Source organism: Puma concolor, chromosome E3 (genome assembly GCF_028749965.1).
Source record: "Puma concolor isolate L17-30 chromosome E3, mPumCon1.1.hap2, whole genome shotgun sequence".
Classification (NCBI taxonomy): Eukaryota; Metazoa; Chordata; class Mammalia; order Carnivora; family Felidae; genus Puma; species Puma concolor.
This window is the reverse complement of record NC_141682.1, coordinates 16802767-16946945: the sequence shown is the minus strand read 5'-3', so window position 1 is coordinate 16946945 and position 144179 is coordinate 16802767. Positions and strand designations below refer to the sequence as shown.

At 42.9% G+C, this 144179-nt stretch overlaps 1 protein-coding gene across 1 annotated transcript; it reads right to left on the bottom strand.

Annotated features, from left to right (window-relative positions):
- Positions 1 to 56151: 56151 nt before the first annotated feature.
- Positions 56152 to 139354, bottom strand: SEPTIN14 (septin 14). The gene is made up of 8 exons (XM_025923397.2): positions 139240 to 139354; positions 138214 to 138409; positions 121207 to 121393; positions 118627 to 118788; positions 79895 to 79991; positions 78437 to 78605; positions 68987 to 69119; positions 56152 to 59597 (listed from the first exon to the last, which is right to left on the bottom strand). The coding sequence occupies exons 1-8, from the start codon at positions 139328 to 139330 to the stop codon at positions 59418 to 59420; spliced, it is 1215 nt and encodes a 404-aa protein (XP_025779182.1). The 5' UTR covers positions 139331 to 139354; the 3' UTR covers positions 56152 to 59417.
- Positions 139355 to 144179: the final 4825 nt, after the last annotated feature.

Here is a 144179-nt window from a genome sequence, read left to right as displayed (position 1 = left end):
CAAGTGTTGGAACACTGACGCTGGCCGACAAGGAAAGCTCCCTGGGCTGACGTGCAGGTAAGGACGCGGTGGGAGTGTGCTTGCGGGACGGTGGCGGAGTGGGGCGATAAGACCCCTCTTGGGACGAACATCTCGTTTCCCACAGTTAGAAGCCTTGGCACCACCGAGACGGGGTTGCTGAACGCGACGTGTCCACCATGGGAGCTGTGTGGAAGCTCGGTGCGGCGATACCCTTTCCACACCTAACCGGGTTTCACCAAGTGACAAGTGTCTGGGAAACGACGCGCGGCCTGTGCGGAGAGCGCCACACACTCCTGGGGTGGAACAACACTGGGCCGCAGCCTTGCTGTGACGACCTTCTCATTTCCCGAAGCTAGACGTGTGTGCCAAGCTGTGCGGAGCCAGGCTGCAAAGGGCGCCACAGAGTGAACCCTGTGACACAGCACGGTGGGGAAGCCTTGTTCCAGCTCAGCAAACGCCTGGTTTCACCAGGTTGGCAGGCTTCGAACACCCCCGCGGGCAACTCGCAGGGCAAGGCCACGGACTCCACTCTGTGAAAACTCAGCGTGGGACGAGCCCCTCTCCTTGAACCTTCACGAAGGAAGAAGCCTTTGGAAAGAGCCTGCCGTGCCTGCCTTGAAAGTCCCAGGGACTGAACTCTGCCAGAGAAAGTCCAGTTGGGGAGAGGCAGCTTTCAACCAACACGCTGTTCCACTAAGGAGGAAGCGCTTGCTGGAGAGCACTGCGGGGCCCACAGGGCCCGTCCCCTCGACTCCGCTGCGGGAAGCACACTCGTGCGGAGGGCCCCTTTCAACTGTCAGCCCTTTTCCCTAAGCACGAAGTGTCTGCTGAGAAGCCCGGCTGGGCCGACGAGGCGAACCCCGTGCCCCCTACGCTGTGCAGCCAACAGGGGGCGGGATCCAGATGTCGACCAACTTCTCCTTCCCCTAAAGTTCCAAGGGTTGGGAATGTTTCCGGGGCCTCCCAGGGATGCGCCCCGTGTGCTTCTGCCAGAAGCAAGGCTGTGCCGTACGCGACCGCCCCTAACCTCAGTGGACTCGGGGAAGTCAGAAGTGTGGCGGTAGGCGTACCGGCCCCTGGCCTTACACTGTCCTAAGCTCATCTGGAGAAACCCCGCTCCGGTGACTCCACCTGTCCCACGGACGGACACCTCGTTCCACACAGTCAGGGGGTGGGAAAACCCCGGTGGGGCAAAAAGACGACAGTGCCGGAAGCAGAACTCGCTCGAGAGACACTATGGGCAATCCTTCTCCGAGAACCCATCTTGCTTCCCTCGTGTCAGCAGTGTCTGCAGGCCCCGCGGGGCACGGAGCTCTCCGGGCAGTGCCGTCTCCGCGCCTCTCCGAAGCCTCGAGGTGGGGACACCGTCTAGCCCCTGACATATGGGGTGTCGCTAACGTACACAAGTGTTGGAACACTGACGCTGGCCGACAAGGAAAGCTCCCTGGGCTGACGTGCAGGTAAGGACGCGGTGGGAGTGTGCTTGCGGGACGGTGGCGGAGTGGGGCGATAAGACCCCTCTTGGGACGAACATCTCGTTTCCCACAGTTAGAAGCCTTGGCAGCACCGAGACGGGGTTGCTGAACGCGACGTGTCCACCATGGGAGCTGGGTGGAAGCTCGGTGCGGCGATACCCTTTCCACACCTAACCGGGTTTCACCAAGTGACAAGTGTCTGGGAAACGACGCGCGGCCTGTGCGGAGAGCGCCACACACTCCTGGGGTGGAACAACACTGGGCCGCAGCCTTGCTGTGACGACCTTCTCATTTCCCGAAGCTAGACGTGTGTGCCAAGCTGTGCGGAGCCAGGCTGCAAAGGGCGCCACAGAGTGAACCCTGTGACACAGCACGGTGGGGAAGCCTTGTTCCAGCTCAGCAAACGCCTGGTTTCACCAGGTTGGCAGGCTTCGAACACCCCCGCGGGCAACTCGCAGGGCAAGGCCACGGACTCCACTCTGTGAAAACTCAGCGTGGGACGAGCCCCTCTCCTTGAACCTTCACGAAGGAAGAAGCCTTTGGAAAGAGCCTGCCGTGCCTGCCTTGAAAGTCCCAGGGACTGAACTCTGCCAGAGAAAGTCCGGTTGGGGAGAGGCAGCTTTCAACCAACACGCTGTTCCCCTAAGGAGGAAGCGCTTGCTGGAGAGCACTGCGGGACCCACAGGGCCCGTCCCCTCGACTCCGCTGCGGGAAGCACACTCGTGCGGAGGGCCGCTTTCAACTGTCAGCCCTTTTCCCTAAGCACGAAGTGTCTGCTGAGAAGCCCGGCTGGGCCGACGAGGCGAGCCCCGTGCCCCCTACGCTGTGCAGCCAACAGGGGGCGGGATCCAGATGTCGACCAACTTCTCCTTCCCCTAAAGTTCCAAGGGTTGGGAATGTTTCCGGGGCCTCCCAGGGATGCGCCCCGTGTGCTTCTGCCAGAAGCAAGGCTGTGCCGTACGCGACCGCCCCTAACCTCAGTGGACTCGGGGAAGTCAGAAGTGTGGCGGTAGGCGTACCGGCCCCTGGCCTTACACTGTCCTAAGCTCATCTGGAGAAACCCCGCTCCGGTGACTCCACCTGTCCCACGGACGGACACCTCGTTCCACACAGTCAGGGGGTGGGAAAACCCCGGTGGGGCAAAAAGACGACAGTGCCGGAAGCAGAACTCGCTCGAGAGACACTATGGGCAATCCTTCTCCGAGAACCCATCTTGCTTCCCTCGTGTCAGCAGTGTCTGCAGGCCCCGCGGGGCACGGAGCTCTGCGGGCAGTGCCGTCTCCGCGCCTCTCCGAAGCCTCGAGGTGGGGACACCGTCTAGCCCCTGACATATGGGGTGTCGCTAACGTACACAAGTGTTGGAACACTGACGCTGGCCGACAAGGAAAGCTCCCTGGGCTGACGTGCAGGTAAGGACGCGGTGGGAGTGTGCTTGCGGGACGGTGGCGGAGTGGGGCGATAAGACCCCTCTTGGGACGAACATCTCGTTTCCCACAGTTAGAAGCCTTGGCACCACCGAGACGGGGTTGCTGAACGCGACGTGTCCACCATGGGAGCTGTGTGGAAGCTCGGTGCGGCGATACCCTTTCCACACCTAACCGGGTTTCACCAAGTGACAAGTGTCTGGGAAACGACGCGCGGCCTGTGCGGAGAGCGCCACACACTCCTGGGGTGGAACAACACTGGGCCGCAGCCTTGCTGTGACGACCTTCTCATTTCCCGAAGCTAGACGTGTGTGCCAAGCTGTGCGGAGCCAGGCTGCAAAGGGCGCCACAGAGTGAACCCTGTGACACAGCACGGTGGGGAAGCCTTGTTCCAGCTCAGCAAACGCCTGGTTTCACCAGGTTGGCAGGCTTCGAACACCCCCGCGGGCAACTCGCAGGGCAAGGCCACGGGCTCCACTCTGTGAAAACTCAGCGTGGGACGAGCCCCTCTCCTTGAACCTTCACGAAGGAAGAAGCCTTTGGAAAGAGCCTGCCGTGCCTGCCCTGAAAGTCCCAGGGACTGAACTCTGCCAGAGAAAGTCCAGTTGGGGAGAGGCAGCTTTCAACCAACACGCTGTTCCCCTAAGGAGGAAGCGCTTGCTGGAGAGCACTGCGGGACCCACAGGGCCCGTCCCCTCGACTCCGCTGCGGGAAGCACAGTCGTGCGGAGGGCCGCTTTCAAGTGTCAGCCCTTTTCCCTAAGCACGAAGTGTCTGCTGAGAAGCCCGGCTGGGCCGACGAGGCGAGCCCCGTGCCCCCTACGCTGTGCAGCCAACAGGGGGCGGGATCCAGATGTCGACCAACTTCTCCTTCCCCTAAAGTTCCAAGGGTTGGGAATGTTTCCGGGGCCTCCCAGGGATGCGCCCCGTGTGCTTCTGCCAGAAGCAAGGCTGTGCCGTACGCGACCGCCCCTAACCTCAGTGGACTCGGGGAAGTCAGAAGTGTGGCGGTAGGCGTACCGGCCCCTGGCCTTACACTGTCCTAAGCTCTTCTGGAGAAACCCCGCTCCGGTGACTCCACCTGTCCCACGGACGGACACCTCGTTCCACACAGTCAGGGGGTGGGAAAACCCCGGTGGGGCAAAAAGACGACAGTGCCGGAAGCAGAACTCGCTCGAGAGACACTATGGGCAATCCTTCTCCGAGAACCCATCTTGCTTCCCTCGTGTCAGCAGTGTCTGCAGGCCCCGCGGGGCACGGAGCTCTCCGGGCAGTGCCGTCTCCGCGCCTCTCCGAAGCCTCGAGGTGGGGACACCGTCTAGCCCCTGACATATGGGGTGTCGCTAACGTACACAAGTGTTGGAACACTGACGCTGGCCGACAAGGAAAGCTCCCTGGGCTGACGTGCAGGTAAGGACGCGGTGGGAGTGTGCTTGCGGGACGGTGGCGGAGTGGGGCGATAAGACCCCTCTTGGGACGAACATCTCGTTTCCCACAGTTAGAAGCCTTGGCACCACCGAGACGGGGTTGCTGAACGCGACGTGTCCACCATGGGAGCTGTGTGGAAGCTCGGTGCGGCGATACCCTTTCCACACCTAACCGGGTTTCACCAAGTGACAAGTGTCTGGGAAACGACGCGCGGCCTGTGCGGAGAGCGCCACACACTCCTGGGGTGGAACAACACTGGGCCGCAGCCTTGCTGTGACGACCTTCTCATTTCCCGAAGCTAGACGTGTGTGCCAAGCTGTGCGGAGCCAGGCTGCAAAGGGCGCCACAGAGTGAACCCTGTGACACAGCACGGTGGGGAAGCCTTGTTCCAGCTCAGCAAACGCCTGGTTTCACCAGGTTGGCAGGCTTCGAACACCCCCGCGGGCAACTCGCAGGGCAAGGCCACGGACTCCACTCTGTGAAAACTCAGCGTGGGACGAGCCCCTCTCCTTGAACCTTCACGAAGGAAGAAGCCTTTGGAAAGAGCCTGCCGTGCCTGCCTTGAAAGTCCCAGGGACTGAACTCTGCCAGAGAAAGTCCAGTTGGGGAGAGGCAGCTTTCAACCAACACGCTGTTCCACTAAGGAGGAAGCGCTTGCTGGAGAGCACTGCGGGGCCCACAGGGCCCGTCCCCTCGACTCCGCTGCGGGAAGCTCACTCGTGCGGAGGGCCGCTTTCAACTGTCAGCCCTTTTCCCTAAGCACGAAGTGTCTGCTGAGAAGCCCGGCTGGGCCGACGAGGCGAGCCCCGTGCCCCCTACGCTGTGCAGCCAACAGGGGGCGGGATCCAGATGTCGACCAACTTCTCCTTCCCCTAAAGTTCCAAGGGTTGGGAATGTTTCCGGGGCCTCCCAGGGATGCGCCCCGTGTGCTTCTGCCAGAAGCAAGGCTGTGCCGTACGCGACCGCCCCTAACCTCAGTGGACTCGGGGAAGTCAGAAGTGTGGCGGTAGGCGTACCGGCCCCTGGCCTTACACTGTCCTAAGCTCATCTGGAGAAACCCCGCTCCGGTGACTCCACCTGTCCCACGGACGGACACCTCGTTCCACACAGTCAGGGGGTGGGAAAACCCCGGTGGGGCAAAAAGACGACAGTGCCGGAAGCAGAACTCGCTCGAGAGACACTATGGGCAATCCTTCTCCGAGAACCCATCTTGCTTCCCTCGTGTCAGCAGTGTCTGCAGGCCCCGCGGGGCACGGAGCTCTCCAGGCAGTGCCGTCTCCGCGCCTCTCCGAAGCCTCGAGGTGGGGACACCGTCTAGCCCCTGACATATGGGGTGTCGCTAACGTACACAAGTGTTGGAACACTGACGCTGGCCGACAAGGAAAGCTCCCTGGGCTGACGTGCAGGTAAGGACGCGGTGGGAGTGTGCTTGCGGGACGGTGGCGGAGTGGGGCGATAAGACCCCTCTTGGGACGAACATCTCGTTTCCCACAGTTAGAAGCCTTGGCACCACCGAGACGGGGTTGCTGAACGCGACGTGTCCACCATGGGAGCTGTGTGGAAGCTCGGTGCGGCGATACCCTTTCCACACCTAACCGGGTTTCACCAAGTGACAAGTGTCTGGGAAACGACGCGCGGCCTGTGCGGAGAGCGCCACACACTCCTGGGGTGGAACAACACTGGGCCGCAGCCTTGCTGTGACGACCTTCTCATTTCCCGAAGCTAGACGTGTGTGCCAAGCTGTGCGGAGCCAGGCTGCAAAGGGCGCCACAGAGTGAACCCTGTGACACAGCACGGTGGGGAAGCCTTGTTCCAGCTCAGCAAACGCCTGGTTTCACCAGGTTGGCAGGCTTCGAACACCCCCGCGGGCAACTCGCAGGGCAAGGCCACGGACTCCACTCTGTGAAAACTCAGCGTGGGACGAGCCCCTCTCCTTGAACCTTCACGAAGGAAGAAGCCTTTGGAAAGAGCCTGCCGTGCCTGCCCTGAAAGTCCCAGGGACTGAACTCTGCCAGAGAAAGTCCAGTTGGGGAGAGGCAGCTTTCAACCAACACGCTGTTCCCCTAAGGAGGAAGCGCTTGCTGGAGAGCACTGCGGGACCCACAGGGCCCGTCCCCTCGACTCCGCTGCGGGAAGCACAGTCGTGCGGAGGGCCGCTTTCAAGTGTCAGCCCTTTTCCCTAAGCACGAAGTGTCTGCTGAGAAGCCCGGCTGGGCCGACGAGGCGAGCCCCGTGCCCCCTACGCTGTGCAGCCAACAGGGGGCGGGATCCAGATGTCGACCAACTTCTCCTTCCCCTAAAGTTCCAAGGGTTGGGAATGTTTCCGGGGCCTCCCAGGGATGCGCCCCGTGTGCTTCTGCCAGAAGCAAGGCTGTGCCGTACGCGACCGCCCCTAACCTCAGTGGACTCGGGGAAGTCAGAAGTGTGGCGGTAGGCGTACCGGCCCCTGGCCTTACACTGTCCTAAGCTCATCTGGAGAAACCCCGCTCCGGTGACTCCACCTGTCCCACGGACGGACACCTCGTTCCACACAGTCAGGGGGTGGGAAAACCCCGGTGGGGCAAAAAGACGACAGTGCCGGAAGCAGAACTCGCTCGAGAGACACTATGGGCAATCCTTCTCCGAGAACCCATCTTGCTTCCCTCGTGTCAGCAGTGTCTGCAGGCCCCGCGGGGCACGGAGCTCTCCGGGCAGTGCCGTCTCCGCGCCTCTCCGAAGCCTCGAGGTGGGGACACCGTCTAGCCCCTGACATATGGGGTGTCGCTAACGTACACAAGTGTTGGAACACTGACGCTGGCCGACAAGGAAAGCTCCCTGGGCTGACGTGCAGGTAAGGACGCGGTGGGAGTGTGCTTGCGGGACGGTGGCGGAGTGGGGCGATAAGACCCCTCTTGGGACGAACATCTCGTTTCCCACAGTTAGAAGCCTTGGCACCACCGAGACGGGGTTGCTGAACGCGACGTGTCCACCATGGGAGCTGTGTGGAAGCTCGGTGCGGCGATACCCTTTCCACACCTAACCGGGTTTCACCAAGTGACAAGTGTCTGGGAAACGACGCGCGGCCTGTGCGGAGAGCGCCACACACTCCTGGGGTGGAACAACACTGGGCCGCAGCCTTGCTGTGACGACCTTCTCATTTCCCGAAGCTAGACGTGTGTGCCAAGCTGTGCGGAGCCAGGCTGCAAAGGGCGCCACAGAGTGAACCCTGTGACACAGCACGGTGGGGAAGCCTTGTTCCAGCTCAGCAAACGCCTGGTTTCACCAGGTTGGCAGGCTTCGAACACCCCCGCGGGCAACTCGCAGGGCAAGGCCACGGACTCCACTCTGTGAAAACTCAGCGTGGGACGAGCCCCTCTCCTTGAACCTTCACGAAGGAAGAAGCCTTTGGAAAGAGCCTGCCGTGCCTGCCTTGAAAGTCCCAGGGACTGAACTCTGCCAGAGAAAGTCCAGTTGGGGAGAGGCAGCTTTCAACCAACACGCTGTTCCACTAAGGAGGAAGCGCTTGCTGGAGAGCACTGCGGGGCCCACAGGGCCCGTCCCCTCGACTCCGCTGCGGGAAGCTCACTCGTGCGGAGGGCCGCTTTCAACTGTCAGCCCTTTTCCCTAAGCACGAAGTGTCTGCTGAGAAGCCCGGCTGGGCCGACGAGGCGAGCCCCGTGCCCCCTACGCTGTGCAGCCAACAGGGGGCGGGATCCAGATGTCGACCAACTTCTCCTTCCCCTAAAGTTCCAAGGGTTGGGAATGTTTCCGGGGCCTCCCAGGGATGCGCCCCGTGTGCTTCTGCCAGAAGCAAGGCTGTGCCGTACGCGACCGCCCCTAACCTCAGTGGACTCGGGGAAGTCAGAAGTGTGGCGGTAGGCGTACCGGCCCCTGGCCTTACACTGTCCTAAGCTCATCTGGAGAAACCCCGCTCCGGTGACTCCACCTGTCCCACGGACGGACACCTCGTTCCACACAGTCAGGGGGTGGGAAAACCCCGGTGGGGCAAAAAGACGACAGTGCCGGAAGCAGAACTCGCTCGAGAGACACTATGGGCAATCCTTCTCCGAGAACCCATCTTGCTTCCCTCGTGTCAGCAGTGTCTGCAGGCCCCGCGGGGCACGGAGCTCTCCGGGCAGTGCCGTCTCCGCGCCTCTCCGAAGCCTCGAGGTGGGGACACCGTCTAGCCCCTGACATATGGGGTGTCGCTAACGTACACAAGTGTTGGAACACTGACGCTGGCCGACAAGGAAAGCTCCCTGGGCTGACGTGCAGGTAAGGACGCGGTGGGAGTGTGCTTGCGGGACGGTGGCGGAGTGGGGCGATAAGACCCCTCTTGGGACGAACATCTCGTTTCCCACAGTTAGAAGCCTTGGCACCACCGAGACGGGGTTGCTGAACGCGACGTGTCCACCATGGGAGCTGTGTGGAAGCTCGGTGCGGCGATACCCTTTCCACACCTAACCGGGTTTCACCAAGTGACAAGTGTCTGGGAAACGACGCGCGGCCTGTGCGGAGAGCGCCACACACTCCTGGGGTGGAACAACACTGGGCCGCAGCCTTGCTGTGACGACCTTCTCATTTCCCGAAGCTAGACGTGTGTGCCAAGCTGTGCGGAGCCAGGCTGCAAAGGGCGCCACAGAGTGAACCCTGTGACACAGCACGGTGGGGAAGCCTTGTTCCAGCTCAGCAAACGCCTGGTTTCACCAGGTTGGCAGGCTTCGAACACCCCCGCGGGCAACTCGCAGGGCAAGGCCACGGACTCCACTCTGTGAAAACTCAGCGTGGGACGAGCCCCTCTCCTTGAACCTTCACGAAGGAAGAAGCCTTTGGAAAGAGCCTGCCGTGCCTGCCTTGAAAGTCCCAGGGACTGAACTCTGCCAGAGAAAGTCCAGTTGGGGAGAGGCAGCTTTCAACCAACACGCTGTTCCCCTAAGGAGGAAGCGCTTGCTGGAGAGCACTGCGGGACCCACAGGGCCCGTCCCCTCGACTCCGCTGCGGGAAGCACACTCCTGCGGAGATCCGCTTTCAACTGTCAGCCCTTTTCCATAAGCACGAAGTGTCTGCTGAGAAGCCCGGCTGGGCCGACGAGGCGAGCCCCGTGCCCCCTACGCTGTGCAGCCAACAGGGGGCGGGATCCAGATGTCGACCAACTCCTCCTTCCCCTAAAGTTCCAAGGGTTGGGAATGTTTCCGGGGCCTCCCAGGGATGCGCCCCGTGTGCTTCTGCCAGAAGCAAGGCTGTGCCGTACGCGACCGCCCCTAACCTCAGTGGACTCGGGGAAGTCAGAAGTGTGGCGGTAGGCGTACCGGCCCCTGGCCTTACACTGTCCTAAGCTCATCTGGAGAAACCCCGCTCCGGTGACTCCACCTGTCCCACGGACGGACACCTCGTTCCACACAGTCAGGGGGTGGGAAAACCCCGGTGGGGCAAAAAGACGACAGTACCGGATGCAGAACTCGCTCGAGAGACACTATGGGCAATCCTTCTCCGAGAACCCATCTTGCTTCCCTCGTGTCAGCAGTGTCTGCAGGCCCCGCGGGGCACGGAGCTCTCCGGGCAGTGCCGTCTCCGCGCCTCTCCGAAGCCTCGAGGTGGGGACACCGTCTAGCCCCTGACATATGGGGTGTCGCTAACGTACACAAGTGTTGGAACACTGACGCTGGCCGACAAGGAAAGCTCCCTGGGCTGACGTGCAGGTAAGGACGCGGTGGGAGTGTGCTTGCGGGACGGTGGCGGAGTGGGGCGATAAGACCCCTCTTGGGACGAACATCTCGTTTCCCACAGTTAGAAGCCTTGGCACCACCGAGACGGGGTTGCTGAACGCGACGTGTCCACCATGGGAGCTGTGTGGAAGCTCGGTGCGGCGATACCCTTTCCACACCTAACCGGGTTTCACCAAGTGACAAGTGTCTGGGAAACGACGCGCGGCCTGTGCGGAGAGCGCCACACACTCTGGGGTGGAACAACACTGGGCCGCAGCCTTGCTGTGACGACCTTCTCATTTCCCGAAGCTAGACGTGTGTGCCAAGCTGTGCGGAGCCAGGCTGCAAAGGGCGCCACAGAGTGAACCCTGTGACACAGCACGGTGGGGAAGCCTTGTTCCAGCTCAGCAAACGCCTGGTTTCACCAGGTTGGCAGGCTTCGAACACCCCCGCGGGCAACTCGCAGGGCAAGGCCACGGACTCCACTCTGTGAAAACTCAGCGTGGGACGAGCCCCTCTCCTTGAACCTTCACGAAGGAAGAAGCCTTTGGAAAGAGCCTGCCGTGCCTGCCTTGAAAGTCCCAGGGACTGAACTCTGCCAGAGAAAGTCCATTTGGGGAGAGGCAGCTTTCAACCAACACGCTGTTCCACTAAGGAGGAAGCGCTTGCTGGAGAGCACTACGGGACCCACAGGGCCCGCCCCTCTACTCCGCTGCGGGAAGCACACTCGTGCGGAGGGCCGCTTTCAACTGTCAGCCTTTTTCCCTAAGCACGAAGTGTCTGCTGAGAAGCCCGGCTGGGCCGACGAGGCGAGCCCCGTGCCCCCTACGCTGTGCAGCCAACAGGGGGCGGGATCCAGATGTCGACCAACTTCTCCTTCCCCTAAAGTTCCAAGGGTTGGGAATGTTTCCGGGGCCTCCCAGGGATGCGCCCCGTGTGCTCCTGCCAGAAGCAAGGCTGTGCCGTACGCGACCGCCCCTAACCTCAGTGGACTCGGGGAAGTCAGAAGTGTGGCGGTAGGCGTACCGGCCCCTGGCCTTACACTGTCCTAAGCTCATCTGGAGAAACCCCGCTCCGGTGACTCCACCTATCCCACGGACGGACACCTCGTTCCACACAGTCAGGGGGTGGGAAAACCCCGGTGGGGCAAAAAGACGACAGTGCCGGAAGCAGAACTCGCTCGAGAGACACTATGGGCAATCCTTCTCCGAGAACCCATCTTGCTTCCCTCGTGTCAGCAGTGTCTGCAGGCCCCGCGGGGCACGGAGCTCTCCGGCCAGTGCCGTCTCCGTGCCTCTCGGAAGCCTCGAGGTGGGGACACCGTCTAGCCCCTGACATATGGGGTGTCGCTAACGTACACAAGTGTTGGAACACTGACGCTGGCCGACAAGGAAAGCTCCCTGGGCTGACGTGCAGGTAAGGACGCGGTGGGAGTGTGCTTGCGGGACGGTGGCGGAGTGGGGCGATAAGACCCCTCTTGGGACGAACATCTCGTTTCCCACAGTTAGAAGCCTTGGCACCACCGAGACGGGGTTGCTGAACGCGACGTGTCCACCATGGGAGCTGTGTGGAAGCTCGGTGCGGCGATACCCTTTCCACACCTAACCGGGTTTCACCAAGTGACAAGTGTCTGGGAAACGACGCGCGGCCTGTGCGGAGAGCGCCACACACTCCTGGGGTGGAACAACACTGGGCCGCAGCCTTGCTGTGACGACCTTCTCATTTCCCGAAGCTAGACGTGTGTGCCAAGCTGTGCGGAGCCAGGCTGCAAAGGGCGCCACAGAGTGAACCCTGTGACACAGCACGGTGGGGAAGCCTTGTTCCAGCTCAGCAAACGCCTGGTTTCACCAGGTTGGCAGGCTTCGAACACCCCCGCGGGCAACTCGCAGGGCAAGGCCACGGACTCCACTCTGTGAAAACTCAGCGTGGGACGAGCCCCTCTCCTTGACCCTTCACGAAGGAAGAAGCCTTTGGAAAGAGCCTGCCGTGCCTGCCTTGAAAGTCCCAGGGACTGAACTCTGCCAGAGAAAGTCCAGTTGGGGAGAGGCAGCTTTCAACCAACACGCTGTTCCCCTAAGGAGGAAGCGCTTGCTGGAGAGCACTGCGGGACCCACAGGGCCCGTCCCCTCGACTCCGCTGCGGGAAGCACACTCGTGCGGAGGGCCGCTTTCAACTGTCAGCCCTTTTCTCTAAGCACGAAGTGTCTGCTGAGAAGCCCGGCTGGGCCGACGAGGCGAGCCCCGTGCCCCCTACGCTGTGCAGCCAACAGGGGGCGGGATCCAGATGTCGACCAACTTCTCCTTCCCCTAAAGTTCCAAGGGTTGGGAATGTTTCCGGGGCCTCCCAGGGATGCGCCCCGTGTGCTTCTGCCAGAAGCAAGGCTGTGCCGTACGCGACCGCCCCTAACCTCAGTGGACTCGGGGAAGTCAGAAGTGTGGCGGTAGGCGTACCGGCCCCTGGCCTTACACTGTCCTAAGCTCATCTGGAGAAACCCCGCTCCGGTGACTCCACCTGTCCCACGGACGTACACCTCGTTCCACACAGTCAGGGGGTGGGAAAACCCCGGTGGGGCAAAAAGACGACAGTGCCGGAAGCAGAATTCGCTCGAGAGACACTATGGGCAATCCTTCTCCGAGAACCCATCTTGCTTCCCTCGTGTCAGCAGTGTCTGCAGGCCCCGCGGGGCACGGAGCTCTCCGGGCAGTGCCGTCTCCGCGCCTCTCCGAAGCCTCGAGGTGGGGACACCGTCTAGCCCCTGACATATGGGGTGTCGCTAACGTACACAAGTGTTGGAACACTGACGCTGGCCGACAAGGAAAGCTCCCTGGGCTGACGTGCAGGTAAGGACGCGGTGGGAGTGTGCTTGCGGGACGGTGGCGGAGTGGGGCGATAAGACCCCTCTTGGGACGAACATCTCGTTTCCCACAGTTAGAAGCCTTGGCACCACCGAGACGGGGTTGCTGAACGCGACGTGTCCACCATGGGAGCTGTGTGGAAGCTCGGTGCGGCGATACCCTTTCCACACCTAACCGGGTTTCACCAAGTGACAAGTGTCTGGGAAACGACGCGCGGCCTGTGCGGAGAGCGCCACACACTCCTGGGGTGGAACAACACTGGGCCGCAGCCTTGCTGTGACGACCTTCTCATTTCCCGAAGCTAGACGTGTGTGCCAAGCTGTGCGGAGCCAGGCTGCAAAGGGCGCCACAGAGTGAACCCTGTGACACAGCACGGTGGGGAAGCCTTGTTCCAGCTCAGCAAACGCCTGGTTTCACCAGGTTGGCAGGCTTCGAACACCCCCGCGGGCAACTCGCAGGGCAAGGCCACGGACTCCACTCTGTGAAAACTCAGCGTGGGACGAGCCCCTCTCCTTGAACCTTCACGAAGGAAGAAGCCTTTGGAAAGAGCCTGCCGTGCCTGCCTTGAAAGTCCCAGGGACTGAACTCTGCCAGAGAAAGTCCAGTTGGGGAGAGGCAGCTTTCAACCAACACGCTGTTCCACTAAGGAGGAAGCGCTTGCTGGAGAGCACTGCGGGGCCCACAGGGCCCGTCCCCTCGACTCCGCTGCGGGAAGCACACTCGTGCGGAGGGCCCCTTTCAACTGTCAGCCCTTTTCCCTAAGCACGAAGTGTCTGCTGAGAAGCCCGGCTGGGCCGACGAGGCGAACCCCGTGCCCCCTACGCTGTGCAGCCAACAGGGGGCGGGATCCAGATGTCGACCAACTTCTCCTTCCCCTAAAGTTCCAAGGGTTGGGAATGTTTCCGGGGCCTCCCAGGGATGCGCCCCGTGTGCTTCTGCCAGAAGCAAGGCTGTGCCGTACGCGACCGCCCCTAACCTCAGTGGACTCGGGGAAGTCAGAAGTGTGGCGGTAGGCGTACCGGCCCCTGGCCTTACACTGTCCTAAGCTCATCTGGAGAAACCCCGCTCCGGTGACTCCACCTGTCCCACGGACGGACACCTCGTTCCACACAGTCAGGGGGTGGGAAAACCCCGGTGGGGCAAAAAGACGACAGTGCCGGAAGCAGAACTCGCTCGAGAGACACTATGGGCAATCCTTCTCCGAGAACCCATCTTGCTTCCCTCGTGTCAGCAGTGTCTGCAGGCCCCGCGGGGCACGGAGCTCTCCGGGCAGTGCCGTCTCCGCGCCTCTCGGAAGCCTCGAGGTGGGGACACCGTCTAGCCCCTGACATATGGGGTGTCGCTAACGTACACAAGTGTTGGAACACTGACGCTGGCCGACAAGGAAAGCTCCCTGGGCTGACGTGCAGGTAAGGACACGGTGGGAGTGTGCTTGCGGGACGGTGGCGGGGTGGGGCGATAAGGTCCCTCTTGGGACGAACATCTCGTTTCCCACAGTTAGAAGCCTTGGCACCACCGAGACGGGGTTGCTGAACGCGACGTGTCCACCATGGGAGCTGTGTGGAAGCTCGGTGCGGCGATACCCTTTCCACACCGAACCGGGTTTCACCAAGTGACAAGTGTCTGGGAAACGACGCGCGGCCTGTGCGGAGAGCGCCACACACTCCTGGGGTGGAACAACACTGGGCCGCAGCCTTGCTGTGACGACCTTCTCATTTCCCGAAGCTAGACGTGTGTGCCAAGCTGTGCGGAGCCAGGCTGCAAAGGGCGCCACAGAATGAACTCTGTGACACAGCACGGTGGGGAAGCCTTGTTCCAGCTCAGCAAACGCCTGGTTTCACCAGGTTGGCAGGCTTCGAACACCCCCGCGGGCAACTCGCAGGGCAAGGCCACGGACTCCACTCTGTGAAAACTCAGCGTGGGACGAGCCCCTCTCCTTGAACCTTCACGAAGGAAGAAGCCTTTGGAAAGAGCCTGCCGTGCCTGCCTTGAAAGTCCCAGGGACTGAACTCTGCCAGAGAAAGTCCAGTTGGGGAGAGGCAGCTTTCAACCAACACGCTGTTCCACTAAGGAGGAAGCGCTTGCTGGAGAGCACTGCGGGACCCACAGGGCCCGTCCCCTCGACTCCGCTGCGGGAAGCACACTCGTGCGGAGGGCCGCTTTCAAGTGTCAGCCCTTTTCCCTAAGCACGAAGTGTCTGCTGAGAAGCCCGGCTGGGCCGACGAGGCGAACCCCGTGCCCCCTACGCTGTGCAGCCAACAGGGGGCGGGATCCAGATGTCGACCAACTTCTCCTTCCCCTAAAGTTCCAAGGGTTGGGAATGTTTCCGGGGCCTCCCAGGGATGCGCCCCGTGTGCTTCTGCCAGAAGCAAGGCTGTGCCGTACGCGACCGCCCCTAACCTCAGTGGACTCGGGGAAGTCCGAAGTGTGGCGGTAGGCGTACCGGCCCCTGGCCTTACACTGTCCTAAGCTCATCTGGAGAAACCCCGCTCCGGTGACTCCACCTGTCCCACGGACGGACACCTCGTTCCACACAGTCAGGGGGTGGGAAAACCCCGGTGGGGCAAAAAGACGACAGTGCCGGAAGCAGAACTCGCTCGAGAGACACTATGGGCAATCCTTCTCCGAGAACCCATCTTGCTTCCCTCGTGTCAGCAGTGTCTGCAGGCCCCGCGGGGCACGGAGCTCTCCGGCCAGTGCCGTCTCCGCGCCTCTCGGTAGCCTCGAGGTGGGGACACCGTCTAGCCCCTGACATATGGGGTGTCGCTAACGTACACAAGTGTTGGAACACTGACGCTGGCCGACAAGGAAAGCTCCCTGGGCTGACGTGTAGGTAAGGACGCGGTGGGAGTGTGCTTGCGGGACGGTGGCGGAGTGGGGCGATAAGGTCCCTCTTGGGAGGAACATCTCGTTTCCCACAGTTAGAAGCCTTGGCACCACCGAGACGGGGTTGCTGAACGCGACGTGTCCACCATGGGAGCTGTGTGGAAGCTCGGTGCGGCGATACCCTTTCCACACCGAACCGGGTTTCACCAAGTGACAAGTGTCTGGGAAACGACGCGCGGCCTGTGCGGAGAGCGCCACACACTCCTGGGGTGGAACAACACTGGGCCGCAGCCTTGCTGTGACGACCTTCTCATTTCCCGAAGCTAGACGTGTGTGCCAAGCTGTGCGGAGCCAGGCTGCAAAGGGCGCCACAGAGTGAAGCCTGTGACACAGCAAGGTGGGGAAGCCTTGTTCCAGCTCAGCAAACGCCTGGTTTCACCAGGTTGGCAGGCTTCGAACACCCCCGCGGGCAACTCGCAGGGCAAGGCCACGGACTCCACTCTGTGAAAACTCAGCGTGGGACGAGCCCCTCTCCTTGAACCTTCACGAAGGAAGAAGCCTTTGGAAAGAGCCTGCCGTGCCTGCCTTGAAAGTCCCAGGGACTGAACTCTGGCAGAGAAAGTCCAGTTGGGGAGAGGCAGCTTTCAACCAACACGCTGTTCCCCTAAGGAGGAAGCGCTTGCTGGAGAGCACTGCGGGACCCACAGGGCCCGTCCCCTCGACTCCGCTGCGGGAAGCACACTCGTGCGGAGGGCCGCTTTCAACTGTCAGCCCTTTTCCCTAAGCACGAAGTGTCTGCTGAGAAGCCCGGCTGGGCCGACGAGGCGAGCCCCGTGCCCCCTACGCTGTGCAGCCAACAGGGGGCGGGATCCAGATGTCGACCAACTTCTCCTTCCCCTAAAGTTCCAAGGGTTGGGAATGTTTCCGGGGCCTCCCAGGGATGCGCCCCGTGTGCTTCTGCCAGAAGCAAGGTTGTGCCGTACGCGACCGCCCCTAACCTCAGTGGACTCGGGGAAGTCCGAAGTGTGGCGGTAGGCGTACCGGCCCCTGGCCTTACACTGTCCTAAGCTCATCTGGAGAAACCCCGCTCCGGTGACTCCACCTGTCCCACGGACGGACACCTCGTTCCACACAGTCAGGGGGTGGGAAAACCCCGGTGGGGCAAAAAGACGACAGTGCCGGAAGCAGAACTCGCTCGAGAGACACTATGGGCAATCCTTCTCCGAGAACCCATCTTGCTTCCGTCGTGTCAGCAGTGTCTGCAGGCCCCGCGGGGCACGGAGCTCTCCGGGCAGTGCCGTCTCCGCGCCTCTCGGGAGCCTCGAGGTGGGGACACCGTCTAGCCCCTGACATATGGGGTGTCGCTAACGTACACAAGTGTTGGAACACTGACGCTGGCCGACAAGGAAAGCTCCCTGGGCTGACGTGTAGGTAAGGAAGCGGTGGGAGTGTGCTTGCGGGACGGTGGCGGAGTGGGGCGATAAGGTCCCTCTTGGGAGGAACATCTCGTTTCCCACAGTTAGAAGCCTTGGCACCACCGAGACGGGGTTGCTGAACGCGACGTGTCCACCATGGGAGCTGTGTGGAAGCTCGGTGCGGCGATACCCTTTCCACACCGAACCGGGTTTCACCAAGTGACAAGTGTCTGGGAAACGACGCGCGGCCTGTGCGGAGAGCGCCACACACTCCTGGGGTGGAACAACACTGGGCCGCAGCCTTGCTGTGACGACCTTCTCATTTCCCGAAGCTAGACGTGTGTGCCAAGCTGTGCGGAGCCAGGCTGCAAAGGGCGCCACAGAGTGAAGCCTGTGACACAGCACGGTGGGGAAGCCTTGTTCCAGCTCAGCAAACGCCTGGTTTCACCAGGTTGGCAGGCTTCGAACACCCCCGCGGGCAACTCGCAGGGCAAGGCCACGGACTCCACTCTGTGAAAACTCAGCGTGGGACGAGCCCCTCTCCTTGAACCTTCACGAAGGAAGAAGCCTTTGGAAAGAGCCTGCCGTGCCTGCCTTGAAAGTCCCAGGGACTGAACTCTGCCAGAGAAAGTCCAGTTGGGGAGAGGCAGCTTTCAACCAACACGCTGTTCCACTAAGGAGGAAGCGCTTGCTGGAGAGCACTGCGGGACCCACAGGGCCCGTCCCCTCGACTCCGCTGCGGGAAGCACACTCGTGCGGAGGGCCGCTTTCAACTGTCAGCCCTTTTCCCTAAGCACGAAGTGTCTGCTGAGAAGCCCGGCTGGGCCGACGAGGCGAGCCCCGTGCCCCCTACGCTGTGCAGCCAACAGGGGGCGGGATCCAGATGTCGACCAACTTCTCCTTCCCCTAAAGTTCCAAGGGTTGGGAATGTTTCCGGGGCCTCCCAGGGATGCGCCCCGTGTGCTTCTGCCAGAAGCAAGGCTGTGCCGTACGCGACCGCCCCTAACCTCAGTGGACTCGGGGAAGTCAGAAGTGTGGCGGTAGGCGTACCGGCCCCTGGCCTTACACTGTCCTAAGCTCATCTGGAGAAACCCCGCTCCGGTGACTCCACCTGTCCCACGGACGGACACCTCGTTCCACACAGTCAGGGGGTGGGAAAACCCCGGTGGGGCAAAAAGACGACAGTGCCGGAAGCAGAACTCGCTCGAGAGACACTATGGGCAATCCTTCTCCGAGAACCCATCTTGCTTCCCTCGTGTCAGCAGTGTCTGCAGGCCCCGCGGGGCACGGAGCTCTCCGGGCAGTGCCGTCTCCGCGCCTCTCGGAAGCCTCGAGGTGGGGACACCGTCTAGCCCCTGACATATGGGGTGTCGCTAACGTACACAAGTGTTGGAACACTGACGCTGGCCGACAAGGAAAGCTCCCTGGGCTGACGTGCAGGTAAGGACACGGTGGGAGTGTGCTTGCGGGACGGTGGCGGGGTGGGGCGATAAGGTCCCTCTTGGGACGAACATCTCGTTTCCCACAGTTAGAAGCCTTGGCACCACCGAGACGGGGTTGCTGAACGCGACGTGTCCACCATGGGAGCTGTGTGGAAGCTCGGTGCGGCGATACCCTTTCCACACCGAACCGGGTTTCACCAAGTGACAAGTGTCTGGGAAACGACGCGCGGCCTGTGCGGAGAGCGCCACACACTCCTGGGGTGGAACAACACTGGGCCGCAGCCTTGCTGTGACGACCTTCTCATTTCCCGAAGCTAGACGTGTGTGCCAAGCTGTGCGGAGCCAGGCTGCAAAGGGCGCCACAGAGTGAAGCCTGTGACACAGCACGGTGGGGAAGCCTTGTTCCAGCTCAGCAAACGCCTGGTTTCACCAGGTTGGCAGGCTTCGAACACCCCCGCGGGCAACTCGCAGGGCAAGGCCACGGACTCCACTCTGTGAAAACTCAGCGTGGGACGAGCCCCTCTCCTTGAACCTTCACGAAGGAAGAAGCCTTTGGAAAGAGCCTGCCGTGCCTGCCTTGAAAGTCCCAGGGACTGAACTCTGCCAGAGAAAGTCCAGTTGGGGAGAGGCAGCTTTCAACCAACACGCTGTTCCACTAAGGAGGAAGCGCTTGCTGGAGAGCACTGCGGGACCCACAGGGCCCGTCCCCTCGACTCCGCTGCGGGAAGCACACTCGTGCGGAGGGCCGCTTTCAACTGTCAGCCCTTTTCCCTAAGCACGAAGTGTCTGCTGAGAAGCCCGGCTGGGCCGACGAGGCGAGCCCCGTGCCCCCTACGCTGTGCAGCCAACAGGGGGCGGGATCCAGATGTCGACCAACTTCTCCTTCCCCTAAAGTTCCAAGGGTTGGGAATGTTTCCGGGGCCTCCCAGGGATGCGCCCCGTGTGCTTCTGCCAGAAGCAAGGCTGTGCCGTACGCGACCGCCCCTAACCTCAGTGGACTCGGGGAAGTCCGAAGTGTGGCGGTAGGCGTACCGGCCCCTGGCCTTACACTGTCCTAAGCTCATCTGGAGAAACCCCGCTCCGGTGACTCCACCTGTCCCACGGACGGACACCTCGTTCCACACAGTCAGGGGGTGGGAAAACCCCGGTGGGGCAAAAAGACGACAGTGCCGGAAGCAGAACTCGCTCGAGAGACACTATGGGCAATCCTTCTCCGAGAACCCATCTTGCTTCCCTCGTGTCAGCAGTGTCTGCAGGCCCCGCGGGGCACGGAGCTCTCCGGCCAGTGCCGTCTCCGCGCCTCTCGGTAGCCTCGAGGTGGGGACACCGTCTAGCCCCTGACATATGGGGTGTCGCTAACGTACACAAGTGTTGGAACACTGACGCTGGCCGACAAGGAAAGCTCCCTGGGCTGACGTGTAGGTAAGGACGCGGTGGGAGTGTGCTTGCGGGACGGTGGCGGAGTGGGGCGATAAGGTCCCTCTTGGGAGGAACATCTCGTTTCCCACAGTTAGAAGCCTTGGCACCACCGAGACGGGGTTGCTGAACGCGACGTGTCCACCATGGGAGTTGTGTGGAAGCTCGGTGCGGCGATACCCTTTCCACACCGAACCGGGTTTCACCAAGTGACAAGTGTCTGGGAAACGACGCGCGGCCTGTGCGGAGAGCGCCACACACTCCTGGGGTGGAACAACACTGGGCCGCAGCCTTGCTGTGACGACCTTCTCATTTCCCGAAGCTAGACGTGTGTGCCAAGCTGTGCGGAGCCAGGCTGCAAAGGGCGCCACAGAGTGAAGCCTGTGACACAGCAAGGTGGGGAAGCCTTGTTCCAGCTCAGCAAACGCCTGGTTTCACCAGGTTGGCAGGCTTCGAACACCCCCGCGGGCAACTCGCAGGGCAAGGCCACGGACTCCACTCTGTGAAAACTCAGCGTGGGACGAGCCCCTCTCCTTGAACCTTCACGAAGGAAGAAGCCTTTGGAAAGAGCCTGCCGTGCCTGCCTTGAAAGTCCCAGGGACTGAACTCTGGCAGAGAAAGTCCAGTTGGGGAGAGGCAGCTTTCAACCAACACGCTGTTCCCCTAAGGAGGAAGCGCTTGCTGGAGAGCACTGCGGGACCCACAGGGCCCGTCCCCTCGACTCCGCTGCGGGAAGCACAGTCGTGCGGAGGGCCGCTTTCAAGTGTCAGCCCTTTTCCCTAAGCACGAAGTGTCTGCTGAGAAGCCCGGCTGGGCCGACGAGGCGAGCCCCGTGCCCCCTACGCTGTGCAGCCAACAGGGGGCGGGATCCAGATGTCGACCAACTTCTCCTTCCCCTAAAGTTCCAAGGGTTGGGAATGTTTCCGGGGCCTCCCAGGGATGCGCCCCGTGTGCTTCTGCCAGAAGCAAGGCTGTGCCGTACGCGACCGCCCCTAACCTCAGTGGACTCGGGGAAGTCAGAAGTGTGGCGGTAGGCGTACCGGCCCCTGGCCTTACACTGTCCTAAGCTCATCTGGAGAAACCCCGCTCCGGTGACTCCACCTGTCCCACGGACGGACACCTCGTTCCACACAGTCAGGGGGTGGGAAAACCCCGGTGGGGCAAAAAGACGACAGTGCCGGAAGCAGAACTCGCTCGAGAGACACTATGGGCAATCCTTCTCCGAGAACCCATCTTGCTTCCCTCGTGTCAGCAGTGTCTGCAGGCCCCGCGGGGCACGGAGCTCTCCGGGCAGTGCCGTCTCCGCGCCTCTCGGGAGCCTCGAGGTGGGGACACCGTCTAGCCCCTGACATATGGGGTGTCGCTAACGTACACAAGTGTTGGAACACTGACGCTGGCCGACAAGGAAAGCTCCCTGGGCTGACGTGTAGGTAAGGAAGCGGTGGGAGTGTGCTTGCGGGACGGTGGCGGAGTGGGGCGATAAGGTCCCTCTTGGGAGGAACATCTCGTTTCCCACAGTTAGAAGCCTTGGCACCACCGAGACGGGGTTGCTGAACGCGACGTGTCCACCATGGGAGCTGTGTGGAAGCTCGGTGCGGCGATACCCTTTCCACACCGAACCGGGTTTCACCAAGTGACAAGTGTCTGGGAAACGACGCGCGGCCTGTGCGGAGAGCGCCACACACTCCTGGGGTGGAACAACACTGGGCCGCAGCCTTGCTGTGACGACCTTCTCATTTCCCGAAGCTAGACGTGTGTGCCAAGCTGTGCGGAGCCAGGCTGCAAAGGGCGCCACAGAGTGAAGCCTGTGACACAGCACGGTGGGGAAGCCTTGTTCCAGCTCAGCAAACGCCTGGTTTCACCAAGTTGGCAGGCTTCGAACACCCCCGCGGGCAACTCGCAGGGCAAGGCCACGGACTCCACTCTGTGAAAACTCAGCGTGGGACGAGCCCCTCTCCTTGAACCTTCACGAAGGAAGAAGCCTTTGGAAAGAGCCTGCCGTGCCTGCCTTGAAAGTCCCAGGGACTGAACTCTGCCAGAGAAAGTCCAGTTGGCTAGAGGCAGCTTTCAACCAACACGCTGTTCCACTAAGGAGGAAGCGCTTGCTGGAGAGCACTGCGGGACCCACAGGGCCCGTCCCCTCGACTCCGCTGCGGGAAGCACACTCGTGCGGAGGGCCGCTTTCAACTGTCAGCCCTTTTCCCTAAGCACGAAGTGTCTGCTGAGAAGCCCGGCTGGGCCGACGAGGCGAGCCCCGTGCCCCCTACGCTGTGCAGCCAACAGGGGGCGGGATCCAGATGTCGACCAACTTCTCCTTCCCCTAAAGTTCCAAGGGTTGGGAATGTTTCCGGGGCCTCCCAGGGATGCGCCCCGTGTGCTTCTGCCAGAAGCAAGGCTGTGCCGTACGCGACCGCCCCTAACCTCAGTGGACTCGGGGAAGTCAGAAGTGTGGCGGTAGGCGTACCGGCCCCTGGCCTTACACTGTCCTAAGCTCATCTGGAGAAACCCCGCTCCGGTGACTCCACCTGTCCCACGGACGGACACCTCGTTCCACACAGTCAGGGGGTGGGAAAACCCCGGTGGGGCAAAAAGACGACAGTGCCGGAAGCAGAACTCGCTCGAGAGACACTATGGGCAATCCTTCTCCGAGAACCCATCTTGCTTCCCTCGTGTCAGCAGTGTCTGCAGGCCCCGCGGGGCACGGAGCTCTCCGGGCAGTGCCGTCTCCGCGCCTCTCGGAAGCCTCGAGGTGGGGACACCGTCTAGCCCCTGACATATGGGGTGTCGCTAACGTACACAAGTGTTGGAACACTGACGCTGGCCGACAAGGAAAGCTCCCTGGGCTGACGTGCAGGTAAGGACACGGTGGGAGTGTGCTTGCGGGACGGTGGCGGGGTGGGGCGATAAGGTCCCTCTTGGGACGAACATCTCGTTTCCCACAGTTAGAAGCCTTGGCACCACCGAGACGGGGTTGCTGAACGCGACGTGTCCACCATGGGAGCTGTGTGGAAGCTCGGTGCGGCGATACCCTTTCCACACCGAACCGGGTTTCACCAAGTGACAAGTGTCTGGGAAACGACGCGCGGCCTGTGCGGAGAGCGCCACACACTCCTGGGGTGGAACAACACTGGGCCGCAGCCTTGCTGTGACGACCTTCTCATTTCCCGAAGCTAGACGTGTGTGCCAAGCTGTGCGGAGCCAGGCTGCAAAGGGCGCCACAGAGTGAAGCCTGTGACACAGCACGGTGGGGAAGCCTTGTTCCAGCTCAGCAAACGCCTGGTTTCACCAGGTTGGCAGGCTTCGAACACCCCCGCGGGCAACTCGCAGGGCAAGGCCACGGACTCCACTCTGTGAAAACTCAGCGTGGGACGAGCCCCTCTCCTTGAACCTTCACGAAGGAAGAAGCCTTTGGAAAGAGCCTGCCGTGCCTGCCTTGAAAGTCCCAGGGACTGAACTCTGCCAGAGAAAGTCCAGTTGGGGAGAGGCAGCTTTCAACCAACACGCTGTTCCACTAAGGAGGAAGCGCTTGCTGGAGAGCACTGCGGGACCCACAGGGCCCGTCCCCTCGACTCCGCTGCGGGAAGCACACTCGTGCGGAGGGCCGCTTTCAACTGTCAGCCCTTTTCCCTAAGCACGAAGTGTCTGCTGAGAAGCCCGGCTGGGCCGACGAGGCGAGCCCCGTGCCCCCTACGCTGTGCAGCCAACAGGGGGCGGGATCCAGATGTCGACCAACTTCTCCTTCCCCTAAAGTTCCAAGGGTTGGGAATGTTTCCGGGGCCTCCCAGCGATGCGCCCCGTGTGCTTCTGCCAGAAGCAAGGCTGTGCCGTACGCGACCGCCCCTAACCTCAGTGGACTCGGGGAAGTCAGAAGTGTGGCGGTAGGCGTACCGGCCCCTGGCCTTACACTGTCCTAAGCTCATCTGGAGAAACCCCGCTCCGGTGACTCCACCTGTCCCACGGACGGACACCTCGTTCCACACAGTCAGGGGGTGGGAAAACCCCGGTGGGGCAAACAGACGACAGTGCCGGAAGCAGAACTCGCTCGAGAGACACTATGGGCAATCCTTCTCCGAGAACCCATCTTGCTTCCCTCGTGTCAGCAGTGTCTGCAGGCCCCGCGGGGCACGGAGCTCTCCGGGCAGTGCCGTCTCCGCGCCTCTCGGGAGCCTCGAGGTGGGGACACCGTCTAGCCCCTGACATATGGGGTGTCGCTAACGTACACAAGTGTTGGAACACTGACGCTGGCCGACAAGGAAAGCTCCCTGGGCTGACGTGTAGGTAAGGAAGCGGTGGGAGTGTGCTTGCGGGACGGTGGCGGAGTGGGGCGATAAGGTCCCTCTTGGGAGGAACATCTCGTTTCCCACAGTTAGAAGCCTTGGCACCACCGAGACGGGGTTGCTGAACGCGACGTGTCCACCATGGGAGCTGTGTGGAAGCTCGGTGCGGCGATACCCTTTCCACACCTAACCGGGTTTCACCAAGTGACAAGTGTCTGGGAAACGACGCGCGGCCTGTGCGGAGAGCGCCACACACTCCTGGGGTGGAACAACACTGGGCCGCAGCCTTGCTGTGACGACCTTCTCATTTCCCGAAGCTAGACGTGTGTGCCAAGCTGTGCGGAGCCAGGCTGCAAAGGGCGCCACAGAGTGAAGCCTGTGACACAGCACGGTGGGGAAGCCTTGTTCCAGCTCAGCAAACGCCTGGTTTCACCAGGTTGGCAGGCTTCGAACACCCCCGCGGGCAACTCGCAGGGCAAGGCCACGGACTCCACTCTGTGAAAACTCAGCGTGGGACGAGCCCCTCTCCTTGAACCTTCACGAAGGAAGAAGCCTTTGGAAAGAGCCTGCCGTGCCTGCCTTGAAAGTCCCAGGGACTGAACTCTGCCAGAGAAAGTCCAGTTGGGGAGAGGCAGCTTTCAACCAACACGCTGTTCCACTAAGGAGGAAGCGCTTGCTGGAGAGCACTGCGGGACCCACAGGGCCCGTCCCCTCGACTCCGCTGCGGGAAGCACACTCGTGCGGAGGGCCCCTTTCAACTGTCAGCCCTTTTCCCTAAGCACGAAGTGTCTGCTGAGAAGCCCGGCTGGGCCGACGAGGCGAGCCCCGTGCCCCCTACGCTGTGCAGCCAACAGGGGGCGGGATCCAGATGTCGACCAACTTCTCCTTCCCCTAAAGTTCCAAGGTTTGGGAATGTTTCCGGGGCCTCCCAGGGATGCGCCCCGTGTGCTTCTGCCAGAAGCAAGGCTGTGTCGTACGCGACCGCCCCTAACCTCAGTGGACTCGGGGAAGTCAGAAGTGTGGCGGTAGGCGTACCGGCCCCTGGCCTTACACTGTCCTAAGCTCCTCTGGAGAAACCCCGCTCCGGTGACTCCACCTGTCCCACGGACTGACACCTCGTTCCACACAGTCAGGGGGTGGGAAAACCCCGGTGGGGCAAAAAGACGACAGTGCCGGAAGCAGAACTCGCTCGAGAGACACTATGGGCAATCCTTCTCCGAGAACCCATCTTGCTTCCCTCGTGTCAGCAGTGTCTGCAGGCCCCGCGGGGCACGGAGCTCTCCGGGCAGTGCCGTCTCCGCGCCTCTCGGAAGCCTCGAGGTGGGGACACCGTCTAGCCCCTGACATATGGGGTGTCGCTAACGTACACAAGTGTTGGAACACTGACGCTGGCCGACAAGGAAAGCTCCCTGGGCTGACGTGCAGGTAAGGACACGGTGGGAGTGTGCTTGCGGGACGGTGGCGGAGTGGGGCGATAAGACCCCTCTTGGGACGAACATCTCGTTTCCCACAGTTAGAAGCCTGGGCACCACCGAGACGGGGTTGCTGAACGCGACGTGTCCACCATGGGAGCTGTGTGGAAGCTCGGTGCGGCGATACCCTTTCCACACCTAACCGGGTTTCACCAAGTGACAAGTGTCTGGGAAACGACGCGCGGCCTGTGCGGAGAGCGCCACACACTCCTGGGGTGGAACAACACTGGGCCGCAGCCTTGCTGTGACGACCTTCTCATTTCCCGAAGCTAGACGTGTGTGCCAAGCTGTGCGGAGCCAGGCTGCAAAGGGCGCCACAGAGTGAAGCCTGTGACACAGCACGGTGGGGAAGCCTTGTTCCAGCTCAGCAAACGCCTGGTTTCACCAGGTTGGCAGGCTTCGAACACCCCCGCGGGCAACTCGCAGGGCAAGGCCACGGACTCCACTCTGTGAAAACTCAGCGTGGGACGAGCCCCTCTCCTTGAACCTTCACGAAGGAAGAAGCCTTTGGAAAGAGCCTGCCGTGCCTGCCTTGAAAGTCCCAGGGACTGAACTCTGCCAGAGAAAGTCCAGTTGGGGAGAGGCAGCTTTCAACCAACACGCTGTTCCACTAAGGAGGAAGCGCTTGCTGGAGAGCACTGCGGGACCCACAGGCCCGTCCCCTCGACTCCGCTGCGGGAAGCACACTCGTGCGGAGGGCCGCTTTCAACTGTCAGCCCTTTTCTCTAAGCACGAAGTGTCTGCTGAGAAGCCCGGCTGGGCCGACGAGGCGAGCCCCGTGCCCCCTACGCTGTGCAGCCAACAGGGGGCGGGATCCAGATGTCGACCAACTTCTCCTTCCCCTAAAGTTCCAAGGGTTGGGAATGTTTCCGGGGCCTCCCAGGGAAGCGCCCCGTGTGCTTCTGCCAGAAGCAAGGCTGTGCCGTACGCGACCGCCCCTAACCTCAGTGGACTCGGGGAAGTCAGAAGTGTGGCGGTAGGCGTACCGGCCCCTGGCCTTACATTGTCCTAAGCTCATCTGGAGAAACCCCGCTCCGGTGACTCCACCTGTCCCATGGACGGACACCTCGTTCCACACAGTCAGGGGGTGGGAAAACCCCGGTGGGGCAAAAAGACGACAGTACCGGAAGCAGAACTCGCTCGAGAGACACTATGGGCAATCCTTCTCCGAGAACCCATCTTGCTTCCCTCGTGTCAGCAGTGTCTGCAGGCCCCGCGGGGCACGGAGCTCTCCGGCCAGTGCCGTCTCCGCGCCTCTCGGAAGCCTCGAGGTGGGGACACCGTGTAGCCCCTGACATATGGGGTGTCGCTAACGTACACAAGTGTTGGAACACTGACGCTGGCCGACAAGGAAAGCTCCCTGGGCTGACGTGCAGGTAAGGACGCGGTGGGAGTGTGCTTGCGGGACGGTGGCGGAGTGGGGCGATAAGACCCCTCTTGGGACGAACATCTCGTTTCCCACAGTTAGAAGCCTTGGCACCACCGAGACGGGGTTGCTGAACGCGACGTGTCCACCATGGGAGCTGTGTGGAAGCTCGGTGCGGCGATACCCTTTCCACACCTAACCGGGTTTCACCAAGTGACAAGTGTCTGGGAAACGACGCGCGGCCTGTTCGTAGAGCGCCACACACTCCTGGGGTGGAACAACACTGGGCCGCAGCCTTGTTGTGACGACCTTCTCATTTCCCGAAGCTAGACGTGTGTGCCAAGCTGTGCGGAGCCAGGCTGCAAAGGGCGCCACAGAGTGAAGCCTGTGACACAGCACGGTGGGGAAGCCTTGTTCCAGCTCAGCAAACGCCTGGTTTCACCAGGTTGGCAGGCTTCGAACACCCCCGCGGGCAACTCGCAGGGCAAGGCCACGGACTCCACTCTGTGAAAACTCAGGGTGGGACCAGCCTCTTTCCTTGTACCTTCACGAAGGAAGGAGCTTTTGGAAAGAGCCTGCCGTGCGTGCCTTGAAAGTCCCAGGGACTGAACTCTGCCAGAGAAAGTCCAGTTGGGGAGAGGCAGCTTTCAACCAACACGCTGTTCCACTAAGGAGGAAGCGCTTGCTGGAGAGCACTGCGGGGCCCACAGGGCCCGTCCCCTCGACTCCGCTGCGGGAAGCACACTCGTGCGGAGGGCCGCTTTCAACTGTCAGCCCTTTTCCCTAAGCACGAAGCGTCTGCTGAGAAGCCCGGCTGGGCCGACGAGGCGAGCCCCGTGCCCCCTACGCTGTGCAGCCAACAGGGGGCGGGATCCAGATGTCGACCAACTTCTCCTTCCCCTAAAGTTCCAAGGGTTGGGAATGTTTCCGGGGCCTCCCAGGGATGCACCCCGTGTGCTTCTGCCAGAAGCAAGGCTGTGCCTTAAGCGTCCGCCCCTAACCTCAGTGGACTCGGGGAAGTCAGAAGTGTGGCGGTAGGCGTACCGGCCCTTGGCGTCAGACTGTCCTAAGCTCATCTGGAGAAACCCCGCTACGGTGACTCCACCTGTCCCACGGACGGACATCTCGTTTCACACAGTCAGGGTGTGGGAAAGCCCCGGTGGGGCAAAAAGACGACAGTACCGGATGCAGAACTCGCTCGAGAGACACTATGGGCAATCCTTCTCCGAGAACCCAATTTGCTTCCCTCGTGTCAGCAGTGTCTGCAGGCCCCGCGGGGCACGGAGCTCTCCGGGCAGTGCCGTCTCCTCGCCTCTCGGAAGCATCAAGCGGGGACACCGTCTAGCCCCTGACATATGGGGTGTCGCTAACGTACACAAGTGTTGGAACACTGACGCTGGCCGACAAGGAAAGCTCCCTGGGCTGATGTGCAGGTAAGGACACGGTGGGAGTGTGCTTGCGGGACGGTTGCGGAGTGGGGCGATAAGACCCCTCTTGGAACGAACATCTCGTTTCCCACAGTTAGAAGCCTTGGCACCACCGAGACGGGGTTGCTGAACGCGACGTGTCCACCATGGGAGCTGTGTGGAAGCTCGGTGCGGCGATACCCTTTCCACACATAACCGGGTTTCACCAAGTGACAAGTGTCTGGGAAAGGACGCGCGGCCTGTGCGGAGAGCGCCACACACTCCTGGGGTGGAACAACACTGGGCCGCAGCCTTGCTGTGACGACCTTCTCATTTCCCGAAGCTAGACGTGTGTGCCAAGCTGTGCGGAGCCAGCCTGCAAAGGGCGCCACAGAGTGAACCCTGTGACACACCACGTTGGGGAAGCCTTGTTCCAGCTCAGCAAACGCCTGGTTTCACCAGGTTGGCAGGCTTCGAACACCCCCGCGGGCAACTCGCAGGGCAATGCCACGGACTCCACTCTGTGAAACCTCAGTGTGGGACCAGCCTCTTTCCTTGTACCTTCACGAAGGAGAAGCCTTTGGAAAGGGCCTGCCGTGCCTGCCTTGAAAGTCCCAGGGACTGAACTCTGCCAGAGAAAGTCCAGTTGGGGAGAGTCAGCTTTCAACCAACACGCTGTTCCACTAAGGAGGAAGCGCTTGCTGGAGAGCCCTGCGGGGCCCACAGGGCCCGTCCCCTCGACTCCGCTGCGGGAAGCTCACTCTTGCGGAGGGCCTCTTTCAACTGACAGCCCGTTTCCCTAAGCAGGGAAAGTCTCCTGAGAAGCCTGGCGGGGCCGAGGAGGCGAGCCCCGTGCCCTCCAGGCTGTGTAGCCAACAGGGGGCGGGATCCAGATGTCGACCAACTTCTCCTTCCCCTAAAGTTCCAAGGGTTGAAAATTCTTGCGGCTCCTCACAGGGATGCGCCCCGTGTGCATCTCCCTGAAGCAAGGCTGTGCGGTATGCGACCTCCCCCGGCCTCAGTGGACTTGGGGAATTCAGAAGTGTGGCAGTAGGCGTACCGGCCCTAGGCGTTAGACTGTCCTAAACTCATCTGGAGAAACCCCGCTACGGTGACTCCACCTGTCCCACGGGCGGACACCTCGTTTCATACAGTCAAGGGGTTGGGAAAACCCCGGTGGGGCAAAAAGACGACAGTACCGGATGCAGAACTCGCTCGAGAGACAGTATGGGCAACCTTCTCCGAGAACCCATCTTGCTTCCCTCGTGTCAGCAGTGTCTGCAGCGGCCCGCGTGGCACCGAGCTGTGTATTTTTTGTTTGTTTTATATCTTATGAATATTTGGCATCTATGTAGTAAATGTGTTGTCCATGTACTCTTCCTTTTGACATTTTTGTTGTATATATGTGATTGTTGAGTGTTTGGTATTTGGTGGTGTATGTGTCCTATATATTGTGTTTCTGGTATATGTGTGGTATGCCTTTGTGTTCATTATGTGTTTTAGGTATCATAGAGTGTGTTATATAATTATCGTGTATGTGATGGAAGTGTTATATCCGAGGTGTTTTTGGCATGCATGTGGTGTGTGTATGCATGCCCTCATGTTTGTGGTGTATATGCAATGTATTTGCAGTATATGTCTGGTTTGGGAATAATGTTTGTGTGTTTCTCTGTGACAAGTAAGAATTTTGTAGCGCATATAGTGTTTGTGCATGTGTCTCTGGCATGTGTATTGTGTTGTGGTGTGTATATCATGTGCATGGAATTTATATGTTGTGTTTCTTGTGCATATATTTGTTTAGTAAAATGATATGACATGCTCCATATATGTCTTTTATGTGCAGGATATGAGTTTTGTGGGTGTTGTGTGTATGTGTTGTATGTATAGTTTATGTGCAGTGTGTGGTATATGTGCAATCTTTGTGTGGTGTTTGTTTTGTGATGTGTGTAATACATATTTGTGGTTGAATGCAGTATATGCTTTGTGGCATGGAATGGAATTGGTATAGTCGTGGGTTGCAAAGTGTCTTGTGGTGTGCATAGTGTGTATTTGGTGTGTGTTCGTGCAATATGTTTGCAGGGAAATTGAATTGTCTGTGTTTGTGGGATAAGTGTGTTATGTCTGTGATGTGTGGGAGTATGTGTGGTATGAGTTGTGGTATATGTGGGGTTTTATACAGTATGTGTGGATTTTGTGTGTATGGTATCTGCGTGGTTTATCTCTGTTGAGTGTGAGGTGTAGTGTCATGATTCTGTGCGTGTAGTATATGTGGGCATATTTGTTTCATACTTTTGGTGTTCTTGTGTGGTACATGTGCCGTGTATGTGTGTCTGTGATATGGGTTTGATGTGTGTAGTAGGTGCGGCATAGGTGAATCAACTGTAGTGTGTGTCGGTTATAGGTAATGTATGTATGGTAGGTGTGATATGTTTTGGTGTGTAGAATATGTGTGCTGTATCTTTTGTCTTTGTTTTGTGTGGTTTGTGTGTGCAGTGTATGTGTGGTTTATGTTTATGTGAGCAGAATGTGTTGTACATGTGTGAGTTAATTATGCTGAATATATGCATGTGTATGTGTGTTGTCTGTGTGGTGAGATATATGCTGTGTGTGGTGTCTATTTAGCATGTGGTTTTGTATCAATATGATATGTGTTTGTGGTGTAACTATGGTGCATGTGTGACATCTGTATGGGCTAATATGTGCTGTCATTTCAGTTTGTGTTACCAATATGACATATAGGTTATATGAATTCTGTGTCTGGCCTATGTTTGCTGTTGGTCGCCTGTTTGATTTGTGTGTCCTGTGGGATATATGTATGGCTGGTGTTTTTGGTATACGTGTGCATGTGTTTGGGCTTATGTCATGTGTCTGATGTGTGGTGTGCATGTCATATGTGTCGTTAACATGTGTACATGTTGTGTATATATATAGTGTGTTTTTGATGTGTTTGCCGACTTTCTATGTGTGTGGTTCTATGTGTGGTATGTGTTTCTAAGTGTGGTATGTTTTTTGTGTATCTGTGGACTTTTACTGTGTTGATTTTTAATATTTATTTGAGAGACAGAGAGAGCACAAGCGGGAGAGGGGCAGAGAGAGGGATTCACAGAATCTGAAGCAGGTTCCAGGCTCTGAGCTGTCAGCACAGAGGCCAATGTGGGCCTCGAACCCATGTGAGACCATAACCGTAGCCGAAGTCAGACGCTTAACTGAGCCACCCAGGCGCCCCAAGTATCTGAGAATTTTTGACGCCTGGGCCTACATGTGATAGTGTGTGGTGTGTGTCTGGCATTTGCCTGTGAGATATATGTCTTTTTTATGTGTGTATTGAGTGTGATATTTTTTAGCAGTGTGTTGTAGTGTGCATTGGTGAGTGTGGTGACATTATGGCAAATAGATTAAGTGAACTTAATGTATTTTTGTCACGTGGATGGTGTATATGTGTATATATTTATCTATTGTGCATATGTGGTGTAAATCTGTGCTACACCTGTATTTGTGTGGTGTGTTTGTGGTGCTTGTTTAGTGTGTGTGGTGCCTATCTCTTGTGTGTTTTATGTTAGGTGATCTGGTTTATATGTGGTGTGTGTGTGTGGTGAGTGTGGTGTGTGGTTGGTGTTTGTTGTATGTGTGTTGTGTATGGTATATGCAATCCTTGTTTGAAGGGACTGAGTGATGTGTGTGTGGCGGTCTGTGTGTTATGTGTGTTTTGTGTGCATTGAGTGTGTACTTATGTGTTTTTGCGTGTTGAGGGAGTGACGTATGTGAGCAATATATGCATGTCTTAGGTGTGGTGTATGTGAGATGCGTGTGCAATATGTGTGGTGTTTGCATGACATGTATTTTGTGTGTTTTTTTGTATTATGGAGTGGTGTATTTGAGCTGTTTGTGATATAATAGGTTTGTGTGTCACAGGTGTGGTGTATGTGTGGTTGTTCTTTGTGATGTATGTGTGCAAGTTTGCATGTGTGGTGTGTCTGTGGTAGAAGTAATTACGTGTGTGGTGTTTGTTGGTAGGTGTACGCTGTGTGTGTGGTATATTTGTGGTGTGTGTGTAATGTATGTGTTTGTGTATGTGTAGTGTGTGTTTGGCCTGGGTGTAAAAGGATTTTCTTTGTGGTGTATGTAGTGTGTGTGGCATGTGTGCAGCATTGATGTAGACTAGGTCTATTTGTGTCAGTAAGGATTTTTTGGTATGTGTTAATCATGTGTGATATTTGTGTGTGTGGTGTATCTGTGGTGTGAACGTGGTGTCTGTGTAGTTTGTTATTGTGTGCCATGTGGATGGTTATCATATGACATGCATGTTGTTTGTGTGTGTGGTATATATGTCTGTGGCATGTATTGAATATGTGTCATGTGTGTTGTATTTTTGTACAGGCATGTTATATGTGCAGTAATACTGTATGTGTAATGTGTGTGGCATATGCATGCTGTGTGTATACATTGCTGTATGTGTCATAATGTTTGGTGTATGTGTGGTATGTGTGCGTTTGTGGTATATGTGGAATATGTGTATTATAACATTGGGAATATGTGTGGCGGTATTTATGTTGAGTGTCTTGTGTGCGGCGTCTGTGAAATATGAGTGTTGTAGGTGTGGTTCATATATGTGTAGGGTGTGTGGTGAAACTGATGTACCTGTTTTTTTTGGTGTTTATGTGGTGGTTCTGTGGAGTATATGTGGTGTGTGTGTATTTCTGTGAAAGAATAGTGTATCTGTTGTATGAGAGTGGTGTGTGTTTTGTGTGTATGGTGCATGTGTTTTCTGTGTGTGTTGTATATATGGAAAATAAGTGGAGTCTGTTATGTGTGTGTGGAATATGTGTTGTGTGTGGTGAGTGTGTGCTGAGCATGCATGAGGTATATGTGCTGTGTATTTGTGGTGAAGGTGTGGTGTGGTGTGTGTGAAGTATGTGTTCCTGTGAGTGATATTTGGGTGGTGTGTATGAGTGTGTGTGTTGAATAAGGTGTTGTGTGGTGGGTAGGTGTGAGTGTGAAGTATGTGTCCCTGTGAGTGGTATTTGTGTGGTGCATTTGAGTATGTGTGTTGAATATGTGCAGTGTTTCTGCAGTATAGGTGTATGGTTCGTGCTTTGTGTGTATTTGTGTGTGTAACATCTGTGGTGTGTGCAGTGTGTGTATAGATCTTAGTATTGGTTATAGTGTGGTGTATGTGAATTGTCTGTGTGTGGTATATGAGTTGTAAATGCGGTTTACATGTGCAGTATACACAGAGTAAGTGTGGTCTGTGTAGTGTGTATAGGTGTTATTTGTATTTGTGGTACAGTGATTGACATATGTAGGGTATGTGTGTTTAAACACACATGTTTAAGGTGTGGTGATATTATAGTGTCTTTGTGATGTATACGCTGTGGAATTGTGTATGTAAGGTATGTTAGTGAAATATATGTCTTCTATATATGGTACATATGAGTGTATGGTGTTGTGGTGTAAAATTGGGGTGGCTATGCTTTGTGTCGTGTCTATTTAGCATGGGTGTTGTATACATGGAGTGTGTGGGAGGTACACCTATGGTGTACATGTGTATGTCTGTGTTGTATGTGTTTTTTGGTGTGTGTGTCATATGTATTCATCAGTGTCATACGTATTCTGTGTGTGTGTGCATAATGAATGTTTGGTATGTGTGAAGAAGATAAAAAGCTTCTGCACTGCCATCTGGATGTCCTCTTTAGAAAAGTGTCTATTCATGTTTTTTGCCCATTTCTTCACTGTATTATTTGTTTTCTTGGGGGTGGAGTTTGGTGAGCTTTTTATAGATTTTGGATACTAGCCTTTTGTCCAATAAGTCATTTGCAAATATCTTTTCCCATTCTGTTGGTTGCCTTTTAGTTTTGTTGATTGTTTTCTTTGCAATGTAGAAGACTTTTGTCTTCATGAAGTCCCAATAGTTCATTTTTGCTTTTAATCCCCCTGCCTTTGGAGATGTGTCAAGAAGTTGCTGCTGCTGAGGTCAGAGAGGTTTTTTCCTGCTTTCTCCTCTAGGGTTTTGATGGTTTCCTGTCTCTTCAGGTCCTTTACCATTTTGAGTTTATTTTTGTGAATGGTGTAAGAAAGTGATCTAGTTTCATTCTTCTCATGTCACTTTCCAGTTCTCCCAGCACCATTTGTTAAAGAGATTGTCTTTTTTTCCATTGGATATTCTTTCCTGCTTTGTCAAAAAATGCTTGCGCGTACATTTGTGGGTCCAATTCTGGAGTCTCTATTCGATTCCATTGGTCTATGGGTCTGTTTTTGTGCCCATACCATGCTGTCTTGATGATTACAGCTTTGTAGTAGAGGTTAAAGTCTGGGGTTGTGATGCCTCCTGCTTTGGTCTTCTTCAAAATTACTGTGGCTATTCGGGGTCTTTTGTGGTTCCATGCAAATTTTAAGATTGCCTGTTCTAGCTTCGAGAAGAATGCTGGTGCAATTTTGAAAAATTTTTTTTCAACGTTTTTTATTTATTTTTGGGACAGAGAGAGACAGAGCATGAATGGGGGAGGGGCAGAGAGAGAGGGAGACACAGAATCGGAAACAGGCTCCAGGCTCCGAGCCATCAGCCCAGAGCCTGACGCGGGGCTCGAACTCACGAACCGTGAGATCGTGACCTGGCTGAAGTCGGACGCTTAACCGACTGCGCCACCCAGGCGCCCCTAGTGCAATTTTGATTTGGATTGCACTGAATGTGTAGATTGCTTTGGGTATTATTGACATTTTAACAATATTTATTCTTCCAATCCATGAGCACAGAATGTTTTTCCATTTCTTTATGTCTTCTTCAATTTCCTTCTTAAGCTTTCTATAGTTTTCAGCATACAGATCTTTTGCATCTTTGGTTAGGTTTATTCCTAGGTATTTTATGCTTCTTGGTGCAGTTGTGAATGGTATCAATTTCTTTGTCTTTCTGTTGCTTCATAATTGGTGTATAAGAATGCAACTGATTTCTGTACATTGATTTTATATCCTGCTACTTTGCTGAACCCATGATTCAGTTCTAGAAGACTTTTGGTGGAGTCTGTCAGGTTTCCCATGTGGAGTATCATGTCATCTGCAAAAAGTGAAAGTTTTACTTCATCTTTGCCAATTTTGATGCCTTTGACTTCCTTTTGTTGTCTGATTGCTGATGCTAGGACTTCAAATACTATGTTAAACAACAGTGGTGAGAGTGGACATCCCTGTCGTGTTGCTGATTTCAGGGGGAAAGCTCTCAGTTTTTCATAAAAGCTGTGGGCTTCTATAATACTTAGGTATGTTCTTTCATCCAACTTTCTTGAGGATTTTCATCAAGAAAGGATGTTGTATTTTGTCAAATGCTTTTTCTGCATCTTTTGACAGGACCATATGGTTCTTACCTTTTATTTTATTAAAGCGATGTATGACATTGATTGATTTGCGAATATTGAATCAGCCCTGCAGCCCAAGAATGAATCCCACTTGATCATGGTGGATAATCTTTTTTACATGCTGTTGAATTCAATTTGCTAGTATCTTATTGAGAATTTTTGCATTCATATTCATCAGAGATAGTGGCCTGAAGTTCTTTTTTTGCTGGGTCTCTGTCTAGTTTGGGAATCAAAGTAATGCTGGCTTCATAGAATGAGTCTAGAAGTTTTCCTTCCCTTTCTATTTTTTGGAATAGCTTGAGAAGGATAGGCATTATCTCTGCTTTAAATATCTGGTGGAATTCCTCTGGGAAACCATCTGGTCCTGGACTCTTATTTGTTGGGAGATTTTTGATAACTGATTCAATTTCTTCACTGGTTATGGGTCTGTTCAAGCTATTTCTTCATGTGAGTTTTGGAAGTGTGTGGGTGCATAGGAATTTGTCCATTTCTTCCAGGTTGTCCAGTTTGTTGGCATGTAATTTTTCATGGTATTCTCTGATAATTGCTTGTATTTCTGAGGGATTGGTTGTAATAATTCCATTTTCATTCGTGATTTTATCTATTTGGGCCATCTCCCTTTTCTTTTTGAGAAGCCTGGCTAGAGGTTTATCAATTTTGTTTATTTTATCAAAAAACCAACTCTTGGTTTCAATGATCTGCTCTACAGTTTTTTTAGATTCTATATCGAATATTTCTGCTTTGATCTTTATTATTTGTTTTCTTCTGCTGGGTTTGGGGTGTCTTTGCTGTTCTGCTTCTAGTTCCTTTAGGTGTGCTGTTAGATCATGTATTTGGGAGCTTTCTTGTTTCTTGAGATAGGCCTGGATTGCAATGTATTTTCCTCTCAGGACTGCCTTCGCTACATCCCAAAGCATTTGGATTGTTGTATTTTCATTTTCATTTGTTTCCATGTATTTTTAAATTTCTTCTCTAATTGCTGGTTTGACCCATTCATTCTTTATTATGGTGTTCTTTAACCTCCATGCTTTTGGAGGTTTTCCAGACTTTTTCTGTGGTTGATTTCAAGCTTCATCGCAGTGTGGTCTGAAATTATGCATGGTATGATCTCAATTCTCGTATACTTATGAAGGGCTGTTTTGTGAACTAGTATGTGATCTATCTTGGAGAATGTTCCATGTGCACTCGAGAAGAAAGTATATTGTGTTGCTTTGGGATACAGAGTTCTAAATATATCTGTCAAGTCCATCTGATCCAATGTATCATTCAGGGCCCTTGTTTATTTTATTATTTTATTTTATTTTATTGTATTTGCATTTTTTTTAATTTTTTTAATATATGAAATTTATTGTCAAATTGGTTTCCATACAACACCCAGTGCTCATCCCAAAAGGTGCCCTCCTCAATACCCATCACCCACCCTCCCCTCCCTCCCACCCCCCATCAACCCTCAGTTTGTTCTCAGTTTTTAACAGTCTCTTATGCTTTGGCTCTCTCCCACTCTAACCTCTTTTTTTTTTTTCCTTCCTCTCTCCCATGGGTTTCTGTTAAATTTCTCAGGATCCACATAAGAGTGAAACCATATGGTATCTGTCTTTCTCTGTATGGCTTATTTCACTTAGCATCACACTCTCCAGTTCCATCCACGTTGCTACAAAAGGCCATATTTCATTTTTTCTCATTGCCACGTAGTATTCCATTGTGTATATAAACCACAATTTTTTTATCCATTCATTAGTTGATGGACATTTAGGCTCTTTCCATAATTTCAGGGCCCTTGTTTATTGATCCTGTGTCTAGATGATCGATCCAATGTTGTAGAGTATTAAAGTTCCCTGCAATTACCACATTCTTATCAATAAAGTTGCTTATGTTTGTGATTGTTTTATATATTTGGGGGCTCCCGTATTCGGCACGTAGACGTTTATAATTGTTAGCTCTTCCTGATGGATAGACCCTATAATTATTATATAAAGCCCTTCTTCATCTCTTGTTACAGACTTTATTGGAAGTCTAGTTTGTCTGATATAAGTATGGCTACTCCAGCTTTCTTTAGACTTCCAGTAGCGTGATAGTTCTCCATCCCCTCACTTTCAATCTGATGGTGTCCTCATGTCTAAAATAAATCTCTTGTAGACAGCAACTTGATGGGTCTTGTTTTTTTTTTTTATCCATTCTGATACCCTATGTCTTTTGGTTGGTGCATTTAGTCCATTTACATTCTGTGTTATTATTGAAAGATATGGGTTTAGAGTCACTGTGATGTCTGTAGGTTTCATGCTTGTAGTGATGTCTCTGGTCCTTTGTGGTCCTTGCAACATTTCACTCACAGAATCCCCCTTAGGATCTCTTGTAGGGCTGGTTTAGTGGTGATGAATTCCTTCAGTTTTTGTTTGGGAAGACGTTTATCTCTCCTTCTAGTCTAAATGACAGACTTGCTGGATAAAGGATTCTTGGCTGTATATTTTTCCTGTTCATCACATTGAAGATTTCCTACCATTCCTTTCTGGCCTGCCAAGTTTCAGTAGATAGATCCGTCACGCGTTTTATCGGTCTCCCTTTATGTTAGAGCGTGTTTATCCCTAGCTGCTTTCAGAATTTTCTCTTTATTCTTATATTTTGTCAGTTTCACTGTGATATGTCACACAGAAGATCGATTCAAGTTACTTCTGAAGGGAGTTCTCTGTGCCTCTTGGATTTCAATGCCTGTTTCCTTCCCCAGATTGGGGAAGTTCTCAACTATGATTTGTTCTAGTACATCTTCAGCCCTTTTCTCTCTCTCTTCCTCTTCTGGAATCCCTATTATACGGATAGTGTTGTGCTTGATTGCATCACTTAGTTCTCTAATTCTCCCCTCATACTCCTGGATTTTTTTTATCTCTGTTTCTCAGCTTCTTCTTTTTTCATAATTTTATCTTCGAATTCACCTATTCTCTCTTCTGCCTCTTCAATCCGAGCTGCGGTCACCTCCATTTTATTTTGCACCTTATTTATATCATTTTTTAGCTCCTCCTGACGTTTCTTGGTCCCTTGATCTCTGTAGTAATAGATTCTCTGCTGTCCTGTATACTTTTTTCAAGCCCAGCGATTAATTTTATGACTATTATCCTAAATTCATGATCTGTTATATTGCTTAAATCATTTTTGATCAATTCATTAGTCGTCACTACTTCCTGGAGTTCCTTTTGAGGAGAATTCTTCCATTTCATCATTTTGGATAGTCCCTGCAGTGGCACCAAACTGCAGGGCACTTCCTCTGTGCTGTCTGGAGTAACTTGTGTTGGTGGGCAGGGCCACAGTCAGACCCGATGTGTGTCCCCAGCCCACCCCTGGGGCCACAGTCAGACTGTTGTGTACCTTATCTTCCCCTCTCCCAGGGGCAGGACTCACTGTGGTGTAGATTGGTCCCTGCCTGGGTTACTTGCACACTGCCAGCTTGTGGTGCTTCTTTTATGGGATCTGGCATATTAGCTGGGGTGGATCCACCAGGTGCACAGGGGCAGGAGGGGCAGGCTTAGCTCACTTTGCCATTGGTGGTTCCCTGCGGGAGGGGCCCTGCAGCATCAGGAGGGAGGCAGACCCGTCAGAGGGATGGAACCACAGATGTACAGCATTGGGTGTTTGCACGGTGCAAGGAAGTTCCATGTCGGGAACTGGTTCCCTTTGGGATTTCGGCTGGGGGATGGGAGAGGGAGATGCCGCTGGCCAGCGCTTTTCTTCCCCACCAAGCTGAGCTCTGTCTTCCGGGGCTCAACAACTCTCCCTCCAGGTGTCCTCTTGCCCTCCCACTCTCAAAGTCAGAGCTGCTGACTTTTAACATTCCAGATGTTAAGTCCAGCTGGCTGTCAGAACTCACTCCATCTAGCCCCTCCGGTTTTGCAAGTCAGACTCAGTGGCTCTGCCTTGCTGGGCAGGCTGTCCTTCCACTGCCCCAGCTCCCTCCCACCAATCCGTGTAGCACGCACCGCCTCTCTGCCCTTCCTACCTTCTTCCGTGGGCCTCTCATCTATGCTTGGCTCCGGAGAGTCCATTCTGCTAGTCTTCTGGCAGTTTCATGGGTTATTTAGGCAGATGTCGGTGGAATCTAAGTGATCAGGAGGACGCGGTGAGCCCAGCATCCTCCTATACTGCCATCTTCCTATTCTCAGTTTTTAAGAGTCTCCTATGGTATGGCTCCCTCCTTCTCTTTTTTTTCCTTCCCCTCCCCCATGATCTTCTGTTAAGTTTCTCAGGATCCACATAAGAGTGAAAACATATGGTATCTGTCTTTCTCTATATGACTTATTTCACTTAGCATGACACGCTCCAGTTCCATCCACATTGCTACAAAAGGCTATATTTCATTCTTTCTCATTGCCAAGTAGTATTCCATGGTGTATATAAACCACAATTTATCGATTCATCAGTTGATGGATATTTAGGCTCTTTCTGTAATTTGGCTATTGTTGAAAGACATGGCATCCATTCAGGTTTGCATCTCAGTTATAACGTTTTTAATTTTGGCCTGTATAGGTTTTAGTTCTCTTGTCTCTGCAGTAAGGGATTCTTTAGTGTCTTCTATGCTTTTTTCAAATCCAGTTAGTATCCATATAATTCTGGTTTTAAATTCAATTGTGACGTATTACTTATATATGTATTGATTAAATACCTGACACAACTTCTTCCTGTGCTTTCTTTATGGCTGAATTCTTCTGTCTTGTCAATTAGGAGGTAAAAAATAAAATGAAATAATAAAGAAGGCTATATCCCAGGTGTGTTTTGTTTTGCTTGTTTAGAAAAGTTTGGTTCAGGAGAGGAGTTAAGATGGCAGGAAGAAGGGTGATGCTGGGCTTTCCATCCTCATTTCTCACAATTGTATTGCAGTCAGTCCACTTGGAACACCCAGGAAATTGATCTGCAGACTGGCAGAAGAATCTCCATTGTTGGAGGGAGACATTGTGGAAAGTTCAAGGTGCATGGAAGTGAATTGGAGAGAAAAAGAGCAATGCCACGGAGGGAAGGGACCACTTTCTGTGGAAAGGCAAAAGGGAGAGTGATAAACAGGCATTGAAAGAATGTGGTATCGGGTTTGCACAAGAGGAAAACCTCTCTGGACCTCAGGCTGTGGAGCTAAAGGTACTGAGTATGGCAAGGATTTTTTGCAAGCAGCATGTGGAGTTCAAACCCTGAGGTTTTGGAAGTGCATGACTTTCTCCAGAGTGGAACTGTGGCATGCACTCCTGTGTAGAAGGAAGGAGTTGGCCCTAGAGTGCAAATGTGGTGTAGTGATCTCTGGGGCACAATGGGAAAGCACTCCCCTTCCTGAAATACTTTGGGCAGAGGGTATATTTCCTCTCCAAGGACAAAAGACCCTGTAGGTGCCAGAAAAGAGCTTTTCTTTGGCAGGTGACAGAGGCAGTCATAGAGGGCTTATTGTTGCTTTTAGTGGTGGTACACTTTAAATTCTTCACACTGCACAGGTGTAGAACTGTTTTTCTGATACAAAGTACATCATACACAGCATGGAGAGGCTATACTCAAGAGAAGGAGGGCAGTCCATTTAGTTCTGGGTCCTTAAGATCTTGAGTTTTAAATCCCAGCCACACGCTGAAGAAAAAAGCACAAGAGAGCTGTGGCACAGGGTCAGCTGACTGCCCTCCCTACTTTGTGAGGGCTTCCAGAACAATGGAGGGTGTGAGACCCCTTATCTGGGAATGAGAGATAAGGGTGGCACCATTGTCCCCCAACACCAACATGGTAGGACTTCAGAGGGCAACACAGTGGCCCCCAGTAGAGGCAGGACCCACATACTCCAAACCTGCCCCCCCGTGCCTGGTAACTGCTTATTTACTGGGACAAGATTGACTCTGAGCCTCTTCTCCAGAAGACCACCACAGGTAGTGCACCCTATTCACCAAGTGTACTGAAAATAGAGTGCTTCAAGGCATCACTTGATGTTTTGGTGGAAATAGAACCAGGCTTTCTTTCTTTCTTTCTTTCTTTCTTTCTTTCTTTCTTTCTTTCTTCTTTCTCTTTACTTTCTTCCTTTCTTCCTTCCTTTTCTTTCTTTCTTCCTTTCCTTTCTTCCTTTCTTCCTTTCTTCTTCTTCTTCTGCTTCCTCTTCCTCTTTTTTTTATTTTTTAATCAGGTTCATAGTTTTTTGTTTGTTTTTTTTTTTTTCATTTCCTTTTCTCCCTTGTTGTTTTTTCTTTTTCTTGCTTCTTTCTGTTCTTTTCTTGGAATCAGGCTTATAGGTTTTTGATTGGTTTTTTATTCATTCATTTTCCTTTTCTCTTTATTTTTGGATCAGGCTTTTTTTTCCTATTTTTTCCCCTTTTATTCAAACAAATCAAAGAACACCTAGTTAAAGTGCAAACACTCCCAACTACAAGCAAGGAGGAACTCTGCAGTGGACTGACCAGTGAGAAGGAGCAGCCAAAACACAATAGCGGATCACACACAGCATACAGCATTCAGGAAAACTTCCTAAAGTGTCGGGCCTGGACAATGTATGAAGTTTTTTAATATAGCACTGCTCTTTGGTGTAGGAAACCTAAGAAACTTTCAAAACATGCAAAAGAGGCCCCTGTGTGGCTCAATTAAGCATCTGACTCTTGAATTTTCCCCCAAGTTATGATCTTGCAGTCATGCAATCGAGCCTCACATTAGCCTCCCCACTTCTTCACATTCTCTCTCTCTTCCTCTGCCCCTTTCTTTTCTCACTCTTTCTCTCTTTCAATATAAATAAAATAAACATTCCAAACATACAGAAGACAGAAACCTAACCAAAATCACAAGACAGAGAATTTCTCCCCAAAAGAGTGGTCAAGAATAAATCACAGCCAGATTAAGAAAGGCAATTGTTGGGATGACCACTGGGGTGTTATATCTAAGTATATGTTATATGAATCAATAAATTCTACTGAAACCAATACTACACTAAATGTTAATTAACCTGAATTGAAATTTTAAAAAAGGAAATTACAGCCAGGGACTTGCTCAAAACAGATACAGGCAAAATATGTGAACAAGAACTTAAAACAACAGTCATAAGACTATGAGATGAACTTGAATAAAGCATAGAAGACACCAGAGAAACCCTTGCTACCGAGAGCAAAGACCTAAAAACTAGTCAGGCTGAGATAAAGAAGGCTACAACTGAGATGTAAAATTGACTAGAAACAGTCACAAGAAGGATTTAAAAATCAGAGAAGAGAATAAATGATAAGAAGATAAAATAATAGAAAACAAGGAAGCTGAAAAGAAGAGGGAAAGGAAACTATTGGATCACCAAAGGGGACTTAGGTAACTCAGTGATTCAATCCAGCAAAACATTATCCATATCACAGGAGTCCGAGAAGAAGAGTGAGAAAAGGAGATAGAAAGTTTATTGGAACAAATTATACCTGAGAACTTCCCTAATCTGGGGAAGGAAACAGGCATTCAAGTCCAGGAGGACAGAGAAACCCCCCCCCCCACAAAATCAACAAAAACAGGTGAATACCATGATATATCACAGTGAAACTTTCAAAATACAAAGACAAGGAGAATTCTGGAAGCAGCTGGGGACAAAAGGCTCTTAACCTACAAGGGTAGACATATAAGGTTAGTAGCAGACCTGTCCACTGAAACTTGGCAGGCCAGAAGGGAGTGGCAGGAAATATTCAACATGTTCAGTAGGGGAAAAAATATGCAGCCAAGAGTTCTTTATCCAGCAAGGCTTTCATTTAGAATAGAAGGAGAGATAAAGAGTTTCCCAGAAAAACAAAACCAAACAAGTTTATGACCACTAAAGCGTCCTTGCAACAAATTTTAAGTGGGACTCTTTGGTTGGAGAAAAATAAAACCCAACATAACAAAGACTACAAAGAACCAGAGAACATTACCAGAAACACCAGCTCTACGATGGCACTATATTCGTATCTTTCATTAATTGTTCTGAATGTAAATGGACTAAAGGCTCCATTCAGAAGATAGAGTATCAGAATGGATTACAAAACAAGATCCATCTATATGTTGCCTACAAGAGACTCACCTTAGACCCAAAGACACCTGCAAATTGAAAGTGAGGGGATGGAGAACCATCTATCAGGCTAATGAATGTCAAAAGAAAGATGGAGTAGACAAACTTATACAAGCTAGATTTTAAAACAAAGACTATAACAAGGAACAAAGAAGGGCATTATATTATAATTAAGGAGTCTATCCACCAAGATCTAACAATTGTAAACAATTATGTCTCCAGCTTGGAACACCCAAATATATAAATCAATTAATAACAAGCATGAGAAAACTCATTGATAATTAATGCAATAATAGTAGAGGGCTTTAACACCCCACTTACAATTAACAGATCATCTAAGCAGAAAATCAACAAGGAAACAATGGTTTTGAGTGACACACTGGACTGGATGGACTTAACAGATATATTCAGAACTTTTCATCCTAAAGTAACAGAATACACATTCTTCTGGAGTGCACATGGAACATTTTCCAGAATAGACTGCACACTTGGTCACAAATCAGCTGTCAATAGGTAGAAAAAAATTGAGATCATACCATGCATATTTTCAAATCACAATGGTATGAAGCTTGAAATCGCCACACACAAAAAATTGGAAAGCCTCAAATACATGGAGGTTAAAAACCATCCTACTAAAGAATGAATGGCTCAATCAGGAAATTAAGGAATAAATAAAAAATACATGTAAGTCAATTAAAATGGAAACACTACAGTCCGGAACCTTTTGGGATGCAAGAAAGACAGTCCCAAGAGGAAAGTATATTATGATTCAGGCCTGTCTCAAGAAGCAAGAAAGGTCCCCAATACACAATCTAACCTTATACTTAAAGGATCTAGAAAGGGAACAGCAAATAAAGCACAAAGTCAGCAGAAGAAAAGGAATATTAAAGATTAGAGCAGAAATAAATGATCTAGAAACCATAAAATACATTAAAGCATATCAATAAGACCAAGAGCTGGTTCATTGAAAGAATAAACAAAATTGACAATACCCTAACTAGACTTCTCAAAAAGAGAAAGGACAAAAATAGATAAAATCACAAATGAAAGAGGCAAGATCACAACCAACACCACAGAAGTACAGAAATTATAAGAGAATACCATGAAAAAGTATATGCTAACATAGTAGGCAATCTGAAAGAAATGTACAAATTCCTAGACACTCACAAAATACCAAAATTGAAATAGGAAGAAACTGAAAATTTGAACAGACTCATAAAGAAATTGAATCACCATACAAAAATCTTCCAGCAAAATTCCTGGTCCAGATGGCTTCCCAGGGGACTTGTACCAGACGTTTAAGGAAGAGTTAATACCTATTCTCAAAATGTTCCAAAAGATACAAATGGAAATAAAACTTCCAAGGTCATTCTATGAGGCCAGAATTACCTTGATTCCAAAACCAGACAAAGACCTCACTAAAAAAAGAATTAAAAGCCAATTCCCTGATGACCCTGGATGCAACAATTCCCAAAAGATACTAGAAAATAGAATCCAACAGTACATTAAATGAATTATTCACCATAATCAAGTGGAACTTATTCCTGGGCTGTAGCGATGGCTCAATAATCACAAATCAATCAACGTGATACACCACATCAATAAAAGAAAGGATAAGGACCATATGAGTCTCTCAATAGATGCAAAAACAAATGCATTTGACAAATTACAGTATCCATTCTTGGTTAAAAAAAAAAAAAAAACCTCAACAAAGTAGGGATAGATGGAACATCTTAACATCACAAAGGCCATATACAAAAGACCCACAGCTAATATCATCCTCAATGGGGAGAAAAACTGAGAGCCTTTCCCCTACAATCAGGAACAAGACAAGGTTATCAACTTTCACCATTACTATTTAACATAGTACTGGAAGTCTTGGCCTCAGCATTCAGACAACAAAAAGAAATAAAAGGCACCCAAATTGGAAAGGAAAAAGTGAAACTTTCACTATTTTCAGAGGACAGGATAATCTATGTGAAAAACCTGAAAGCCTACTCTGCAAAATTGCGTGAGCTAATAGATAAATTGAGCAAACTCGCAGGGTAAAAAAGTCAACATGCAGAAACCTGTTGCATTTCTATACACAAATAATGAAGTGACAGAAAAAGAAATCAAGTTATAGACTCCATATACAATTGTACCATGAATAAGATAACTAGAAATAAACCTAACTAAAGAGGTAAAAGATCTGTACTGATAACTCTAGAAGAATTATGAAAGAAATGGAAAAACATTTCATGCTTATGGATTGGAAGAACAAACACTGTTAAAATGTCTATATCGCCCAAAGTAATCTACACATTTAATGCAATACCTATCAAAATACCACCAGCATTCTTTGCAGAGCTAGAACAAACAATCCTAAAATCTGTATGGAAACAAAAAATACCCCAAATAGCCAAAGCAATCCTGCAAGAGAGAAAAAAACTACAGGCATCATGATTCCTGATATCAAGCTATATTACAAAGCTGTAGTCAAGACAGTATGGTACTGGTACAAAAACAGACACATAAATCCATGGATCAGAATAGAAAACCCAGAAATGGACCCACAACTAAATGCTCAACTCATCTCTGACAAAGCAGGAAAAAAGATACAATGGGGAAAAAACAGTCTCTTTAACAAACGTTGTTGGGAAAAACGACAGTTACATGCAAAAGAATGAAACTGGACCACTTTCTTACAACATACACACACAAAAATATTCAAAAATTGGATGAACTACCTAATGTGAGACAGGGAACCATCAAACTCCTAGAGCAGAAAACAGGCAGGAACCTCTTTCACCACAGCCAGAACAACTTCTTACTAGACACGTCACTGAAGACAAGGGAAACAAAAGCAAACATGAACAATTAGGACTTAAAAAGCTTCTGCACAGCGAAAGAAACAATCAACAAAATTAAAGGCGGCCTACGGATTGGGAGAAGATATTTGCAAACAACATATCTGATAAAGGGTTAGTTTGCAAATCCATAAAGAACTTATCATCAAATTTAAGACCCAAAAAACTAAAATCCCAGTTAAAAAATGGGTAGACCACATGAATAGACACTTCTCCAAAAAAAAAATCCAGATGACTAACAGACACATGAAAAGATGCTCATCATCACTCATCATCAGGGAAATACAAATCAAAACCACAATGAGATACCACCTCACACTTGTCAGAATGGCTAACATTAACAAGAAACAATATTGTTGGTGAGGATGCAGAGAAAGGGGGACCCTCTTGCACTTTTGGTGGGAATGAAACTGGTGTAGCCACTCTGGATAGCAGTATGGAGGTTTCTCAAAAAACTAAAAATAGAATTATCCTATGATCCAGAAATTGCACTATTAGGTATTTACCCAAAGCATACAAAAATACAGATTATAGGGGTGCCTGGGTGGCTCAGTCAGTTAAGCATCCAACTTCAGCTCAGGTCATGATCTCACAGTTCATGAGTTCAAGCCCCTCTTTGGGCTCTGTGCTAACAGCTCAGAGCCTGGACCCTGCTTTGGATTCTGTGTCTCCCTCTTTCTCTGCCTTTCCCCTGCTTGTACTCATGCTCTGTCTTTCTCTCTCTCTCTCTCTCTCTCTCTCTCAAAATAAACATTAAAAAATTTAAAATACAGATTCTAAGGGGTGCATGCACCCCAATGTTTATAGCAGCATTATCAATAATAGCCAAACTAGGGGAAGAGTCCAAATGTCTACTCTGATGAGTGGATTAAGATGTGGCATATATATACACTGGAATACTAATCAGCCATTTAAAAAAAATGAAATCTTGCCCTTTGCAACAACATGGATGGAGCTAGAATGTGCTATACTAAGCTCAATAAGTCAGTTAGAGAAAGAAATGCCATATGATTTCGCTCATATGTGGAATTTAAGAAACAAAATGGATGAACATATGGGAAGCAGGGAGATGGGAAGAGGAGACAGGGAAACCACAAGAGAAGGAAACAAATCACTCTATCTTTTAATAATAGAAAACAGGGGCGCCTGGGTGGCGCAGTCGGTTAAGCGTCTGACTTCAGCCAGGTCACGATCTCGCGATCCGTGATTTCGAGCCCCGCGTCGGGCTCTGGGCTGATGGCTCGGAGCCTGGAGCCTGTTTCCGATTCTGTGTCTCCCTCTCTCTCTGCCCCTCCCCCGTTCATGCTCTGTCTCTCTCTGTCCCAAAAATAAATAAATGTTGAAAAAAGAAAACAAACTGAGGGTTGATGGAAGGAGGTGGATGGAAGATGGGTTAGAAGGTGCTGTATGTAAGTGATGAATCCCTGAATTCTACTCCCGAAACCAATATTACACTGTATATTTACTAAAATTTCAATTAAAAATAAATATATGAACAATAAAAAGGAGAGAATCTTGATTCAAAAAATAAGTAAAGGAGAACAGAAGATGGCGGCGTAGGAGGACGCTGGGCTCACCGTGCGTCCTGCTGATCACTTAGATTCCACCTACACCTGCCTAAATAACCCAGAAAACCACCAGAGGATTAGCAGAACGGAGTCGCCGGAGCCAAGCGCAGACGAGAGGCCCACGGAAGAAGGTAGGAAGGGCGACGAGGCGGTGCGCGCTCCACGGACTGGCGGGAGGGAGCCAGGGCAGAGGGGCGGCTCGCTGGCCAAGCAGAGCCCCCGAGTCTGGCTTGCAAAAAGCGGAGGGGCCTGACGGACTGTGTTCCGACAGCAAGCGCGACTTAGCGGCTGGGAGGTCATAAGTTAACAGCTCTGCTCAGAAAGAGGGAAGGCTGGAGGACAAAGGGAAGGAGAGCTGCTGAGCCCCCTGATGACAGAGCTCAGTTTGGTGGGGAACAAAGGCGCTCGCCAGCGCCATCTCCCCCGCCCATCCCCCAGCCAAAATCCCAAAGAGAACCAGTTCCTGCCAGGGAACTTGCTCGCTCCACGCAAACACCCAACTCTGCGCTTCTGCGGAGCCAAACCTCCAGCAGCGGATCTGACTCCCTCCTGCTGCCACAGGGCCCCTCCTGAAGTGGATCACCTAAGGAGAAGCAAGCTAAGCCTGCCCCTCCTGCGCCTGTGCACCTTGCCTACCCACCCCAGCTAAGACGCCAGATCCCCAGCATCACAAGACTGGCAGTGTGCAAGTAGCCCAGACGGGCCACGCCACCCCACAGTGAATCCCGCCCCTAGGAGAGGGGAAGAGAAGGCACACACCAGTCTGACTGTGGCCCCAGCGGTGGGCTGGGGGCAGACATCAGGTCTGACTGCGGCTCCGCCCACCAACTCCAGTTATACACCACAGCACAGGGGAAGTGCCCTGCAGGTCCTCACCACGCCAGAGACTATCCAAAATGACCAAGCGGAAGAATTCCCCTCAGAAGAATCTCCAGGAAATAAAAACAGCTAATGAGCTGATCAAAAAGGATTTAAATAACATAACAGAAAGTGAATTTAGAATAATAGTCATAAAATTAATCGCTGGGCTTGAAAACAGTATAGCTGACAGCAGAGAATCTCTTGCTACAGAGATCAAGGGACTAAGGAACAGTCACGAGGAGCTGAAAAACGCTTTAAACGAAATGCATAACAAAATGGAAACCACCACAGCTCGGATTGAAGAGGCAGAGGAGAGAATAGGTGAACTAGAAGATAAAGTTATGGAAAAAGAGGAAGCTGAGAAAAAGAGAGATAAAAAATGCAGGAGTATGAGCGGAAAATTAGAGAACTAAGTGATACACTAAAAAGAAATAATCTACGCATAATTGGTATCCCAGAGGAGGAAGAGAGAGGGAAAGGTGCTGAAGGGGTACTTGAAGAAATTATAGCTGAGAACTTCCCTGAACTGGGGAAGGAAAAAGGCATTGAAATCCAAGAGGCACAGAGAACTCCCTTCAGACGTAACTTGAATCGATCTTCTGCACGACATATCATAGTGAAACTGGCAAAATACAAGGATAAAGAGAAAATTCTGAAAGCAGCAAGGGGTAAACGTGCCCTCACATATAAAGGGAGACCTATAAGACTCGTGACTGATCTCTCTTTTGAAACTTGGCAGGCCAGAAAGAATTGGCACGAGATTTTCAGTGTGCTAGACAGAAAAAATATGCAGCCGAGAATCCTTTATCCAGCAAGTCTGTCATTTAGAATAGAAGGAGAGATAAAGGTCTTCCCAAACAAACAAAAACTGAAGGAATTTGTCACCACTAAACCAGCCCTCCAAGAGATCCTAAGGGGGACCCTGTGAGACAAAGTACCAGAGACATCACTACAAGCATAAAACATACAGACATCACAATGACTCTAAACCCATATCTTTCTATAATAACACTGAATGTAAATGGACTAAATGGGCCAACCAAAAGACATAGGGTATCAGAATGGATAAAAAAACAAGACCCATCTATTTGCTGTCTACAAGAGACTCATTTTAGACCTGAGGACACCTTTAGATTGAGAGTGAGGGGATGGAGAACTATTTATCATGCTACTGGAAGCCAAAAGAAAGCTGGAGTAGCCATACTTATATCAGACAAACTAGACTTTAAATTAAAGGCTGTAACAAGAGATGAAGAAGGACATTATATAATAGTGACAGGGTCTATCCATCAGGAAGAGCTAACAATTATAAATGTCTATGCGCCGAATACCGGAGCGCCCAAATATATAAAACAATTACTCATAAACACAAGCAACCTTATTGATAAGAATGTGGTAATTGCAGGGGACTTTAACACCCCACTTACAGAAATGGATAGATCATCTAGACACACGGTCAATAAAGAAACAAGGGCCCTGAATGAGACATTGGATCAGATGGACTTGACAGATATATTTAGAACTCTGCATCCCAAAGCAACAGAATATACTTTCTTCTCGAGTGCACATGGAACATTCTCCAAGATAGATCATATACTGGGTCACAAAACAGCCCTTCATAAGTTTACAAGAATTGAAATCATACCATGCATACTTTCAGACCACAATGCTATGAAGCTTGAAATCAACCACAGAAAAACGTCTGGAAAACCTCCAAAAGCATGGAGGTTAAAGAACACCCTACTAACGAATGAGTGGGTCAACCAGGCAATTAGAGAAGAAATTAAAAAATATATGGAAACAAACGAAAATGAAAATACAACAATCCAAACGCTTTGGGACGCAGCGAAGGCAGTCCTGAGAGGAAAATACATTGCAATCCAGGCCTATCTCAAGAAACAAGAAAAATCCCAAATACAAAATCTAACAGCACACCTAAAGGAACTAGAAGCAGAACAGCAAAGGCAGCCTAAACCCAGCAGAAGAAGAGAAATAATAAAGATCAGAGCAGAAATAAACAATATAGAATCTAAAAAAACTGTAGAGCAGATCAACGAAACCAAGAGTTGGTTTTTTGAAAAAATAAACAAAATTGACAAACCTCTAGCCAGGCTTCTCAAAAAGAAAAGGGAGATGACCCAAATAGATAAAATCATGAATGAAAATGGAATTATTACAACCAATCCCTCAGAGATACAAACAATTATCAGGGAATACTATGAAAAATTATATGCCAACGAATTGGACAACCTGGAAGAAATGGACAAATTCCTGAACACCCACACTCTTCTAAAACTCAATCAGGAGGAAATAGAAAGCTTGAACAGACCCATAACCAGCGAAGAAATTGAATCAGTTATCAAAAATCTCCCAACAAGAGTCCAGGACCAGATGGCTTCCCAGGGGAGTTCTACCAGACGTTTAAAGCAGAGATAATACCTATCCTTCTCAAGCTATTCCAAGAAATAGAAAGGGAAGGAAAACTTCCAGACTCATTCTATGAAGCCAGTATTACTTTGATTCCTAAACCAGACAGAGACCCAGTAAAAAGAGAGAACTACAGGCCAATATCCCTGATGAATATGGATGCAAAAATTCTCAATAAGATACTAGCAAATCGAATTCAACGGCATATAAAAAGAATTATTCACCATGATCAAGTGGGATTCATTCCTGGGATGCAGGGCTGGTTCAACATTCGCAAATCAATCAACGTGATACATCACATTAACAAAAAAAAAGAGAAGAACCATATGATCCTGTCAATCGATGCAGAAAAGGCCTTTGACCAAATCCAGCACCCTTTCTTAATAAAAACCCTTGAGAAAGTCGGGATAGAGGGAACATACTTAAAGATCATAAAAGCCATTTATGAAAAGCCCACAGCTAACATCATCCTCAACGGGGAAAAACTGAGAGCTTTTTCCCTGAGATCAGGAACACGACAGGGATGCCCACTCTCACCGCTGTTGTTTAACATAGTGCTGGAAGTTCTAGCATCAGCAATCAGACAACAAAAGGAAATCAAAGGCATCAAAATTGGCAAAGATGAAGTCAAGCTTTCGCTTTTTGCAGATGACATGATATTATACATGGAAAATCCGATAGACTCCACCAAAAGTCTGCTAGAACTGATACATGAATTCAGCAAAGTTGCAGGATACAAAATCAATGTACAGAAATCAGTTGCATTCTTATACACTAACAATGAAGCAACAGAAAGACAAATAAAGAAACTGATCCCATTCACAATTGCACCAAGAAGCATAAAATACCTAGGAATAAATCTAACCAAAGATGTAAAGGATCTGTATGCTGAAAACTATAGAAAGCTTATGAAGGTAATTGAAGAAGATTTAAAGAAATGGAAAGACATTCCCTGCTCATGGATCGGAAGAATAAATATTGTCAAAATGTCAATACTACCCAAAGCTATCTACACATTTAATGCAATCCCAATCAAAATTGCACCAGCATTCTTCTCGAAACTAGAACAAGCAATCCTAAAATTCATATGGAACCACAAAAGACCCCGAATAGCCAAAGTAATTTTGAAGAAGAAGACCAAAGCAGGGGGCATCACAATCCCAGACTTTAGCCTCTACTACAAAGCTGTCATCATCAAGACAGCATGGTATTGGCACAAAAACAGACACATAGACCAATGGAATAGAATAGAAACCCCAGAACTAGACCCACAAACGTATGGCCAACTCATCTTTGACAAAGCAGGAAAGAACATCCAATGGAAAAAAGACAGTGTCTTTAACAAATGGTGCTGGGAGAACTGGACAGCAACATGCAGAAGGTTGAAACTAGACCACTTTCTCACACCATTCACAAAAATAAACTCAAAATGGATAAAGGACCTGAATGTGAGACAGGAAACCATCAAAACCTTAGAGGAGAAAGCAGGAAAAGACCTCTCTGACCTCAGCCGTAGCAATCTGTTCCTCGACACATCCCCAAAGGCAAGGGAATTAAAAGCAAAAGTGAATTACTGGGACCTTATGAAGAGAAAAAGCTTCTGCACAGCAAAGGAAACAACCAACAAAACTAAAAGGCAACCAACGGAATGGGAAAAGATATTTGCAAATGACATATCGGACAAAGGGCTAGTATCCAAAATCTATGAAGAGCTCACCAAACTCCACACCCGAAAAGCAAATAACCCAGTGAAGAAAGGGGCAGAAAACATGAATAGACACTTCTCTAAAGAAGACATCCGGATGGCCAACAGGCACATGAAAAGATGTTCAGCGTCGCTCCTTATCAGGGAAATACAAATCAAAAGCACACTCAGGTATCACCTCACGCCAGTCAGAGTGGCCAAAATGAACAAATCAGGAGACTATAGATGCTGGAGAGGATGTGGAGAAACGGGAACCCTCTTGCACTGTTGGTGGGAATGCAAATTGGTGCAGCCACTCTGGAAAGCAGTGTGGAGGTTCCTCAGAAAATTAAAAATAGACCTACCCTATGACCCAGCAATAGCACTGCTAGGAATTTATCCAAGGGACACAGGAGTACTGATGCATAGGGGCACTTGTACCCCAATGTTCATAGCTACACTCTCAACAATAGCCAAATGATGGAAAGAGCCTAAATGTCCATCAACTGATGAATGGATAAAGAAATTGTGGTTTATATACACAATGGAATACTACGTGGCAATGAGAAAAAATGAAATATGGCCTTTTGTAGCAACGTGGATGGAACTGGAGAGTGTGATGCTAAGTGAAATAAGCCATACAGAGAAAGACAGATACCATATGGTTTCAGTCTTATGTGGATCCTGAGAAACTTAACAGGAACCCATGGGGGAGGGTAAGGAAAAAAAAAAAAAAAAAAGAGGTTAGAGTGGGAGAGAGCCAAAGCATAAGAGACTGTTGAGAACTGAGAACAAACTAAGGGTTGATGGGGGGTGGGAGGGAGGAGAGGGTGGGTGATGGGTATTGAGGAGGGCACCTTTTGGGATGAGCACTGGGTGTTGTATGGAAACCAATTTGACAATAAATTTCACATAAAAAAGAAAAACTGAGAACAAACTGAGGGTTGATGGGGGGTGGGAGGGAGGGGAGGGTGGTGATGGGTATTGAGGAGGGCACCTTTTGGGATGAGCACTGGGTGTTGTATAGAAACCAATTTGACAATAAATTTCATATATTAAAAAAAAAAAACAAAAAATAAGTAAAAATTGGGGTGCTTGGGTGGCTCAGTCAGTTAAGTGTCCGACTTCGGTTCAGGTCATGATCTTGCAGTTCATGGGTTTGAGCTCCATGTAGGGCTCTGTCTGACAACACGAATCTTGGAGATTGCTTCAGATACTGTGTGTGTTTCTCTCTCTGCCACTCTTCCACTCACACTCTGTCTCTCTCAAAAATAAACATTAAAAAAATTTTTAATAAGTAAAAATAATAAAATGTAAAATAAAATAAAGTAAAAAATAAATAACAAAATAAAATTTAAAATGAAAATGCTTCCTCTGTATCCAAAAAAAAAAAAAAAATCCCCAAGGAAAACTAGATCTTGTTTCCCCTAGAACTGAAGATTTGCAGCACTCTACAATCAGTAGAGTTGGTGCATAGGAGGGATTTGTCCTAGCCCTCTGGGGGAGGGGCCTGCTGCTCTGATTCTCAGGTGGACTTGCCCTAGAGGAGATACACTTGCAGGGTGCTTCCAGTGGTGTTTGGTGAAAGTAGCTCTGGCTTCCACTTGGTGGCACTGTTTTGCTCACTGAACTGGATCAGTGTTGTTGGGGGTGGGGGTAGTGAATGGCTGAGCCTAGGTCTCTTGTCTCTGGAGCAGGGAGATCTTACCTGCCACTCAGGAAGCCCTCACAGATGAGCAATCATCTTTACTGTGTCCCCAGCTTCCATCAGATCCCCACCCTGACCCTGTCTGTGTCTGAGCTGTCTGCCTTCCAGGCAGCAAGCACTCCTGTATTTTATCTCAGGCATGGATGTGATTCTAAACTCCAAACATCAGAGACACTTGTGGCGAGGACCCATGCTGATCCTCTGGGGAGGGTCTTGCTGCACTGTGGCCAGTGCAGTCTTGTCCAAAACTATGGTCACACAACCATCCTCCAGTTCGGAGTTTATGGTACATAGCAGCACAAAACTGGTGCCAAGGCTGCTGTCCTCAGCCAGCATCTTTGTTATGTTATTGAACGGGGCAGCTCAATGGCATCCACAGGATCTTTTGTGCACAGAAAGGCCAAATTACCTCTGCCAAATGCAATCCAAGCAGGGGAACTTTTTCCTCCCCATGCAACCCTCAGACCATGCTGTCCACTCCTGGGTCTCTGCCCTCCTTCCCCACTCAGCACTGCTGAGCCCACTGGGTGCGACCCTCCTGATGGTGCTGACTGCAGAAACTTCAGACTCTGCACTCTACTGTTTATAAAAAACTTGTAGTATTTAAACCCTCTCCTTTTCCCAGTCAGTGGTTTGGGGGAAGTTTTTTTTGTGCAATTCCCTGCGTTTGTTTTCACTCTTGTTTTCACTCTTTCTCTCTTGCTCCTCTCTCCATGATGACAGGAAGTTTCTTAGCTAATCCTATGTTGGTAATTATTTTGCAATATATAAATGTACCAAATCAACACATTGTACACCTTAAATTTACACAATGTTCTATGTTAACTATATCTCAACAAAGATGAAAAAATGATAGACTTTGGTGTCTATTTCCTAATATTAAAGAGGTCAACACTTTTACTGAACATTGTAATAAAAGTCATAGTCAACTCAGTAAGGCAAGGAAATAGAAGTAAACTGTTTTGAATCAGAGATGATATGGTCACATACCTAGTAAATCCAAATAAATCTACAAAAAAATCTACTTCAACTTATTAATAAATTTAACAAGTTTTATAAAAGTGACAAAATACAGAATCATTGCATTAAAATAATTGCACTGTATATTACTAGTAGTGATCAAATGGAAACTGAAATTTTTAAAAAGGCAATTTGCATTAACATCAAAATAGTGTAGCAAATAGAAAAAAAAGGAAAGCCAAATTATACTTATAAGTCTTTAGTAACTCTGACTTATGAAAACTGTGCTACATAAGTTTGGAACTTCTGTTTTACATAAAAATGGATCTGAAAGAGAAAAGTAATTGTAATCATAAATTAAAGGATATATGTGAAACACACTATTTTACAAAACTGTTATACAAAGAGCAAATGTATGCCTTATTTTCCTAAATTATAACTCGTTCTATGCCATTAGAAAAGAAATTGTTTAAATACACAGTTTATGTAAGGTAAACCTTTATAATCTCTAAAAGAAACCATGGACTGTCACATTATTACCAGAAAGTCCATTCTAATGTGCAATAGAGTGATAATTTTTACAAGGTTAATGTTATTATTTTTTATACATGTCTCCACTTTTCTGACTCCAGTTTTAATAACATTAGATTGTGTTGAAAGAGTAAGAAGATGAAAGTCCCTTAGCAGTATAATCCAGCATTTGAAAAGCACTACTAAGTTACATTGTCTATCTTCTGAAGATTAATGATCTAGATTAAACTATCCATACCTATAATACAGCTAAAGTATTGTTAACGTATTCATTTATCAAATAAACAGGTGCCAGCCACTGTGTGGTCAGGCAAAGCAAAAGTGAGCAAAATGAAAAAGTGAGCAAAAAAAAAAGACCCTAGTCCTAGTAGAGTTTCTATTGAAAGCTTATATAGAAGATTTCTTTCCTCCCCCAAGTTATAAAATCTGTAAAATGATTTAATATCATATTTAAAAATCCTATGCATGTGGGATGCCTGGGTGGCTCAGTTGTTTGAGCATCCAGCTCTTGATTTTGGCTTGGGTCATGATACCAGGGTCATGGGATCAAGCCCTACATTGGGCTCAGCGCTGAACGTGGAGCCTGCTTAAGATTTTCTCTCTCCCTCTTTCCCTCTCCCCACTCGTGCACTCTCTTTTTCTCTGTTTCTAAAAAAATAATAAAATAAAATTAAAATCCTGTGGATGTACCTCCCTTTCCCCATATTTTTAAATAAACTTTTCAATAAATAAATATAACCAGACATTATTATATTCTGAAGCTAAATTATAATACCCTGATATCCTTTTAAAAAGAAAAACGTTCTGTCTTTGAAATTATGCAGTAATAAAATTACAACAGAAACAAATATTTTTTTAGGAACATGAGAAAATATCATGCACTATGCCAGATGTTGTTGAAATAAACATATAAATGCCCTCAAATGTAGCATTTTTATTTTTGAGAAAGAGAGAGCACATGAGCAAGGGAAGGGCAGAGGAAGAGAGAGAACTTTAAGACCACATAGGGCTCAACCTCAAGACCTTGAGAACATGACCTGAGCCAAAATCAAGAGTCAATTAACCAACTTAGCAACCCAGGCACCCCTCAAAAGTAGCATTTTAACAGAAGGAGTCATGGTGAAGGCTAGCTACACAAATATTAGAATATTCAGTCAGAAAGAAAATTTTGAATTAGCAAAAAAAATCCAACTTATTTTCTAAAAGCTTGGTAACTTTAGTTTTAATATATACATAAAATCTATAAATCATCATCCAAATATTACTTATGGTGCTCCATTGTTCTCTGGCTCTACCCAACTTCTAAAACTTTTATTCTAATAGTTTTACAAGGTCTGACCTCAAAGCATAGAAGTTCTAACAAAACTCAGTCTTTTATTGTAATAACTATCAAGAAATTGTTATTAGGAATTTAGTAAAGGAAGTGAGCATAAGATTAGATTTTTATACATATGGCTTGCCAGAAGCCAAGCTATCCAACCAGCCTGATGGCAGGGCCCAGGCGGTGTACGGATCAGGACCGTCCCCATCCTAATCTAAATACCTCTTAATTTTAAAATGCCTCCTGGGGGCCAAGTGGGCCTAGGGGTTGGAGTAACCTGTGCCCATAGATACACTCCTTTGTTGCCGGAGTGGGGGTTTTAAATCCATTCGTCCCTCCTTGGCTGGGAAATGTATGAGGCTATCCTTCCTTTAGGTAGAAGAATCTTTATAGGGAGTGGCAAGGGCTAAATGTAGGGCTGCACAATTTCCTTGAGGAACCTTATTTCTTTCCCAAAGGTTCTTTTCCCAGGGGCCTGTCAAGGACAATTCCCCAACAGACAATTCCCCAGGTACTTTATTAAGGCCAAATTACATAAAAGCGGGAGTACAAATGGATTTGAAAGCCCCACTCTGGCAACAAAGGAGTGTATCTATGGGCACAAGTTACTCCAACCCCTAGGTCCACTTGGCCCCCAGGAGGCATTCCAGATGATGATTGAACCTAGTCGGTTAAAGTACAGAATGGTTCATTATTTCCTAGGTGCATTGTCTCTCTGAGAATGTATAAGGCCTGGGTTCCTAAGGCCCTTTTGGCCCCCTCCTGGCACCTCAGACCAAGGCGAACACTTTTGTTCCTCAAACCACAAATGGTTCAGTGAAACAACTAAGAGGTCATGTTCCTGTAACTGTTCCACTTGAGGTGTTGAGAGATAGATGACCTTTCATGAAAACAGCAAAGCAAATGCTTTATAGATTATAGATAAACGTAGATACATAATGAAAATAATGTAAGAAATTAATCAATAAGCAAAGGGCAGGAGGGAATGTTATGAGAAAATAACCATGTTACTCCTTAAAAGGTGATTACACATAGGAACATTTTTAGAATTAGGTAATGCTAGAAAACATAGATGATGCACACTACAAGGAAATTGCTAGCAAATATAATGCCACATTTGCCACAATAAAGCAGCCAGTTCAACACACTGCTGTTGTCTGTGTCCATTTTTATTTTTGATTTATTTTTTTTCATTTTTTTGCCAACGCTGTTCAGCCTTCAGGAACCCCTGGACCTGCTGGAGCTTGACTCCGGCAATGGCTCATGAACAAATCCCCTATATATATAGTTATAGTTGTTATAGTTGTTATAGTTTTATAGTTATAGTTATATAGTAGTTATAGTTATAGTTATGCACTGGAGCCATAGCCAGAGCTATGGTATTAAAAAAACAAACAAAAACAGCTAATCAACACTACTTACACTATGCATTTCTTTGATTTTTTTTTTCATTTTAGCAAATATTTATTGAGTGGAAACTGTGTTAGTTTTTGTTAAAAACACTGAAGACACAAAATCTAATATGATGGTCAGGGTACCTGCTCTTGGGAAGTTCTCATTCTAATTGGGGAAGAGTTAAGTGCTATAAAGATAATCTCACAGAAAGATAGACTTGAGAGCGATAGGGCTCTATAATACACAGAATGGTAAGAGAGGGCTATTTCTTACGATCTTTCTCCTTCTTTATATTGGTGCACACCAGAGTCTGTAATGTTCCAGAAACAGCCTTCAATTTATAAAAATCCATTATTTCTTCTTCCAATTGTCTTCTCTTCTCCTCAAGTTTCATTGTCTCCTCTTGTTGGACTCGTTTAAGATGCTCAAACTTTTCTTGTAACTGTAAAACAAATGCGCAGCTGTGACTCAATGCACACTATGGTAGCACATTCCCAGGGACTTGATGGTGTTTTCTACTGGTTATTAAATATAACCTAATCATCAGAGTAGAGCATGATCTTAGTAACAGTCTCTAAATTTCATGTTTAAAGTAGAAAATCATATATGAAATTTCTTTCTTAATTTTAATTTTAAATGTGTCCCCATTGAGCCAAATGTAATAAGATGCAAAATTATGAAAAATACTCAATTTAAAAATTTTTACTAATGTATAATTTTTTACTCTATACTTTTCACTAATCTCTCTGAGTAAAAATTGATAGATCCATGTCCTGTAAAGATACATACATTAAATTTTGACATGGATTATAAGTTTTTTGTCTATACTTTAATTGATAAAGTCATTTCAAAAGAAAGTCTGATAATTTCCTTGTTAAGATTAGTACAATTATAGGAAGAAAAAAACCTCATTCAGTTACTTGTTATTTACTACTGAGATCTTTAATCTGTAGGATTTAAGCCAAATTAATCATAAGAAAGAGATAATACCACCTTAGTTTCCATTAGAGACAGGCCTGGGTCTTTAGTAAGACATTATTCAACATAAGGATTGCTTGTATGCATCAGAGATGGTATGATTTTTTTGAATTTTTGCTAATCCAAAAAAATTATAAAGGACCAACTAATTTTCAGTTTAACTTTTTGAAAAACAGGCTAGGGGCTTAAATTGCCACAATATTAATTAGCTGCCTTATATGGCTGTGAAGAACACAAGCATGGTGTTGATATTACCCTAGATGCCCATTAGAATCGTTCAGTAAGTTTGTAAATCTCCTAATGCACAGGCTACCCACAGATCAATTGCATCACACTATCTGGAAATGAAACCTGAGCATCAGTCCTTTTAGAAAATCCCCAGGTAATTTTAGTGTGCAGCAAAGTTTGAGATCCATGGTCTTTCTTTTTTTCTTTCTTCCTCTTTCTTTCTTTCTTTCTTTCTTTCTTTCTTTCTGAGAGACAGAGAGAGAGAGAGTGGGGGAGGGACAGAGAGGGAGAAAGAGAATCTCAAGCAGGTTCCATGCTGTGAGCATGGAACCCAATGTGGAGCTTGATCTCATGAACTGTGAGATCGTGACCTGAGCCGAAATCAAGAGTCTGATGCTTAACCGACTGGGCTACCCAGGTGTCCCAAATCCATGGTGGGTTTTTTTTTTTTTTAATGTTTATTTATTTTTGAGAGATAGAGTAGGGGAGGGTCAGGGAAAGACGGAGACACAGAATCTGAAGGAGGTTCTAGGCTCCAAGCTGTCAGCACAGCTGACATGGGGCTTGAACCCATGAGCCATGACATCATAACCTGAGCTGAAGTCAGATGCTTAATCGACTGATCCACACAGGCGCCCATAAGTAAAGATTACATTCCTTCTGCTGAAGTCAGATAGAATTACATTTTCATGCCTGAGAAGGAAATGAGTACTGACACACAGTTGAAAAGACTGGGGATGTGAGAGTGTGATATCTATAAATGATGGCAAAAATCAGTGAGAAAACTCACTTAAAGATGGGAAGGTGAGACTTGGAAGGAAGATGGCAGTGGAGTAGGAGGAACTGAGGCTCACCTTCTCCCACAAACACAACTAATTAACTATCCAATCATCCTAAATGTGCCAAAAATAAACCTGAAGACTGACAGAACAAACTCCACAATTAAAGGGAGAGAAGAGGTCACATCAAAGAAGATAGTAAGTGTGGAGATGTGATTTAGAGGAGAAATGGATATCAGGTGCTGTGAAGGGAACCTGATATCAACAACCTGATACCAACAGGTAGCTGTTGGTCATGGAAAAGGGAGAGAGTGAGGGGAGCACATGGAGGAATGCACAAGGAGAATGTTTCCTCAAAGCCATTGGCTTGGAAAATAAAATGGGTTGAACTATGTGAGTTCTTACAACTTGTGAGGCTTAGATCCTGGAGTTTTCAAGATCAGGAAGTTTGGCTCAGATAGAGCCCTGAAAGCACTGTCCTGCTCCTGGAAAGAAGATAGGCAAAGAACACGGGGGCAGATGGCATGGAAACAGTGATCTGAAGAACACCTGGGACACATAATTGGAAAGATTATTTGTCCTTCTTAGAGCTTCTCTGAGAGACAGCATTCACTAACACATCTCTCCAGGAACAAAGGAGCTGACTGGCACAATTTCCCTTCTCCATCCTTCAGCAAAAACACAGAGCCACCTGCTGGAAGCAGTGCAGCACTGACACTGGCTGTCTAACTTCCATATACCAAGCCCCATGCATTCTACCAGGACTGCCTTCTCAGTCAAGCTTGCCTCAGTCCCAGTGTGGCAGGCCCCTCTCTCAGAACACCAGCACAAACGTCTGCCCAGATCACATCTCCTGACCAAGGAGTACTGCAGGGCCTCACTTCTAGCGGAACTGATGTCAGGTCTCATTTCACAAGCAGACCAGAGCATATCTAGTTAAAACTCACCACATTCAGGCCTGAGACCAAACATTACCTACTGCAGGCAAGGAGAGCCTCTGCAGATGAGTAGCCTGAAGGATAGAGCAGCCAGAAAACAACAGCAGAGTGCACACAGTACAAACTGCACATACTTCAGGAAGTACCAGGCCTGAGCACTACCTGACCTCTTCTTTATTAGGCCATTACTTTCAGGAGGAAGAGACACAACTGGCTTTTCTAACACAGAGAAGAAAGGAGAGATTTAGACAAAATGCCAAAAACATAGTAATTTATCCCAAATGAAAGAACAAGATAAAGCCAAATCAGAGAGATAAGTAAAACAAATATAGGTAACATGCCTGACGGAAACTTTAAAGGAACAATCATAAGGATACTCTATTCAGAAAAGAATAGAAGACATCAATGAGACCCTTACCACAGAGATAAGAGAGTTAAAAAGAACCAGAGATGAAGATTGAAATACACACACTGGGAAACAAGCTTGATGCAATGAAGAGCAGACTGAAAGAAGCAGTGGAATAATATAGTGTCCTAGAAGGGAGAATAATGGAAAATAAAGAAGCTGAAGAAAAGAAAGAATTATGCAACACAAGAATAGAATCAGGGAACTCAATGAATCCATCAAATGTAATAACATTCATTTTATGAAAGATATGAATCTCTTTCATCAGCGTTGTATAGTTTCTCTTCTTATAGAAGAATAGAAACAATGGGGGTGGGGTTAGAAAATTTATGTGAGGAAATAATAGCTGAAAATTTCCCTAATCTGGGGAAGGAAACAAATATCTAGATCCAAGAGGCACACAGAACTCCCATCAAAATCAACAAAAGCAACTCAACACCAAGACATATTGTAATAAAATTTGTAAAATATAGAGACAGAGAAAACATCTTACAAGCAGAAGTCTTTACAAGGGAAGACCCATAAGGCTAGCTGGATATTTCTCAATATAGACTTGGCAAGCCAGAAGGAAGTGGCATGATATATTGAAAGTGATGAATGGGAAAAATCTGTGGCTAAGGATACTCTATCCAGAAAAGCTTTCATTTAGAATAAAGAGATAAGGAGTTTCCCAGCAAACAAAACCAAAGGAGTTCGTGACCACTAAACCAGCCCTGCAATAAATATTAAATGGAACTCTTTGAATGGAAAGGAGGGACCAAAAGTGAACAAAGAAGAAAGGATCAGAAAAAATCTTCAGAAACAGTAACAAAACAAGTAATGAAATGACACTGACTACACATCTATCAATAACTACTTTGAATGTAAGTGAACTAAGTATTCCAATCAAAAGATATAGGGTGACAGATGGATAAAAAAAAAAAAAAACTGAGACCCATCTATGTGCTGTCTTCAAAAGACCCATTTTCAACTTAAAGACACATACAGATTGAAAACAAGGGGATGGAGAAACATCTTTCATGCAAATGGATGTCAAAGAAAGCCAGAGTAGCAATACTTGTATCAGACAAAATAGACTTAAAACAAAGACTATAACAAGAGATGAAAGAAGGCACAATATCAAAATACAGAGGACATTCCAAATATAATATCTAACAGTTGTAAATATTTATACACCCAACATGATAGCCCCCAAATATATTAAAAATTGAAACAAACATAAAGGTACTCATTGATAATACAATAATAGTAGGGGACTTTAACACCCCACTTTATACCATTCAGCTACTGAAAGACATCTCAGTTGTTCCAAGTTTTGGCAATAATGAATACATCTCTTTTAAACATCTGTGTATAGGTTTTTGTGTGGACATAAGTTTCATTTCCTCTAGGTAAATACCAAGGAGTACAATTGTTGAATTATATTGAAAAGGGCATGACTAGTTTTTTTTTTTTTTTTTTTTTTTTTTTTTTTAATTTTTTTTTTCAACGTTTATTTATTTTTGGGATAGAGACAGACAGAGCATGAACGGGGGAGGGGCAGAGAGAGAGGGAGACACAGAATGGGAAACAGGCTCCAGGCTCTGAGCCATCAGCCCAGAGCCTGACGCGGGGCTCGAACTCACGGACCGCGAGATCGTGACCTGGCTGAAGTCGGACACTTAACCGACTGCGCCACCCAGGCGCCCCGCATGACTAGTTTTTTAAGAAAACACCAAACTTTTTCAAAGTACATGAAAACGTATGAGAAAACAAGAGTCCAAAACATCTGGAATGCAGCAAAAGCAGTTCCAGAGGGCTGTTTATAGCAATATAGGCCTACCTCAAGAGAAAGAAAAATCTAAGCAACCTAACCTTACACTAAAGAAACTAGAAACACAACAGTAAACAAAACCCCAAACCAGCCGAAGGAAGGAAATAATCAAGATTATAACAAAAATAAATGATATAGAAACTAAAAACAAAACAAAACAGGTCACAGCAATGAAACTGGGAACTGGTTCTTTGAAAAAAAAATAACAAAATTGATAACCCCCTAGTCAGAATTATCCAAAAGGAAAGAGAGAGGAAAGGACTCATATAAATAAAATCACAAATGAGACAGGAGAAATAACAACCAACACCACAGAAATACAAACAATTACAAAAGAATGTTATGAAAAATTATATGCCAACAAATAGGATAATTTGGAAGAAATGGATAAATTGCTTAACATATTAACCGCCAAAGTTGGAAACAGCAAGAAATAGGAAACTTGAACACATCAATAACCAGCAAAGAAATTGTATCAGTAATCAGAAAACTCCCAGCAAACAAAAGTCCAGGGCCAAATGGCTTCACAGGAGAACTCTAGCAAACATTTTAAAAAGAGTTAATACCTATTCTTCTCAAATTAGTCCAAAAGAGTAGAAATGGAAATAAAACTTCCAAACTCATTCTATGAGGCTAGTGATTACCCTGATTCCAAAACCAGACAAAGACTCCACTAAAAGAGATCTATAGGCCAGTATCTCTGATGGTTGCAAAATTTCTCAAAAAAATATTGTTAAATCCAATCCAACAATACATTAAAGAATAATTCATCATGACCAAGTGGGATTTTACCTGGATTAATGGTGGTTCAATATTTGCAAGTCAATGTGACACATTACATTAATAAAAGAAAAGATAACCATATGATCCTCCCAATCGATGTAGAAAAAGAATTTGACGGTACACATTCGTTCTTGATGAAAACCCTCAACAAAATAGGCATAGAGAGTATAGACTTCAACATAATAATGGCCATATAAGAAAAATGTACAGCTAACATTATCCTTAAAGGGGAAAAACTGAGAGTTTTTCCCCTAAGGTCAGGAACAAGACAAGGATGTACTCTCTCCCCTTGTATTCAACATAGTACTGGAAGTCCTAGCTACAGCAATCAGATAACAAAAAGAAATAAAAAAGAATTCATATCAGCAAGGAAGAAGTCAAATTTTCACTAAATGCAGACTGCATGAAACTCTAGAAAACCCAAAAGACTCCACGAAAAAAAACCTGCTAAAATGAATAAACAAATAAATGAATTTAGTAAAGTTGCAGGATACAAAATCAACATACACAAATCTATTGCACTTATACACAAATAATAAAACAGCAGAAAGAAATTAAAGAAAACAATCCCATTTATAATTGCACCCAAAATAATAAGATACCTAGGAATAAACCTAAACAAAGAAGTAAAACAATTGTATTCTGAAAACTAATGCTGATGAAAGAAATTGAAGATAACATCAAGAAATGGATTGGAAGAACAAATGTTGTTAAAATGTTTATACTACCCAAAGCAATCTACACATGTAATACAATCCCTATTAAAATACCAACAGCTTTTTTCATAGATAGAACTAACAATCCTAAAATTTGTATGGAACCACAAAAGACACCAAACAGCCAAAGCAATCTTGAAAAAGAAAAGCAAAGCTGGAGATACCACAATTCCAGACTTCAAGTTATATTACATATCTGCAGTGATCAAAATGCTTTGTTACTGGCACAAAATAGATACATATATCAAGAGAAAAGAATAGAAAACCTAGAAATAAACCCACAACCATATGGTGAATTAATCTTCAACAAAGCAAGAAGGAATATCCAGTGGAAAAAGATAGTCTTTTCAACAAATGGTGTTGGGAAAACAGGACAGCAACATGCAAATGAGTGAAATGGAACCACTTTCTTACACCATACACATAAAACAGTTCAAAATGGATTAAGGACCTAAATGTGAGACCAAAAAGCATAAAATCTGAGAAAAGAACATAAGCAGTAACCTCTTTGACATCAGCCATAACAACTTTTTTCTAGATATGTCTCCTGAAGTATTGGAAACAAAAGCAAGAATAAACTCTCGGGACTTCATCAAGATAAAAAGCTCCTTCACAGTGAAGGAAACAATCAACAAAATTCAAAGGCAACTTAAGGAATGAGAGAAGATATTTGCAAATGACAAATCTGCTAAAGGGTTAGTATCCAAATTATATAAAGGAATTATAAAAGTCCACATCCCCCCAAAAAACAAACAATCCAATTAAAAAATGGGCAGAAGACATGAACAGACAATTCTCCAAAGAAGGCATGCAGATGGCCAACAGACAGGTGACAAGATGTTCATCATCACTTACCATCAGGGAAGTGCAAGTAGAAACTACAATGAGACATCACCTCACACCTGTCAGAATGGCTAAAATCAACAACACAAGAAACAACAGGCGTTAGTGAGGATGTGGAGAAATAGAAATCTTCATGCACTGTGCAAAGGTGCAGCAATTCTGGAGAAAAGTATGGAGGTTCCTCAAAAAGTTAAAAATAGAACTACCCTGTGATCCAGCAATTGCACTACTGATTTTTACCTGAAGAATACAAGAACACTAATTCAAAAGGATACATACAGCAGCATTATTTACTATAGCTAATATATGGATGCAGTCCATGTGCCCATTCATTGATTAATAAATAAAGATGGGGTATATATATTGCAATGGAATATTATTCTGCCATGAAAAAGAATGAAATCTTGCCATTTGCAATGACATGGATGTAGCTAGAGACTACAACTAAGCAAAGTAAGTCAGTCAGAGAAAGCCAAATACCATATGATTTCACTCACATGTGGAATTTGTTAAACAAAACAAGTGAGCAGAGAGAAAGTTCAAGAAACAGTCTCTTAATTATAGAGAGCAAACTGATAGAGACAGAAGGGTGTGGGGGGATTGGTTAAAGAGGTGATTGGGGATTGGGAGTGCACTTGTGATGAGCCCAGGGTAGCATATGGAAGTGTTGAATCACTATATTGTACACTTGAAACTAATATAACACTGTATGCTGGGGCGCCTGGGTGGCTCAGTCAGTTGAGCGTCTGACTTCAGCTCAGGTCATGATCTCATAGTTTGTGAGTTCGAGGCCCACATCAGACTCTGTGCTGACAGCTCAGAGCCTGGAGCCTACTTCAGAGTCTGTGTCTCCCTCTCTCTCCATCCCTCTCCCGTCATGTTCTGTCTCTTTCTCTCAAAAATAAGTAAACGTTAAAAAAATTTTTAAAAATAACATTGTATGCTAACTGAAATTAAAATAACAGATTTAAGAAGATGAGAAGAAAGATGATGAAATCTCTAGTAATGTGGGAAATGTACAAACATCAATTTTAAGTATTTGAAAATTATAAAGTTGTAAGTTTGAATTCTAATTTATCTGCTACATGTGCTTAAAAAGTTTGCTTTACCTCTGTGAGTCTCCACTTTCCTTGCCAGTTAATCATAACTTCTGTCTACTTATCATGTTTTCAATAATTAAGCTGTTCCTTTTCTGAGCAAGTCTGGTGGGCCCATTTCCTTTCATTTTACTCTTTGCGGTTGCTTTTACTATCCCGGTCATTTTATTTCAACCAGAAATTTATTTTTTTTCTACAAAAATTAATCTCTGTTCTCTGTTAAGAATTTTATCACTCTGCACAACCAATTTTAAGTTATATTTGGTTTTTCTTGAGGGAAATATAACTGAAGAATGGGAGAATAACTGATGACCAGAGGACAAAAATGAAACAGATGTACACAGTTAAGTGCCATAACTAAGGGGAATAAAGTAGGGAAGAAATAGAGAATGTAAATGGCTGATTTGGTTTCTGATAACCTCCTACTTTGGGTTTAAGTTATAAGATCCAGTTATGCTTTCTGTTCTTGGATTCCATAAGATACCCTTGAATAATTCCAAAACTTTACCTTTATACGGAAGCTAAAAGAATTTTTATTACCTATAATTCAACTGTCCATGATTGAGACATCTGTTACAGAACACCTAATCACTACATTGTTTCTATTGAGAAAGAAGTTCATGTTCAATGTACCTATTTCTGCTCAAAACTAAAATATTAAGTTAAAACCACAATCATCTGAAAGGTATTTATTATTCCAAATATATTTTTTGTTAAAAAGGTATTGGTGCAAATAATCAAAACTATATAAGTTGTCTTTTTTTTCAATTTCTTGGAAACATAAAGGAATGAAATGAAAAAAAAATCCAAATAATTCACCAACTAAATGTTTTCTAATTAATTAAGATGTGTGTTATTCAACATTTACCTGCTTATTTATAAAAGTGAAAATTTTTTATAATGCAGTAGTAGCATTAGAAAGTAATAACTCTTCACACATATCAATAGCTTGAATTTTTTATAAATTAAAATTTATTCATGAAAATTCATATTATAAAATAAAATAAAGGTAAATAGGTTTCACAAAATTATTTTCATTTTTTCTAAAAATACAAATTGTCTATATGTTCTAAAAAATAAAATTGTTGACTATAATTTTTAAAGCTTGTATTCAAAACCTATACTGTAAACAGCTACTTCAAAAGTAGCAAGTCTCCTCCAAAATCATCAACTAAACCTTTGATATTAAAACTCCAAATTAATAATACACATTAAAATGAACACAAATTGGATTATATCAGTGTACTTGCCTCTTTTTCAGATTCTTTAAATGTTGTTTCTTTATCCTTTACTCGCTGCATAAACTTTTGTTTCAATTCTTCTTCTTCCCTCTGACATTGATCATAGAACTTTTGTCTTTTATCTTCATAGATCTCTTGGAAACTATAAAAAATATTTTATTATTGTCATATTAAAATGGTATATAAATAAACCTGTAAAAATATATACTGTACAGTACATAAACTATATACTGTAAAATATAATGTAAAAAATTTATATCATGAGATGTAAAAAAGTGGAGTGCAGTATTGAATATATGGACAGCCTACCTAAAGAGTACTAGAATTTTGAAACACTTATATCAGTGATTTCTTATTATCAACACTTTTCATTATATCACAACTCTTCACATCTTTTGATAATAAAATTTCAGGAGACCTCTACTTTATAAAATTCTTATTTAAAATGAAGCATCATCATTATCCTCCTCCTCATCATCATCATAGCTATAATTATCAAAACAGTATGGTACTGGCACAAAAATAGACAAATAAATGGATCATAATTAAGATCCCCAAAACAAACCCAAGTTTATATGGTTAATTAATCTATGACAAAGGAGGAAAGAATACACAATGGGTAAAAGTCTCTTCAATAATTGGCACTGAAAAACTGAACAGCTAGGTGCAAACGAATGAAAATGGACTACGTTCATATACCATACACAGAAACTCGAAATTAATTACCTAAAGCGAAACCTGAAACCATAAAACTCCTAGAAGAAAACATAAGCAATAATCTCTTGGACATTGGTCAACATTTTCTGCCAACATTTTTCTAGCTATGTCTCCTCAGGGAAAGGGAACAAAGGCAAATATAAACTATTTTGACTACACCAAAATAAAAGACTTTTGTACAGTGGAGGAAACCATCAACCAAATAAAAGGCAACCTACTGAATGGGATAAAACATTTGCAAATAATATATCTGATATGAGGTTAGTAACAAAAATATATAAAGAACTTCCACAACTCAACACCAAAAAGAAAAAAATAAACTGATAAAAAATGGGCAGAGGATGTGAATAGACATTTTTCCAATGAAAATATACAGATGGCCAACAGACACATGAAAAAATGCTCAACGTTACTATCATCAAGGAAATGCAAATCAAACCACAATGAGACATAATCTTACACCTGTCAGATGTTGGTATGATGTGGCAAAAAGGGAATCCTCATGCACTGTTGGTTGGAATGTAAATTGGTACAAGTGCTGTGGAAAAAAATATGGAGGTTCCTTAAAAAGTTAAAAATAGAAATACCATAGGTTCCAGTAATTCCACTACTGGTTATTTACCCCCCAAAATGAAAACATTAATTCAAATATATATATTATATAAATATATATAATATATTATATATAATATAAATATATATTTATTATATATTATGTAATATATATTATATATTATTTATATTATATATATAATGTATTATATATTTATATATATGAAATCAAATATATATTTGGATATATATTTGATTATTTGGATCTAAATAATATATATTTGGATCCATATATATTCAAATATATATATTTGAATCCTTAAGTGTGTTTCAGCATTATTTACCATAGCCAAGACATGGAGGCAACCTGTTTCCATCAATAGATGAATGGATAAATAAGATGTGGGGTATGTCTGTGTGTATGCATGTGTGTGTGTGTAAATAATATTACTCAGCCTTAAAAAAGAATAAGATCTTGCTATTTGTGACAACAGGGATGGACCTAGAGGGTACTAAGCTAAGTGAAATGTCATAGAAAGAAAAATACCGTATGATTTCACTTATATGTGGAATGTAAAAAACAAAGCAGATGAACAAATAAGCAAACAAAAGGAGGAAACGACAAATAAATATGAACAAACTGGTGCCTACCAAAGGCTAGGGGAATGGGAAATGGGAAAAATGGGTGAAAGGGAGTGAGGGGGTAGAGGCTCCTGGTTATGAAATAAGTAAGTCAAGTGGGTGAAAGGTACACCATAGGAAATAAAGTCAATGGTATCATAATGGTGTTGTATGGTGACAGATGGTAACTACACTTGTAGTGAGTGTAGCAGAATGTAAAAGTTGTCAAGTCATTATGTGTACACCTTAAACTAATGTAACGTGTATCACTATAGTTAATTTTTAAAAATTATTTTATGAGTGAGAAAAATCTGGTTTTCACATCTTACTTTTTTTTTAAATTTTTTAACGTTTATTTATTTTTGAGACAGAGAGAGACAGAGCATGAACAGGGGAGGGGCAGAGAGAGAGGGAGACACAGAATCTGAAACAGGCTCCAGGCTCCGAGCTGTCAGCACAGAGCCTTATGCGGGGCTCAAACTCACAGACCTGAGATCATGACCTGAGCCGAAGTCAGACGCTTAACCGACCAAGCCACCCAGGCGCCCCATGGTTTTCACATCTTTCTTAGAAAGTCTACCTCTTCTCCCAAAATAAAAATTAAATATTAAGTCAGACATCTTTCAAAATATAATTCAGTTAAAATAACCAGTTCAATTTTGTTTGTCTTCAAAATACCTGAAAAAAATCAGCATACCTGGATCATACCACACTCTCATCATTTGCAGCACAAAAACTATTCTACTTAAATATCACTAAATACACCTACTCTCAAACTATTTTCACTTGAATTCTACAACATTCCACTGTGGCTTTTCCTCTCTCTTTCATCCAACATTCAATGTCCTTTGTCATCCTTCTTAATATTCTTTGCCAGCTCTTATCAATAAAGGCTTTGGCAATATTTGGAAACCTCCTTCATGTACATCTATTTCATATAAAATACAAAAATAAAAACAATATAATGTTTTTCTTTTGGATACACATTTCAGCATATATACATATTGGATACATTGGATACTCTTTTTTGAGCACATAAATGAGCCCTTTAATTATGTTGCTCCTAACAACTCTCTCCAAGTCTGAAGATGATTAAAAAACAAAATTTGAGATGATCCATTTGGATACAACATGGCAGAGAAGTAGGGGGATCTGAAGTTCCCTCATCTCTCAAACACAGCAGTGTTGAGGCCAAAGGACTTTGAACTCCAAAAGTCTGGGCGACCAAGTAACAGAGATGCCTCCAGGGACCCACTGGAACAAACTGGCAGGCCATTGGTGTGTGATTACAAACTGGGAGAGATAAAACGGGCAGCAGAGGAATGGAGGGGAAGGATCACCTTCTGTGGAGAGACAAAGGGAAGAGAAAGAGAGGGTGGGAAAGCATAGGACTGTATCTGGACAAGAGAAAAACCACAGACCAGGACGGAGAAAGATCCAATCTCTTAACTGTGGGGCTTTCTCCGGATTGGACGAGCTGCCCTGTTTGCACACCTGGGGAAGAGGAGAGCCAGTCCCAAGCTCAGTAACTAGTTCAGAGGTGCAGTCTACAGAGGGAGAAAGCAAATCCCTCCCTGGAGTGGTGTGGGAAGAAGGTATATAGCCATTCAGAGGAAAAAGACTGCCTGCACCTGCCAGCCAGAGACCATATATCTGGCAGTGCAAAGAGGCACTTCCCAAAACTTAGGGTGTATAGAGTGGGAACCTTTAGACATCGGGGTTTAAGTCCCAGCCAAGATGCAGGGAGGCACAGAAGTCAGTGGAGCAGGACAAACCACCTTGTTTGAGCCCATGGCACAGTGAAGACAGCATGAACAGAGTGGTTTGGGACACACTGTCCATGGAGGAGAGACTAGGGTGCCATTTTTCTCCCCATCACCAATAATGTGGGGCTTCAGGGAATAAACAGTGAGCCCAGAGTGGAAGCAGGACCCGCCTACACCAAACCATGCCCCTCTGTGCCTGGTAACTGTGTATCTATGAGAGCAGGATTGACACTGATGAACCAGACAGCCCCTCCTCCAGACCAGCACTGTTGCATTGCCTGATTTAATTTTCAGACAATTCTTATTCTATAGACACAGTCTTCCTTCCTTTTCTCCTTCCTATCTCTCCCCTTCTCGAGTCTGGTTATTCTGATTGTTGGTTTGTTTAAGCAGACATATTTAATCTATTGGCTTTATACATGTTATACACCTCCTTCTTTATTTTCCTTTCTCTCTCTCTGGATTAATCCATACAGTTTCTCTGGTCAATTTTCCTTTCTTTCTCCCCAACCCTGTCATTTCTCCTTTAGTATGGGATAAGGCCTCTTCCATAAGCACTACCTCCACCATATTGTTTACTTGTAGCTGGTGTTTCTGTGGGTTTTTCTGGGTTTTTTTTTGTTTGTGTGTTTGTGTTTTGTTTGTCTGTTTTCCTTTCCAGGGTTACTTCTATCAACAAATCAAAGTAAACCTGGTGAAGGGTTGAAGCATCACTATGAGAAGTGGAGAGATAAAGTAAACCAAAGTCACAACAACTGAGAGCAAGTAACACACTCCAAAAGACACCTATGGAAGGGACAGACCCTGGACAGTGTATGACACCTCTTTAATATAGTACTTCTTGCAGGTGCAGGGCATGTAACAAACTTTTAAAACACATAAAGGAGAGAAAAACAGTCAAAATGACAATTCTCCTCAAAAGAAATTCCAGGAAGAAATGACAGCTAAAGTATTGATAAACGTTATAACTGAACAAGAATTTAGAATAATCATCATAAGATTAATCGCTGGGCTTGAAAAAAAACATACAACAGAGAAGCTATTGTTGCAGAGATCAAGGAACTAAAAAATAGCCATGATGAATCTAAAAATGCCATAAATGAGGTGCAAAATAAACTAGAGGTGATGACAGTGAAGATTGAAGAGGCAGAGGGGAGAATAAGTGAAATGGAAGATAAAATTATGGGAAACTATGAGGCTGAGAAAAAGGGAGTTTTAAAAATTCTGGGGGCGCCTGGGTGGCGCAGTCGGTTGGGCGTCCGACTTCAGCCAGGTCACGATCTCGCGGTCCCTGGGTTCGAGCCCCGCGTCGGGCTCTGGGCTGATGGCTCAGAGCCTGGAGCCTGTTTCCGGTTCTGTGTCTCCCTCTCTCTCTGCCCCTCCCCCGTTCATGCTCTGTCTCTCTCTGTCCCAAAAATAAATAAACGTTAAAAAAAAAAAAAATTCTGGACACGGGGCGCCTGGGTGGCACAGTAGGTTAAGCGTCCGACTTCAGCCAGGTCACGATCTCGCGGTCGGTGAGTTCGAGCCCCGCGTCGGACTCTGGGCTGATGGCTCAGAGCCTGGAGCCTGTTTCCGATTCTGTGTCTCCCTCTCTCTCTGCCCCTCCTCTGTTCATGCTCTGTTTCTCTCTGTCCCCCCAAAATAAATAAACGTTGAAAAAAAATTTTTTTTTAAAAATTCTGGACACAAGGGAGAAATTAGACAAAGTGATTCAAAGAAAAGGAATAATATCCCTATTATAGGAGTTCCAGAAGAAGAAAGAGAGAAGGGGGTGGAAAGTGTACTTGAACAATCATAGCTGAGAACTTCCCCGATCTGGGGAAGGAAACAGGCATTGAAATCCAGGAGGCGCAGGGAACTCCCTTCAGATATAACTTGAATTGATCTTATGCACGACATATCATAGTGAACTGGCAAATACAAGGATAAAGAGAAAATTCTGAAAGAAGCCAGGGACAAAAGAGTCTTGACATACAAACAGAGACATATAAGGGTAGTAGGAGACCTATATACTGAAACTTGGCAGGCCAGAAAGGAGTGGCAGGAAATTTTCAATGTGCTGAATAGGAAAAATATCCAGTCAAGAATCCTTTATCCAGCAAGCCTGCCATTCAGAACAGAAGCAGAGATAAAGGTTTTCCCAGACAAACAAAGACTGAAAGGAATTCATCACCACTAACCAGCCCTACAAGAGATCCTAAGGGGACACTGTAAGTGGAATGTTGCAAAGACCACAAAGGACCAGAAACATCACTACAAGCATGAAACCTACCGATAACACAATGACTCTGAATCCATATCTTTCGTTAATAACACTTAATGCAAATGGACTACATGCCACAATCAAAAGACATAGGGTATCAAAATGGATTAAAAAAAAAAAAGACCCATCTGTTTGCTGTCTACAAGAGACCCATTTGAGACCTGAGACCTTTCAGATTGAAAGTGAGGGGATGAAGAACCATGTATCATGCTCCTGGAAGTCAAAAGAAAGCTGGAGTAGCCATACTTATGTCAGACAAACTACACTTTCAATTAAAGGCTGTAACAAGAGATAAATATAAATGTCTATGTACTGAATTCAGAAGCACCCAAATATATAAAACAACTAATCACAAACATAAGCAACCTTATTGATAAGAATGTGGTAATTGTAGGGGACTTTAATACCCCACTTACAACAATGGACAGATCATCTAGGCAGAGTATCAGTAAAGAAACAATGGCCCTGAATGATACATTGGACCAGATGGACTTGACAGATATATTCAGAACTTTTCATGCAAATGCAGAATACACATTCTTCTCGAGTGCACATGGAACATTCTCCAAGATAGATCACATACTGGGTCACAAAACAGCCTTCAATAAATATAAAAGTGAGATCATACCATGCACACTTTCAGATCACAATGCTATGAAACATGAAATAAACCACAGGAAAAAGACTGGAAAACCTCCAAAAGCATGGAGGTTAAAGAACATCTTGCTAAAGAATGAATGGGCCAACCAGGCAATTAGAGAAGAAATTTAAAAATACATGGAAACAAATGAAAATGAAAATACAACAATCCAAATGCTTTGGGATGCAACAAAGGCAGTCCTGAGGGGAAAATAAATTGACATCCAGGCCTATCTCAAGAAACAAGAAAAATCCCCAATACAAAATCTAACAGCACACCTAAAGGAACTAGAAGCAGAAGAGAAAAGACACCCCAAACCCAGAAGAATAAGAAGAGAAATAATAAAGATCAGAGCAGAAATAAACATTATAGAATGCAAAAAAAAAAAAAAAAAAATAGTAGAACAGATCAATGAAACGAAGAACTGGCATTTTGAAAAAGTAAACAACATTGATAAACCCCTAGCCAGACTTCTCAAAAGAAAAGAGAGGGGACCCAAATAGATAAAATCATAACTGAAAATGGATTTATTACAACCAATCCCTCAGAAATATAAGCAATAATTAAGGAATACTATGAAAAATTATATGCCAACAAAATGGACAACCTGGAAGAAATGGACAAATTCCTAGATACACACACACTACCAAACTGAAACAGTAAGAAATAGAAAATTTGAACAGACCTATAACTAGTGAAGAAATTGAATCCGTTATCAAAAATGTCCCCCCAAAATGAGTCCTGGACCAGATGGCTTCCCTGGGGAATTCTAGCAGACAGTTAAAGCAGAGTTAATGCCTATCCTTCTCAAGCTGTTCCAAAAAAAATAGAAACAGAAGGAAAAATTCCAGACTCATTCTATGAAGCCAGCATTACTTTGATTCCTAAACCAGACACAGACTGAGCAAAAAAAGAGAACTACAGGCCAATATCCCTGATGAACATGGATGCAAAAATTCTCAACAAGATACCATCATATCAAATTCAACAGCATATTAAAAGAATTATTCACCATGATCAAGTGGGATTCATTCCCGGGCTGCAGGGTGGTTCAATATTCACAACACAATCAATGTGATACATCACATTATTAAAAGAAAAGATAAGAGTCATATGATCCTGTCAATCGATGCAGAAAAAGCATTTGACAAAATACAGCATCGTTTCTTAATAAAAACCCTCGAGAAAGTCAGGATAGAAGGAACATACTTAAACATCATAAAAGCCACTTGTCAAAAGCCCATAGCTAATGTCATCCTCAGTGAGGAAAAACTGAGAGCTTTCCCTCTGAGATCAGGAACACGACAGGGATGTCCACTCTCACCGCTGTTGTGTAATATAGTGTTGGAAGTCCTAGCACCGGCAATCAGACAACAAAAGGAAATAAAACTCATCAAAACTGGCAAAGAAAAGTCAAACTTTCACTCTTTGCGGACGACATGATACTATACATGGGAAACCTGACAGACTCCATCAAAAGTCTGCTAGAGTGGATAGATCAATTCACCACAGTTCCAGGGTACAAAATCAGTGTACAGAAATCGGCTGCATTTTTATACATCAATAATGTAGCAACAGAAAGAGAAATAAAGAATATGATCCCCTTCACCTTTGCACCAAGAATCATAAAATACCTAGGAATAAACCTAACCAAAGACATAAAAGATCTGTATGCTAAAAACTATAGAAAGCTTATGAAGGAAATGTCAGAAGATACAAAGAAATGGAAAAACATTCCATGCTCATGGATTGGAAGAGTAAATATTGTTACAATGTCAATACTACCCAAAGCAATCTACACATTCAATGCAATCCCAATCAAAATTGCACCAGCATTCTTCCCAAAGCTAGAACAAACAATCCTGAAATTTGTCTGGAACCACAAAAGACCCCAAATAGCCAAAGTAATTTTGAAGAAGACCAAAGCGGGAGGCATCACAATCCCAGACTTTAGCCTCTACCACAAAGCTCTAATCATCAAGACAGTATGGTATTGGCACAAAAACAGACTCCTAGACCAATAGAATAGAATAGAATAGAGACCCCAGAATTGGACCCACAAATGTATGGCCAACTAATCTTTGACAAAGATTAGTGCAGCCACTCTGGAAAACAGTGTAGAGGTTCCTCAGAAAATTAAAATAGATCTACCCTATGACCCATCAATAGCACTGCTAGAAACTTACCCAAGGGATACAGGAGTGCTGATGCCTAGGGGCACTAGTACCCCAATGTTTATAGCAGCACTTTTAACAATAGCCAAATTATGGAAAGAGCCTAAATGTCCATCAACTGACGAATGGATAAAGAAGATGTGATTTATATATACAATGGAATACTACTTGGCAATGAGAAAGAATGAAATCTGGCCATTTGCAGCAACACGGATGGAACTGGAGGGTATTATGCTAAGTGAAATAAGCCAGGCAGAGAGAGACAGATACCATATGATTTCACTCATATGTGAATCTTGAGAAACTTAACAGAAGACTGTGGGGAAAGGAAGGGGAAAAATAGTTATAAACAGAGAGGAAGGGAGGCAAACCATAAGAGACTCTTAAATACAGAGAAGAAACTGAGGGTGTTCAAGAGGGGAAAATGGGTTATGGGCATTGAGGAGGGCACTTGTTGGGATGAGCACTGGGTGTTGGATGTAAGCAATAGGCCACAGGAATCGACCCTAAAAACCAAGAGCCCACTTTACACACTGTATGTAAGCCAATTTGACAATAAATTATATTTTAAAATAAAAATAAAAAAATAAGACATTAAAAAAATTCAGTATGACCCAGAATGTGAAAAGTAGTTATTCTCATTCCCAAATGATTGCATATCATCGTTGTATGGGGTTTCTAAATCACCCATTAGCTTGTTCTGACATGATCTTCTCTACTCACCTAAGTGGCTTGTTGTCTGGGCCCACATCAGTAAAGCCCATTTTCTCCAGTTTGCAGCACCTATAACGTTCATAGTGCTGAGTGTGAGTTTGTTCTTTCAGGTCTTCCATATTTATACAAAGAAGCATATCCCGGAGCTTGACAAAGTCACAGTGATTTTCATTTTCCACTAGGTAGAAAAATAAGAAAGTAACAACACTCATTATCAATCCTTTGCACCCAATCAGTATTCTAGAGTGGATATGTGCATGAAAAAGATTTAAAATAACAACTAAGAGATCGTTCTGTTAAATAGCTATAATTCTTTGTAACTATAATTATATGGGACATATCTATTATAGGCAGAGTTTATTTTTGGACCAGGAAAGTTGCTTTAAGTTTATTAGTCAAAGAACAAATAAGAAACAGTGAAATAATATGTTATATTAGTGTACACAGTTTTTCATTAATAATTGTTAGTATTTTACAAACTGTCCCCCAAGGTATTTCACTGAGTGCTAACACAGAATATAATATTTCACTAATGAAACACTTTAATTATCCTGCTGACATGAAAACATTAAAAGTTATGCATGTTTGAGTTCTCTATTTCTATTTATACCCCATATTTATGAGACCAAATTAGTCAATATTCAAAATCAACCAAATAGTTTATATGGCTCTTTCCTGTGTTTGTCATATCCAGACTACTGGGCACAATATATACTTTATTGTGCATGATATTGTAACCAAATTTAATATACATTAAAATATATTGTTTTTAAGTGTGTTTCATAAGTTTAATTTTTAATATATCAATTAAAACATTTTTGAAACTAGTATAAGTGGAGATAATCCAATCCCCAATAATCTGTATTACAATCATATAAACCAGAGAATAAATGACTGCCTATTAGAATATTTCAATTCATCATGATGTTAGATAGCTAATATAAGTATATAGGTATGAATTCTCCAAAAGTAAATTACATTTCTTTTTTTTTTAAATAGCTTACCATCCTTTTTCTTTGGTGGCCACTTAAAAATGCTTTACAAATTAAGTAGTCATTAATTCATGTAACAGGTTTTAAAGACTGGCATTTATACTTTAATAGTGTTCAAAGTTCTTTCGTTCAAAGCACTTTCCAACATTCTGAATGTAGTAGTTTATGCAGAGAGAGATACTATGTATATGTCAGGTTGGGGTAAATGAGGAGCTTCTACCAAACCTCTAAGAAATTTTGTCTAAAGCATCACCTGGTAAACTGTGAGAATGAATTATAGTCAAAGTGAGAATTCAGTTAAATGTAAAAGAATCTGTGCTCCTAATTAGTAACTCTCAATTTACTATTTAGCAGCAATTACCACTACTGACTCAAGTTAAAATATTTTAGGACTATGAGAATACACACACACACACACACACACACACACACACAGTCTTTCCAGAGCAAGCCTGCTCACTTTTATCACATTTACCTTGTAAAACTCCCCAAGGGTACTGACGGCCTCTGACCATTCTTTTTCCAACTTTCACTTCATCCATACTCCCTACTACAGCAAAAGGTAATTGTCCCTAGAAAGTAAGAACAACTTTCATTATGTTCCGTTATACCAATAAGGCCTACTCTGTTACCTATTTCCGTTGTGGAAATAAAAAGAAAGAATATTATGTTTATTCAAACAAGTTTATCTACCCTGCCTCAGATTTTGTGACTTGCAGTAAATTTGTGCAAATTAATCTCTGCAAGCATTATTGTCAGGTCATGCACATAAATGAAAACTACCGAGTAGAGGCTAAAGCAAGGCATTCTGCTGTGGGGAATACAAATAAAATATATTTTTACTAGACACATTATTTTCACATTGTCTTTACCCCAAAACAAAAAATGTTGAGGAAATAATATGTAAACCACTTTTTAAAATGTTTATTTATTTTTAAGAGAGAGAACAGGGTAGGGGCAGAGAGAGGGAGATAGAGGATCTGAAGTCAACTCTTTGCTGACAGCAGAAAGCCCAAGGTGGGGCTCCAACTCATTAATTGCAAGATCATGACCTGAACCTAAGTTGGACACTTACCTGAGTCACCTAGTTGCCCTATGTGTAAACCACTTTTAACTCCAATATACAAGTTAAATGGAAAATATTGAGAAAAAACTGTAATAATTAATGGATATACAATTAGGATATATTAATAAATACTACCATACATGTATCAATAAATTCTAAACATAATTAAAGTGTCTTTCTGGGAGGTGAGAATCAGAGAGATTCTGAAAATTAATGTGCAACCAAACGGAGATTTGGGAAGATAATAAGCAAAGTAGGAAGAATAATCACAGGTAAAAATGAGGTTTCCAACAGGCTGTAAAGACAGCAGAAATATTCAAGATAAATTCATGATCTGTCAGAAGTTATATAGATTGTTTGAATAGAAAGGTTGATATACAAGAAATGTCTAAGATAAAAATTAGTAAGCATCAATATAAATACTTAATACCTAACAATATTTAATTTATTAATTGATTTTGATGAAAAAGTATTCCCTATGAATTCTTAGAGGTACAATTAGATAGGAAAGGCCAAAATATTTAGGACAAAATCTGAAGAAAATTTAACACAGAAGAATAAATATAAATTTTACAGTACTCAGCTTTTCAATTCAGAAGTCTGTTTAGTTTGTGAAATCTTACAATAAATGGTGTATGAAAAATACCAAAAGAGAAATGGAAGAAACATAATTTTTATCAATTATTTGTTATAGATAGACCCTGTGTATCAGGCACTTCACAAAGACTATGGCATTTATACCTCACAAAAAGCCTCAATAGTCATATCAATAATCCCATAGTGTAGATACATTAAAAACCTCAGGGAATATAGAAATTCTATAGAATTCTAGAGGATTTTATTGATTTTTTAAAATAGTTTTCCTCTTTTTTAAAGTTTTTATTTAAATCCCATTAGTTAACATACAGTGTAATATTAGTTTCAGGTGTACAATATAATGATTCAACACTTCCATACAGCACTTAGTGGTCATTCCCCCTACCCATTCCCCTCTGGTAACCATTGGTTTGTCATCAATAGTTAAGAGTCTGTTTCGTGGCTCCTATCTTTTCCTTTGCTCATTTGTCTTGTTTCTTAAATTCTGCATATGAGTGAAATTTTATGGCATTTGTCTTTCTCTGACTTATTTCCCTTAGCACTATACTCTCCAGCTTCATCCATGTCATTACAAATAGCAACATTTCATTCTTTCTATGGCTGAATAATATTTAATTTTATATATGTACCATATCTTCTTTATCCATTCATCTATTGATGGATACTTGGGCTGCTTCCACAATTTGGATATTGTAAATCATGCTAAAATAAAAATAGAGGTGTATGTATCCATTTGAATTAGTGTTTCTGCACTTGGGGCGTTCATACCAGTAGTGTGATTGCTAGATTTTACGGTACTTCTATTTTCAACTTTCTAAGTGAACTCCATACTGTTTTTCTGTTTTGCTTCTTAAAATCCCATATTATTTTTGCTTCCATTTACATGGTAAATGTTTTTCATACTTCCATTTTTATTTACTTTTAAATTTTTATTTTAATTTTTAATTCTTTTTTAATTAAATATAATTTATTGTCAAATTGATGTCCATACCACACTCAGTGCTCATCCCAACAGGTGCCCTCCTCAATGCCCATCACAAAATTTCCTTCTCCCCCCATCCCCCATCAACCCTGAGTTCTCAGTATTTAGAACATCTTATGGTTGGTGTCCCTCTCTCTAACTCCCCCCCCCCCTTCACCACCCTCCTAGTTCCCTGTCAAGTTTCTCAGGAAATATGGTGAAATCATATGATATCTGTCTCTCTCTGCCTGACTTATTTCACTTAGCATAATACCCTCCAGTTCCATCCGTGTTGCTGCAAATGGCCAGATTTCATTCTTTCTCATTGCCAAGTAGTATTCCATTGTATATATAAATCACATCTTCTTTATCCATTCGTCAGTTGATGGACATTTAGGCTCTTTCCATAATTTGGCTATTGTTAAAAGTGCTGCTATAAACATTGGGGTACTAGTGCCCCTAGGCATCAGCACTCCTGTATCCCTTGGGTAAGTTTCTAGCAGTGCTATTGATGGGTCATAGGGTAGATCTATTTTAATTTTCTGAGGAACCTCTACACTGTTTTCCAGAGTGGCTGCACTAATCTTTGTCAAAGATTAGTTGGCCATACATTTGTGGGTCCAATTCTGGGGTCTCTATTCTATTCTATTCTATTGGTCTAGGAGTCTGTTTTTGTGCCAATACCATACTGTCTTGATGATTAGAGCTTTGTGGTAGAGGCTAAAGTCTGGGATTGTGATGCCTCCCGCTTTGGTCTTCTTCTTCAAAATTACTTTGGCTATTTGGGGTCTTTTGTGGTTCCAGACAAATTTCAGGATTGTTTGTTCTAGCTTTGGGAAGAATGCTGGTGCAATTTTGATTGGGATTGCATTGAATGTGTAGATTGCTTTGGGTAGTATTGACATTGTAACAATATTTACTCTTCCAATCCATGAGCATGGAATGTTTTTCCATTTCTTTGTATCTTCTGACATTTCCTTCATAAGCTTTCTATAGTTTTTAGCATACAGATCTTTTATGTCTTTGGTTAGGTTTATTCCTAGGTATTTTATGATTCTTGGTGCAAAGGTGAAGGGGATCATATTCTTTATTTCTCTTTCTGTTGCTACATTATTGATGTATAAAAATGCAGCCGATTTCTGTACACTGATTTTGTACCCTGGAACTGTGGTGAATTGATCTATCCACTCTAGCAGACTTTTGATGGAGTCTGTCAGGTTTCCCATGTATAGTATCATGTCGTCCGCAAAGAAAGTTTGACTTTTCTTTGCCAGTTTTGATGAGTTTTATTTCCTTTTGTTGTCTGATTGCCGGTGCTAGGACTTCCAACACTATATTACACAACAGCGGTGAGAGTGGACATCCCTGTCGTGTTCCTGATCTCAGGGGGAAAGCTCTCAGTTTTTCCTCACTGAGGATGACATTAGCTATGGGCTTTTGACAAGTGGCTTTTATGATGTTTAAGTATGTTCCTTCTATCCTGACTTTCTCGAGGGTTTTTATTAAGAAACGATGCTGTATTTTGTCAAATGCTTTTTCTGCATCGATTGACAGGATCATATGACTCTTATCTTTTCTTTTAATAATGTGATGTATCACATTGATTGTGTTGTGAATATTGAACCACCCTGCAGCCCGGGAATGAATCCCACTTGATCATGGTGAATAATTCTTTTAATATGCTGTTGAATTTGATATGATGGTATCTTGTTGAGAATTTTTGCATCCATGTTCATCAGGGATATTGGCCTGTAGTTCTCTTTTTTTGCTCAGTCTGTGTCTGGTTTAGGAATCAAAGTAATGCTGGCTTCATAGAATGAGTCTGGAATTTTTCCTTCTGTTTCTATTTTTTTTGGAACAGCTTGAGAAGGATAGGCATTAACTCTGCTTTAACTGTCTGCTAGAATTCCCCAGGGAAGCCATCTGGTCCAGGACTCATTTTGGGGGGACATTTTTGATAACGGATTCAATTTCTTCACTAGTTATAGGTCTGTTCAAATTTTCTATTTCTTACTGTTTCAGTTTGGTAGTGTGTGTGTATCTAGGAATTTGTCCATTTCTTCCAGGTTGTCCATTTTGTTGGCATATAATTTTTCATAGTATTCCTTAATTATTGCTTATATTTCTGAGGGATTGGTTGTAATAAATCCATTTTCAGTTATGATTTTATCTATTTGGGTCCCCTCTCTTTTCTTTTGAGAAGTCTGGCTAGGGGTTTATCAATGTTGTTTACTTTTTCAAAATGCCAGTTCTTCGTTTCATTGATCTGTTCTACTATTTTTTTTTTTTTTTTTTGCATTCTATAATGTTTATTTCTGCTCTGATCTTTATTATTTCTCTTCTTATTCTTCTGGGTTTGGGGTGTCTTTTCTCTTCTGCTTCTAGTTCCTTTAGGTGTGCTGTTAGATTTTGTATTGGGGATTTTTCTTGTTTCTTGAGATAGGCCTGGATGTCAATTTATTTTCCCCTCAGGACTGCCTTTGTTGCATCCCAAAGCATTTGGATTGTTGTATTTTCATTTTCATTTGTTTCCATGTATTTTTAAATTTCTTCTCTAATTGCCTGGTTGGCCCATTCATTCTTTAGCAAGATGTTCTTTAACCTCCATGCTTTTGGAGGTTTTCCAGTCTTTTTCCTGTGGTTTATTTCATGTTTCATAGCATTGTGATCTGAAAGTGTGCATGGTATGATCTCACTTTTATATTTATTGAAGGCTGTTTTGTGACCCAGTATGTGATCTATCTTGGAGAATGTTCCATGTGCACTCGAGAAGAATGTGTATTCTGCATTTGCATGAAAAGTTCTGAATATATCTGTCAAGTCCATCTGGTCCAATGTATCATTCAGGGCCATTGTTTCTTTACTGATACTCTGCCTAGATGATCTGTCCATTGTTGTAAGTGGGGTATTAAAGTCCCCTACAATTACCACATTCTTATCAATAAGGTTGCTTATGTTTGTGATTAGTTGTTTTATATATTTGGGTGCTTCTGAATTCAGTACATAGACATTTATATTTATCTCTTGTTACAGCCTTTAATTGAAAGTGTAGTTTGTCTGACATAAGTATGGCTACTCCAGCTTTCTTTTGACTTCCAGGAGCATGATACATGGTTCTTCATCCCCTCACTTTCAATCTGAAAGGTCTCAGGTCTCAAATGGGTCTCTTGTAGACAGCAAACAGATGGGTCTTTTTTTTTTTTTAATCCATTTTGATACCCTATGTCTTTTGATTGTGGCATGTAGTCCATTTGCATTAAGTGTTATTAACGAAAGATATGGATTCAGAGTCATTGTGTTATCGGTAGGTTTCATGCTTGTAGTGATGTTTCTGGTCCTTTGTGGTCTTTGCAACATTCCACTTACAGTGTCCCCTTAGGATCTCTTGTAGGGCTGGTTAGTGGTGAATTCCTTTCAGTCTTTGTTTGTCTGGGAAAACCTTTATCTCTGCTTCTGTTCTGAATGGCAGGCTTGCTGGATAAAGGATTCTTGACTGGATATTTTTCCTATTCAGCACATTGAAAATTTCCTGCCACTCCTTTCTGGCCTGCCAAGTTTCAGTATATAGGTCTCCTACTACCCTTATATGTCTCTGTTTGTATGTCAAGACTCTTTTGTCCCTGGCTTCTTTCAGAATTTTCTCTTTATCCTTGTATTTGCCAGTTCACTATGATATGTCGTGCACAAGATCAATTCAAGTTATATCTGAAGGGAGTTCCCTGCGCCTCCTGGATTTCAATGCCTGTTTCCTTCCCCAGATCAGAGAAGTTCTCAGCTATGATCTGTTCAAGTACACCTTCAGCACCTTTCTCTCATTTTCTTCTGAAATTCCTACCATACAGGTATTGTTCCATTTCATCGCATCATTTAGTTCTCTCTCACCTTGTACTCCTGGATTTTTTTATCTCTCTTTTTTTCAGCTTCCTCTTTTTCCATAATTTTATCTTCTAATTCACCCATTCTCCCCTCTACCTTTTCAATCCAGGCTGTGGCCACCTCCATTTTAGTTTGTACCTCATTTATAGCATTTTTTAATTCATCATGATTATTTTTTAGTCCCTTGATCTCTGTAGCAATAGATTCTCTGCTGTCCTCTATGCTTTTTTCAAGCTCAGCAATTAATTTTATAACTATTCTAAATTTTTAGTTATATTGCTTAAGTCGGTTTTGATCAATTCGTTAGCTGCTGCTACTTCCTGGAATTTCTTTCCAGTAGAATTCTTCCATTTCATCATGTTGTCTAGTTTTCTGTCCCTTATGTGTTTTAAAAGCTTGTTGTATTCTCTGCACCTGCAAGCACTGATACATTAAAGGGGGGGGGGGGTCATACACTCCAGGGCCTGGCACCTCAAGAAGTGTTTTTTTTGAGATTGTTACATGCTCTCTGTTGTGACTTTGGTTATTTTATTACCCTACTCATAGTGATATTTTGGACCCTCCACCAGATGTGCTTTGATTTGTTCCTTGGTGTAACCCTGTAAAGGAAAACAAACAGGAGAAAAAACACACAAACACCCAAACCAATAAAGAAAAACAAAAAAACTTAAAACAAAAAAACCCAAAAACACCTACTACAAGTAAAGAACAGGGTGGAGGCAGTGCTGATGGAAGAGCACATACAAAGAGAGAAATTACAGGACAGTGACCAAGGAAAAATAAACATTGACTAGGCAGAGAGAAAGGCTTAATCCAGAGAGAGAGAAAGGAAAATAAGGAAGGAGGCGGGCAAAAAGAAATGAAGATAAAGTTACCCAGAGACTATATGGCTTGATTATTCCAGAAAGAGAGAAAGGAATATAAAGAAGGAGGTGTAAAACATGTATCAAGAGAATGGATTAAATATGTCTGTTTAGACAGACTGCTAACCAGAGTAACCAGCCTAGAGGAGGGAAGAGATAAGGAGGAGAAATGGGGTTTGGGGGGGAGTATATATTCATATATCCAGAATTGATGTAGAATTAATCTAGACAGTGCTGCATCACTGGTCTGGGAGAACTGTGCACAGGGTCTGTCAGTTTACACAGTTACCCAGTGCGAAGGGGCATGGTTTGGTGTAGTCTGGACCCACCTCCCCATGGGCCCTGGGACTGATTCCTGAGGCCACGTTAGTGGTGGTGGTGGGGGAGGGGAATGGTGATACCCCAGTCTCAACAGAGCTGGACCCTGTGGACTCCATTTGAGTCATCCTTACTGTGCCATGGGCACAGATGTAGTGGTCCTTCTCTCTCCTCCAACTCCCCTGACCCTGCACTTGGCTAGGATTCAAAGTCCCACTCCATGCACTCTGGCACTGGGGAAGCCCCTCTCAGTGCGGCCTGATATGTGGTCCCAGCTGGCTTTTTCTTTATCACTGCACTTCAGGGAAGACCGCCTTCTACTGTGAACTGCACTGCTGACCTCACCACCAAGCCCCAGGGGTGGCGGATGCAGGCAGATGCAGGCAGGCTTTGACTTTTTCCACAGCACTCTAGGGAGGGGCCACTTTCTCCTACAGTGATCTACACCCTCGGCCCAGCCACTGAACCTGGAGGTGGTGGGTGCAAGCAGGTTTTGTACTATTGTACAGCCCTCCAGGGAGGGGACCGCTTTCTCTACCTGTGGATTGTGCCCCTGACCTACCACCTAACCCAAGCCTGGCTCCCTTCCTCCCCAGGTGTGTGAACAGGGATCCAGCACCAGTCTGAAGAAAGCCTCCCAGTTAGAGATAAGATCCCTCTCAGTCCCAGTCCGAGGTCTTTCTCCTGTCCAGATATGGTCCTACACTTCCCTAACCACTCTTTCTCTTCCCTTTGTCTCTGCAGAAGGGAATCCCTCCCCTCCATGCCCATGTGGCCTTTCTTATTTCCCCCAGTTTGCAATCACCTGCCTATCATTTCTCCAGCTTTCCCATTTTCTTCCTGGTAGATTCAGTCTCTTTCCCTCCCAGACTCTGGGATACAAAGTCCTTTGGCTTCAGCACCTCTTTGTTTGAGAGATGAGGGAAGTATGGATCCCCCTACTTCTCCGCCATGTTGGCCTCTCCACCTTTAATTCTCTTCCATACCTCCTCTGTTAAACTGTGTGTGTCTTTAGGTCTGAAGTGAGTCTTTTGTAATCAATATATAGATGGGTCTTGCCTTTTTAACCATTCAGTCATTCTATGTCTTTGAATCCATTTATTTTAATCCATTTATCATTAAAGTAATATTGACAAATGTGTTTATTGCCAGTTGTTACTTGTTTTACAGTCATTTTTATGGTTCTTCTCTGTTCTTTCCCTCTTATCTTGCCCTCTTCCCTTGTGGTTTTTTGGTTTCCTTTAGTATTATTCTTGACTTTATTTCTTATTTTTTTTTGTTTTGGGTCTAACATAGGTTTGTGATTTTTGTTTATTTATTTTTAATATGAAACTTATTGTCAAATTGGTTTCCATACAACACCCAGTGCTCATCCCAACAGTTGACCTCCTCAATACCCATCAACCACCCACCCCTCCCTCCCCCCATAAACCCTCAGTTTGCTCTCAGTTTTTAAGAGTCTCTTATGTTTTGGCTCCCTCCCTCTCTCACCATTTTTTTTCCTTCCCCTCCCCCATGGTTTCCTGTTAAGTTTCTCAGGATCCACATAACAGTGAAAACATATGGAATCTGTCCTTCTCTGTATGACTTATTTCACTTAGCATAACACTCTCCAGTTCCATCCACGTTGCTACAAAAGGCCATATTTCATTCTTTCTCATTGCCACGTAGTATTCCATTGTATATATAAACCACAATTTCTTTATCCATTCATCAGTTGATAAACATTTAGGCTCTTTCCATAATTTAGCTACTGTTGAGAGTGCTGCTATAAACATTGGGGTACAAGTGCCCCTATGCATCAGCACTCCTGTATCCCTTTGGTAAATTCCTAGCAGTGCTACTGCTGGGTCATAGGGTAAGTCTATTTTTAATTTTTTGAGGAACCTCTACACTGCTTTCCAGAGTGGTTTCACGAGTTTGCATTCCCACCAAGAGTGCAAGAGAGTTACCTTTTCTCCACATCCTCGCCAGCATCTAGTCCCCTGATTTGTTCATTTTAGCCACCCTGACTGGCGTGAGGGATATCTGAGTGTGGTTTTGATTTGTATTTCCCTGATGAGGAGCAACATTGAACATCTTTTCATGTGCCTGTTGGCCATCTGGATGTCTTCTTTAGAGAAGTGTCTATTCATGTGTTCTACCCATTTCTTCATGGAATTATTTGTTTTTCAGGTGTGGAGTTTGGTGAACTGTTTATAGATTTTGGATACTAGCCCTTTGTCCAATATGTCATTTACAAATATCTTTTCCCATTCCGTTGGTTGCCTTTCACTTTTGTTGCTTGTTTCCTTGGCAGTGCAGAAGCTTTTTATCTTCATGAGATCCCAATAGTTCATTTTTGCTTTTAATTCCCTTGCTTTTGGGGATGTGTCAAGTAAGAAATTGCTGCAGCTGAGGTCAGAGAGGTTTTCCCCTGCTTTCTCCTCTAGGGTTTTGATGGTTTCCTGTCTCACATTCAGGTCCTTTATCCATTTTGAGTTTATTTTTGTGAATGGTGTAAGAAAGTGGTCTAGTTTCATTCTTTTGCATGTCACTTTCCAGTTCTCCCAGCACCATTTGTTAGACTTTTTTTCTATTGGATATTCTTTCCTGCTTTGTCAAAGAATACTTGCCTATACATTTGTGGGTCCAATTCTGGAGTCTCTATTCTATTCCATTGGTCTATGTGTCTGTTTTTGTGCCCATACCATGCTGTCTTGATGATTACAGCTTTGTAGTAGAGGCTAAAGTCTGGGATTGTGATGCCTCCCGCTTTGGTCTTCTTCTTCAAAATTACTTTGGCTATTCGGGGTCTTTTGTGGTTCCATACAAATTTTAGGATTGCTTGTTCTAGCTTTAAGAAGAATGCTTGTGCAATTTCGATTGGGATTGCATTGAATGTGTAGATTGCTTTGGATAGTATTGACATTTTGACAATATTTATTCTTACAATCCATGAGCATGGAATGTTTTTCCATTTCTTTATATCTTCTTCAATTTCCTTCATAAGCTTTGTATAGTTTTCAGCATACAGATATTTTACGTTTTTGGTTAGGTTTATCCCTAGGTATTTTATGCTTCTTGGTGCAATTGTGAATGGGATCAGTTTCTTTATTTGTCTTCCTGTTGCTTCATTATTAGTGTCTAAGAATGCAACTGATTTCTGTACATTGATTTTGTATCCTGCAACTTTGCTGAATTCATGTATCAGTTCTAGCAGACTTTTGGTGGAGTCTATCAGGCTTTCCATGTATAATATCATGTCATCTGCAAAAAGTGAAAGCTTAACTTCATCTGTGCCAATTTTGATGCCTCTGATTTCCTTTTGTTGTCTGATTGCTGATGCTAGCGCTTCCAACACTATGTTAAACAACAGCGGTGAGAGTGGACATCCCTGTCATGTTCCTGATCTCAGGGAGAAAGCTCTCAGTTTTTCCCCATTGAGGATGATATTAGCTGTGGGCTTTTCATAAATGGCTTTTATGATGTTTAAGTATGTTCCTTCTATTGCGACTTTCTCGAGGGTTTTTATTAAGAAAGGATGTTGAATTTTGTCAAATGCTTTTTCTGCATTGATTGACAGGATCATATGGTTTTTATCTTTTCTTTTATTAATGTGATGTATCACATTGATTGGTGAATGTTGAACCAGCCCTGCATCCCAGGAATGAATCCCACTTGATCATAGTGAATAATTCTTTTTATATGCTGTTGAATTTGACTTGCTAGTATCTTATTGAAAAATTTTGCATCCATATTCATCAGAGATATTGGCCTGTAATTCTCTTTTTTACTGGGTCTCTGTCTGGTTTAGGAATCAAAGTAATACTGGCTTCATAGAATGAGTCTGGAAGTTTTCCTTCCCTTTCTATTTTTTGGAATAGCTTGAGAAAGATAGGTATTATCTGTGCCTTAAATGTCTGGTATAATTCCCCTGGGAAGCCATCTGGTCCTGGACTCTTATTTGTTGGGAGATTTTTGATAACTTATTCAATTTCTTTGCTGGTCTGATCAAGCTATTTCTTCATGTTTGAGTTTTGGAAGTGGGTGGGTGCTTAGGAATTTGTGCATTTCTTCCAGGTTGTCCAGTTTTTTGGCACGTAATTTTTCATAGTATTCCCTGATAATTGCTTGTATTTCTGGGGGATTGGTTGTAATAATTCCATTTTCATTCATGATTTTATCTATTTGGGTCATCTCCCTTTTCTTTTTGAGAAGCCTGGCTAGAGGTTTATCAATTCTGTTTATTTTTTCAAAAAAACAATTCTTGGTTTCATTGATCTGCTCTACAGTTTTTTTAGATTCTATATTGTCTATTTCTGCTCTGATCTTTATTATTTCTCTTCTTCTGCTGGGTTTGGGGTGTCTTTGCTGTTCTGTTTCTAGTTCCTTTAGGTGTGCTGTTAGATTTTGTATTGAGGATTTTTCTTGTTTCTTGAGATAGGCCTGGATTGCAATGCATTTTCCTCTCAGGACTGCCTTCGCTGCATCCCAAAATGTTTGGATTGTTGTATTTTCATTTACATTTGTTTCCATATATTTTTAAATTTCTTTTCTAATTTTCTAGTTAGCCCATTCATTCCTTATTAGAGTGTTCTTTTTTTTTTTAATTTTTTTCAATGTTTTTTATTTATTTTTGGGACAGAGACAGAGCATGAACAGGGGAGGGGCAGAGAGAGAGGGAGACACAGAATCGGAAACAGGCTCCAGGCTCTGAGCCATCAGCCCAGAGCCTGACGCAGGGCTCGAACTCACGGACCACGAAATCGTGACCTGGCTGAAGTCGGACGCTTAACCGACTGTGCCACCCAGGCGCCCCTAGGGTGTTCTTTAACCTCAATGCTTTTGGAAGGTTTCCAGATTTTTCTTGTGGTTGATTTCAAGCTTCATCACATTGTGGTCTGAAATTATGCATGGTATGATCTCAATTCTCATATACTTATGAAGGGCTCTTTTGTGACCCAGTATGTCATCTATCTTGGAGATGGTTCCATGTGCACTTGAGAAGAAAGTATATTCTGTTGCTCTGGGATGCAGAGTTCCAAATATACCTGTCAAGTCGATCTGATCCAGTGTATCATTCAGGGCCTTTGTTTCTTTATTGATCCTATGTCTAGATGATCTATCCAATGTTGTAAGTGGAGTATTAAAGTCCCCTGCAATTACCACATTCTTACCAATAAGGTTGCTTATGTTTGTGATTAATTGTTGTATATATTTGGGGGCTCCCTTATTTGGTGCATAGACATTTATAATTGTTAGCACTTCCTGATGGATAGACCCTGTAATTATTATATAATGCCCTTCTTCATCTCTTGTTACAGCCTTTAATTTAAAGTCTAGTTTGTGTGATATAAGTATGGCTACTCCAGCTTTCTTTTGACTTCCAGAAGCATGATAAATTCTTCTCCAACCCCTCACTTTCAATCTGAAGGTGTTCTCAGGTCTAAAATGAGTCTCTTGTAGACAGAAAATAGATGGGTCTTGTTTTTTTTTTTTTTTTTTTTATCCATTATGACACCCTATGTCTTTTGGTTGGTGCATTTAGTCCATTTAAATTCAGTGTTATTATAGAAAGATATGGGTTTAGAGTCATTGTGATGTCTGTAGGTTTCATGCTTGTAGCGATGTCTCTGGTACTTTGTCTCACAGGATCCCCCTTAGGATCTCTTGTAGGGCTGGTTTAGTGGTGATGAATTCCTTCAGTTTTTGTTTGGGAAGACCTTTATCTCTCCTATTCTAAATGACAGACTTGCTGGATAAAGGATACTTGGCTGCATTTTTTTTTTTTTTTCTGTTCATCACATTGAAGATTTCCTGCCATTCCTTTCTGGCCTGCCAAGTTTCAGTAGAGAGATCCGTCACGAGTCTTAGTGGTCTCCCTTTATATGTTAGAGCATGTTTATCCCTAGCTGCTTTCAGAATTCTCTATCCTTGTATTTTGCCAGTTTCACTATGATATATCTCACAGAAGATCGATTCAAGTTACATCTGAAGGGAGTTCTCTGTGCCTCTTGGATTTCAATGCCTGTTTCCCTCCCTAGTTCAGGGAAATTCTCAGCTATAATTTCTTCAAGTACACCTTCAGCACCTTTCCCTCTCTCTTCCTCCTCTGAAATCCCAATTATGTGTATATTATTTCGTTTAATTATGTCACTTAGTTCTCTAAGTCTCCCCTCATCCTCCTGTATTTTTTTTATCTCTCTTTTTCTCAGCTTCTTCTTTTTCCATAATTTTATCTTCTAAATCACCTATTCTCTCCTCTGCCTCTTCAATCCAAGCTGCGGTCACCTCCATTTTATTTTGCAGTCATTTATAGCATATTTTAGCTCCTCCTGACTGTTTCTTAGTCCCTTGATCTCTATAGTAATCGATTCTCTGCTGTCCTCTATACTTTTTTCAAGCCCAGCGATTAATTTTATGACTATTATTTTAAATTAATTTTCTGGTATATTGCTTAAATCATTTTTGATCAGTTCATTAGCTGTCGCTACTTCCTGGAGTTCCTTTTGAGGAGAATTCTTCCTCCTCATTTTGGATAGTCCCTGGATTGGTGGGGAACTGCAGGGCTCTTCCCCTGTGCTGTCTGGAGTAACTTGTGTTGGTGGGCGGGGCTGCCGTCAGACCTGATGTCTGCCCCGAGCCCACTGCTGGGGCCACAGTCAGACTGGTGTGTACTTCATATTCCCCTCTCCCAGGGGCAGGACTCACTGTGGTGGTGTGGCCTCTGTCTGGGCTACTTGCACACTGCCAGGATTGTGGTGCTGCTTCGATGGGATCTGGTGTATTAGCGGGGGTGGATCCACAAGGTGCACAGGGGTGGGAGGAGCAGGCTCAGCTCGCTTTGCCTTTGGTGGTATGCTTTGGGAGGGGCCCTGTGGCACCAGGAGGGAGGCAGATCCGTCGGATGGATGGATCCGCAGAAGCACAGCATTGGGTGTTTGCGCGGTGCAAGCAAGTTCGTGACGGGAACTGGTTCTCTTTGGGATTTTGGCTGGGGGGTGGGTGAAGGAGATGGCGCTGGTGAGTACCTTTGTTCTCCACCAAGCTTAGCTGTCCTCTGGGGCTCAACAACTCTCCCTCCCATTGTCCTTTAGCCCTCCCACTCTCCGAGCAGAACTGCTGACTTATAACATTCCAGATGTTAAGTCCCGCTGGCTGTCAGAACACACTCTGTCTGGCCCCTCCACTTTTGCAAGCCAGACTCGGGGGCTCTGCCTTGCCAGGTGTGCTGACTGCCCCCCCACCACCCTGGCTCCCTCCCGCCATTCCATGTAGCATGCACCACCTCTCTGCCCTTCCTACCCTCTTCTGTGGGCCTCTTGTCTACGCTTGGCTCTGGAGAGTCTGTTCTGCTAGTCTTCTGGTGGTTTTCTGGGTAAATTAAGCAGATGTGGGTGGAATCTAAGCAATCAGTAGGATGCAGTGAGCCCAGCATCCTCCTACGCCGCCATCTTCCCTGTGATTTTTGTTTAACATTAGGTTTATATATATAACATCTTAAGTATATAGAAGTTTGTTTTTTGTTTGTTTGTTGTGGGGAATAAGATTAGAAATTCACTTGGCTTACACCAATGGGTTAACAAGGCATAAAGAATTACAAAGCCATAGGGTGTTCTCACCCAAACTTGTGTGAACAAGATAAGACCCCAGAATGTAGTAGGGTGAGGCAAAGGCCCCAGAATAAAATAGGGAGTGGCTAGAGCCCCCAGAATAAAGAGGGATGGGCAAAGTCCCCAGAATAGAGAGGCGGCAAAGTTCCCCAATACAAAGGTATATGAGGTAAGCAAGATTAGGCATTCAGGGCAAAAGTGCCCCCCAATTTAGTACTATAGAAGAAAGCTGCTTTCACAGGAGGGAAGGACCAAGTTAGGTAAACAGGTAAATAGGGCTATAGACCACTGCACTGTGGGTAAAGCTGCCCAGAGCAGAGTTCATTAACAAAAGAAAAGTTGCCTTGTTAATCCTGAGGTTATGTGTTCTATCTGTCTTATCCCCTAGGCTAGCTAAGATAAACAGACATGGCAGCACCTCCTGTCTGCGCTTAACAACTATTTGCCCATCTGCCTGGTGCCAGGATTTTGTTTTATATTGACCCAAACCCCAAACACTGTATATCTTCAAAACCCCATTTTCCCTCATGCCCATGAGTTAATGTTCACCAATTCATTGTCTCTTTGTGCACACCCATCACATTTGTAAGCCTTCTGATCTTAATAAATACAGGTCAAAGACGCTTATTTGGTGCTCTTGTCTTTTCCTGGACATTAGCCATCTCTCACTTTTAATCCATCCCACTCTCTTGCTAGACAACAGAGAACTTTAGACTTAGAGTGTAATACAATTTTCAAAATTTTAAAATTTTTTTTGAGAGATAGAGACAAAGAATGAGCAGGGGAGGGGCAGAGACAGAGGGAGACACAGAATCCGAAGTAGGCTCCAGGCTCTGAGCTGTCAGCCCAGAGCCTGACATGGGGTTTGAACCCACAAATGGTGAGATAATGACCTGAGCCAAAGTTGGACACTCAACCTACTGAGCCACCCAGTTGCCCCAGTATATAGTAGTTTATTTTATTTTGATGACCAAGTTAAGTTTGAACCCAAACTAAAAGCACTAAATTTCTACTCCCCCTCCCCACATGTTATATATTTTTGATGTCATACATTACACCCTTTTATATTGTGGATTCCTTGATTCATTTTTGTACATAGGGTCCTACAGCTTTTAAGTAGAGAAGGCAGAATTGAAGTTTCAGTCTAACTACAATGTTTAATTTTCAAAATATGGCTTGATACATTAGATATTTATTATCATGAAGAATTTACACAAATAAAACTTAGTCATTCAATATTGCCATAATACCAAAATGATAGAAATACAGTATAGCATTTCTGATTCAGTCCCCACCTACCTGTTTCTGAAACTAAGCCTCTGGGAGTTGCATTTGCAAAATCAGCCTCCCTTCTACTATTCAAGCTGTATTTGTGTACTAAAATCTCTATTTTGGTTAGACGAGTTTTGGACAAAATTGAGGCCTTCATCACCCTCACCTTGGGTATAAGGAGATAGCTCAATGACTAACGAGGCAAGCAAAAGTACCTCAGGCTGCTGCCCCTCCCCACTGAGAACTCCCCACTGACAGTATGCTCACACTAAGGAAATAAATTGCTAATGTCCCCACATCCAATTTCACATCCCTTTTTCAGAAATTTTTCTTGGAGGGAGACATAAAGAAAAGGACATCTAATCTCTTCCTAAATGAGCTGATTTAATTTACAGCAACCATAGAGAAAGAAAAGCCTAAGGGCACTCAAGAAAAGTAGAGCCAAACTCTGGTTTCCTTTGTGGCATGTAAAGAGCTTGTAGGTTATCATTTCTGTCCAAACACCAAGCAAAAAGCTGAACAAAGTAAATACAGAGAGAAAGCAATAGCAGAAAAAATAGAAAACCCATGATTATGTACAAATTAAGTAACACATTCAAACAATCAATGGATGGGTGTAAAAAGAAATTACAAAAGAAATTAGAACTGCCTTCAGACAACCAAAAGAAAACACAAATTTATGGGATACAGCCAAAGTACTGTTAACAGAAGACTTTAGAGCTATAAACATATTTAAAACAAAGAAACACCTCAAATCTACAATCTGATTTTACAGCTCAATGAACTAGAAAGAAGACAAACAAAACCCAAACATAGTACAATGAAGGCAACAATAAACATTAGAGCAGGGTATATGATATAAAGAATAGAATCACAATAGAAAAAAATCACGGTTCTTTTTTGAAAATATTAACAAAAATGATCAGTCTTTAGCTAAATTAATAAAGAAAAAAGAATACTCAAATAGAATCTGAAATAAAAGGAGAGACATTACAATTGATGTTACAGAAATAGCAATATTAAACACAAACCCAAGAAAAATGGCAAAGTGATACATAAAAAGGTGCCCCAAATTACTAATCATCAGAGAAATGCATATCAAAACCTCAATGAGATATTTTATGCTCATCAAAATCATTAGAATAAAAAAAAGAAATTAGAAGTGTTGATGAGGATATGGAGAAAAGGAAATCTGATGAACCATCTGTGGGAAGGTAAATTGGTGCAGCCACTATGGAAAACAGTATAGAGGTTCCCCCCAAAATTAAAAATAAAAATACCATAGGATCTACTAACTCCACTATTGGTATTTATCCCAAATAAATGAAAACACTAATTTGAAAAGGTATGTGCACCTTTATGGCTTTTTGCAGCATTATTTACCATAGCCAAGGCATGGAAACAATCTAAGTTTTTATCCATAAATGCATGGATAAAAAAGATGTGATGTGTGATATATATATATATATATATATATATATATATATATATATCCCTGATGAACGTTGATGCAAAAAAAAATTTGAACAAAATACTAGGAAATGGAATTCAACATCATATTAAAGGATCTGTCCACAGAAACCTGGCAGGCCAAAAGGGAGTGGTAGAATATATTCAACGTGCTGAATGGAAAAAATATGCAGCCAAGAATTATTTATCCAGCAAAACTGTCATTCAAAATAAGAAAGATAAAGAGTTTCCCAGATAAACAAAAACTAAAGGACTTTATGACCACTAAGTAAGCCTTATAAGAAATTTTAAAGGTGACTCTTTGAGTGGAGAAAAATACAAAACAAAGCAAAAGAGACCAAAAGCAACAGACTAGAAAAGACCAGAGAATATTACCCCAAAACACCAATTCTACATGCAACACAATGGCACTAGATTCATATCTTTTGATAATCACTCTAAATGAAAATGATTACATGCTCCAATGAAAAGAAATAGGTATCAGAATGAATAAAAAAATAAGACCCACCTATATGCTGCCTACAAGAGACTCATTTTAGACCTAAAGACTCCTGCAACTTGGAAGTAAGGGAATGGAGAACCATCTATCATGCTAATGGATGTAACCACTAAACCAGACCTGCAAGAAATTTTAAGGGGGAATCTTAGAGTAGAGAAAAAATAAGACCGATGTAACAAAGACTATAAAGGACCAGAGAACATAATCAGAAATACCAACTCTATGGGTAACACAATGGCACTAAATTCATATCTTCCAATAATCACTCTGAATGTAAATGGACTAAAGGCTCCAATCAAAAGACAGAGGGTATCAAAATGGATTAAAAAACAAGATCCATCTATATGCTGCCTATAAGAGCACACTTGTAGACCTACAAGAGGATACTCATTTTAGACCTAAAGACACCAGCAGATTGAAAGTGAGGAGATAAAGAAACATCTATCATGCAGTTGAATGTTGAAAGAAAGCCACAGTAGCATATTTGTATCAGACAAAGTAGACTTTAAAACAAAGACAGTAACAAGAGACAAACAAGAAGATATCAGAGATGGAAATATTTATGCACCCAACAAGAAAACACATAAATGTATAAAACAGTTAATAAAAAATAAAAAGAAACTAATTGATAATTATACAATTATTCCAGTTGCCTTTAACACTTAACATTAATGAATAAACCATCTAAACAGAAAACCGACAAGGAAACAATCACACACTGAAACAGACATATTTAACAGATATATTCAGAACATTCCATCTTAAAACAGAATACACAGTCTTTTCAAGTGTACACATATTCTCCAGAAGAGATCACATATTAAGCCAAAGCAAAAACCTCAACATATCAAAAAGAGCCAAGTCCTATTGTACATCTTTTTTGACCACAACTCTGTGAAACTAGAAGTCAACCACAAGAAAAATCTAGAAAAACCACAAATACATGGAGGTTAAATAATATGCCACTATAAAATAAATGAGTCAAACAGGAAATCAAAGAGAAAATTAAAGAATATATGAAGAAAAATGAAAATAAGAACACAATGACCCAAAATCTTTGGGATGTGACTAAAGCAGTTCTAAGAGAGAAGTTAATACTAATATAAGGCCCTCCTCAAGAAGCAAGAAAAATCTGAGATAAACAACTTAACTTTGCACCTACAGGGGCCAGTAAAAGAAAAAAAAAACCAGCATAAGAAAAGAAATAATAAAGATTAGATCAGAAATAAATGATATAAAAACTTTTAAAAAAAGAAAAAGGAAAAAGAACATATCAATGAAACTAGGAGATGGTTCTTTGAAAAAGTCAACAAAATTGATAAGCCTGTAGCCAGACTCATGAGAGAGAGACAGAGAGAGAGAAAGAGAGACAAAGAGAACCCAAATAAAATTACAAATGAGAGAGGAGAAATAACAACCAACACCACAGAAATAAAATTGTAAAAGAATGTTATGAAAGTGAATTGGCAAAAAAAAAATGGACAAACTAGAAGAAATGGATAAATTCCTAGAAAATAGAACCTACAAAAAATTGAAGTAGAAAAAAATAGAATTTTTTTTGTATTAGTGTATTCTTTGTTTTGTTTTGTTTTTAGTTTACTTTTATTTTTTAATTTATTTTTTTAATTTACATTCAAGTTAGCATATACTGCAACAATGATTTCAGTAGATTCCTTAATGCCCCTTACCATTTAGCTATAGAAACCTTATGAAAGAAATTGAAGAAGACACAAAAAAAATGGAAAAAGATTCCACGCTCCTGGATAGGAAGAACAAATATTGTTAAAATGTCAATACTACCCAAAGCAATCTACATATTCAATGTAATCCCTATCAAAACAACACCAGCATTATTCACAGAGCTAGAACAAACAATCCTAAAATTTGTATGGAGCCAGAAAAGACAAATAGCCAAAGCAATCTTGAAAAAGAAAACCAAAGCAGGAGGCATCACAATCCTGGACTTCAAGCTGTATTACAAAGCTGTAATCATCAAGACAGTATGGTACTGGTACAAGAACAGACACTCAGATCAATGGAACAGAATAGAGAACCCAGAAATAGACCGACAAACGTATGGCCAACCACTCTTTGACAAAGCAGGAAAGAATATCCAATAGAATAAAGACAGTCTCTTCAGCAAGTGGTGTTAGGAAAACTGGACAGCGACATGCAGAAGAATGAACCTGGACCACTTTCTTACACCATATGTAAAAATACACTCAAAATGGATGAAAGACCTAAACATAAGATGGGAAGCCATCAAAATCCTCGAGTAGAAAGAGGCAAAAACCTCTTTGTCCTTGGCCGCAGCAACTTCTTACTCAACAAGACTCTGGAGGCAAGGGAAACAGAAGAAAAAATGAGCTATTGGGACCTCATCAAATTAAAAAGCTTCTGCAAGGTGAAGGAAACAATCAGCAAAACTAAAAGTCAACTAGTGGGATGGGAGAAGATATTTGCAAATGACATATCAGATAAAGGGTTAGTATCCAAAAATCTATAAAGAACTTATCAAACTCAACACCCAAGAAATAGAAAATTTGAAGTGACTGATAACTAGCAAGGAAGTTGAATTAATCAAAAAACTCTCAACAAACAAAAGTCTGGGACTAGACAGCTTCATAGGCAAATTCCACCAAAGATTTAAATAAGAGTTAATACTTAATCCTCTCAAAATATTCCCAAAAAAAGAGGAAGGAAAACTTCCAAATTCATTCTATAAAGCCAGCATTACTCATAACACCAAAACTTGTTAAAGACACCACTAAAAAAGTACTACAGGCCAATATCACTGATGAACATACAAAAATCTGCAATAAAATGCAAGCAGACCAAATTGAAAAATACATTTAAAAAATCATATACCATGACCAAGTGGAATTTATTCCTGGCATGCAAGGGAGGTTTAATACACAAATCAATCAAGGTAATACATCACATCAATATGAAAAAGTATAAAAATGATATGATCATTTCAATAGATGCAGAAAAAGAATTTGTCAAAGAGCAACATGATAAAATCTTTCAACAGGGTAGGTACAGAGGAAACATACCTCAACATAATAAAGGTAACATAAGAAAAACCCACAATGAATATCATACTCAATTGGAAAATAACCAAGAGAGTTTTTCCTAAGGTCAGGAACAAGATAATGATGTCCACCCTCACCACTCCTATTCAAAATAGTACTGGAAGTCCTAGCTACAGCAAAAAGACAACAAAAAGAAATAAAAGGCATAAATATCAGTAAATCATAAATATCATAAATATCAGTAGGAAAGCAGTAAAACTTTGACTATTTGCAGATGACATGATACTCTATATAGAAACCTACAAGACTCCACCAAAAAACTACAAGAACTGATAAATGAATTCAGTAAAGTTGCAGGATATAAAATCAATATACAGAAGTCTGTTGAATTTCTATATACTAATAATGAAGCAGCAAAAAGAGAAATTAAGAAAACAATCCCATTTATAATTTCACCAAAATAATAAAATACCTAGGAAAAAACCAAAGAGGGAAAAAAAAAAAACCCTATACTTTGGAAATTATAAAATATTGATGAAAGTAGTTGAAGATGACACAAAGAAATGGAAAGACAGTCAATGGTCATGGATTAGAAGAACAAATATTCTTAAAATGTCTATACTACCCAAAGCAATCTATACATTTAATGCAATCCCTGTCAAAATACCAACAACACTTTTCATGGAACAGAACTAGAACAAACAATCCTAAAATTAGTATGGAACCCCAAGATCCCAAACAACCAAAGCAATATTAAAAAAGAAAAACAAAACTGGAGGTCTCACAATTCTAGACCATTTTATTTACAACAAACCGTAGTAATCAAAATAATATGGTATTGGCACAAAAATAGATACATACATCAATGGAGCAGAATAGGAAACCCAGAAACAAACCCACAATTTGTCACATAATCTTTGACAAAGGAGGAAGGAATATACAATGGAAAATGATAGTCTCAGGGAGCCAAGATGGCGGAACAGCATGAAAGTTTTTTGTGTGTCTCGCGTCCATGAATACAGCCAGACCAACACTAAACCATCCTGCACACCTAGAAAACTGATCTGAGGATTAACACAAAAATATGCAAACCTGAACCACAGAATTCAGCAGGTACATGACGCCAACAGGTGAATTTGGGAAGAGAGAAGCAGCAGAGGGCAGGGAGCCACTTTTGCGTGCAGAGAGAGGACAGAAACAGGGGTGGGGGAGGGGAGAATATGGGAAAAGCCCTCCTCCTCAAAAGCAGCTGGAGAGAAAGTTGAAATTAGGAAACAGCCACAGGGACTAAACTAAAAAGGGAGAAAGGAGAAAGAAGAAAAAATAAAGGAGAAAGGAGAGGGTTTAAATTTCATCAAGACTGTAAACAAGGGGAATGCAAAGTCTGCAACTCTGCAGCTTGATACCTTGTGGTGCTATGGTGAGAAGGGTGAATCCCCAGGAGAAGAGTGGGGTCTGGGAGGTTCTTGGGCCACACGGAGAAAAGCAGTTCCACTGCTGGGAGGACATTTGTTAGAGACTATTGAGGCCACCTGGTCCCAGAAGACCCCAGAGAATGGCCACATTCATTGGTGCTGGAACAAGGTCATTAAGGGTGAAGCCTGGCACCAAATGTGTGTTGTTATTTTCCACAATCCCTGAAATGCTGCTGCCACACTGTCTCGTGAATTTGTCCTGGGGTGGCCTGGCACCTGGCCACAGTCTCTGGGCACCAGCAGAGGCAGGGTCCAGCAAGCATTCCTGGGTGCAGCCGGCATTCGGCCATTGCTCCCTGAGAACCTCCGCAGAGGGGCAGAACAGGTCAAAGCCAAAGTCCCTCAGATGTAAGGGGCTGGGGGAAACAGCTGCATCTGAGACAAAACTCAGGAGAGAGGTACTACCTGGGGCTTGGATATGGACAGCGTAAAAGCGGGGAGTGGACAAAAGCTGAAGACAAAGGACAGTTGTGCAATTGCTGATCGGAGAGTGTGGAGTTCCGATACTAGAGACTGGGTAGCTGTGGGACACCATTTTCACTACTCCTGCGCATGCGCATACACACCTACGAGCCCCACAACAATCCACCTCAGTAGGCTAGCAGCACCATCTAGTGGAGATGGAGCCATTACACTAAGCCCAAACCAACTGGGCCAACCTCGCTCTTCAAGAACACAAGTCTCACTGCCTGCTTAATTTGTGGACTATAAAGCGCTTTATAGTCTGACTTCTAGGGGAAAACAAAGTAATTTTAGTCGTATATCCACTGTTAGCAGGTCCATCTATTCAATTTTCTTTTTTCCCGCTTTTCATTTCTTCTCTTTTTCTTGAATACAGAAAGAGAAAATTTTTACTTTTATTTTCAATTTTTATTAAAAATATTTTTCTTTAATATTTTTACTATGTGTTTTACTTTTGTGTAATTTTTTTCAAATTCTATTTTTCTTCCATAATTTTATATTAGTCTACTTCAGGGTATTCACTTTTTCTAATTTTCAAACGATTTCCTTTTTTTCTTTTTCTTCTTTTTTCTTTTTCATTTCATTTCTTTTTCTTGAATACAGAAAGAGAAAAAATTCATTTTTATTTTCAATTTTTATTAAAAATATTTTTCTTTAATTTTTTCTATATTCTTTACTTTTGTGTACATTTTTTCAAATTCTGTTTTACTCCATTTCATTTTAGTCTACTTCAGTGTATTCATTTTTTCAAATTTTCAAATGATTTCTTTTTTTTTTCTTTTCTCCCCTTTTTTTCTCTAATCTATCAAGCCACGTTCAACATCCAGACCAAAATACACCTAGGATCTAGCATCATTTATTCAATTTTTGTGTGTGTGTGTTTCTAATTTTTTAATTTTAATATTTTTAATTTTAATTTTTTTAATTTTAATATTTTCACCTCATTAATTCCTTTTCTCCCTTCAAAGTGACAAAACAAAGGAATTCACCCCAAAAGAAACAGCAGGAAGAAACGACAGCCAGGGACTTAACCAACACAGATACAAGCAAGATGTATCAAGCAGAATTTAGAATCATGATAATAAGAATACTAGTTGGAGTTGAAAATAGATTAGAATCCCTTTCTGTGGAGATAAAAGAAGTAAAAACTAGTCAGGATGAAATAAAAAGTGCTTCAACTGAGCTGCAATCATGGATGGATGCCCCGGCAGCAAGGATGGATGAGGCAGAACAGAGAATCAGTGATATAGAGGACAAACTTATAGAGAATAATGAAGCAGAAAAAAAGAGGGAGATTAGGGCAAAAGAGCACGATTTAAGAATTAGAGAAATCAGTGACTCATTAAAAGGGAACAACAACAGAATCATAGGGGTCCCAGAAGAGGAAGAGAAAGAAATAGAGATAGAAGGGTCATGTGAACAGATCATAGTGGAAAACTTTCCTAACCTGGGGAAAGACACAGACATCAAAATCCAGGAAGCACAGAGGACTCCCATTAGATTCAACAAAAACTGACCATCAACAAGGCATGTCATAGTCAAATTCACAAAATACTCAGGCAAGGAATCATAAAACAGCAAGGGTTAAAAAGTCCTTAACCTACAAGGGAAGACAGATCAAGTTTGCAGCAGACCTATCCACAGAAACTTGGCAGGCCAGAAAAGAGTGGCAGGATATATTCAGTGTGCTGAATCAGAAAAATATGCAGCCAAAAATTCTTTATCTAGCAAGGCTGCCATTAAAAATAGAAGGAGAGATAAAAAATTTCCCAGGCAAAAAAAATTAAAGGAGTTTGTGACCACTAAACCAGCCCTGCAAGAAATTTAAGGGGGGACTCTCTGAAGGGAGAAAAGATTAATAAATAAATAAATAAATAAATAAATACCAAAAGCAACAAAGATTAGAAAGGACCAGAGAACACCACCAGAAACTCCAACTCTACAAGCAACATAATGGAAATAAATTCATATCTTTCAGTACTCACTCTAAACATCAATGGACTCAATGCTCCAGTCAAAAGACTGGAGTAACAGAATAGGGTAACAGAATGGATAAGAAAACAAGATCCATCAATATACTGTTTACAAGAGACCCACTTTAGACCTACAGACACCTTCAGATTGAAAGTAAGGGGATGGAGAACCATCTATCATGCTAATGGTCAACAAAAGAAAGCCCGAGTAGCCATGCTTATATCAGACAATCTAGACTTTAAAATAAAGACTGTATCAAGAGATGCAGAAGGGCATTATATCATAAATAAGGGGTCTATCCACCAAGAAGGCCTATCAATTGTAAACATTTATTTGTCAAATGTGGGAGCAACCAAATATATAAATCAAATAATCACAAACATAAAGAAACTCATTGATAATAATACCATAATAGTAGGGGCTTCAACAACTCACTATCAGCAATGGACAGATCATCTAATCATAAAATCAACAAGGAAACAATGGCTTTGAATGCCACACTGGACCAAATGGACTTAACAGATGTATTCAGAACATTTCATCCCGAAGCAGCAGAATATACATTCTTCTCCAGTGCACATGGAACATTCTCCAGAATAGACCACATACTGGGACACAAATCAGCCCTCAGCAAGTACAAAAAGATTGAGATCATACTGTGCATATTTCCAGACCACAATGCTATGAAACTCGAAATCAACCACAAGAAAAAATTTGAAAAGGTAACAAATACTTGGAGACTGAAGAACATCTTACTAAAGAATGAACGGGCTAACCAAGAAGTTAAAGAGGAAATTAAAAAGTATATGGAAGCCAATGAAAATAACATCACAACCCAAAACCTCTGGGAAGCAGCAAAGTCAGTATTAAAGGAAAGTATATAGCACTCCAGGCCTTCCTAAACAAGAAAGAAAGATCTCAGATATACAACCTAACCTTATTACTCAAAAAACTGGAAAAAGAACAGCAAATAAAAGCCTAAACCAGCAGAAGACAGGAAACTATAAAGATTAGAGCAGAAATTAATGCTATCAAAACAAAAACAGTAGAACAGATCACTGAAACCAGAAGCTGGTTCTTTGAAAGAATTAACAAAATTGATCAACCACTAGCCAGTTTGATCAAAAACAAAAAGGAAAGGAGAGAAGGAAGATGGCGGCATAGGAGGACGCTGGGCTCACCGCGCGTCCTGCTGATCACTTAGATTCCACCTACACCTGCCTAAATAACCCAGAAAACCACCAGAGGATTAGCAGAATGGAGTCGCCGGAGCCAAGCGCAGACGAGAGGCCCACGGAAGAGGGTAGGAAGGGCGGCGAGGCGGTGCGCGCTCCACGGACTGGCGGGAGGGAGCCGGGGCAGAGGGGCGGCTCGCGGGCCAAGCAGAGCCCCCGAGTCTGTCTTGCAAAAAGTGGAGGGGCCTGACGGACTGTGTTCCTACAGCAAGCACGACTTAGCGTCTGGGAGGTCATAAGTTAACAGCTCTGCTCAGAAAGCGGGAAGGCTGGAGGACAAAGGGAAGGAGAGCTGCTGAGCCCCCAGACGACAGAGCTCAGTTTGGTGGGGAACAAAGGCGCTCACCAGCGCCATCTCCCCCGCCCATCCCCCAGCCAAAATCCCAAAGAGAACCAGTTCCTGCCAGGGAACTAGCTCGCTCCGTGCAAACACCCAACTCTGTGCTTCTGCGGAGCCAAACCCCCGGCAGCGGATCTGACTCCCTCCTACTGCCACAGGGCCCCTCCTGAAGTGGATCACCTAAGGAGAAGCAAGCTAAGCCTGCCCCTCCTGCCCCTGTGCACCTTACCTACCCACCCCAGCTAAGACGCCAGATCCCCAGCATCACAAGACTGGCAGTGTGCAAGTAGCCCAGACAGGCCACCCCACCCCACAGTGAATCCCGCCCCTAGGAGAGGGGAAGAGAAGGCACGCACCAGTCTGACTGTGGCCACAGCGGTGGGCTGGGGGCAGACATCAGGTCTGACTGCGGCTCCGCCCACCAACTCCAGTTATACACCACAGCACAGGGGAAGTGCCCTGCAGGTCCTCACCACGCCAGAGACTATCCAAAATGACCAAGTGGAAGAATTCCTCTCAGAAGAATCTCCAGGAAATAACAACAGCTAATGAGCTGATCAAAAAGGATTTAAATAATATAACAGAAAGTGAATTTAGAATAATAGTCATAAAACTAATCGCTGGGCTTGAAAACAGTATAGCTGACAGCAGAGAATCTCTTGCTACAGAGATCAAGGGACTAAGGAACAGTCACGAGGAGCTGAAAAACGCTTTAAACGAAATGCATAACAAAATGGAAACCACCACAGCTCGGATTGAAGAGGCAGAGGAGAGAATAGGTGAACTAGAAGATAAAGTTATGGAAAAAGAGGAAGCTGAGAAAAAGAGAGATAAAAAAATCCAGGAGTATGAGCGGAAAATTAGAGAACTAAGTGATACACTAAAAAGAAATAATCTACGCATAATTGGTATCCCAGAGGAGGAAGAGAGAGGGAAAGGTGCTGAAGGGGTACTTGAAGAAATTATAGCTGAGAACTTCCCTGAACTGGGGAAGGAAAAAGGCATTGAAATCCAAGAGGCACAGAGAACTCCCTTCAGACGTTAACTTGAATCGATCTTCTGCATGACATATCATAGTGAAACTGGCAAAATACAAGGATAAAAAGAAAATTCTGAAAGCAGCAAGGGGTAAACGTGCCCTCACATATAAAGGGAGACCTATAAGACTCGTGACTGATCTCTCTTTTGAAACTTGGCAGGCCAGAAAGAATTGGCACGAGATTTTCAGTGTGCTAGACAGAAAAAATATGCAGCCGAGAATCCTTTATCCAGCAAGTCTGTCATTTAGAATAGAAGGAGAGATAAAGGTCTTCCCAAACAAACAAAAACTGAAGGAATTTGTCACCACTAAACCAGCCCTCCAAGAGATCCTAAGGGGGACCCTGTGAGACAAAGTACCAGAGACATCACTACAAGCATAAAACATACAGACATCACAATGACTCTAAACCCATATCTTTCTATAATAACACTGAATGTAAATGGACTAAATGGGCCAACCAAAAGACATAGGGTATCAGAATGGATAAAAAAACAAGACCCATCTATTTGCTGTCTACAAGAGACTCATTTTAGACCTGAGGACACCTTTAGATTGAGAGTGAGGGGATGGAGAACTATTTATCATGCTACTGGAAGCCAAAAGAAAGCTGGAGTAGCCATACTTATATCAGACAAACTAGACTTTAAATTAAAGGCTGTAACAAGAGATGAAGAAGGACATTATATAATAGTGACAGGGTCTATCCATCAGGAAGAGCTAACAATTATAAATGTCTATGCGCCGAATACCGGAGCGCCCAAATATATAAAACAATTACTCATAAACACAAGCAACCTTATTGATAAGAATGTGGTAATTGCAGGGGACTTTAACACCCCACTTACAGAAATGGATAGATCATCTAGACACACGGTCAATAAAGAAACAAGGGCCCTGAATGAGACATTGGATCAGATGGACTTGACAGATATATTTAGAACTCTGCATCCCAAAGCAACAGAATATACTTTCTTCTCGAGTGCACATGGAACATTCTCCAAGATAGATCATATACTGGGTCACAAAACAGCCCTTCATAAGTTTACAAGAATTGAAATCATACCATGCATACTTTCAGACCACAATGCTATGAAGCTTGAAATCAACCACAGAAAAACGTCTGGAAAACCTCCAAAAGCATGGAGGTTAAAGAACACCCTACTAACGAATGAGTGGGTCAACCAGGCAATTAGAGAAGAAATTAAAAAATATATGGAAACAAACGAAAATGAAAATACAACAATCCAAACGCTTTGGGACGCAGCGAAGGCAGTCCTGAGAGGAAAATACATTGCAATCCAGGCCTATCTCAAGAAACAAGAAAAATCCCAAATACAAAATCTAACAGCACACCTAAAGGAACTAGAAGCAGAACAGCAAAGGCAGCCTAAACCCAGCAGAAGAAGAGAAATAATAAAGATCAGAGCAGAAATAAACAATATAGAATCTAAAAAAACTGTAGAGCAGATCAACGAAACCAAGAGTTGGTTTTTTGAAAAAATAAACAAAATTGACAAACCTCTAGCCAGGCTTCTCAAAAAGAAAAGGGAGATGACCCAAATAGATAAAATCATGAATGAAAATGGAATTATTACAACCAATCCCTCAGAGATACAAACAATTATCAGGGAATACTAGGGAAAATTATATGCCAACAAATTGGACAACCTGGAAGAAATGGACAAATTCCTGAACACCCACACTCTTCCAAAACTCAATCAGGAGGAAATAGAAAGCTTGAACAGACCCATCACCAGCGAAGAAATTGAATCGGTTATCAAAAATCTCCCAACAAATAAGAGTCCAGGACCAGATGGCTTCCCAGGGGAGTTCTACCAGACGTTTAAAGCAGAGATAATACCTATCCTTCTCAAGCTGTTCCAAGAAATAGAAAGGGAAGGAAAACTTCCAGACTCATTCTATGAAGCCAGTATTACTTTGATTCCTAAACCAGACAGAGACCCAGTAAAAAGAGAGAACTACAGGCCAATATCCCTGATGAATATGGATGCAAAAATTCTCAATAAGATACTAGCAAATCGAATTCAACGGCATATAAAAGGAATTATTCACCATGATCAAGTGGGATTCATTCCTGGGATGCAGGGCTGATTCAACAGTCGCAAATCAATCAACGTGATACATCACATTAACAAAAAAAAAGAGAAAAACCATATGATCCTGTCAATCGATGCAGAAAAGGCCTTTGACAAAATCCAGCACCCTTTCTTAATAAAAACCCTTGAGAAAGTCGGGATAGAAGGAACATACTTAAAGATCATCAAAGCCATTTATGAAAAGCCCACAGCTAACATCATCCTCAACGGGGAAAAACTGAGAGCTTTTTCCCTGAGATCAGGAACACGACAGGGATGCCCACTCTCACCGCTGTTGTTTAACATAGTGCTGGAAGTTCTAGCATCAGCAATCAGACAACAAAAGGAAATCAAAGGCATCAAAATTGGCAAAGATGAAGTCAAGCTTTCGCTCTTTGCAGATGACATGATATTATACATGGAAAATCCGATAGACTCCACCAAAAGTCTACTAGAACTGATACATGAATTCAGCAAAGTTGCAGGATACAAAATCAATGTACAGAAATCAGTTGCATTCTTATACACTAACAATGAAGCAACAGAAAGACAAGTAAAGAAACGGATCCCATTCACAATTGCACCAAGAAGCATAAAATACCTAGGAATAAATCTAACCAAAGATGTCAAGGATCTGTATGCTGAAAACTATAGAAAGCTTATGAAGGTAATTGAAGAAGATTTAAAGAAATGGAAAGACATTCCCTGCTCATGGATTGGAAGAATAAATATTGTCAAAATGTCAATACTACCCAAAGCTATCTACACATTCAATGCAATCCCAATCAAAATTGCACCAGCATTCTTCTCGAAACTAGAACAAGCAATCCTAAAATTCATATGGAACCACAAAAGGCCCCGAATAGCCAAAGTAATTTTGAAGAAGAAGACCAAAGCAGGAGGCATCACAATCCCAGACTTTAGCCTCTACTACAAAGCTGTCATCATCAAGACAGCATGGTATTGGCACAAAAACAGACACATAGACCAATGGAATAGAATAGAAACCCCAGAACTAGACCCACAAACGTATGGCCAACTCATCTTTGACAAAGCAGGAAAGAACATCCAATGGAAAAAAGACAGTGTCTTTAACAAATGGTGCTGGGAGAACTGGACAGCAACATGCAGAAGGTTGAAACTAGACCACTTTCTCACACCATTCACAAAAATAAACTCAAAATGGATAAAGGACCTGAATGTGAGACAGGAAACCATCAAAACCTTAGAGGAGAAAGCAGGAAAAGACCTCTCTGACCTCAGCCGTAGCAATCTGTTCCTCGACACATCCCCAAAGGCAAGGGAATTAAAAGCAAAAGTGAATTACTTGGACCTTATGAAGATAAAAAGCTTCTGCACAGCAAAGGAAACAACCAACAAAACAACCAACGGAATGGGAAAAGATATTTGCAAATGACATATCGGACAAAGGGCTAGTATCCAAAATCTATAAGGAGCTCACCAAACTCCACACCCGAAAAGCAAATAACCCAGTGAAGAAAGGGGCAGAAAACATGAATAGACACTTCTCTAAAGAAGACATCCGGATGGCCAACAGGCACATGAAAAGATGTTCAGCGTCGCTCCTTATCAGGGAAATACAAATCAAAAGCACACTCAGGTATCACCTCACGCCAGTCAGAGTGGCCAAAATGAACAAATCAGGAGACTATAGATGCTGGAGAGGATGTGGAGAAACGGGAACCCTCTTGCACTGTTGGTGGGAATGCAAATTGGTGCAGCCACTCTGGAAAGCAGTGTGGAGGTTCCTCAGAAAATTAAAAATAGACCTACCCTATGACCCAGCAATAGCACTGCTAGGAATTTATCCAAGGGACACAGGAGTACTGATGCATAGGGGCACTTGTACCCCAATGTTCATAGCAGCACTCTCAACAATAGCCAAATGATGGAAAGAGCCTAAATGTCCATCAACTGATGAATGGATAAAGAAATTGTGGTTTATATACACAATGGAATACTACGTGGCAATGAGAAAAAATGAAATATGGCCTTTTGTAGCAACGTGGATGGAACTGGAGAGTGTGATGCTAAGTGAAATAAGCCATACAGAGAAAGACAGATACCATATGGTTTCACTCTTATGTGGATCCTGAGAAACTTCACAGAAACCCATGGGGGAGGGGAACAAAAAAAAAAATAGAGGTTAGAGTGGAGAGAGCCAAAGCATAAGAGACTGTTGAGAACTGAGAACAAACTAAGGGTTGATGGGGGGTGGGAGGGAGGAGAGGGTGGGTGATGGGTACTGAGGAGGGCACCTTTTGGGATGAGCACTGGGTGTTGTATGGAAACCAATTTGACAATAAATTTCATATATAAATAAAAAAAAAAAAGAAAAAAAAAAAGAAAAAAAAAAACAAAAAGGAAAGGACCCAAATAAATAAAATCAAGAATGAAAAAGGAGAGATCACAACCAAAACAACAGAAATAAAAACAATAATAAGAGATTATGAGCAATTATATGCCAATAAAATGGGCAATATAGAAGAAATGGACAAATTCATAGAAACATATACACTACCTAAACTGACAGAGGAAGTAGAAAATTTGAACAGACCCATAACCAGTAAGGAAATCAAATTAGTAATCAAAAATCTTCCAAAAATCAAGAGTCCAGGTCCAGATGGCTTTCCAGGGGAATTCTACCAAACATTTAAGGAAGAGTTAGCACCTATTTTCTTGAAGCTGTTCCAAAAAATAGAAATGGAAGGAAAACTTCCAAACTCATTCTATGAAGCAAGCATTACCTTGATTCCAATACCAGACAGAGACCCCACTAAAAAGGAGAACTATAGACCAATTTCCCTGATGAACATGGATGCAAAAATCCTCAACAAGAGGAGCCAACTGGATCCAAAAATACATTTAAAAAATTATTCACCACGACTAAGTGGGATTTATACCTGGGATGCAGGGATGGTTCAATGTCCTCAAAACAATTAATGTGATTCATCACATCAATAAAGAAAGGACAAGAATCATAGGATCCTCTCAATAGATGCATAGAAAGCATTTGACAAAATACAGCGTCCTTTCTTGATAAAAACCCTCAAGAAAGTAGGACTAGAAGGATCATACCTCAAGACCATTAAAGCCATATATGAGGGACCCAACGCTAATATCATCCTCAATGGGGAAAAACTGAGAGCTTTTCCCCTAAGGTCAGGAACAAGACAGGGATGTCAACTCTCACCACTGTTATTCAACATAGTATTTGAGGTCTTACCTCTGCAATCAGACAATACAAAGAAATAAAAGGCATCCAAATTGGCCAGGAGGAGGTCAAACTTTCACTCTTCGCAGATGACATGATATTCTATATGGAAAACCCAAAAGATTCCACCAAAAAACTGCTAGAACTGATTCATGAATTCAGCAAAGTTGCAGGATATAAAATCAATGCACAGAAATCAGTTGCATTCCTATACACCACAATGAAGCGACAGAAAGAGAAATCAAGGAATCGATCCCATTTACAGTTGCACAAAAAACCCATAAAATACCTTGGAATAAATCTAACCAAAGAAGTGAAAAATCTATACACTGGAAATTATAGAACGCTTATGAAAGAAAATGAAGAAGACACAAAAAAATGGAAAAAGATTCCATGCTCCTGGATAGGAAGAACAAATATTGTTAAAATGTCAATACTACATATTCAATGCAATCTACATATTGAGTGAAATCCCTACCAAAGTAACACCAGCATTCTTCACAGAGCTAGAACAAATAATCCTAAAATTTGTATGGAACCAGAAAAGGCCCTGAATAGCCAAAGCAATCTTGAAAAAGAAAACCAAAGCAGGAGGCATCACAATCTCGGACTTCAAGCCATACTACAAAGCTGTAATCATCAAGACAGTATGGTACTGGCACGAGAACAGACACTCAGACCAATGGAATGGAATAGAGAACCCAGAAATGGACCCACAAACGTATGGCCAACTAATCTTTAACAAAGCAGGAAGGAATATCCAATGGAATAAAGACAGTCTCTTCAGCAAGTGGTGCTGAGAAAATTGGACAGCGGCATACAGAATAATGAACCTGGACCACCTTCTCACACTACACACAAAAATAAACTCAAAATAGATGAAAGACCTCAATGTAAGACTGGAAGCCATCAAAGTCCTCGAGGAGAAAGCAGGCAAAAACCTCTTTGACCTTGGCCATAGCAACTTCTTAGTCAATACATCTCCAGAGGCAAGGGAAACAAAAGCAAAAATGAACTACTGGGACCTCATGAAAATAAAAAGCTTCTGCACAGCAAAGGAAACAATCTGCAAAACTAAAAGGCAACCGACAGAATGGGAGAAGATATTTGCAAACAATGTATCAGCTAAAGGGTTAGTATCCCAAATCTATAAAGAACTTCTCAAATTCAACACCCAAAAAAACAAATGATCCAGTGAAGAAATGGGCAAAAGACATGAATAGTCAATTCTCCAAAGAAGACATCCAGATGGCCAACCAACACATAAGAAAATGCTCCACATCACTCATCATCAGGGAAATACAAATCAAAACCACAATAAGATACCACCTCATCTCACAATGAGATACCACCTGTCAGAATGGCTGACATTAACAATCCAGGCAACAACAGATGTTGGCAAGGATGCAGAGAAAGAGGATCTCTTTTGCATTGTTGGTGGGAATGCAAGCTGGTGCAGCCACTCTGGAAAACAGTATGGAGGTTCCTCAAAAATCTGAAAAAAGAACTACCCTACGACCCAGCAATTGCACTACTAGGTATTTATCTAAGGGATACAGGTGTGCTGTTTCAAAGGAACACATGCATCCCCATGTTTATAGCAGCACTATCAACAATAGCGAAAGTATGCAAAGAGCCCAAATGTCCATCGATAGATGAATGGATATAGAAGATGTGATATATATATATATATATATATATATATATATATATATATATATATATAAATATATCTGTGATGTGATATATATATGTGATGTGATATGTATATATATATATATATATATATATATATATATATATACACACACATACACACACACATACACACAATGGAGTATTACTTGGCAATCAAAAAGAATGAAATCTTGCCATTTGAAACTACATGGATGGAACTGGAGGGTATTATACCAAGCAAAATTAGTCAGAGAAAGACAAATATCTATGACTTCACTCATATGAGGACTTTAAGACACAGAACAGATGAACATAAGGGAAGGGAAACAAAAACAGTATAAAAACAGGGAGGGGGACAAAACATAAGAGACTCTTAAATATGGGAAACAAACAGAGGGTTACTGGAGGGGGTATGGGCTAAATGGGTAAGGGGCACTGAGGAATCTACTCCTGAAATCATTGTTGCACTATATGCTAACTAGTTTGGATGTAAATTTAAAATAAAAATTTAATTATAAATAAATAGCACACACACACAAAAAGGAACGATAGTCTCTTCAGCCACTGGTGTTTGGAAAAGTGTTTGGAAAAGCATACAGCTATATGCAAAAGAATGATACTGGTTCCACTTTCTTACACCATGCATAAAAATAAATTCAAAATGGACTAAAGATTTAAAAAAATGTTTTAAACATTTTTTTGAGAGACAGAGACTGACGGAGCACAAGCAGCGGAGGAGCAGAGAAAGAGGGAGACACAGAATCCAAAGCTGGCTCCAGGCTCCGAGTTGTCAACACAGAGCCCAACATAGGACTCGAACTCACGGACCATGAGATTATGACCTGAGCTGAAGTCAGCCATTTAACCAACTGAGCCACCCAGGTGCCCCAAAATGGACTAAAGATTTAAACGTGAGACCTGAAACCATAAAGCAAGAAGGCAGCATAGACAATAATTTCTCTGACATGGGCCATAGCAACATTTGTCTAGATATGTCCTCTGAAGCAAGGGAAATAAAAGCAAAAATAATCTAGTAGGACTACCTCATAATAAAGACTTTCTGCAGGGACACCTGGATGGCTTAGTCAATTAAGCTATTGACTTTGGCTCAGGTCATGATCTTGCAGTCTGTGAGTTTGAGCCCTGCGTGGGGCTCTACCCTGACAACTCAACCCTGGAGCCTGCTTCAGATTATGTGTCTCCCTCTATCTGCCCTTCCCCTGCTCGTTTCCTCTCTCTCTCTCTCTCAAAAATAAACATTAAAAACAAGTTTTTAATAAAATAAAAATTAAAAAATAAAAAGCTTCTGTACAGGAAAGAAAACAATAAAACTAAAAGCCAAGCTACAGAATTGGAGAAGATATTTGCAAATGACATATCTGCTAAAGGTTTAGTATCCAAATTATATAAAGGACTTATAAAACTCAACACCCAAGAAAACAAATAATCTAATTAAAAATGGACAGAATATATGAACAGACATTTCTCCAAAGAAAACACTCAGATAGTCAACAGACACATGAAAAGATGCTCAACATCATTCATCAGGGAAATGCAAATCGAAACTACAATGGTATATTATCTCACACCTGTCAGAAACAAGTGTTGGCAAGTATGTGGAAATAAAGGAATACTTGTGCACTGTTTGGTGAGAATGCAGTGATTCAGCCATGGTGGAAAATGGTATGGAGGTTCCTCAAAAAGTTAATCACACTTATCAGTAATCACACTACAAGGTATTTACTCAAGGAATACTAAAATACTAATTCAAAGAGATATATGCACCCCAATGTTTATAGCAGCATTGTTTATAATAGTCAAGATTTGAAAGAAGCCCAAGTGTCCATCGATTGATGAATAAAGAGCAAGTGATAGATATGTAGACAATAGATGGATGATAGGTAAATGATAGAGATATACATATACACATATATACATATATACAATGGAATATTTTCAGGCATAAAAAAGAATGAAATCTTGCCATTTGCAATAACATGGATGGAGCTAGAGAGTATAATGAGAAGTGAAATAAATCAGAGAAAGACAAATACCATATGATTTCATTAATGTGAAATTTAAGAAACAAAACAAATGAGCAAAGGGAAAAAAGAGGGAGGAAGAAACCAAGAAGGAGACTCTTAATTATAGAGAACAAACTGATGGTTACCAGAGGAGAGTTGGGTAGTGGATGGGTTAAATAGGCGATGGGGATGAAGGAGTACACTTGTCCTGATGAGCTCTGGGTGATGAATGGAGTTGTTGAATCACTATATTGTACACCTGAAGCTAATAGAACACTATATGTTAAATATGTTGAAATTAAAATAAAAACAATAAAAATAATAATAAAATACAATAAAAATACTAAAAAAAATTGTGTGAGGTAGCCAAAGCAATGACTAGATGGAAATTTATAGCCATAAATCCCTATAAAGAAAGAATATAGACGTCAAATCCACAAATTAACCATTCATTTTAAGACAGTTACAAAAGAAGAAAGAGCTAAACCTAAAGCAGACAGAAGGAAGAAAATAATACTGGTTACATTGGGAATTAATGACATAAGGAATAATAAGATATAGGAAAATCAAAGAAATTTAAAGTGGGTTCTTTGGGGAAAAAAACAACAAAATTGGCCAAACTTTAGCTCTATCAACCAAGGTAAAAAAGGAGATTCAAATTATTAGAATCAGAAATGAAAGAGACACATTACTACCAACATTTCAGAAATAAAAATAGTTATAAATGAATATTATGAACAACTGAACACCAACAAATTAGACAACTAAATAGAATGGAAATGTACATATTTCTCCACTGAAAGTATACAAATACCAAAAGCACAATAAAAGATGCTTAACATACATAATCATTAGGAAAATTCAAATAAAAACTACAATGAGATGCCACTTCATATCCATTAAGATTAGCTATTTAAAAAAATAGAAAATAACAAGCATTGGTTAGGATGTAGAGAAACTGGAATCCTTGCACACTATAGTTGATAATGAAAAATAGTGCAGACACTATGAAAACAGTATGACAGTTCTTCAAAAAAAACTAAACATATAATTACCATAAAATCTAACAATTCCACTTCTTGGAATATATTCTAAATAATTCAAAGAGTTATTTGTACATCCATTAAAGGACAAATATTATATAATTGTGTTTTCAGGAAGTACCTTGAGTAGTCAAATTTATAGATAGAAAGTACAATGGTGGTTTCCAGGGGCTAAAGGGAAGGGTAATGTGGAGTTACTGTTTCTTAGATACAGGGCTTCAGTTTTACAAGATGAAAAGGGTTCTGTAAATCGATAATGGTGATGGGAGCACAAAAATGTGAATGTATAATACAACTCCACTGTACAGTGTAGAATATTTAAGATGGTAATTTTCATGCTATGTGTATTTTACCATAATTTTCAAACTCTTAGAAGAACGTAAATATTTATTACCTTGGATTTTGCAAAATATTCTTAGATATGACACCAAAGATACAAGTAACAATAACAAAAATACATAAATTGGACTTCATCAAAATTAAACCTTTTGTGTTTCAAATGATAGCAAAAAGAAAGTGAGGAAATGACCAACAGCTTGGAAGAAAGTACTTGCAAGCCATATTTCTCATAAGGAACTTGTATCCAGAATATATAAAAAAACTTACAATTCAATGATAAAAAAGACAAAACTTCAATTAAACAATGGATGTTTTTTCCATTTTCCAATCCTTGTAAAAAGGATATAAGCAAACATTTCTCGTGGGAAGACATACTAATAGCCAATATGTACACGAAGAGACCAAATATTATTAAATTTATTCATATGCTAATTCCATAACAAAAAAATCTACATAGTTGATTAGTAGTTGCTTAGCATCGGTGGCAAGGTCTGACAGGTGGGAGAAGAGAAGAAGGGAAGGGAAGGGAAGGAAAGATGGGAGGGGAAGGGAAGACAAGGCAAGGTTTCCCACAATAAATTTTGGGGGAAAATGCCTTATTTAAAGTCTCTTTGTCAGATACGAGTGACAATTTATTACTAATATTGTTACTTATAAATTATATTTTTATTCCCACACAAAATAGAAATGATATTCAATAGTTAGAAGCTTACATTCATTGAGGAATTCACCTGAGCAGTAGTTTCATCATCTGTTGGGAACTGATATATCTGGATGCCATTACTAACCAATTCACTCACTATTTTACACTTGAATTTCTGTAAGTCGTTTTTAGAAATTGTATCTGCTTTGGCAATCAATGGTATAATGTTCACCTGTAAATAAAGAAGCAAATAAAATATCACCATTGAGGATGTGTTGTTAATCCTGGAATTTTTACAGTCAAAACCTCACTCTGACAATAAATTTTTACAACTAGATAATCAATGGCTACCATACCTTCATCACAAAATTGCTTCCCAAAATCATCAGTACTTTTGAAGATGAATCTTTTCTCAGAATTCAGGTTTAAAAGTTTCAAACTTTTTTTCTCAAACTTTCTTATACTTTCAACACATTTGGAGTTAGTAAAATGTAAGTGGTATAATGAAATAGTCTATTTAACTCATTATCGATTTGATTTCTTATTAAACTGAGTGCTAAAAGACAGAAGAGACCTTTCATCAAAACTATATATGAGATTTATTTTGTCCATATACCTGTCATTCATTTGCATCACCTTCTTCATAAATTCATCTTAATCAATGTCCCATTTTCACAGATCCTTGATCTACCTACATGTCTTTGCAGATATATTTGCTTCTGTTTTCCAAAGACCACGTAAAAATAATAGACTTTTTTTTGTTACCATACTCTAAAGGCTGAATGTATGTATACATTTGTGTAATATCTTGCTCACAAAACTCTTCATTCATATTTTGCAAAAAGGCACTATTTCCATATTGCATATTTGAGGTTGAAATTTTATTCATAAACTTTTCTTCATAGTTCTACAACATGATCCCTCCTGTCTCCATGCATTTATATCTTAATAATTAAACTTTGCAGAAAGTAAAAATATGCAAAATTCTAAAACATGTTTTATTACTGTTAAATTAAGATATTTTATTAAATCATAGCTACATAATGTCAAGGCTTGTGATATAGTGTGAATGCATAAGAATCAGTTCTATGTATTTTGCTTTTGTTTTAGATTCTTCAAATACATTTTTAAAAATCCTTGTACAAATCTAGGGCTTCAATATAACATTGATCTTCAAATTTTTATCTAGCTTTTGAAACTTAAATAATAGTTTCCACGGTAAAAAACAGACAACTACTAAGATAGATTCAAGTCTAACATAAATATCTTGGATTATACTGCTGAGAAAGCTATCCTCTAATGATAGTAAATCCTTAACACATAACAAGTGGAAATTTTCCATGTTAATTTGTTAGGTGTTCAGATTTGAGGAATGAAAGTCACTTATTGCAGAAGGGAACTGAGCAACCTAGAAGACAACAGACACATAGGCATGGTTACCCACCCCTTTATGTAATGTCCTTGTGGAAAAAAATAGCAATTTTCTATATCTGGAAATTCTTTGATGATAACAGCTACCCATAAGATTAAAAATAAAACTTTGTGCCTCAGGCTATTGAATACACTAATAATAAAGAAATTAGGTCAGCTCTTGATTTTAAATAAAAATCTAACTTCTTTCAACAACTTGGTGACATATATGATTAGGTACAAAATTTCTTTCCAGTTTGAACAATATATAGCAAAAGTCAGGCCTTCTTTGATAAAAAGAAACCAAATTTTAAAAGTTCTTCTCTCTTCAACTTCATAAAGTACAGAAAAGAATCTCATAAAATAGAAGTTTCTTTCATATGTATATTTACCTTCTATTGGAAAAAATATACATGAACATACTGCATTCTGAATCCCTCTGATAGGATCATTAGCCAGGATCATAAAAACTTCATGTTTCACACAATCAATGGTGTCAAGTAAATGTTAATGGGATTGTTTTATAGTACAATAGAATAAATTCAAATTTACAAATACAGGCAAATTACCACAATCTGTATGATCTTTAATCACAAGAAAAAACTTGTAAGTTTTTTAAAAATATTTCTTAACCTGTATCTTATTTTCCTAACACATACTTAATTAAATTTATCTGTAAAGCAAACTAAGGTTGAAATTTATCAAATGCTATTATGGGCTGAATGTATCATTCCTCCCTTAATGCATATGTTGAGGTCCTAACACCCAATATCTCAGAACAAGACTGTATTTGGAGAATCTTGAAAGAGGTGATTAAGTTAAAATAAAGCCATTAGAATAGGGGCTAATACAATGTAACTGGTATCCTTAAAAGAAGAGGAAACATAGACATACAACAAAAAGACATCAGATACATGCACAGAGTACAGAACATGTGAAGATACATTGGGAAGGTGATGGTCTACCACTCAATAAAAAAGGTTTCAGAAGAAAACAATGTTGGCAGCATCTTCATCATGGACTTCTACTTTCCATTACTGTGAGAAAATTAACTTCTGTTGTTTAAACTACTAAGTTTGTGGCATGTTGTAATGCTATCCCTTTTAACATATTAAACATATTTTAAATATATTAAACATATTAAAAAATAATAAATTCTTGTATGCAAATACCTTCAAATTATATATTATCATAAAATAATTATCAAATCCTGACAGGTTAATGGATTTACCTAACACACCTTATTGTCAATGTTCTTCATAGTTAATAGATCAATGGACTTCAAAGAATGTCCTGTAGGTGAAATGAAGTAAAGGCACACATGTATACGGGAATCATGGTAGTCAATGAAGGAACGTTTAATTTTCAATTCTTCTTGAAGATAGGCCTCAAATTGAGCATCTACATATTCAACTATAGGTTGGTAGCTGGGGAAAAAAAGGTTATTTCAACATATTAGTATAAAAGATTAATAACATCTATAGTCTGCCTTTTCACCACTTAATAAATAGCTAATATGGGGGAGCTTGGGAAGATGACATAGTAGGAGGACCCTGAGCTCACTACATCCCATGTTTACAAATATATATCATCTACATCCAAGTCAATAAACCAGAGAGTGATCCAAAGATTGGCAGAACAAACTCCACAACTAAATACAGAGAAGAGGCTGCATCTGAAAGTTTAGGCAGGCCAGAATGATGGAGGGAGACTTCCCACAGGAGGAAGGGAGCTGCATATGCAGAAGGGTAGAGAAATAGGTCCTTGCACCAGGGAGTTCACACAGGGAAGACAAATCCCCATAAAGTTCAGTTTTAAAAACCAGAGGAGTTGAATTCTTGAGTTTTTGTAACCAGTGGAACTTGGAACCTGGACCTTTAACTGCTGGCTGGCTCAGCACTGGGTGAGCCCAGAGGGCTAGTGATAGCTGTGTCGTTGCCTTTAAAGAGACAGCAGCCTGTGCATAGAAGCAACATAAAAAATGGCAATTTATACACCAGGGGTAAACAGGAGACACAGCTGTTTATACTTATTCAGAGCATGTTAGGGGACTTCACCAAAGACAAAGGAGATGGCAGGTGCCACTTGCCTTCCCCAGCCGCCAACATAAACATAGGGCCATCTGCAGGAGGCCAGACTGCACAGACACTAGCTAAATAACTTGCTAGCAATGTGCCATGCCCACAAATTCTGAGGACACTCACACTCCAAGCCTGCTAGCCTCAGCCCTGGGCCCAGGGAAAATTTTGTCAAGCTGCATACAAGCCCCACCCAGCTACTGGGTGCACATCCACCATGGCACACCTGACCAAGCCATGCCCAAATATCACCATATGCTGTGCCCAGTCTCACACAACTTCCCACCCTAATGCCCAGCCCCCCAACGCCCCAGCACTTTGAGGGATCCAGCATAGGACTAGTGGCACCAGGCAAATTTGCTAAAACTGCCGCCCCACCCCCACGTTCCCCAGCAGGCAGAACCCTTAAGAGCTGCCCTGTCTCGGTCCCACTAATGCCACAGAGAATAAATACAGTCCACAATAGGCAGAGAGTCAGTGCAGATGACTGAACTGAAAGGAAGAGTGGTTCAGACACAAAAGCAGGATGTAAGCAACACACAAAGGATAATTCTCCTGAAGTACCAGGTTCTGGTGCATAGGAGACACTGCACAGCAAATCACTCCGGGACCTCTTCTTCATAAAGTCACTACTTTCAAGAGCAGAAGACATAACTGACATTCTTAACACACACAGACACAGAGAGGCAGACAAAATCAGGAGACAAATAAATTTACCCAACTGAAAGAATAGGACAAGGCAACAGCAAAATCAAAGTGAGACAGATAAAAAGAACATGCCTGATAGAGAATTTAAAGTAATGATCATGAAGATTCACTGGAATTGAGAAAAGAGTGCAATACATGAGTAAAACTCTTAACAAAGATATAAGGAACAAAGAAAAGAAATAAATGACACAATAAACTAAATAAGAAACATGCTTAATGGAATGAACAGCAGGATGAAAGAAGCAGAGGAACAAATTAGTGACCTAGAAGATAGAGTAATGGAAAGTAACCAAGCTGAACAAAATAGAGAAAAAGAATTGTGCAAAAGGAGAATAGACTTAGGAAACTCAGTGACTCCACCAAACATAATAACATCCACAGTATAGGAATCCCAAAAGCAGAAGAGACAAAGGGAGGCAGAAAATTTATTTGAAGAAATAATAGCTGAAAACTCCCCTAATGTGGGGAAAAAAAATACACCTCTCCAGATCAAAGAGGCATGGAGAACTGTCATCAAAATCAACAAAACCAGACCAGAAGCAAAACCTATTGTAATTAAATTGGCAAAATACAATGATAAAGAACAAATTTAAAGAAGCAAGACAAAAGAAAACAGTAACTAACAAGAAAAAGTCCATAAGACTAGCAGGAAATTTTTCAGCAGAAACTTTACAAGCCAGAAGGGAGTGGCATGATACATTCAGAGTGCTGAATGGGTAAAATCCGCAGCCAAGAATGGATCATAATGACAAGTAATAAAATGGCACTAAATACTTATCTATCAATAATTACTTGGAAAGTAAATGGATTAAATGCTCCAATCAAGAGACATAGAGTGTGAGAGTATATTTTTAAAAAAAAAGACTCATCTATATGCTGCCTACAAGAGATTCATTTTATAGCTAAAGTCACGTGCAGACTGAAAATGAAGGGAGAAAGAAATATTTATCATGCAGATGGATGTCAAAAGAAAGTCAGAGTAGTAATACTTACATTGGACACACTAGACTTTAAAACATACTGTAACAAGACACAAAAAAAGGCACTATATAATCATAAAAGGTATAATCCAACAAGGAGATATAACAATTATAAATATTTATGCACCTGACATGGTAACACTCAAATATATATGTGTAATAAACATAAAGGAACTAATCAATAATAATACCAAAATCATAGCGGACTTTAACACTCCACTTACCAATGGACATATCATGTAAACAGAAAATCAATAAGGAAACAATGGCTTTGAATGACACACTGGACCAGATGGACTTCACAGATATATTCAGAACATGCCATTTTATAATATCAGAATACACATTCTTTTCAAGTGAACATGGAACATTCTCCAGAATAGGTCACATATTAGGTCAGAAATCGGGCCTCAACAAATACAAAAACATTGAAATCATACATTGCATCTATTCTGACCACAACACCATAAAATGTGAAGTCAACCCAACAAAAAAAAATCTGGAAAGAGCCCAAATACATGGAGGATAAACAACATGCTACTAAATAATGAATGGATGAAATAGGAAATAAAAGAGTAAATAAAGAAATACATGGAAACAAATGAAAATGAAAACACCATGGTCCAAAATTTTGGGATGCAGCAAAAGCAGTATACTTTTCCTAAGAGGAAAGTATATGGCAATATAAGGCTACCTTAAGAAGCAAGAAAAATCTCAAATAAACAACCAAACCTTACACCTAAAGGAGCTAGCCAAAGGACAACAAATGAATCCTAAAGCCAGAAGTAGGGAAATACTAAAGATTAGAACAAAAATAAATGATATACAAACTAAAAAATTTTTAAACAGATCAATGAAACCAGGAGCTGGTTCATTGAAAAATTTAATAAAATAGATAACCCCCTAGCCAGACCTATCATAAAGAAAAGAGAAAGGACCCAAATAAAATCACAAATGAAAAGGAAGAAATAACAACCAACACCACATAAATACAATAATCAGAGAATACTATGAAACATTATATGCCAACAAATTGGACAACCTGGAAGAAATGTATAAATTACTAGAAACATATAATCTACCACCACTGAAACAGGAAAGAATAGAAAATTTGCACAGACATATAACCAGCAAAGAAATTGCAACAGTAATCAGAAAACTCCCAACAAACTAAACTTCAGGGCCAAATGGCTTCCCAGGAGAATTCTACCAAACATTTAAAGAGTTAGTACCTATTCTTCTCGAGCTATTCCAAAAATATAATAGAAAGGAAAACCTCCAAACTCATTCTCTGAGGCCAGCATTAGCCTGATACCAAAATCAAATAAAGACTCCACTAAAGAAGAAAACTACAAGGGAGGGGCCAAGACAGCAGAACAGCATGGAAGGTTTTTTTTTGTGTCTCTCATCTCTTAAATGCAGCCAGATCAACACTAAACCCTCTTGCACACCTAGAAAACTGATTTGAGGATTAACACAATATGCACAACCTGAACCATAGAACTCAGCAGGTATGTGGCGCAGAGAGGTGAACTGGGGGAGAGAAAAGCCGCAGAGAGCAGGGAGCTGTTTTTGCTTGTGGAGAGATGAAAATGGGGGCAGGAGGAGAGTATGGGCAAAGCACACCTGGAAAGTAGCTGGAGAGAAAAAGGGAGAGTGAAAACAGCCACAAGGGACTGAACAAAAAAGGGAGAAAGGAGAAAATAGAGGGTTTAAATTCCATTAAGACTCTATAAACAGGGGGAGCCCAGAGGCTGAAACTCTGCAGGTCGATACCTGGTGGTGCTCTGGGGGGAAAGACAAATCCCTAGGAGCAGAAAGAGAGGTCCAAGGGGTCCTTGGGCCACACAGGGAGAGGCAGTTCCCTGCTGGGAGGACATTTGCAGCAGTGCGGCCTCCACAAAGACAAAGGTCCCAGTGGACCCAAAGAATGGCCACATTTGCTGGTTTTGGAGCAAGGACATTAAGGGTGAAGTCTGGTGCCAGATGTGTGTTGTGATTTGCCATAATCCTTGAAACACTGTTGCTATATGATCACATGAACTTATTCTGGGGCGGGCTGGCACCTGGCCACAGTTGCTGGGCAGAGGCAGTGGCACAGTCTCATGAACATTCCTGGGGACAGACCAGCACCTGGCCATTGCTCAGCAAGACCCTCCCCCAGAGGGTGGGAGTGAGTCAAAGCTGCAGTCCCTCAGATATGAGGGGTTGGGAAACAGACCCATTGAGATAAAACTCAGGATGGAGGTGCCACCTGGCAGCCTGATGGCTTTGTCACAGACAGTGTAGAAGCAGGTGGTGGATGGAAGCCAGAGACAAAGGAGATGTGCTTGATTGCAGGTTGGGGAGAGCACAGAGTTCTGATAAGAGACACTGGGTAGCTGGGTGACTCCATTTTCACCCTCTGGCATATTCACATACACACCCACAAGTGCCACAACAATCCACCCCAGTAAGCTAAGCAACGCCATCTAGTGGAGAATGGAGCCATTACATTAAGCCCTGAACAATTGGGCCAACTGTCCTCTTGAGGAACAGAAGTCTCTCCACCTGCTTAGTTTACAGACTATAAAGTGCTTCATAGTTTGACCTCTAGGGGAAACCGGATGTAATTTCAATTGTACTTGATTCTGTTCATTGGTCCATCTATTCAATTTCTTTTTCTTTTTCTTTTCTTTCTTATTCTTGTATATAGAAAGACACTATTTTTATTTTCCATATTTTAAAAAAGATTTTTAATTTGTTCCTACTATATTTTTTACCTTTTTGTAAATTTTTAAAATTCTATTTACTTCCATCATTTCATTTTATTTATTTTATTGCATGCATTTTTCAAAATTTCAACCTATTTCCTTTTTTGTCCTCTTTTTTCTTTTCTTTTTTTCCCCCTTTTTTCTCTGATTTATCAAGTATTTTTCAACAAGACCAAAACATACCTAGGATCTATCATCCTTTATTTGATTTCTTTGTGTTGTTTTTAATTTCTTAATTTTAATTTTAATTTTTTTAATTTATTAATTCCTTTTTCCTTCAAAACGATGAAAGGAAGAAATTTACCCCAAAAGAAAGAACAGGAATAAATGACAGCCAGGGACTTCATCAACACACATACAAGCACGATGTCTGAAACAAAGTTTAGAATCACGATAATAAGAATACTATCTGGGGTTGAAAACAGACTAGAATCCCTTTCTGTGGAAAAAAAAGAAGTAAAATCTAGTCAGGATGAAAATAAAATTATACTGCTATAACTGAGCTGTAATCTCGAATGGACACCACAGTGGCAAGGATGGATGAAACAAAGGAGCGAATCAGCAATACAGAGGACAAACTTCTGGAGAATACTGAAACAGAAAAAAAGAGGGAGACTAATGCAAATGAGAACGAAATAAGAATTAGAGAACTCAGTGACTCATTAAAAATGAATAACATCAGACTCATAAGGGCTCCAGAAGATGAAGAGAGAGAAATAGGGGTAGAAGGTTTACATGAGCAAATCATAGCAGAAAACTTTTTAACTTGGGGAAAGACATACACATGAAAATCCAGGAAGCACAGAGAATTCCCATTAGATTCAACAAAAACTGACCATCAACAAGGCATGTCATAGTCAAATTCACAAAATACTCAGGCAAGGAAAGAATCATGAAAGCAGCAAGGGAAAAAAAGTCCTTAACCTACAAGGGAAGACAGATCAGGTTTGCAGCAGACCTATCCACAGAAACTTGGCAGGCCAGAAAGGAGTGGCAGGATATATTCAATGTGCTGAATCAGAAAAACATGCAGCCAAGAATTCTTTATCCAGCAAGGCTGTCATTTAAAATAGAAGGAGAGATAAAAATTTTCCCAGACAAACAAAAATTAAAGGAGTTTGTGACCATTAAACCAGCCTGGCCAGAAATTTTAAGGGGGACTCTCTGAGGGGAGAAAAAAATGAAAAAAAAATTACCAAAAGCAGCAAATACTAGAAAGGACCAGAGAATACCACCAGGAACATCAACTCTACAGGCAACATAATGGTATAAATTCATATCTTTCAGTACTCACTCTAAATGTCAATGGACTCAATGCTCCAATCAAAAGACATAGGGTAACAGAATGGATAAGAAAACAATATCCATCTATATGCTGTTTACAAGATACCCACATTAGACCTAAAAACAACTTCAGATTGAAAATAAGGGGATGGAGAACCATCTATCATGCTAATGGTCAACAAAAGAAATCTGGAGTGGCCATACTTATATCAGGCAATCTAGATTTTAAAATAAAGACTGTAACATGAGGGGCGCCTGGGTGGCTCAGTCGGTTAAGCGTCCGCCTTCAGCTCAGGTCACGATCTCACGGTCCATGAGTTTGAGCCCCGCGTCGGGCTCTGGGCTGATGGCTCAGAGCCTGGAGCCTGTTTCAGATTCTGTGTCTCCCTCTCTCTCTTCCCCTCCCCCGTTCATGCTCTGTCTCTCTCTGTCTCAAAAATAAATAAACGTTTAAAAAAAAAGACTGTAACATGAGATGAAGAAAGGCATTATATCATAATTAATGGGTCTATTCACCAAGAAGACCTATCAATTGTAAACATTTATGCTCCAAATGTGAAAGCATCCAAATATATAAATCAATTATTCACAAACATAAAGAAACTCATTGATAATAATACCATAATTGTAGGGGACTTCACACCACACTTATAGCAATGGACATCATCTAAACAGAAAATCAACAAGAAAACAATGAATGACATTGTTTGGCTTTGAATGACACACTGAACCAGATGGACTTAACAGATATATACAGAACATTTCATCCTACAGCAGTGAAATACAAATTATTCTCCAGTGCACATGGAACATTCTCCAGAATAGGTCACATACTGGGAGACAAAGCAGCCCTCAACAAGTACAAAGAGATCAAGATCATACCGTGCACATTTTCAGACCACAATGCTATGAAACTTGAAATCACCCACAGGAAAAAATTTGGAAAGATAACAAATACTTGGACACTAAAGAACATCCTACTAAAGAATGAATGGGCTAACCAAGAAGTCAAAGAGGGAATTAAAAAGTACATGGAAGCCAATGAAAATGATAACACCACAGCCTCAAACCTCTGGGATGTAGTAAAGGCTGTCATAAGAGGGAAGTATATAGCAATCCAGGCCTTCCTAAAGAAGGAAGAAAGGTCTCAGATACATAACCTAAACTTACACCAGAAGAGCTGGAAGAAGAACACCAAATAAAACCTAAAATCAGCAGAAGACAAGAAAAAAAAGATTAGAACATAAATCAATGCTATCAAAACCAAACAAAGAAACAAACTAAAAAAAACAACAACAATAGAACAGATAAATAAAACCAGGAGCTGGTTCTTTGAAAGAATTAACACAACTGATAACCCCCGAGCCAGTTCGACCCCAAAAAAATGAGAAGGAAAAGACCCAAATAAATAAAATCAAGAATGAAAGAGATCACAACCAACTCTGCAGAAATACAAACAATAATAAGATAATATTATCAGCAATTATACACCAATAAAGTGGGCGATCTGGAAGAAATGGACAAATTCCTACCAAAACTAAAACAGGAAGAAATAGAAAATTTGAACAGACCCATAACCAGCAAAGAAATCAAAATAATATTCAAAAATCTCCCAACAAAGAAGAGTCCAGGACAGAATGGCTTTCCAGGGGAATTCTACAAAACATTTAAAGAATTAACACCCATTCTTTTGAAGCTGTTCCAAAAAATAGAAATGAAAGGAAATCTTCCAAACTCATTCTATGAAGCCAGAATTACATTCATTCCAAAACCAGACAGAGCCCCCATTAAAAGGACAACTACAGACCAATTTCCCTGATGAACATGGATGTAAAAATCCTCAACAAGATACTAGCCAACCGGATCCAACAATACATTAAAAGAATTATTCACCACGACCAAGTGGGGTTTATACATGGGATGCAGGGCTGGTTCAATATCCACAAAACAATAAATATGATACATCACATCAATTCAAAAAAAAGGACAAGAAGCACATGATCCTTTCAATATATCCAGATAAAGCATTTGACAAAATATAGTGTTCTTTCTTGATAAAAAACCCTCAAGAAAATAGGGATAGAAGTATCATACCTCAAGATCATAAAAGCCATATATGAAAGATCCATGGCTAATGTCATCCTAATGGGGAAAAACTGACAGCTTTCCCCTAAGGTCAGGAACAAGACAGGGATGTCCACTCTTACCACTGTTATTCAACATAATATTGGAAGTCTTAGTCTCAGCAATCAGACAACACAAAGGAATTAAAGGCATCCAGATCAGCCAGGAGGAAGCCAAATTTTCACTCTTAACAGATGACATACTACTCTATATGGAAAACCCAAAAGATTCCACCAAAAACTGCTTGAACTGATCCATGAATTCAGCAAAATTGCAGGATATAAAATCAATGCACAGAAATCGGTTGCATTCCTATACACCAACAATGAAGCAACAGAAAGAGAAATCAAGGAATCTATCCCATTAACAATTGCACCAAAACCATAAAATACCTAGGAATAAACCTAACCAAAGAGATGAAAAATCTATGTACTGAAAACTATAGAAAGCTTATGAAAGAAATTGAAGAAGACACAAAAAAATGGAAAAAGATTCCATGCTCCTGGATAGGGAGAATAAACGTTGTTAAAATGTTGATACTACCCAAAGCAATCTACATAGTCAATGCAATATCTATCAAAATAACACCAGCATTCTTCACAGAGTTAGAGCAAACAATCCTAAAATTTGTATGGAACCAGAAAAGACCCTGGATAGCCAAAGCAATCTTGAAAAATAAAACCGAAGCTGGAGGCATCACACTCCAGGACTTGAAGATGTATTACAAAGCTGTAATCGTCAAGACAGTATGGTACTGATACAAGAACAGACACTCAGATCAATGGAACAGAATAGAGAACCCAGAAATGGACCCACAAACGTATGGCCAACTAATCTTTGACAAAGCAGGATACAATGTCCATTGGGATAAAGACAGTCTCTTCAGCAAGTGGTGCTGGGTAAACTGGACAGCAACATACAGAAAAATAAATCTGGACACTTTCTTACATCCTACACAAAAATAAATTCAAAATGGATGAAAGATAAACGTAAGACAGAAAGCCATCAAAATCCTCGAGGGAAAAGCAGGCAAAAACCTCTTTAACCTTGGTCACAGCAACTTCTTACTCAGCATGTCTCCAGAGGTTAGGGAAAGAAAAGAAAAACTGAACTACTGGGACCTCATCAAAATAAAAAGCTTTTGCACAGCAAAGGAAACCATCAGCAAACCTAAAACACAACCAACAGAACGGGAGAAGATATTATCAAATGACATATCAGGTAAAGGGTTAGTATCCAAAATCTATAAAGAACTTACAAACTCAGCACTCAAAAAATTCAAATAGAAGAAGAGAAGAAATGGATAAAAGACATAAATAGACACTTCTCCAAAGAAGACATCCAGATGGCCAGCTAACACATGAAAAGATGCTCAACATCACTCATTATCAGAGAAATACAAATCAAAACCACAATGAGATACCACCTCATACCTGTCAGAATGGCTAACATTAACAACTCAGGCAAAAACAGATGTTGGCGAGGATGCAGAGAAAGAGGATCTCTTTTGCATTGCTGGTGAGAATGCAAGCTGGTGCAGCCACTCAGGAAAACAGTATGGAGGTTCCTCAAATAGTTAAAAATAGAACTACCCTATGACCAAGCAATTGCACTACTAGGTATTTATCCAAGGATACAGATGTGATGTTTTGAAGGGGCATATGCACCCCAATGTTTATAGCAGCACCATCGACAATAGCCAAAGTATGGAAAGAGCTCAAATGTCCATGGACGGATGAATGGATAAAGAAGATAGATAGATAAATAGATAGATAGATAGATAGATAGATAGATACACACACACACATATATATATACATACACACACACACACACACACACACACACACAGACAATGGAGTATTACTTGGCAATCAAAAAGAATGAAACCTTGCCATTTGCAACTACATGGATGGAATTAGAGGATATTATGCTAAGTGAAATTAGTCAGAGAAAGACAAATATCATATGACTTCCCTCATATAAGGAATTTGAGACACAAAACAGATGAACATAAGGGAAGGGAAGCAAAAATAATATAAAAACAGGGAGGGGCCAAAATAGGGGGTTTCTGGAGGGGTTGTGTGAGGGGGGGATGGGCTAAATGGGTAAGGAGCATTAAGGAATCTACTTCTGAAATTATTATTTTACTATATGCTAACTAACTTGGATGTAAATTTAAAAATTAATTAATTTATTTAAACAATAAAATAAATGTTAAAAAGTGAATAATCTACTACATTTACTATATATTCATCTTTCTAGTGAGATTTATTCTTTCACATGTTTTCTTGTTGTTAGTTAACACCCTTTCTTTTCAACTTAAAACAAAAATCCCATTAATACTTCCTGTAAGGCTGGTTTAGTGCTGATAAACTCCAGCTTTTCTTGCCTGGAAAACTGTTTCTCTCTCCTTCAATTCTGAATATATTCTTGGTTAGGAGTTTTTTTCAGTATTTTGAATATGTCATTCCACTTTCCTCTGACCTGCAAATTTTGTGCTGAAAAATCTATTAGTCTTATGGGGATTCTCTTTTACCCCAAAAGTTATTTTTCTCTAGCATAATGTATAAGCTTGTCAAATCACTATGTTGTGCACCTGACACTAATGTAACATTGTGTTTCAACTATGCTTCAATAAAAAAGTTGTTTTCCCTTTTTTTTTTTTTTTTAAAAAGAGAGAACTACAGGGAAATATCCCTGATGAATAAGGCTACAAAAATTCTAAACAAAATACTAGCAGAAAGAATTCAACAATACATTAAAAAATCATTCACCATGATCAAGTGGGATTTATACCTGGGTTGCAAGGGTGATCCAATATTCACAAATCAATGAATGTGATACATCACATAAATAGGACAAAGGATAAGAACCGTATGATCATTTCAATAGACAAAGAAAAACCATCTGACAAAGTACAACATCCATTCACGATAAAAACCCTCAACAAAGCAGGTTTGGAGGAAGCTTACCTCAACATAGTAAAGGCCTTATATGGAAAACCCACAGTGAATATCAAAGGTGATATTTAAAAATGGAGAGGTTATCCTCTAAGGACAGGAAAAATACAAAGATGTCCATCCCCAAACTTTTTTCAACATAGTACTAGAAGTCTTAACCATAGCAATTAGACAACAAAAAGAAATAAAAGGCATACAAATTAGGAAGAAGTAAAACTTTCAGTATTTGAAGATAACATGACGGTATATAGAAAACTCATAAGACTCCATTAAAAAACTGCACAAACTGATAAATGAATTTAGTAAAGTTGCAGAATACAAGGTCAATACATAAATCTGTTACATTTCTAGATAGCCCTAATGAAGCTATCATTACAGAACAGAAAGAGAAACTAAGGACTCAATCCCATGTACAATTGCACCAAACACAATAAGATAGCTAGTAAGAGACCTAAACAAAGAGGTGAAAGACCTGTATTCTGAAAACTATTTAAACACTGATGAAAGAAATTGAAGATGACACCAAGAAATGGAAAGATATACCATGCTCATGGATCAAAAGAACAAATATTGCTAAATGTCTATACTACCCAAAGCAAGTTACACATTTAACTAAATCCCTAAAAAAAATACCAACAGCATTTTTCACAGAACTAAAACAAACAATTCTAAATTTTATATGGAACCATAAAAGACCCCAAATTCCCAAAGCAATCTTGAAAAAGAAAAACAGGGGCACTTGGGTGGCTCAGTCAGTGAAGCATCTCACTCTTGAGTTCAGATCAGGTCATGATCTCATGGTCATGGGATTGAGCCCTGCATCAGGCTGTGAGCTGACAGCACAGAGCCTACTTGGGAGTCTCTCTCTCCCTCTCTCTCTGCCCCTCACCCACTTCTGTATACGTGCTCTCTCTCTCACTCACTCACTCTCTCTCTCAAAATAAATAAATAAACATAAAAAGAGAAAGAAAAGCTGGAGGCATCACAACTCCACATTTCAAGTTATATTACAAAGCTGTAGTAATCAAAACAATATGGTACTGGTACAAATATTGATATGTAGATCAATAGAACAGAATAGAAAACCCAGTAATAAACCCACATCTATATAGTCAATTAATCTTTGACAAAGCAGGAAAGAATATCTGATGGGAAAAGGACAGTCCTTTCAACAAATGGTATTGGGAAAACGGCTCAGCTACACGAAAGAGAAAGAAACTGGACATTTCTTACACCATACATAAAAACAAATTTAAAATGGATTAAAGACCTAAATTTGAGTCCTAAAGCAATAAAAATCATAGAAGTGAACACAGGAAGTAACCTCTTTGACATCAGCTGTAGCAACCTTTTTTTCAGTAAGTCCCCTGAGGCAAGGGAAACAAAATAAAAAATAAACCATTGCAACTACATGAGAATAAAAAGCTTCTGCCCACCAAAGGAAACAGGCAACAAAACTAAAAGGCAACCTGTGGAATGGGAGAAGATAGTTGCAAATTACATATGTGATAAAGGGTTAGTATCCAAAGTGTATAAAGAACTTATAAAATGCAACATCCAAAAAACAAATAATCTAATTTTAAAATGGGTAGAAGGGGTGGGGCACCTGGGTGGCTCAGTAGGTGAAGCATCTGACTTCAGCTCAGGTCATGATCTCACAGTTTGTAGGTTCGAGCCTTGCATCAGGCTCTGTTCTGACAGGTCAGAGCCTGGAGCCTACTTTGGATTCTGTGTCTCCCTCTCTCTCTCTGGCCCTCACCTGCTCACACTCTGTCTCTCTCTCTCTTTCAAAACTAAATAAACATTTTTTAAAAATTAAAAATGGGAAGAAGACATAGACATTTCTTCAAAGAAGACATCCAGATGGTCAACAGACACATGAAAAGATGTTCATCATCACTTACCATCAGGGAAATGCAAATCAAACCTACAATGCGGTATCACCTCACACCTGTCAGAAAGGCTAAAATTAACAACACAAGAAACAACAGGTGTTGGCAAAGATGTAGAGTAAAAGAACACTCATGCACTGTTGGTGCAAATGAAAACTGAGGCAGCCACTCTGGAAAACAATATGAAGTTTTGTTTGTCAAAAAGTTAAAAATAGAACTAGCCTAAGATCCAGCATTTGCACTACTGGGTATTTAAGCAAAGAATACAAAAACACTAATTCAAGGAGCTATATGTACCCCTATAATTATAGCAGCATTGTTTACAATAGCCAAGATATGGAAGTAGCCCAAGTGTCCATAGATCGATGGATAAAGAAGAGGCATATATAATATATATATATTATTCATATATGCATTCATATATTTTTATGCTGAATAAAAAATATATATGTAATTCCATATAATGTATGGAATATATTATATATTTATTATATATTATATATGGAATATTATGTATTATATATGGAATATTATATATGGAATATTATTCAGCATAAAAATAATGAAATCTTGCCATTTTCGATAAGATAGAGGGAGCTAGGGAGTATAATGCTAAGTGAAATAAGACAGAGAAAGACAAATACCATATGATTTCACTCATATGTGGAATTTAAGAAACAAAACAAAAGGAAAAAAACTGGGTATTGTTTGGAAGTGTGGAATCATAATATTGTACACCTCAAACTAATATAATACTGTACGTTAACTAACTAGAATTAAAATAAAAACTTAAAAACCCAACATCTACAAATTAAATTTCCTGTCTTTTGTGGACACAGCTCATAGTGCCCCAAAACAATTACAAAGTAACATCAGAGATCTCTGATCATAACAATATATAATCATGAAAAATTTTTAAATATTGCAAAGTTACCAAATGTGACACAGAGACACAAAGTCATCAAATGCTCTTGGAAAAGCCAGGCTGATAGACTTATTTTACACAGAGCTGCAATAAACTTTCAATTTGTAAAAAAAATACATAAAAAGAAAAATATCTGACAAGCACAGTAAAGTAAGTCTAGTAAAATCAGGTATTCTTGTACAAATAAAGAGGTTAAATAAGTAATCAAAAATTTACCAACACAGAAAACTCAGGCTTAAATATTGAATTCTAATAAACACTTAAAGAAGAATTGACACCAATACTTAAAATCTTCCAAAAGGATTAAAGAAAAGGGAAAATTTCCAACTCTTTTGAAGGCCAGAATTATCCTGATATAAAAAAAAAATTACAGATAAATATCCCTAATAAACACAGATGCAAAATCTTCAACAAAATACTTAGCAACGTGAATTCAACAGCAAATTAAAAGGATCATACACAATGAGTAGGTGGGATTTATCCTCAGAATGCAAGGATTATTCAATATTAGTAAGTTGATTTATAAACACCACATTGATTGAAAAAGAAAAATTACATAACTATTTCAATAGTTGCAGAACAGATACTTGATGTAATTTAACACTTTTTCATCATTTAAAAAAATAGCAAAACTCTTGAAACTATGTATAAAAGAATTTATGTCAATACAATAAAAGCTATATATGAAAAGCCCATGGCTAACCTCTAAATTGTTGACTTTATGGGCATTGAATTGTTTGTTGTATTCTTATCTTTTTAATATTTGTAAAATCTGTAATAATGTCTTCTTTCTTATTCCTGATGTTGGTGGTATTTGGCTTCTCATTTATTTTTCTTGCTCAGTCTAGTTAAAGGTTTTCAACTTATTGATTTTCTGACATTTTTTCTGTTTTCATCAATTTCTGCTGTAGTATGATTTTTCCTTTCTTTTTATTGCTTTAGGGTAAATTTGTTCTTATTTGGCTAGTTTCTTAACATTGAAATTTATAATACTTGAGATTGTCGTTTTTTCTAACATACGTATCTTATGCTATTAATTTCCCTAGGTGGCTTAGTCGGTTGAGCATCCAACTTTGGCTCAGGTCATGATCTCATGGTTCGTGGGTTCGAGCCCCACATCGGGCTCTGTGCTGACAGCTCAGAGCCTGGAGCCTGCTTCAGTTTCTGTGTCTTCCTCTCTCTCTGCCCTTCCCCCACTCACTCACTCACTCTCTCAAAAATAAACATTAAAAATTTTTTTTAATTTCCCTCTAAGTAAAACTCCTGTGGCATTCCTATAGCTTTTTTTTTAATTGCAGTAAGATCGCTTAATGGATATCTACTCTCATAACAAGTTTTTGAATGTAATATAAAGTACTGTTACATATACTGTTAAATCTTCTGTTGTACAGCAGATCTCATCTTGCATGATTAAAACGTTATCCATTGAACAAGAACTCTTAATTCCTCCTTCTCCCCAACCATTGGCAAACATTTTACACTCTTCTTCTATGAGTTTGGTGAGGGGTTGTGATCAAGAAAAGGAAATGTCTTGGGGCACCTGGATGGCTCAGTCGGTTGAGTGTCCGACTTCAGCTCAGGTCATGATCTCATGGTCTGTGAGTTTGAGCCCTGCATTGGGCTCTGTGCTGACAGCTCAGAGCCTGGAGCCTGCTTCAGATTCTGTGTGTCCCTCTCTCTCTGCTCCTCCCCCGCTCATGCTGTCTCTCTCTCTATCTCTCTCTGTCAAAAATAAATAAACGTTAAAAAAATTTTTACAAGAAAGGGAAATGTCTAAGGCCCATGGGAATCAGACCACAATTTGAATAGAAAAGTGATTACATAGGATGTTTGTTTCAGAATTATCTATTAACCTGTTCATAAATGTTTTATGCATTTTTATATTATATATAATATAGTTTAAGGAAACTTGTTCTGTATTATTTCAAATGTATATTAATTATTATAAAAATTCAACATAAGGTCTGAGAGTACACTTACTAAACTTACAATAGTGGCTATTTTTGGAAAAAGAAAAGGCTCTAAGTACTTACATTTGGCTAAGTGGGTTTTCATTTCATCTGGATCGTTTAAATTTTTACAGAAATAAATTTACTTATAACTTGGGTAAGTGATTTTAAAAATGAGAATAGCCAACAAGTAAATAAATGGGGAAAATCTATTTGAAAAATTTATAGGAATCAACCTTATATATAGGATATCTATATCAATATTGATATAGATATATAAGGATATACCCTTATATAAAGGATTCAATGGTGAGAATCAGATGGATATGTCTGCATCCTAATCTATAAAACCAGTAAATTTAATCTTATTGGGAAAAAAAAGAGTGCTTGTATAAACAAGATCATCCTGGATTTTCTGGATACATCTTAGTTCAAACAACAAATGTCCTTAAAAGAGACATAAGGAGAGCAGAGAAGGCTATATAAAGGTGGAGGCAGATGGGAGTGATATAGCCAGAGGAAATGTCAGTAAAGAAGGTAAATTCCTTGAAAGAATAAAATCTTTTGTAATTAAAATAAGAAAACACTAACCTGGCTTCTTTGTTTATTTGATCACCGTATCCCACTGTTTTCACAACAGTTAATTTCAATTGAACATTACTTTCCTGAAGTTCATATGTCTGAATTTTAAGTCCAACATTTGAGTAAAAATGTGAGGATTTCTTGTCTTTCAAATTAGTATTGAATAATGTGTCGATGAGTGTTGATTTTCCAATTCCAGTTTCCCCTGTAATAAACATAGATACATTATCTAGGGACATAAAATGGCTAAGAAGAAGTAACGCTTAACCCAAATACATCAATGACTATAATGTCCTTTAAAGTATACATGTTTAGGGGCTCCTGAATGGCTCAGTTGGTTGAGTGTCCAACTTCAGTTCAGGTCATGATCTCACAGTTCATGGGTTCAAACCCCACACTGGAATATATGCTGACAGCTCAGAACCTGTAGCTTGCTTCAGATTCTGTCTCCTTCTCTCTCTGCCCCTTCCCCTGCTTATGTGTGTGCACTCTCTCTCTCTCTTTCAAAAATAAATAAATAAATAAAATGCATTTTAAAAATCTTGTGAATAAAAATGAGGTATACATGTTTCTCTTGACTCTCTCAGTCATTAATATAATATAGAAAAAATATACACGAAAACATATCAGATTTTGAAGAGCACTGAAACATCCAAAGAAAATAAAAGTCTAGGGGCACCTGGGTGGCTCAGTCACTTAAGCGTCCAACTTTTGGTTTCAGCTCAGGTCATGATCTCATGATTCATGGATTCTAGCCCCACATTGGCCTCTGTACTGACAGTGTGGAGCCTGCTTGAGATTCTCTCTCTCCATTTCTCTCTGTCCCCCCCTCACTCTGTCTCTCTCTCTCTCAAAAACAAATAAAAATTTATTTGTATAAAAAGTCTAAGTAATGTGACTAACATGATGGGAACAAATACAGATAGAAGGACATGGTCTTGAATTAGCAGCACCAGTGTTACACTACTTTAGATAAGTTGAAGTAAGCATTTGAGAAAATTAAGTACTAATTCAGATGAGGAATCAGGCACTTACCCACACAGAGAATATTAAAAGAAAATCCTTGTTGAATAGATTGGTTTACCAACTGATGAGGCAAACATTCAAAACCAAAATGACCAAGCATTGTTAAGCAACGGACACTATCTCCTCTTTGCTTAAAAACACAAAAATAAAACAATTAAAATTAGTAATATCATTTGAAAAAATAATTTTAATAATAGGTTTAAGAAATTAGAATTATCATTTGATTATCATAACTCAGACAAGATTTGAATTAAGTAAATTTGTGAACAAGTAAGTCTTGTCCAGACACATAGTTTTTGCTTTCAATTTTAAAAATAGTAAATCTGGAGGAGGGAGAGGAAGATGGCAGCAAAGTAGGAGGACCCTAGCCTCATCTTGTCTCTTGAACACAAATAGATAACTATAAAATCATCCTAAATACTCCAGAAATCAATCTGAAGACAGACAGATCAAACTCCACAACGAAGGGAGAGAAGAGGCCACATCAAAGAAAGTATGAAGTGCAGAGAAGTGGTATAGGGGAGAAAAAGATTATGGGTGCTTCAGAAAGGAGGGAGCCAGCATCAGAGAGAAGGGTGAGAAAGAGAGGAGCACAGAGGGGAACACCCAAGGAGAATATTTTACATAAGTCATTGGTTTGGAAAACTAGAGGGGCTGAATTTCATGAGTTCTTGCAACCAATGGTGCTTAAAGCCTGGAGTTTTAAAGGTGAGCTGGCTTGTCTGGGAGAGAGCCCCAAGGGCATTTTTCTGCTCCTGGATATAAGGCAGGCAAACAACCCAGGGGCAGATCCCATGGAAACAGAACTCCAAAGAATGCCTGGTCACACAGTGGGGAAAGTATTTGCTCTTCTCTGAGCACATACCAAAGAGACATCATTCACAGATGCCTCTGTGGGAACATAAGAGCTACCTGGCACCATTTCAGTCCCCTGCCCCTCAGCATAAACAAAGAGCCACCTGTGGAAGCAGTGCAGTGCCCACACTAACTTGCTTGCACAAAGCCCACTCCCTGCACTCTGATAAAACTGCCCTTCTCATTCAAGCTCGCCTCAAGCACAATGGGGTGGACCCCTCCCTTAGAAGGCAAGCACAAACCCCTGTCCACATCATGTCTCCTGACCAGAGAATTTTATGGGCACTTAGTTCTGGTGGAGGTAGTGTCAGGTCTCATTTCATAAGCAGACCAGAACACATCTAATTAAAACTCACAACATTTAGGCCAGGGACCAAACAATGCCCACAACAGGCAAGGAGAACCTCTGCAGATGACTGGCCTGAAGGATAGAGCAGCCAAAACACAATAGCAGAGTGCATGCAGCACACATCCAGACACTTACTGAAATGACAGGCTGGGGATGTTACATGATCTCTTCTTCATAAGGCCATTATTTCAGAATAGAGACATAGCTGGCTTTTCTAACAGAGAGAAGGCAGAGACATAAACAAAATGCAAAGATGGAGTGATTGATCACAAATGAAAGAACAAAATAAGGCCATGGCCAGTGAAACAGATATAAGTAACATGTCTGATGGAAAATTTAAAGCAACCATCATAAGAATACTATCAGGGCTTGAGAAAAGAATGGAAGACATCAGACACCCTTACCACAGATATAAAAGACTTAAAACGAATCAGTCAGAGATAAAGAATACAATGAACGATGTTAGAAACAGGCCTGATGCAATGAACAGTAGGGTGGAAGAAGCAGAGGAATGAATTAGTGACACAGAAGACAAAATAATGGAGAAGATGGCAGCAAAGTAGGAGGACCATAGGCTTGTCTCATCCCTTGAACACAATTAGATAGCTATCAAATCGTTCTAAATAATCCAGAAATCAACCTGAAGACTGGCAGAACAAGCTCCATAACTAAAGGGAGAGAAAGAAGCCACATCAAAGAATGTAGGAAGTGTGGAGACATGGTTTAATGGAGAAACGCTGCAGAGAAGTGCTGCAGAGGGGAAGCAGCTGTGTTCACAGGAAAAAGCAAGAGAGAGTGAGCACACAAGGGAAAGAACACACAAGGAGAACATTTCCCCTAAAGCCATTGGCTGGAAAAACAAGAGGGGTTGATTTTTTGTGAGTTCTTGCAACCAGCAGCGTTTAAAGATGAGTTTTAAAGGTCCACAGGCTTTGCTGGGATTGAGCCCTGAAGACACTGATTTATTCCTAGAGATAAGGCAGGCAAACAACTGGGGGGTGGGGGGAGGAGACGGTGAGGGGAATGGGGAGGCAGAAGGCATGGGATCAGTAATCTGAAGAATGCCTGGGGCACACAGTGGGGGAGATTATTTGCTGCTCATGGAGTGCATCTCTGAGAGCCAGCATTCACAGAGTTGACTCTCTGGGGACAAAGGAGCCAGCTGGTGCTATTTCCATCTTCAGCGCCTCAGCATATACACAGAGCCACCTGCTGGAAATAGCACAGCACTGACACTGGCTGCCTAATTTGCTTATACCAAGTCTCACCCTCTGTGCTCTGGTGCAACTGCCCTTCTCAGTCAAACTTGTCTCAGTCCCAGTGAAGTTGGCTCCTCCCCAAGAAGACTACTACAAGCATTTGCCCACACCGTGTCCCTAAAGCCTGGAGGTTTTTTTTTTTTTAATTTTTTTTAACGTTTATTTATTTTTGAGACAGAGAGAGACAGGCATGAATGGGGGAGGGTCAGAGAGAGGGAGACACAGAATCTGAAACAGGCTCCAAGCTCTGAGCTGTCAGCACAGAGCCCGATGTGGGGCTCGAACTCATGGACCGTGAAATCATGACCTGAGCCAGTCGGCCGCTTAACCGACTGAGTCACCCAGGCACCCCTAGCCTGGGGTTTTAAAAGTCAGCAGGCTTGGCTGGGAGAGATCCCAGAGGGCACTGTGCTGCTCCCGGATAAAAGGTAAGCAATAATCCAGAAGCAGAGAGTCTGGACACAGACATCCCAAAAATGCCTGGGTCAAACATGGAGAGATTATTTGCTCTTCTTGGAGTGCTTCTCTGAGAGGCAGCATTCAAGGAGTCACCTCTACAGGAACAAAGGAGACAGCTTATGTCAGTTCCCTCCTTCAACCCTCATATAAACATAGACACACCTGCAGTAAGCAGGCAGTACCAAGACTGGCTGCCTAACCTACCTGCACTAAATCCCACACCCCTACACTCTGGCACAACTGCCCTTCTCAGTCAAGCTTACCTCGGTACCAGCACAGCAGGCCCCTTCCCCAGAAGAAAGACCAGCATAAACACCTGGCCACACCATGTCTCCTGACCAGGAAGATCTGCAGGGCTTCAGTAGTATTAGGTCTCATTCAACAAACAGATAAGGCCATACCTAGTTAAAACTCCACATTCTGGCCAGGGACCCAACATTGCCCACTGCAGGCAAGGAGAGCCTGCAGACGCATGGTATGAAGAATAGAGCAAATAGCAGTGCATGCAGCACACACCAGAGACACTTCCTAAAGTGACAGGCCCTGGACATTTATGACCTCTTCTTCATAAGCTATTACTCTAGGGAGCAGGAAACATACAGGCTTGTAACACACAGAAGAAGGCAGAGACTTACACAAAATGCCATGACAGAGGAATTCATCCTAAATGAAACAACAAGATAAGGTCACAACCAGAGATCTAAGAAAGGCAGATATAAGTAACATGTCTGATGGAGAATTTAAAGCAAAAATAATAAGTATATTCTCTGGGTTTAAAAAAAGAATAGAAGAAGAGCACCTTGGTGGCTCACTCAACTAATTGTCTGACTCTTGATTTTGGCTCAGGTCATGATCTCATGGTTCATGAGTTCAAGCTCTGCATCAGGCTCTGTGCTGACAGTATGGAGCCTGCTTAGGATTCTCTCTCTCTCTCTCTCTCTCTCTCTCTCTGTCTATTTAAAAAAAAAACTCAAAAAAAATAAAAATAAAATGAATATTTTAAAAGAAAAGAAGAGAGGAGCGCCTGGGTGGGTCGGTCGGTTGAGCATCCGACTTCAGCTCGGGACATGATCTCGCGGTCTGTGGGTTCAAGCCCCATGTCGGGCTCTGTGCTGACAGCGCAGCCTGGAGCCTGCTTCAGATTCTGTCTCCCTCTCTCTCTGCCCCTTCCCCGCTCATGCTCTGTCTCTCTCTCTGTCAAAAATAAATAAACTTTAAAAAAAATTTTTTTAAAGAAAAGAAGAGATCAGTGAGACCATTACCACAGATGTAAAAGAGTTCAAAAAGAATCAATCAGAGATGAATAGTGCAATAAATGAGATTGGAAACAGGCTTGATGCAATGAATAGCAGAGTGGAAGAAGCAGAGGAATGAATTATTGATAGAAGACAAAGTAAGAGAAATTAAAGAAGCTAAACAAAATAAGAAAGAATTATGCAACATGAGATAGACTTAAGGAACTCAATGACTGCATCAAATGTAATAACATTTGTATTACAAGAGTCCCACAAGAAGAAGACAGAGAAGAGGGGGCAAAACATTTATTTGAAGAAATAGTAGCTGAAAACTTCCCTAATTTGAGGAAGGAAACAGACATCCAGATCCAGGAGGCACAGAGAACTCCCATCAAAATCAACAAAATGGGGCCTCTGGGTGGCTCAGTCGGTTAAGCATCCAACTTCAGCTCAGGTCATGATCTCACGGTTTGTGAGTTCAAGCCCCGCATTGAGATCTGTACTGACAGCTCAGAGCCTGGAACCTGCTTCAGATTCTGTGTCTCCATCTCCCTTTGTCCCTCCCCCACTCACACTCTGTCTCTCTTTCTGGCTCTCAAAAATAAACAAACATTTTAAAAAATTTTTAAATCAACAAAAGCAAGCCAACAGCAAGATATATTGTAATTACATTTGGAAAGTAGAGTGAAAGAAAACATCTTTAAAGCAGCAAGACTAAAGAAGTCCTTAACTTACAAGGGAAAACCCATAAGGCTAGCTGGAGATTTCTCAATAGACACTTGACAAACCAAA

Excerpts from the sequence above, each read along its gene's own strand:
- SEPTIN14 (XM_025923397.2), bottom strand. The coding sequence starts at position 139,330 with ATGCTTGGTCATTTTGGTTTTGAATGTTTGCCTCATCAGTTGGTAAAC. Across the intron at positions 121,394-138,213 it reads CAAATAAACAAAGAAGCCAG|CTACCAACCTATAGTTGAAT; the intron begins GTTAGTGTTTTC and ends TTTTTTCCCCAG. Across the intron at positions 79,992-118,626 it reads AGGTGAATTCCTCAATGAAT|GGACAATTACCTTTTGCTGT; the intron begins GTAAGCTTCTAA and ends CTTACTTTCTAG.